The 121896-nt window shown below is 33.3% G+C and overlaps 15 protein-coding genes and 1 long non-coding RNA gene across 19 annotated transcripts; 3 read left to right on the plus strand and 13 right to left on the minus strand.

The window, feature by feature from the left end:
• Positions 1-6276: 6276 nt before the first annotated feature.
• On the minus strand, positions 6277-8132 carry LOC123886972 (RHOMBOID-like protein 2). Its single transcript, XM_045936233.1, has 5 exons — positions 7657-8132; positions 7080-7243; positions 6751-6917; positions 6487-6660; positions 6277-6351 (listed from the first exon to the last, which is right to left on the minus strand). Exons 1-5 carry the CDS (start codon positions 8130-8132, stop codon positions 6277-6279), a joined length of 1056 nt encoding a protein of 351 aa, XP_045792189.1.
• Positions 8133-29872: 21740 nt separating this feature from the next.
• LOC123885069 (hydroquinone glucosyltransferase-like) lies at positions 29873-33014 on the minus strand. The gene is made up of 2 exons (XM_045934290.1): positions 32434-33014; positions 29873-31287 (listed from the first exon to the last, which is right to left on the minus strand). The coding sequence occupies exons 1-2, from the start codon at positions 32948-32950 to the stop codon at positions 30362-30364; spliced, it is 1443 nt and encodes a 480-aa protein (XP_045790246.1). The 5' UTR covers positions 32951-33014; the 3' UTR covers positions 29873-30361.
• A 4605-nt stretch (positions 33015-37619) lies between these two features.
• On the minus strand, positions 37620-39095 carry LOC123886973 (hydroquinone glucosyltransferase-like). Its single transcript, XM_045936234.1, has one exon. The coding sequence runs from the start codon at positions 39051-39053 to the stop codon at positions 37620-37622; it is 1434 nt and encodes a 477-aa protein (XP_045792190.1). The 5' UTR covers positions 39054-39095.
• An 804-nt stretch (positions 39096-39899) lies between these two features.
• On the plus strand, positions 39900-42526 carry LOC123887005. Its single transcript, XM_045936271.1, has 4 exons — positions 39900-40363; positions 41458-41616; positions 41722-41830; positions 42007-42526. Exons 1-4 carry the CDS (start codon positions 40028-40030, stop codon positions 42195-42197), a joined length of 795 nt encoding a protein of 264 aa, XP_045792227.1. The 5' UTR covers positions 39900-40027; the 3' UTR covers positions 42198-42526.
• Positions 42527-43150: 624 nt separating this feature from the next.
• LOC123883040 (transcription factor DUO1) lies at positions 43151-45184 on the minus strand. The gene is made up of 3 exons (XM_045931735.1): positions 44991-45184; positions 43980-44223; positions 43151-43603 (listed from the first exon to the last, which is right to left on the minus strand). Exons 1-3 carry the CDS (start codon positions 45182-45184, stop codon positions 43154-43156), a joined length of 888 nt encoding a protein of 295 aa, XP_045787691.1. The 3' UTR covers positions 43151-43153.
• A 2460-nt stretch (positions 45185-47644) lies between these two features.
• On the plus strand, positions 47645-51375 carry LOC123883389 (sterol 14-demethylase). The gene is made up of 2 exons (XM_045932173.1): positions 47645-48483; positions 50242-51375. The coding sequence occupies exons 1-2, from the start codon at positions 48016-48018 to the stop codon at positions 51241-51243; spliced, it is 1470 nt and encodes a 489-aa protein (XP_045788129.1). The 5' UTR covers positions 47645-48015; the 3' UTR covers positions 51244-51375.
• A 94-nt stretch (positions 51376-51469) lies between these two features.
• LOC123883390 (UPF0481 protein At3g47200-like) lies at positions 51470-54564 on the minus strand. Of its 2 annotated transcripts, none has more exons than XM_045932175.1 (2): positions 54384-54564; positions 51470-53034 (listed from the first exon to the last, which is right to left on the minus strand). In XM_045932175.1, exon 2 carries the CDS (start codon positions 52940-52942, stop codon positions 51608-51610), a length of 1335 nt encoding a protein of 444 aa, XP_045788131.1. In that variant the 5' UTR covers positions 52943-53034; positions 54384-54564; the 3' UTR covers positions 51470-51607. The 2 variants fall into 2 exon arrangements, with proteins under 2 accessions (XP_045788131.1, XP_045788130.1); XM_045932174.1 differs by having other exon boundaries at positions 51470-52955; positions 54384-54558.
• Positions 54565-60495: 5931 nt separating this feature from the next.
• Positions 60496-64096, minus strand: LOC123885676 (UPF0481 protein At3g47200-like). The gene is made up of 2 exons (XM_045934977.1): positions 63923-64096; positions 60496-62169 (listed from the first exon to the last, which is right to left on the minus strand). Exon 2 carries the CDS (start codon positions 62154-62156, stop codon positions 60717-60719), a length of 1440 nt encoding a protein of 479 aa, XP_045790933.1. The 5' UTR covers positions 62157-62169; positions 63923-64096; the 3' UTR covers positions 60496-60716.
• A 6061-nt stretch (positions 64097-70157) lies between these two features.
• LOC123883774 (UPF0481 protein At3g47200-like) lies at positions 70158-73873 on the minus strand. The gene is made up of 2 exons (XM_045932669.1): positions 73631-73873; positions 70158-71916 (listed from the first exon to the last, which is right to left on the minus strand). Exon 2 carries the CDS (start codon positions 71901-71903, stop codon positions 70356-70358), a length of 1548 nt encoding a protein of 515 aa, XP_045788625.1. The 5' UTR covers positions 71904-71916; positions 73631-73873; the 3' UTR covers positions 70158-70355.
• A 3836-nt stretch (positions 73874-77709) lies between these two features.
• On the minus strand, positions 77710-79995 carry LOC123887533 (UPF0481 protein At3g47200-like). Of its 2 annotated transcripts, none has more exons than XM_045936866.1 (2): positions 79887-79995; positions 77710-79156 (listed from the first exon to the last, which is right to left on the minus strand). In XM_045936866.1, the coding sequence occupies exon 2, from the start codon at positions 79117-79119 to the stop codon at positions 77752-77754; it is 1368 nt and encodes a 455-aa protein (XP_045792822.1). In that variant the 5' UTR covers positions 79120-79156; positions 79887-79995; the 3' UTR covers positions 77710-77751. The 2 variants fall into 2 exon arrangements, with proteins under 2 accessions (XP_045792822.1, XP_045792821.1); XM_045936865.1 differs by having other exon boundaries at positions 79771-79995.
• A 2677-nt stretch (positions 79996-82672) lies between these two features.
• LOC123887498 (UPF0481 protein At3g47200-like) lies at positions 82673-84598 on the plus strand. Of its 2 annotated transcripts, XM_045936826.1 has the most exons (3): positions 82728-82933; positions 83098-83369; positions 83577-84598. In XM_045936826.1, the coding sequence occupies exons 2-3, from the start codon at positions 83122-83124 to the stop codon at positions 84505-84507; spliced, it is 1179 nt and encodes a 392-aa protein (XP_045792782.1). In that variant the 5' UTR covers positions 82728-82933; positions 83098-83121; the 3' UTR covers positions 84508-84598. The 2 variants fall into 2 exon arrangements, with proteins under 2 accessions (XP_045792781.1, XP_045792782.1); XM_045936825.1 differs by having other exon boundaries at positions 82673-82933; positions 83098-84598.
• Positions 84599-91589: 6991 nt separating this feature from the next.
• LOC123884905 lies at positions 91590-92407 on the minus strand. Its single transcript, XR_006801016.1, has 2 exons — positions 92178-92407; positions 91590-91843 (listed from the first exon to the last, which is right to left on the minus strand). It is a non-coding gene; the product is annotated as an uncharacterized LOC123884905 (long non-coding RNA).
• Positions 92408-95160: 2753 nt separating this feature from the next.
• On the minus strand, positions 95161-97175 carry LOC123887539 (UPF0481 protein At3g47200-like). Its single transcript, XM_045936870.1, has 2 exons — positions 96969-97175; positions 95161-96712 (listed from the first exon to the last, which is right to left on the minus strand). The coding sequence occupies exon 2, from the start codon at positions 96686-96688 to the stop codon at positions 95279-95281; it is 1410 nt and encodes a 469-aa protein (XP_045792826.1). The 5' UTR covers positions 96689-96712; positions 96969-97175; the 3' UTR covers positions 95161-95278.
• A 4956-nt stretch (positions 97176-102131) lies between these two features.
• Positions 102132-105180, minus strand: LOC123886975. Its single transcript, XM_045936236.1, has 2 exons — positions 103528-105180; positions 102132-102206 (listed from the first exon to the last, which is right to left on the minus strand). Exons 1-2 carry the CDS (start codon positions 105178-105180, stop codon positions 102132-102134), a joined length of 1728 nt encoding a protein of 575 aa, XP_045792192.1.
• Positions 105181-107281: 2101 nt separating this feature from the next.
• Positions 107282-109591, minus strand: LOC123883396 (oxygen-evolving enhancer protein 3-2, chloroplastic-like). The gene is made up of 3 exons (XM_045932183.1): positions 109024-109591; positions 107967-108262; positions 107282-107489 (listed from the first exon to the last, which is right to left on the minus strand). Exons 1-3 carry the CDS (start codon positions 109292-109294, stop codon positions 107391-107393), a joined length of 666 nt encoding a protein of 221 aa, XP_045788139.1. The 5' UTR covers positions 109295-109591; the 3' UTR covers positions 107282-107390.
• A 648-nt stretch (positions 109592-110239) lies between these two features.
• On the minus strand, positions 110240-115099 carry LOC123883397 (transcription termination factor MTEF18, mitochondrial). Its single transcript, XM_045932184.1, has 3 exons — positions 113178-115099; positions 112052-112295; positions 110240-110537 (listed from the first exon to the last, which is right to left on the minus strand). Exon 1 carries the CDS (start codon positions 115039-115041, stop codon positions 113347-113349), a length of 1695 nt encoding a protein of 564 aa, XP_045788140.1. The 5' UTR covers positions 115042-115099; the 3' UTR covers positions 110240-110537; positions 112052-112295; positions 113178-113346.
• Positions 115100-121896: the final 6797 nt, after the last annotated feature.

Genomic DNA, 121896 nt, shown 5'->3' on the forward strand with positions numbered 1-121896 from the left:
TAATACTTGATGAAAATGGTTAATCATCAACTTCAACAAATCATGTTTATATTGTAAAAAAAATAAAAATAAAATCATGTTTATCTGGAAGTATTACAAAGAATATAGTGATTTTAAAAATTTATATTTGTATGTGTGATCATAACTTTTATGTAATTTAATATACATGTTTTTCAGTTCTAAAACATTCGCACCTATAGCTTGTCAAAACGGACGGCTCGGTCGGGCTTCGTCAAGCCGGGTTAAAAAGCCCGGATAAAAAACGGGCTACTAAAATTAGTGCCCGAGCCCGGCCTGGTACGGGTAGTCGGGCTTTCGCGTCGGCCCGGTTTATTTTTTTTTTTTACTTCTAGTACTCAAACTCCACCATGTAAATAGCATTAATAATTCTCGCGCGCCGTATTTTTACTCATCCCCTATCTACGAGTTTCTCGCACGCCCTATTTTTACTCATCCACTACCTACGAGTTTCTCGCGCGTCATTCTTTTACTCATCCGCTACCTACGACTTTCTCGCACGCCCTATTTTTACTCATCCGCTACGTACGATTTTCTCGAGCGCCCTATTTTTATTCATCCACTACGTACGAGTTTCTCGCGCGCCCTATTTTTACCCATCCACTACCTACGAGTTTCTCGCGCCCTATTTTTACGCATCCGCTACTTACGAGTTTCTCGTGCGTCATATTTTTACTTATCCGCTACCTACGACTTTCTCGCGCGCCCTATTTTTACTCATCCGATACGTACGAGTTTCTCGCGCGCCCTATTTTTATTCATCAACTACGTACGAGTTTCTCGTGCGTCCTATTTTTACTCATCCGCTACCTACGAGTTTCTTGGGTGCCCTATTTTTACTCTTCTGCTACTTAAGTAGCGGACGGTGTTTTATAATTTATATTACAAACTAATTTCAAATCATCCAAAACACATTATTTATATATATATTATTTTATTTTTTTAAAATTTTTTCGGACTTGTGGGCCTCCCGCAGCCCATTCGGGCTAGCCCATATTTAATCAGACTTTGTCAGGCCGGACTAAAAAGTCCAGAAATAATTCGGGCTAGGATTTTCAAAGCTCAAACCCGGGAAAAAATCGGGCTTGGCGGGCCGGCCCATTCGGGCTAGCCCATTTTCACAGCTCTACCTATAGCAAAAGAAGGATTCCAAATTGCCATATTTCTTAGCGTAAAAACATGCGTCTACAATAAAATAATTTGTACATCAAAAGCTCAAATGCACCTCAGCACCCTGTTCCCAACCTCCACGAATGTTTGTAAGAAGAGTACTGAATATAGAAGTATCACCAAGTTTCAACAAAATAGCTGAAGTTTTCATATGAAGAAACATAAAAAATCTACATAGAAATGCATTTCTATCTAGATGGATATCAATAACTTGAACCTTTGTTTGCATTTTCTATGTTTGAGAATGAAGAGAGTGAGAGATGTGTCAAACCTCATAGCTTATAAGTTTGTCCAGAACCTCATAGCTTATAAAATAATTCTATAGCACACAAACGCTGCACAACATTAACACATCAGTTTAGTCTATTTTGCACCCAAACTAAAAGAATAGGAGAAGACAAGAAACAAGTAAAGGGGAATCAAAAGCCATTGAATAAATAGGAGAAGAAACGAAATGGAAAAATGATATTTAAGTCGAACTAAGCTTACAATCTACGTTCTAAGTTGAAAACTAATCAATTTTAAGTGATTTAAGAATACAAAAATGAAAGGTAAATCAATTGTTGGTTTTTCTATTACCAGGTACTACTAATTTACAACGTATCTTCACATATGTTTTCTTCTTCCTTTTATCTTCCTTCATTAAATGCTAATATGCAAATCCAAATATAGAAAATCAAAACCAAACAGTGCTTCGAATTAATTCCAAGCCATGTGAGTTGTTTGTACCAATCCAAATCTAAGTGATAAATATACCATAACAATCAACATAATGACCTTTACACAAACTCTACACTCCACGTGCAACAGGTTAACATATGTTTGAAAATAAATCAAACCATACAGCAGTTCATCGCCAAAGCTACACACCTGAACAACAACAGACGAATAGTCCATCATTCACTTCTAGGGATCATTCAACCAATAAAACTTCTCCAAGTTCAAACAACTTTTCAGTATTCCTTATTTGCTCATAATACCAGAAAGTATCTTCCCTGGAGCTCATCCAAATACAGAACATGATGTCTGCTCTGATACCAATTGAAATTCTGGCAGACTGGTGACATATGTTGTACACAATTTTGGGACACTTGGGTTAACACGATGTTAAGACAAATGTTACAACATCTCGTACCAGTACAGACAAGTTAATAATAACTAGCAAAACAATAAAAAACACAGGATATTGTTAATCCAGTTCGGTGCAACTTACCTACTTTGGGGGATATCAATCTAGGGAGGAAATCCACTGTAATAGTTCCAGTTCAAAGCCCTCAGCAAACACCCCGGTTTACGACTTATCACCTAGACACTACCCTGCAACTTATACATAGGAACTCCTAGATATGAGATCCCATCTCACTTCCCCTCAACCTTACAACAAGTAAGGATTTTAATAACAATTACAATTAAGGATTTTGCAATTCGAAATTCAAATTCAAATAAGAATAATAAGTGACAAAATGCATGTGGTCTGCTAAAAATAACCACAATATTATCATTGTGGTTTGAAATGTGATGTTGAACGAAGCAAGGGTAAAAGAGACAACACTGTAATTGTACGCGGGGATGGAGACTTTTACAAGAATAAAGAATTTTAGCAATAATATTTTTTTAAGGAAAATCAACTTGTTGGCTAAAATATAGATGTAACAACAAACTTTTTAAATTGTTGCAATATGATTTTGTGTTCTCAACAATATTTTTTTTTTCTTTGGGTTAATAAATTGTTTTCTTGGGTTTTGGTCTAGTCCCCCAAGTTTGTATTTTTTTTTTCTTTTTAATAAATTTATTAGAGTGTTGCAAATGATAGGTGATGATTATGGGGTGCCAACATAGTTGGGATGTCATAGTTATCATGTGATGCCTATGCACGCTAATATTTTTTTTTAAAAAAAAAAGTGGTACAAAAATGGCTTATCTCAACAATAATTAAAAATAAATAAATTAAAATACAAACCACTTTTAACTCCACTCATCCATAATTATAAAAAAAAATTCACTCATCCATCACGTTTTAAACAATGTTTAAATTTCACTTCTCCATCTATTTGAGATAATTGTATCACACACCATCATCATGGTGGTGCAATTGGCAAAAGTTAATATCCATAAGTCCAAATCAGTTAACTTGTGCAGTTGATCTAATAATTAATAATATCCTACCCACGTGTTAACGTTTTAATATTAATGCATCTAAATAGACCTCAAATATCTCTATATATGGAAAATTCTATGGTACATCAGAAAAATTTCAATGTACCGGTACATCAAATCATTAAATTATTAAGTAAATGAATATTTTTTTGAAAGAAATGATTTTTCTATCATTTAAAATATTATAATAACTGAAATGCTTTTTCTATCATATATGATTGCAATATTGATGCTTTCATGTTTGCCGTAGAAGTTTGTGAAGCAACACTAAAATTGTCATGACCAAAATTTGTTGGATTCATAAGTTGAATTACCACAGTAGTAGATATCCTGAGATTAATGAAAGTTCCAAGTAATACTGAGGCATACACATGATTAATTAAGAACATCGTTGATATAATCCCACCTTTGATTATTGAGCCATTAGCTGCCTCAAGTTACTTTTTATATTTTATTTTTTAATAAAACTGATCTCAAGTTATTAATTAATACTTGATGAAAATGGTTAATCATCAACTTCAACAAATCATGTTTATATTGTAAAAAAAATAAAAATAAAATCATGTTTATCTGGAAGTATTCCAAAGAATATAGTGATTTTGAAAATTTATATTTGTATGTGTGATCATAACTTTTATGTAATTTAATATATTCTCTGTTGACATGTTTTTCAGTTCTAAAACATTGGCACCTATTGCAAAAGAAGGAATCCAAATTGCCATTTTTTTTTTGGTTCATCCAAATTGCCATATTTCAAATGCATTCTAATAAGGTATTGGGTTTAGACGGTTTCAATTCGATATTTTCTTAGAACTTTTGGTACCTATGTGGAGATGACGTGTTAATGGCCACTAAAGAAATTATTTCCCTTCTTTGAATGATATTAATATTTGTCAATTACCAAAATGTGATGCGTCAAATAGAAATGAAGTCGATGTAGATATGAATGGTCGGCTGGAGGATATGATATGCGATATAGTTATATGAAAGAAGGGGGAAAATGGTTCAGGCTTGTAATAAATACCACCACACACTGTTCGAAGCTGTTTCAGTTCGCTCCATTCCTCCATTCAGTTCTCAGTTCGAAGCTGTTTCAGTCGCTGTTTGAAGCCTTCAATAGCCGTTTCACTCACTCGCTGTTTCAGTTCACATCAGTGAAGCTCTCACAAACTAAATCATTCTGAGTTGCAAGTGAAGCTCTTGTTCCTAGTTCCGTGAAAATAATCACACATCCAGGTATTCATTTCATTTTAATTATTACCAAATTGTCAATATTTACCCTGTTTATCATACCAAGTCAAAACCAAAGCATTGTTTTTTTGTAGTTGTCTGTGTCTCTCAATAATTGCACACATGGGGTAGCATGATTCCAGTTTTCATTAACTTATGTAAATCCATTAGTTTTGGTTTTAATTTTTAAGTTGCAATGTTAAATATATATGTGTCTCTCAATAATTGTGAATTCTCAATTTACCGTGAATTAATAATTCTGGAACACAAATTAATCTTTCTGATTTTTGAGATGAAGAAAAAGAAGAGTGGTAGAGCATATTGGGAGTGCTTGGCTTTGTATTGTTTGAAATTAAAGTATTACTTACCAGAAGCTTTGAGAAGTAAAAAGAACTATATACTTGGCACCTAAGAAACATAGTAATTGGACCTCAACAAGCAAGATCGAGTTAGAGCAGTCATCTCTAATGTAGAAAACTCAAATAGCAGAGTACAGGAAACTCGATGCGCTTTCGTGTTGAAATTAAAGAGTATATTTATAGCTAGCAGATATATTTCTCCATCATAGGCTTCATGGAGAATTTTTCAGTTTCATATATGTTTTTCCGAGAACCAGTTGTTGAACACTTCTCCTTCCACCTCGATGGGCAGCATACAATATATTTTACATAGTGGACAACCAATTTCCTACTAAATATGTATGGAACAAAACTAAAAAATGTGGTCAAGAAAGAAAAGCGTAAAAACATGCGTCTTACAATAAAATAATTTGGACATCAAAAGCTCAAATGCACCTCAGCACCCTGTTCCCAACCCCCACGAATGTTTGTAACAAGAGTACTACTGAATATAGAAGTATCACCAAGTTTCAACAAATAGCTGAAGTTTTCATATGAAGAAACATAAAAAATTCACATAGAAATGCATGCATCATAATCGAGTTTTGGATGCTGATGTCAAAACCTATTACAAAAGCATAGCCATACATATTTACTTCAATGTTCTAACATTCTATGAAGCATTGACGCAAACACAAACATGACGCTAATACTAATACGATGAACCGCTTTGAAAGACACTGAAATGTGGCGAACATTGGACACATCTGCAATCTGAACTATAAGTCCTACTTAACTAACATTATATATATAGTTGGGAGTAGTTAAAATAAACATTAAGCAAATGCAAAGCTAATTTTCTACGTTCAAGTTTCAAGAGCCTAACAAAAAATGCAAAGGGACAAGTTCAAGAGCCTAAAAATAGTTCCTCTTCAAATCTTCCTTCACCTGACAGTCCTAGTCCTAGGCATGACAAAGGTGAAAGCACAACTCTTCCACTGGATGGGGAAGGATACCGTTTGTCAGAGGAAATATCCGATTTTTGCCATTGCCTTTACATGTCATGGATAATGAATTTCCAGTTTTAATACTCTGTATCATTACATCAATTACAAAAATATTAGTACCAAACATCCAAAACATGCCATTCTGACTAAGATGTGTTTTTTTAAAGCATGTATTATGTTATCTTCTAACTAGTCTATAAATGTTACCTAATTTATCAAGCTTCCATTTTTTTAAAAAATTATTTTTCTCTATATTTTCACAACAAAATAAATTATAAACAAAGTAATAACATCGATCACTCACTTCACAATCAATTCCTCGGTACTTGCAACTCCAGCCCGGGAAAGGAATACAATCAAGGTAATGACACCATGAGCAGTGATCGTTCAAATTCACCCCTTTTAGTACCATCATCATCCCAATCAACAATCTGTCAACAAATTAGAATCACAAATACCATGCGGCTCATTAAATATGATTTATTAAGTGAATAGGTGTAAACATTTATATTCAATCCTATTATTCCAACAATAATGAGAAAGACAAATTACCCAACAAAAATTACAATCAACAAAGCAGTAGAACGCAATCTGTTCACTGGAGGCCGAATAAATATCACAAATCCAAATAGTACTCCAACGATCGATCCTCCGAGATTTACAAAGTTGTCACCGTGCTGAACAATTGTGACAACTACATTGATGAGCATCATGAAAACAGCAAGTGACAAGTCAAAACCCTACAAAACAACAAAAATAAACTCTTTTTACTACGGATACCAAAATATATATAACCAAAACTCAATAATAAAAAGAGTTTAAATAACAACCATCGGAAGATGTAGTGTCCAATATTCTATGAAGGTTTTTGATATAGCCCCTCCTGCTAAGCCGGCCAGTGCACCAGAGGCACCGACAGTGACCCTCGACTTAATAAATAATGCAGAGACTAAACTGCCACCTAAGCCCGATATCAAATATAATAATCCGACTCGAACTACAAAACAACCAACAATTTAGAAATTTTAATCTTAAATTGTGAAAGTAAATATATATACATATATATTCTTTCAAATAACGTTCATATCACACACAATACTCTTAATAATATAAAAAAAAAAAAATTGAAGTTTAGCTAACTATTCTAAATGAGACGTACCAAATCCAAATTGTTGTTCAAGCCGGATTCCAACTCCACATATACTGACTACGTCGGTCAATAGCTGCGTAAACCCCTCGTGCAACCATATATTTGAGAATAGGCGCCATGCCTGGTGCATATGAAGCACATTTCTCAAATACAACCCACCCATCTTTATTAGTCTGAATAATAAAATAATTTGAGAAGTAGGACACGATGCCATACAAAATAATATTGATTTTCATATACTGCAATACATTGGCTTGGTAATATTCTTTGATAAAATTCAGCACATGGTAGTCTAATGAAAGCATCATCATGTAAAAAAAACATAAAAAAATAATTCATTGCATGCCACTCGAGTAAAATGGATTTAGATCCTTTGTAGCTGCTCTCTTTTTAAAATCAATGTGTTTAGAATTTAGATACCACTGCACGGTAAATCAGATTTTATTTTTTAAATCAATGTGTTTATAATTTAGATACCACTGCATGATAAACACTATCATCAGATGCAGTGCACATTATATTACTCTACTTTAAATAAATTATATAATCATGTCATCATAGAAAAACAAAAATAAAAAGCACTTACGTTTCACGAGAAGGACCATATAACGGGTTCTGGTCGGTTGGTTGGAATGATAATCGCCCCAAAAAACGAGGAAAACACGCCGTGGTAGGAAGAGTATGTTTTGTGCAGTTGTTGACATACATTGTAATTATGAATATGCCAATGTATATCACCACAAAACTGGTAACCAACACCGGAAAGTGTTTCCTTTCTACCTCCGGAGTTTCTTCATGTTGAGCAGCTGCTTCTGGCGGAGCATTGTTATCTTCTGGTGGGGTAGAAAGTGTCTCTGACACAGAAAGAAACTCTTCTTCTGACAACCGAGACAGATAATGAAAGAAATCTTCTGAAGAAGAAGATAGAGACTCTAAGTCAAAAATCTCTTCCGAGCTCTCCAAATCTTCCCTCTGTTCCGGGAGCGGTATAGCCGGGGGAGGTATAGCAAACCACCACGATAAAGGAAAGAAAGAACACAGTAACCTAAGACAGAGCATCATCCTCACAAATTGCTTCTCTTGGTGTTTTTTACTCTACAAGTCTGCTTCTGTTGTGCTGCCACCGTAGGCCTGGATTTGTTGAGTTTTCTTGGTGTGTTTTGGAGGGTAACAAGGCGTTGGGGAGGGGTCTGTATTAGTGTTGTTAGGTGGTAGTTCAATAGAGCTTTCCTTTATGTTTTGTTTAGTAGCTCTGTTTGTTTTGTTTGTTCTTGGTGTTTTTTGGTTGAAAAAGAAATGAAGTTGTCTTTTAGTTTGAGTGGAGGAGATGAAGTTAATTTTGAGCTCCAAACCTTAATATTTTTCTGCGATGACTTCAAATTACATACTTTGTTACCCATTTTGGAGATGGTGGTTGATCATGCAAAAGAAGAAAGAAAGAGATGGAGTTGTAATGATATGATGGTGGTTGAACATGCAACTCTCAAGACTAAATGTCTTTTTTATGCACATGAACTAAAATTTGCACTACACGTATTAATTAATTTTAGGGAAATTCTATGGTATATCTATAAAATTTCAATGCACCGGTACATTAGATCAAATAATTACTAAATAAATGAATATTTTTTTGAAAGAAATCATTTTCCTATTATTTAAAATATTATAATAACTAAATACTATTTATCAAAATTGTAAAAAAATAAAATTTTATAATTTTTTTGAATTTTTTATCACTCATAATAATAGTTATTTTTGAATTTTTTATGAAAAAAATGTAAAAATGTTATCATAATGCTTATAAAACAATGAAAATGTGTTTTTTTCTTATGAAATCATCATTTATGAAATACAATAATCGACAAATAGTATTTTGATACATAAAATAATCATTAATTTAGTAATTATTTGATCTAATGTACCGGTACATTGAAATTTGATAGATGTACCGGTGATGTCTAGCCCCTCACGGCCGCACCATTGTCTCACCCCTTTGTATTCGTTTTAACCCGGTCACCTTTTGGTGGCAGCCACTATACCAGCATGATTAACCTTCCTTTGGCGTCGTTTTCTTTGGATCTTCGTCATCTGCATGGGTCGTGGTAGGAGGTGGTTGTTTTAGACGATTTTTTGGTAGTTGTTGTTGCGGATTTGGGTTTTTGTTTTATGTGGGTTTCGTATATGTTCTCTGCAGGTTCCATTTGCTTCAAATTTGCCACCTCTGAGCCGTAGGATTTGAGTTGTTTCAACTTGCTCGGACATGAAATCTGTTCAAGTCACCGTCTTAAAATTTGTCTCTGTTCTTCGTAAACGTCTTTAAAATTAATGCTTGGCTAGAAATGGCTGTAAATTTACGGTTGTTTGTCACAGTAAATTGTTGGTGCGAAGTTATGTTCTCGTGTTGACGGTCGATTTATTCGCCTATGTCACACACCTCAATTTTTTTTTGCAACTTGGTTTCCAATCTATGCGCGGACTTGCTAGAGTAAATAGTCATTTAGGTCTCTAAAAGTGTCCTATTTGTCATAATAGTCCATGAATCATCAAAAAATCATTTTGAAGTCCCTGAATCAAACATCCTTTAGGCAATGAGGTCCCTAGCGTTATCTTTGATGACAAAACCGTTTGAACTTGATGACTGATGATAAATTTCGCAAGTGCACGAAAATCACGTAGTAATAAAAATATCGATCCACAGGGATTGTGTGATCAAACTAATCGAATGGTGTTCATAGACATTATACAGAAAATACACATAAATTGGGGGTATGTTGAGTAATGAATTGCTAGAAAATATGCTTGATATAATGGAAAAGCGAGGTAGAATCATCGGAATCGCCTAGTCTATAGTTCAACCACATGCAATCTACTATATCATAGGAATCTACTCAAGTGTTAACAACTAGATCGACAAAATAGTGAATCGCAATCTCTTGTCAAAATCCACTCTATTCGTTGTCGATACTCCCCCGATCTCTCGGGCGGAAGCTACCTACAACGAATGATCTTAACGCGCGTCAATCGTTCGCTACACTCTATGCCTCAATCTCTCGACCGGAGACACTCGAGCGCTCAATACAATTCAGTTCAGACATTAAATCAATACTCTCGCACGTGACTTAACTCAAAATCATTACAACACTAATGAAGGATTGTAAAGCATTAAACATTGAATTGCATCAAATTAATCACTATGAAAAGAGTAGATTCTTACACATATAACAGATTACACAGGATCTCCCTACATTCTAGACTATCCTAGATCCTACCTCCAAGGAGTTTAGCTCATCATCGTTCTTCGTTCGCTTCCTCGCTTCATCGCCACGGCTTGTGAGTCCATGATCTGATGCGCTTGGAGCTCTCCACTGGAGTGTTGAATCACGATCTTCAAGTTCCAAGACCAGAATGTAGTCCAATTTCGCAGAATTTTCCAACCCCAAAACAGAATTATGCAGAAAATATATATACAGAAGGCAACCACGCCGCGCGCCAGATCTACCACGCCGCGCGTGGTTGCAACTCTATCACTATGCCGCGCGTGATAACAGAATCACGCGGCGCGTGATCAAGTCAGAGAGCATTCTTCATTGATGACAAATCGTCACACTCTCTATTCCATGCCTAATTTAGCAACATTAGATACATTTTAGTAGGTTTTTAGCAATAAATATGAGAGAAATCTAACCATTAGCTTGATTACTTATTTTGCAAGAAAACAGGAAAAACTGCAGGAAATGAATGCTTTTCACTACGCTGGGGGCGTAGCCCATCACGCGCCGCGTGATGGAGCTCACAGGGAGCAAGGATTTTCACTCTGATCACGCGCGGCGTGAAGCTTGGTGCAGGAACTGGATTGCTCTCTGACTTGACTACGCGCGGCGTGATACTTGACCACGCGCGGCGTGAAGTCTTGATTGAAGATGAAGATTGCCTCTGACTTGATCACGCGCCGCGTGATTCTGTTACCACGCGCGGCGTAGTTGATGGAATTGCAACCACGCGCGGCGTGATGGATCTGGCGCGCGGCGTGGTTGCCTTCTGTATATATATTTTCTGCATAATTCTGTTTTCGGGTTGGAAAATTCTGCATCTTTTCACTACATTCTGGTCTTGGAACTTGAAGATCGTGATTCAACACTCCAGTGGAGAACTCCAAGCGCATCAGATCATGGATTCACAAGCCGTGGCGATGAAGCGAGGAAGCGTACGAAGAACGATGAGGAGCTAAACTCCCTCGGAGGTAGAATCTAGGTAGTTTAGGATGTAGTTCATTGAATGTAACCTGCAATTGTGTAAGATCATACTCTCTTTATAGTATTCATTCAATTCAAGTCTGTTTCTAATGCTTTACAATCCTTCATTAGTGTTGTAATGATTTTGAGTTAAGTCACGTGCGAGAGTATTGATTTAATGTCTGAACTGAATTGTATTGAGCACTCGAGTGTCTCCGGTCGAGAGATTGAGGCATAGAGTGTAGCGAACGATTGACGCGCGTTAATATCATTCGTTGTAGGTAGCTTCCGCCCGAGAGATCGGGGGAGTATCGACAACGAATAGAGTGGATTTTGACAAGAGATTGCGATTCACTATTTTGTCGATCTAGTTGTGAATACTTGAGTAGTTCTTATACATTGTAGGTTGCATGCGGTTAGCTATAGACTAGATGATTCCGATGATTCTACCTCGCTTTTCCATATTATCAAGCACTTTTTCTAGCATTCATTACTCAACATACCCCCAATTTATGTGTATTTTCTGCATAATGTCGATGAACACAATGCGACTAGTTTGATCACACAATCCCTGTGGATCGATATTATTATTACTACGTGGTTTTCGTGCACTTGCGAAATTTATCATCAAGTTTTTGGCGCCGTTGCCGGGGATTGTGATTGATTCAATTAGGCGTTAGTGTTCATATTTTCTGTGTTTTTCTTTATTACTTTCTGTTGTGTATTTTTCTCCCGGAGCGTTCTACTTGTGTGTTTCATTGTGCATGCGGAGAACAGGTCCTCAAGAGCTGCAATTTGATCCGGAGATTGAAAAGACAGCTCGCGCAATTCGAAAGGCAACAAGGGAAGCTCAAGCTTTAAGGGGAACAGCTTTGCTAAGGGATACACCGGACTGTCAAGGAAGGACTGCAGCAACAATGGAGGAAGAACAGGTTCCACCGGTTCCTCAACCGCCAAGGCGTACCCTTGGTGATTATGGGAGGAGAGACAATGACGCGTTGGCAAACCAAGGCTTTCAGCCGGCGAATCCTGTCTCATTCGACATCAAGAACACGGTCCTTTCCGCCTTAAAAGAGAATCCGTATTCAGGTTCGGAAGCTCAATGCCCGAATTTACACTTGTCTCACTTCTATGAAGCATGCGACTATACCGATCCACCGGGGGTGAGCGAATCGGACAAAAGGCTGAGGTTATTCAAGCATTCTCTCACCGGCCGTGCTAAAGATTGGTTAGACACGATACCCGCCGGAACAATTGAGACTTGGAGACAGCTGGAGCGGAAGTTCTTAGATCGTTACTTTCCTATTCATAAGTTTCTAGAAAGAAGGGCTGAAATTAGCAACTTCGAACAAGCGGATGGTGAGACGTTGTACGATGCTTGGGAGAGGTTCAAAGTTTGTCTTAAAAGGTGTCCGAATCACGGTTTCGATGGCCACAATCAGATGCAAATGTTTACCCAAGGTTTGAGGGCTCAAACGCGAATGATTCTTGACGCATCAGCCGGTGGTTCGTTGAAGAACCGTGACGAAACTGAAGCAAGAGAGTTGGTGGAAAGCATGGCTCAAAACGAGTATAGAGCTACTAATGATAGGGGAGCCAAAAAGAAAGGCGGAGTGTTGGAATTGGATACTCAATCAGCACTATTGGCACAGCAAAAGCTCATGACTAGCCAAATGGAAGCAATGATGAAGCTGCTGTCCAATCCACAAGTTCAATCTTCTCCAATAGGTAAAATTGACAATGTGCGCTGTGATTTTTGTTTGCAGGACCATCCTAATGGCGGATGCTTCCCGGAGGGTTCAGAGGAGGCTCGCTACTTGGCCAATTTTCGGAAGCCGTACAACAATAATAACAACGGTTCCGGGTGGGGGAATGGTATGCAAGGTCAAGGTGCACAGCAACAGCAGCAAAGGCCTCCATCAAGGATGGAAGAGACTCTAAATCAGTTCATGCTCATGACCCAAAGCAACTTTGAAGCAATGAAATCGAGTCAAGCAACCTCTAATAAGAATCATGAAGCTTCTATAAAGAATCTTGAGGTGCAAATGGGTCAGCTGTCAAGACAGTTTTCTATGTTGCAAAACCAAGGAGGTTTCGGTGGAAACACTCATGATAATCCGAAAAATGAAACTTGCAATGGAATCACTTTGAGGAGTAGAGAGATACCGGAAAGGCCAGCTGTGGAGAAGCCCTTGAAAAAGAAGGTCATTGAGGAAGAAGTTGAAAATAAGCAAGAGGTCGTAGTTGAAAAAGAGAGATATGAGGGAGAAGTAGAAAAGGAAAATGTGTCTAAAGAAGTTGAGATTAGTGAGGATGAAATAGAAGAAGTTGAAAAACAGAGGGAGATAAAAGAAAAAGAGAGTAAGAAGGTTGAGAAAGGTAAAGGAGTTGACGAATCACCATATGCTAGGATGCCTTTTCCTAGGAGAAAGAAAGTGAAGAATCTTGAGCGGGAGAAGGAGTTCAAGAAGTTCATGAAGGTGTTGAACAAGCTTGAGATGGCTATACCTTTAGTTGAGGCTTTGGAGCAAATGCCGAGTTATGCAAAGTTTTTGAAGGAGCTGCTCACAAAGAAAAGAAAACCATTGGATGATGAAATGGTGAGTATGACGGAAGAGTGCAGCGCCCTCATTCAACGGAAGCTACCGCAGAAAAAGAAAGATCCGGGGAGCTTTACAATTCCATGTTCCATTGGAACGCTCACCATTGAAAAAGCTTTGTGTGATTTGGGTGCTAGCATTAATTTGATGCCGTTATCAATGATGAAGAAGATACCGGGAGCTGTAGCAAAGCCGACAAAGATGAGTCTCTCTTTGGCGGATAGATCGGTTGTGCATCCGGAAGGTATTCTCCATGATGTGTTGGTCAAGGTTGGCGGATTTGTGTTTCCCGCGGATTTTGTGGTCTTAGACATAGAAGAAACTAGGGAGTGGGAACCGTTGCTACTTGGTAGACCCTTTTTAGCAACTAGCCGTGCCCTAATCGATGTAGAGATGGGCGAACTCATGCTAAGGACCGATGATCAACAGGTAACATTCAATGTTTTTGATAAGATGGAGTGTGACGATGGAGACCCACAGTGTTTTAAAATCCAGGTTTATGATCATATGGTTAAACATGCTTTGAAATTGCCTTGGAATGCACACTACTTGCCACATGATGGCGCTTCTTCTCCGTGACCCTTAGGGGCATGGAACGTCAAGCATCGGGACGTTAAACAAGCGCTGGTTGGGAGGCAACCCAACGGTTTTTAATGTTTTAGTGTGTTTTCTTTTGAAGTATGTAGGTAGGTGTGCAGCAGAAGCAAGGACGAAAGCAGAACAGGGCGAAACAGAGTTCTACTACGCCGGGGGCGCAGTACAATCACGCGCGGCGTGATCCTTCATCACAGAGGAGGAAGTTTTCAGAAGTCATTACGCGCGGCGTAGGGGTATATCACGCGCTGCGTGAAGACTGGAGAAATATGGAGTCTCTGACTAGGTGATTACGCGCCGCGTGATGGTGATTACGCGCGGCGTGGCCTGTTTGAAAGAAGTTCTTGACCGTTACAATTGCTACTACGCGCGGCGTAGATGGACCACGCGCGGCGTGGTTACACAGGAAAGCGTGTCAAATTTGAATTTCTTCATCTTCTCAACCACTCCATCCGTCCCATCATCAATTCACACGGTTTCCCACACAGAAAACTCCATTGACAACCCATTTTCACTCTCCAAACTCTTCCAATTTCACTTCTAATCACCTCCAATCATCCATCTCCTTCACATTCACATTACACCCATATCACCCACTCCTAATTCCACTCCAAATCCCTCATTTCATCCCACATTTCTCCAACTTCCCAATTTACCCATTTCAATCTTTACAATATCACCATGTTGACTAGGCTAACCGGAAAGGGAAAGAAGAAGAGTGATGCTAACCCACCACAAGAGCCTCCGAAGAAACCAAGAACGAAGATGAGTGCAAGCAAGGGCCAATCTTCTCGGTCTGCTCAAGCATCCCCTCCTCGCCGGAGCAATGTGACTCGGCCACAGGTCCATCCCCACTTCATCAGTGAAATTCATGAAAAAAGGTACTCCCAAATTCGAACCTTTACTATTAATCAAGAGAAGGGTTTTGGTGAGGATTTGTTGAAAGGAGTAGCTGAGTTAGGGAATGAGATAAGGTCTAGGGGATGGGAGAGATTTAATAATTTGATGATTAAAGATGAAATGAATCCTGGAAATCAGATGTGGGCTAGGGAGTTCTTTGCAAATGCTTATTTACCGGATCAACCTATGTTTCCGGAATATGTTTCTGTGGTTAGGGGTGTTAAAGTGAGCTATTCTTTTGAAACTATAAATAATCTGCTTGGTTGTGCTGCTGGAGGAGTGTGTGAACTCTTGCGTGATAGAGAAAGGATTGACAAAAGTGGGATTGAAGTTAGGGAGGAACTAAAGAATATTGTGTGTCGTCCGGGAGCAATGTGGCTACCCCATTCTGCAGCTTCTCTTCCTAGAAGGTTGAGCTTAACAAGTTTCAATCCGGTTCACCGAGCTTGGGGTGAATTTTGGTTGAAAAATGTGAGGGTTGTAGGCAACAATTCCGAAATTCAGCTGGACAACGCGCACGCGGTCCGATTGTTGGTGGAAGGGAAATTTATTAATCTTGGATATTGGTTACAAAAAGATCTTCATGAGATAGCCAATCATCCGAATCCGACCTTTACTTTGGGACATTGTAATCTTATCGCTGCTTTGTGTAGGGCGAATAATGTTCCCATGAATGTGCAAGAAGGTGATCTTCATCCCGTCCGACCTCTGTCTTTATCATATTTCATCAAAAAGTTTGAGAGAGGCCCGATTGTGCCCCGAGGTGAGGGGAATGCTGCGAGAGAGGAAGCTTTGAGGGAGGAGGAAGAGATTAATCGTTTTGAAGAAGGTAATCATCCGGATCAACAAGGGGATCCGGCAAATGAATATCATGATATACCAGCTCAAGACCCTCCTCGGTACTCTCATGATATAAATCAGCTTGCATCGATGTTGCATCAAATGGAAATTTCTCAATATTCCGGGCTGCCGAATCTCTACTTTGATACCGCCTCTTCCATGTACACCGAGGCGATGACTTACCGGTCTACCTTCCCTCCTCCTACTTTTGGGACCTTGTATCCCATTGATACTGATTGGGAGGCGCATCAGGCGAGGGAGCTGAACTCCTTTCAGGCCAGACAAGCATACAATTCTGGTTTGAGAGCTTCTGAGTTGGCTGAGATCGAGAGGCGACGCCGGGTTGAGCAGGATGAGGCTGCTGCAATGGAAAGGGAAATGCTGGATGTGGATGGGCTGAATTTGAATTTGAATAGCCCGTTCACAAACTACTTCACTGGCCAGCCGGATGATGCGGTTTGATGTTGTTGGTTCTGATCTACTACTGCTGCTGCTACTACTCTACTACTCTATCTCTATCTTTACTTTTTGTCTTTTAATTGTTGGGTTTGTAATAATATTCTGATGTTGCTTGGATATTGGCTGGATATTTTAATTGTGTACTCTAAATTTGAATCCTCTTGTATTTAAATGTGGAACAATTTTTACTTCTAGAGTTTGTTTCAATATTTTGGCATGTTCTTTCTAGTTACTTGAGTATCAATTACTTGATTTTCTCCGTGTGTGATATGTGAAACTTGCAGTGCAATAGCTTGTTGCACTCATGTGATCAAGAGGCAAAGGAAGGGAACGCACACTTTTTGACCGGTTCTTTGGTTCGACCCAACCGAGAGGTATTGAGCCAAACACTCATTTTTTTTCTTCTATGTGTGATATCCACTCATGTATTGTCTCTCGATTTTGCTTGTCGTCTTTGTATTTGATTGGTACTTTTGTAGCACACACGAGGCATGTTTCTTGGTACCTTTGAGCCTTTCTATCCACCCTTACATATAATTATCCTTTGCTTAACCATTTTGAGCTGAAAAAGAAAATGTATTTTTGCAAAACCTTAAGAAATTTTTGATGAAAAAAAGGAATGACTTTCTTGGAGGTTAGGCACCTAATTAGTGGTTGATGCGCATTGCTCACTACTAAGTTTGGGGTTGCTCTTTGGAATTAGCAACAAATAAAGTTTGGGGTGAGGGTACTAGAGAACTTACAAAAAGTTTTGATTTGAAAAATAGAGAAAAAGAAAAAAAAAAAAAAAAAAAGATGAATGAATGTGAAAGGAAAATAGAAAAGAAGTACAAAAGAGAAAAAAAAAAAGATGTGATAGCCTTGAATTCAAAGAATTGCAAAACTTTGGTTGATGATTTGAAAAAGTTCTCTAGTCCACTATAGTTCAAAAGGGGGTTTGGTTTATGAAATTTTGTTGACCTTAGGGGGATCTAACTCCAAGTTTTTCTACTACTTATCCAAAATGTCACCATCCACCCTAGCCAAGCCACGTTATAACCCTAAAGACCTCTAATGTGTGTGCACAAAGTGAACCGAATGAATTCTTAGATTACTTGCAAAATTATTGTTGACTTGCATTGATGTGTTGATTTGAGTGTATTACCAAAATTGAAGAGTGCATGTGAGTAGTGTGATGAAATCATAGAGCTTTGGTCGAAAAGTGTGAACTACTTGAAAATGTCTTGCGGGAACGGTTGTGCAATTGAGCAATGTTTGCAGGAGGATCATTGATCATCAGGTGAGTCTCACGTATGTATGATTCGAGTGATTTTAAGGAAAATGCCAAGGTCTTGACACGGAAGCTTGAGGTAAAAGTTGTTTCCTTGAGGACAAGGAAAGGTTTAAGTTTGGGGTTGTGATGACAAATCGTCACACTCTCTATTCCATGCCTAATTTAGCAACATTAGATACATTTTAGTAGGTTTTTAGCAATAAATATGAGAGAAATCTAACCATTAGCTTGATTACTTGATTTGCAAGAAAACAGGAAAAACTGCAGGAAATAAAGGATTTTCACTACGCTGGGGGCGTAGCCCATCACGCGCCGCGTGATGGAGCTCACAGGGAGCAAGGATTTTCACTCTGATCACGCGCGGCGTGAAGCTTGGTGCAGGAACTGGATTGCTCTCTGACTTGACTACGCGCGGCGTGATACTTGACCACGCGCGGCGTGAAGTCTTGATTGAAGATGAAGATTGCCTCTGACTTGATCACGCGCCGCGTGATTCTGTTACCACGCGCGGCGTAGTTGATGGAATTGCAACCACGCGCGGCGTGATGGATCTGGCGCGCGGCGTGGTTGCCTTCTGTATATATATTTTCTGCATAATTCTGTTTTCGGGTTGGAAAATTCTGCATCTTTTCACTACATTCTGGTCTTGGAACTTGAAGATCGTGATTCAACACTCCAGTGGAGAACTCCAAGCGCATCAGATCATGGATTCACAAGCCGTGGCGATGAAGCGAGGAAGCGTACGAAGAACGATGAGGAGCTAAACTCCCTCGGAGGTAGAATCTAGGTAGTTTAGGATGTAGTTCATTGAATGTAACCTGCAATTGTGTAAGATCATACTCTCTTTATAGTATTCATTCAATTCAAGTCTGTTTCTAATGCTTTACAATCCTTCATTAGTGTTGTAATGATTTTGAGTTAAGTCACGTGCGAGAGTATTGATTTAATGTCTGAACTGAATTGTATTGAGCACTCGAGTGTCTCCGGTCGAGAGATTGAGGCATAGAGTGTAGCGAACGATTGACGCGCGTTAATATCATTCGTTGTAGGTAGCTTCCGCCCGAGAGATCGGGGGAGTATCGACAACGAATAGAGTGGATTTTGACAAGAGATTGCGATTCACTATTTTGTCGATCTAGTTGTGAATACTTGAGTAGTTCTTATACATTGTAGGTTGCATGCGGTTAGCTATAGACTAGATGATTCCGATGATTCTACCTCGCTTTTCCATATTATCAAGCACTTTTTCTAGCATTCATTACTCAACATACCCCCAATTTATGTGTATTTTCTGCATAATGTCGATGAACACAATGCGACTAGTTTGATCACACAATCCCTGTGGATCGATATTATTATTACTACGTGGTTTTCGTGCACTTGCGAAATTTATCATCATTCATCTTCAGCAAAGCTTCACGCCGCGCGTGGTAAGGCATCACGCCGCGCGTGGTCAAGTCAGAGAGCAATCCATTTCCTGAACAAAACTTCACGCCGCGCGTGGTCAGGTATCCGCTGCGCGTGATCAGAGTGGAAATCTTGGCTCCCTGTGAGCTCCATCACGCGGCGCGTGATGGGCTACGCCCCCAGCGTAGTGAAAAGCATTCATTTCCTGCAGTTTTTCCTGTTTTCTTGCAAAATAAGTAATCAAGCTAATGGTTAGATTTCTCTCATATTTATTGCTAAAAACCTACTAAAATGTATCTAATGTTGCTAAAATAGGCATGGATTAGAGAGTGTGACGATTTGTCATCACAACCCCAAACTTGAACCTTTCCTTGTCCTCAAGGAAACAACTTTTACCTCAAGCTTTTGTGTCAAGACCTTGGCATTTTCCTTAAATTCACTCGAATCATACATACGTGAGACTCACCTGATGATTAATGATCCACCTGCAAACAATGCTCAATTGCACAACCGTTCCCGCAAGACATTTTCAAGTAGTTCACACTTTTCGACCAAGGCTCTACGATTTCATCACACTACTCACATGCACTCTTCAGTTTTTGGTAATTCACTCAAATCAACACATCAATGCAAGTCAACAATAATTTTGCAAGTAATCTAAGAATTCATTCGGTTCACTTTGTGCACACACATTAGAGGACTTTTAGGGTTATAACGTGGCTTGGCTAGGGTGGATGGTGACATTTTTGGATAAGTAGTAGAAAAACTTGGAGTTAGATCCCCCTAAGGTCAAAAATGTTTCATAAACCAAACCCCCTTTCTTTTGAACTATAGTGGACTAGAGAACTTTTTCACAACATCAAACAAAGTTTTGCAATTCTTTTGAATTCAAGGCTAACACTTCCTTTCTATATTTTTTTCTTTTCACATTCATTCATCTTTTTTTTTTCATTTTCTTTTTCTTTTCTACTTTGCCTTGCAATTTTTTTGAAATTTTTTTTCTCAATTTTTCAAATCAAAACTTTCATAAGTTCTCTAGTACCCTCACCCCAAACTTTATTTGTTGCTAATTCCAAAGAGCAACCCCAAACTTAGTAGTGAGCAATGCGCATCAACCACTAATTAGGTGCCTAACCTCCAAGAAAGTCATTCCTTTTTTTCATCAAAATTTTCTTAAGGTTTAGCAAAAATAACATTTTCTTTTTCAGCTCAAATTGGTTAAGCAAAGGATAATTATATGTAAGGGTGGATAGAAAGGCCCAAAGGTACCAAGAAACATGCCTCGTGTGTGCTACAAAAGTACCAATCAAATACAAAGACGACAAGCAAAATCGAGAGACAATACAAGAGTGGATATCACACAAAGAAGAAAAATGAGTGTTTGGCTCAATACCTCTCGGTTGGGTCGAATCAAAGAACCGGTCAAAAAGTGTGCGTTCCCTTCCTTTGCCTCTTGATCACATGAGTGCAACAAGCTATTGCACTGCAAGTTTCACATATCACACACGGAGAAAATCAAGTAATTGATACTCAAGTAACTAGAAAGAACATGCCAAGATATTGAAACAAATTCTAGAGGTAAAAATCATTCCACAATTAAACAAAGGAAGATTCAAATTAGAGTACACATTTAAAACATCCAGCCAATATCCAAGCAACATCAGAATATTATTACAAACCAAGCAAATAAAAGACAAAAAGTAAAGATAGAGATAGAGTAGTAGAGTAGTAGCAGCAGCAGCAGTAGAACATCATCACCAACAACATGCACGATCTATAATTGAAAAACAGGGAGGTTAATAGTAGTCACGTGCATCTGAGGCCTACAACTAAGCACCAGACTGTATATCTTACCACCTGCGAAAACCCTCCTGAGATTGAGTTAATGAAATGAAGGTTGAATTAATGAAATAAAAGTTACTGAATTCACTTGCACTGATTTTAGGCTTCACATCGCACTTAAGAATTCTAGTGAAATTGATAGATCTGAAGCCTAAAACCAAGCAGATGAATCTGAACCTTGACGAATGGTGAGTCTTTAGCTAGAATTTTGAGAGTTTAAATAATCAGAACAAAGTCACCTGATGACGCCGCGCGTGGCTTACTCCACGCCGCGCGTGATTTAATTCAAAATTTCTCTCTGACCCCAAAATCCAACGGTCATATTGACCAAATTCAAACGGTCAAGTTGACTTTATCACGCCGAGCGTAGCTCTCCTTACGCGGCGCGTGATAACTTTAGCAAAACCACCTTCCTCTCTGCCTTGGTCACGCGGCGCGTGAAAGATACCATGCCGCGCGTGATCACTAGTCAGAGAGCTCACTTATCCACTCCCATCATCACGCCGCGCGTAGGAAGCCACCACGCCACGCGTGACCGATACTCCAGTGGCACCTCTTTCCTGCACTTACACGACGCCGCGCGTGGCTTTACCACGCCCCCAGCGTAGTTCACTTCATCAGTGCTCTGTTTCTGCTCTGTTTGCTGCTAATAGCTGCGTACCTACCTACATCTTGCAAAACAAAACAACTAATCATTAGAAACCGTTGGGTTGCCTCCCAACCAGCGCTTGTTTAACGTCCCGATGCTTGACGTTCCATGCCCCTAAGGGTCTTGGAAGAAAAGAGCCACGTTGTGCCGAACGAGCTCTCCACCACGATAAACTTTCAACCTTTGACCATTCACCTTAAAACTCTGATTCTCCTCCCCCGATTTGAAGATTTCCACAGCCCCATGTGGAAACACCTCCTTAACTACAAACGGACCAGACCACTTGGACTTGAGTTTACCGGGGAATAACTTGAATCGAGAGTTAAATAGAAGCACCAACTGTCCTTCGTGAAACTTTTTCGGAACTAATTGCGCATCATGATAGCGTTTAGTCCTTGCCTTGTACAGCACCGCATTTTCATATGCCCTTTCGCGCCATTCTTCTAATTCATTGAGCTTCAACACCCGAGCTCTACCGGCGAGTGTGGCATCCATGTTCAGTTGCTTAACAGCCCAGTATGCCTTATGCTCAAGCTCCACGGGTAAATGACATGCTTTTCCATAAACCAACTGATACGGGGAAAAACCGAGGTGGGTTTTAAACGCAGTACGGTATGCCCATAACGCGTCGTCCAGTTTGAGTGACCAATCCTTCCTTGATGACGAAACCGTCTTCTCAAGAATCTGTTTCAATTGGCGATTGGACACTTCAACCTGTCCGGAAGTTTGAGGATGATAAGGAGTAGCAACCTTGTGCTTAACGTTATACTTCCTCAACAAGTTTTCCAGATGCTGATTAATGAAGTGCTTTCCTCCATCGCTGATTAAAATCCTCGGCACCCCGAATCTTGTAAATATGTTCTTTTTGAGAAACCGCACCACAGTGGCTGAATCATTGGCTTGGCAGGCTGTAGCTTCGACCCACTTTGTAACATAATCCACACAAACCAAAATGTGCACATTAGATTGGGACGAAGGAAATGGTCCCATGAAATCGATCCCCCATACATCAAATGGTTCGACTTCAGTTAGGCCATGCTGCGGCATCTCATCTCTTTTAGAAACACCCCCCGATCGTTGACATGCATCGCAAGCTTTTACAAACTCCATACAATCTTGAAATATCGTTGGCCAAAAGAACCCACACTGTAAAACCTTCGCAGCTGTTCTTGGGCCACTATGATGCCCGCCACAAGGCGAGTTATGACAATGCCACATAATACCTCGGATCTCACTATCGGCCACACATCGACGAATCATGCCATCATTACTCATCTTGAACAAAAATGGATCATCCCAGAAATAATGTCGCGAATCCGCGAAGAGCTTCTTCTTTTGTTGCGCCGTCATTTCTTCCGGAATGAATCCACTAGCTTTGAGGTTGGCAATGTCACCGAACCATGGAAACTCAGATACGGCAAGCAATTTTTCATCCGGGAATTCACACTTAATAGCTTCTTCCTTATTAGTAATATCCGGATTGCTTAGCCTTGAAAGGTGATCAGCCACCACATTCTCTACCCCCTTCTTGTCTCGGATTTCCAAATCAAACTCCTGTAAAAGCAACATCCATCGCAGCAACCGCGGCTTGGAATCGCCCTTTGTCAACAAATACTTCAACGCTGAATGATCTGTAAAAACAATCACTTTTGACCCAATTAGATAGGAACGAAACTTTTCCAATGCGAATACCACCGCTAGCAATTCCTTTTCCGTTGTGGTGTAGTTAATTTGATTCTCATTAAGGACCTTGCTAGAGTAGTAAATCACATGGAAAAGTTTGTTATGGTGTTGGCCTAGGACTGCACCAACCGCGTAATCACTTGCATCGCACATCAATTCAAAAGGGAGGTCCCATTGTGGTGCAACGATCACGGGAGCAGTAACCAACTTGGTTTTAAGACAATTAAACGCGGTCACACAAGCCTCATCAAAAAGAAACACCGTATCCTTGACTAGTAAGGATGATAAGGGTTTTGCAATTTTTGAAAAATCCTTAATGAACCGCCGGTAGAACCCGGCATGTCCGAGAAAACTCCTTACCCCCTTTACATTTAACGGTGGAGGTAGCTCTTTGATTACCTCAATTTTGGCTTGGTCTACTTCAATCCCCTTTGAGGAGATTTTATGACCGAGAACAATCCCTTCTCTTACCATAAAGTGACATTTTTCCCAATTTAAAACCAAATTGGTACTTATACATCTTTTCAGCACATCATTCAAATTAGAAAGGCAAAAATCGAAAGACTTACCGAAAACCGAAAAGTCATCCATAAATACCTCCATTGTGTCCTCCATCATATCGGAGAAGATGGCTAGCATACATCTTTGAAACGTTGCTGGGGCATTACATAATCCAAATGGCATTCTTCGATATGCAAACACCCCAAAGGGACAAGTAAATGCCGTTTTCTCTTGATCTTCCGGATCGACGGTGATCTGATTGTAACCTGAGTAACCATCAAGGAAACAGTAGAACTCTTGCCCCGCTAACCGTTCCAACATCTGATCCATGAATGGCAAGGGAAAGTGATCCTTCCTAGTCGCGGTGTTGAGTCGGCGATAGTCGATGCACATACGCCATCCCGTAACAGTCCGAGATGGAATAAACTCATTCTTATCATTTTTCACCACCGTCATTCCCCCCTTTTTCGGCACCACATGCACCGGAGATACCCAAGCACTATCGGAGATAGGGTATATCATGCCGGCCTCCAATAGTTTCAGCACCTCTTTCTTCACAACTTCCTTCATGGTAGGATTGAGTCTTCGTTGCGGTTGCACCACTGGTTTAAACTCCGCTTCCAACTTGATTTTATGCATGCAAAAAGTGGGACTTATTCCTTTCAGATCGGAGATAGTCCATCCCATTGCGGCTTTGTTGGACTTCAAAACTCTCAACAGTTTCTCTTCTTCCAAATGAGTGAGTTTGCTGCTAATGATGGCCGGAAACGAAGCATCATCACTTAAGAACACATACTTCAGATGTGAAGGGAGTTGCTTCAGTTCGGGAACTTTCCTCTCTTCTTCCATTTGATCCTTGTTCCTTACTTCAAGGAGGCTTTCAAACTTAGGACTTTCATCTATCCGACTAGCATTCAAATTGCTAAGACACAACTCAATTTCTCGCTCCCCTTCCTCTTCCACATTATCCAATGAGTTAACTAACACTTTTTCAAGAGTGGAGGAGGAGTGTTGAACCTTAAAGATATCTTCAATGACCTCATCAACCACTTCAATTCTGAAACATTGAGTGTCATCGTCGTGTTGTTTCATAGCTTCAAACACATTAAAGAGGATTTGTTCACCGTCAGTCCGGAACATTAGTTCTCCCAATTCCACATCAATAAGGGCGCGTCCGGTAGCTAAGAATGGTCTTCCTAACAGCAAGGGTTCCCAATTCTTGTCTTCTTCCATGTCTAAGACAACAAAGTCAGCCGGAAACACAAATCCGCCGACTCGCACCAGAACATCATGTAAGATACCTTCCGGATACACGATGGATCTATCCGCCAAAGAGAGACTCATCTTTGTCGGCTTTGCTACAGCTCCCGGTATCTTCTTCATTATTGATAACGGCATTAGATTCACACTAGCACCCAAATCACACAAAGCCTTTCCAATAGTAAGATCCCCAATGGAACAAGGGATTGTAAAGCTCCCCGGATCTTTCTTTTTCTGCGGTAGCTTCCGTTGAATGAGGGCGCTGCACTCTTCCGTCATACTCACCATTTCATCATCCAATGGTTTTCTTTTCTTTGTGAGCAGCTCCTTCAAAAACTTTGCATAACTCGGCATTTGCTCCAAAGCCTCAACTAAAGGTATAGCCATCTCAAGCTTGTTCAACACCTTCATGAACTTCTTGAACTCCTTCTCCCGCTCAAGATTCTTCACTTTCTTCCTCCTAGGAAACGGCATCCTAGCATATGGCGATTCATCAACTCCTTTACCTTTCTCAACCTTCTTACTCTCTTTTTCTTTTATCTCCCTCTGTTTTTCAACTTCTTCTATTTCATCCTCACTAATCTCAACTTCCTTAGACACATTTTCCTTTTCTACTTCTCCCTCATATCTCTCATTTTCAACTACAACTTCTTGCTTATTTTCAACTTCTCCCTCAATGACCTTCTTTTTCAAGGGTTTCTCCACAACTGGCCTTTCCGGTATCTCTCTACTCCTCAAAGTGATTCCATTGCAAGTTTCATTTTTCGGATTATCATGAGTGTTTCCACCGAAACCTCCTTGGTTTTGCAACATCGAAAACTGTCTTGACAGCTGACTCATTTGCACCTCAAGATTCTTTATAGAAGCTTCATGATTCTTGTTAGAGGTTGCTTGACTCGATTTCATCGCTTCAAAGTTGCTTTGGGTCATGAGCATGAACTGATTTAGAGTCTCTTCCATCCTTGATGGAGGCCTTTGCTGCTGTTGCTGTGCACCTTGACTTTGCATACCATTCCCCCACCCGGAACCGTTGTTGTTATTGTTGTACGGCTTCCGAAAATTGGCCAAATAGCGAGCCTCCTCTGAACCCTCCGGGAAGCATCCGCCATTTGGGTGGTCCTGCAAACAAAAATCACAGCGCACATTGTCAATTTTACCTATTGGAGAAGATTGAACTTGTGGATTGGACAGCAACTTCATCATTGCTTCCATTTGGCTAGTCATGAGCTTTTACTGTGCCAATAGTGCTGTTTGAGTATCCAATTCCAACACTCCGCCTTTCTTTTTGGCTCCCCTATCATTAGTAGCTCTATACTCGTTTTGAGCCATGCTTTCAACTAATTCTCTTGCCTCAGTTTCATCACGGTTCTTTAACGAACCACCGGCTGATGCGTCAAGTATCATTCGCGTTTGAGCCCTCAAACCTTGGGTAAACATTTGCATCTGATTGTGGCCATCGAAACCGTGATTCGGACACCTTTTGAGACAAACTTTGAACCTCTCCCAAGCATCATACAACGTCTCACCATCCGCTTGTTCGAAGTTGCTAATTTCAGCCCTTCTTTCTAGAAACTTATGAATAGGGAAGTAACGATCTAAGAACTTCCGCTCCAGCTGTCTCCAAGTCTCAATTGTTCCGGCTGGTATCGTGTCTAACCAATCTTTAGCACGGCCGGTGAGAGAATGCTTGAATAATCTCAGTCTTTTGTCCGATTCGCTCACCCCCGGTGGATCGGTATAGTCGCATGCTTCATAGAAGTGAGACAAGTGTAAGTTCGGGCATTGAGCTTCCGAACCTGAATAAGGATTCTCTTTTAAGGCGGAAAGGACCGTGTTCTTGATGTCGAATGAGACAGGATTCGCCGGCTGAAAGCCTTGATTTGCCAACGCGTCATTGTCTCTCCTCCCATAATCACCAAGGGTACGCCTTGGCGGTTGAGGAACCGGTGGAACTTGTTCTTCCTCCATTGCTGCTGCAGTCCTTCCTTGACAGTCCGGTGTATCTCTTAGCAAAGCTGTTCCCCTTGAAGCTTGAGCTTCCCTTGTTGCCCTTCGAATTGCGCGAGCTGTCTTTTCAATCTCCGGATCAAATTGCAGCTCTTGAGGACCTGTTCTCCGCATGCACAATGAAACACACAAGTAGAACGCTCCGGGAGAAAAATATAAAACAGAAAATAATCAAACAAACACAGAAAATATGAACACTAACGCTTAGTTGAATCAATCACAATCCCCGGCAACGGCGCCAAAAACTTGATGATAAATTTCGCAAGTGCACGAAAATCACGTAGTAATAAAAATATCGATCCACAGGGATTGTGTGATCAAACTAATCGAATGGTGTTCATAGACATTATACAGAAAATACACATAAATTGGGGGTATGTTGAGTAATGAATTGCTAGAAAATATGCTTGATATAATGGAAAAGCGAGGTAGAATCATCGGAATCGCCTAGTCTATAGTTCAACCACATGCAATCTACTATATCATAGGAATCTACTCAAGTGTTAACAACTAGATCGACAAAATAGTGAATCGCAATCTCTTGTCAAAATCCACTCTATTCGTTGTCGATACTCCCCCGATCTCTCGGGCGGAAGCTACCTACAACGAATGATCTTAACGCGCGTCAATCGTTCGCTACACTCTATGCCTCAATCTCTCGACCGGAGACACTCGAGCGCTCAATACAATTCAGTTCAGACATTAAATCAATACTCTCGCACGTGACTTAACTCAAAATCATTACAACACTAATGAAGGATTGTAAAGCATTAAACATTGAATTGCATCAAATTAATCACTATGAAAAGAGTAGATTCTTACACATATAACAGATTACACAGGATCTCCCTACATTCTAGACTATCCTAGATCCTACCTCCAAGGAGTTTAGCTCCTCATCGTTCTTCGTTCGCTTCCTCGCTTCATCGCCACGGCTTGTGAGTCCATGATCTGATGCGCTTGGAGCTCTCCACTGGAGTGTTGAATCACGATCTTCAAGTTCCAAGACCAGAATGTAGTCCAATTTCGCAGAATTTTCCAACCCCAAAACAGAATTATGCAGAAAATATATATACAGAAGGCAACCACGCCGCGCGCCAGATCTACCACGCCGCGCGTGGTTGCAACTCTATCACTATGCCGCGCGTGATAACAGAATCACGCGGCGCGTGATCAAGTCAGAGAGCATTCTTCATCTTCAGCAAAGCTTCACGCCGCGCGTGGTAAGGCATCACGCCGCGCGTGGTCAAGTCAGAGAGCAATCCATTTCCTGAACAAAACTTCACGCCGCGCGTGGTCAGGTATCACGCTGCGCGTGATCAGAGTGGAAATCTTGGCTCCCTGTGAGCTCCATCACGCGGCGCGTGATGGGCTACGCCCCCAGCGTAGTGAAAAGCATTCATTTCCTGCAGTTTTTCCTGTTTTCTTGCAAAATAAGTAATCAAGCTAATGGTTAGATTTCTCTCATATTTATTGCTAAAAACCTACTAAAATGTATCTAATGTTGCTAAAATAGGCATGGATTAGAGAGTGTGACGATTTGTCATCAATGACATATCCCATTGGTTGACTAAGGCGAAGCATGATGTGGCATATCTCACTTCAAAACCAAGTTCACGTAGGTATGAGAGCAAAATGAAACTGTACTACAATAAGGACCAAAATGAAATCAAACTTATCTTCATCTTCTTCCTCTCACAACATCACAACTTCACCACCCAACAATCCATTAACATAAAACAACTTTTTTCCTCTAAATTACTCTTGATATCCATTATTTCTATCAACGGAATTAATGAGATGGGAATATAACTTCCTTCTTCCTCACTATATTTTTCTTCTTCACATCTGGTATTTTATAGATCTTGTTTTGTTTGTATTTTGTGGGAATACATTTCTCTCTAGCATCTTGAATTAGAAATGGTTTTTTTTTGGGGGGGTGGGGGAATATTTAGAGATGGGTAGGGTTAAAGAAGGTCGTTATCTTAAATAATAAATTTTAACATTATTTAGTTTTAAATATAAATCTAAACTATATTCAAATATAAATCTTCAAAAGATATTCAATCTTGACTCCATTTACCTAAAAAAAATACACATATATTGGAAATAAGTGAATAATTTAACTATTAAATACAGATTAAGGTGCAAGATTAATGTTTTGAGTCAAAAAAAAAATTGCAAGATTAGTTGAGTGGACTGATTAAATATAACTTTCATGAATCGTGGGATGTTTTAACTATTTTAATAGATTGAGGGGCATGATTAATTGATTGGTGCAAATTTAAAGACAAGTTTGCTTATTTACTCAATTTAAGTAAAAGAAAAAGGTGTTAATTTATTACATGACGGTGTAAATTTTTTTTACACATGCATCCAATAAAATAATGCCATATAGATTTTTGTTGAAATATTTTAAGAACTAACTTATAAAAGTGGCATGTTTAAAAAATTTTACACCATCGGTGTATAGTAATTAATCTAAAAAAAAAAGTTATTAATTAAAAAGAAACTCTAAAATTGTAAACAAAAAAAGAAAATCTCAAACATACAAATTATACAAATAAAAATTAGTCTATTGACCAAAACTTATTTGAACCACACTATGCTTCTCCATCATTCTTCTATGGCCTTCCCAAGCTTAACCATGTTTCATTTCTCCTAAATTTTTTTTATTATACCACATTATGAAAAATTCTCAACCCACCCTCATGTTTCTTTTTCACCCCTAGCACATAAAAAATTTCGGAAAATACATTTCAAAGTGTTTTTCTAGTGTAAATTTCAGTGAAATTTACACTAAAAAAAATTCGAAAAACGTTTTCTGAATTTTTATATGCAAAAGCAGAAATTCAAGGGGTGGGTGGGCAAAATTTACACTAAAAAAATTCGAAAAATATTTTCTGAATTTTCTGTGCGAAAACAGAAATTCAGGACGTGGGTGGGTAGAAATTTTTTCCCACATTATGCCTATTAGTTGAAATGTCTTGGTTTATCATATCATGTGATGCTTTTGAAACATTTTTTGTTGTAAAAAAAGAACATCAAGCCCATCTTTCAACTTCTATGGGCCTTCCCAATCTCTTCCATTTGAGTGCTAACATAGAGAATGTCTTCATGGATGACCCATTTTCCATCATAGCACAATTAGCAAACTTTTGTAGTTCTTTCATTCTTTTTCCAATTTCTTCACTCTTCAAACCCTCCATGACACCCTTTATGATATTAGCCACTTCCTCCTTTACCACTATGCCTTTGCTATTACATTTTGGTCTCATAGCAACTTTGAGACCATTAGTCACCAATGCAGCATTGCTTCTTTGTTCAGCAAATAATGGCCAAGCTATCATAGGCACACCATGAACAATACTCTCCAAAATTGAATTCCAACCACAATGAGTTAGAAATGCACCAATTGCATTGTGTTTAAGCACTTCAACTTGTGGTGCCCAACCACACATAACAAAACCTTGTCCTTTTGTTCTTTCTATAAAGCCCAAAGGTAAATAATTTAAAGGGTCCACTTCATTATTACTTAGGTAATTAGCACTTGCTTTATCACTTGGTGCTCTCACATTAACCCATAAAAATTTATGGTTACTCAATTCCAATCCCAAAGCAAGTTCATTAATTTGTTCATGTGAAAGTGTGCCACCACTTCCAAAGGAAATGTAGATAACTGAATTAGGTGGCTGATTATCTAACCATAGTAAACATTCACATGCATTTTTCTGAATATTGGGCCTTGTTTGTACGATAGGTCCAATTGGATATACATTAGGTGTAGTGCCACATAGATATTTTTGGGATATTGCTTTCAATGTTTCTGATTCCATTTCAACGAAGCTATTGATTATGATCCCATCAGCTTCACAAAGTTGTTGGGAGCGGTGAAGAAATAACTTGTATGCTAAACTTGATTTATTTTGAAAACTGTCTGGGAGATCTGTGCCTTGTACAGATATGCAACCTATAATCAAGACGATTGTGAAATCCTTTAATATTATATTATGATGATGTGGTAACTTACTCACCAGTCAACAAAATAGAGTCCAAGATTTAAAAAAGTTGTGTTATTTGAGCATTTATATAAAGATATGGTATGTGAGACCGTATATGTTTATTTTGTTTTTCCAGGATATTAAGATGAAGTTTTTATCGTCGTCAGTGATGACTAATTTCTGTCGAGAAACTTGTGGGACAAATAAGAGGTTTTTCCCTTCCCAACTGAATTTTCTCCATACACATGAGCCATAAATCGAACCCCTAACCACATGTTTAAGTGGACCAAAACCCTTAATTACCACTTGGACCAAGTCATTATTAGTTGTATATGTTTATTTCTATCACTATTTAAATTTTTATATTTTTTTTCTTTTTGGACCACGTGTTACACGCATTTTAAAAAAAGAGTAATAAATACTTGACGTTTATTGGAATCGATATCTTCTATTCTATTCAACATGTGTGTTTATTTATGCATGACCCAAGAAAAGACACAACTTAAATTATTATTATTTTTTATACGGATGAGGGCTAATGCCCGAACAAAAAAAGCTAAGCAACAATCAATCTAGGAGAGCTTTGGCCCAGCTCATCATCTAACAAAATATATCTAATTTCAGCAGGACATTCCTCATAAAAAATCACGTTCCGATATAAGGAACAACATATGTTTACCAAGACATCTGCACACTTATTTGTTTCTTCACACCCCAAATATGTCTTATTTACTCATATGAGATCAACACAACCCAAATTTATCTTACAATAAAATCACTCTTTTATTAAAATCACAACCTAAATTTATCTTACAATAAAATAACAACACTCACTCTTTTATTAAGTGAAATTTATGAATCCCACCACTTTATATATTCCCAATTGAGATTATTTTATTGTATAAAACAATGTTTGTAATCTAAACCGTTCAATCTCAAATGACCGGCTGAGATGTGCTACAACAGGAAAATGTGTGAAATTATTAAGTTGGAAATCCGGATCCTACACTTAAGGAGTTGTAACTTGCTAATCAATCAATAATAATATTTCTATTACAAATATAAATAGTATGTATAATATAAAGTTGCACAAATGAAGGGTTAATCTGACTCACCTGGAATCTCTATTGGATTTGGATGATCTTTATACTCACAAGTAATTGATTCATCCAGCTTTGAGGAGTATAGGCACATTGACAATACCATTGCTGAACAAGGAAAGTATCTATAGGATAATATATTCAAATCCTTAGCAAATTGATGTGCTTCATATGCAAAAGTATCAACAATTATAGCAACCACATTAGAGCTAGTACTAATTGACTTTAATGTTTCACACACTAAAGGCATAGATCTAGAAACTGATATTTGAATTTGAGATTCAAGTGTAAGATCATTCCTTAGATCCTCAAAGTTAGTAGGAGGAAGAAAAATGCATTGTATGTTAGAAGGGAGGGTACCAAAGAAGTGTTTGGATGCAATGGATGGAGAATCACTTATTGTGGGAATGATGCATGTAACATGGAAAGTGTTTTTGTAGAGATGAATAAGTTGTTTAGCAAACTCAAGTATTGAAACTTGATGAGTAAAGACAGGGATAGAGACAATTGCTATGTGAGCTTTTGCTTCCATTGGAACCAAATTAGTTGTATAGGTAGCATTAGCAACCTCACTAACAATGGAATGTCAAATATATAAGTAGTGAATGCAACTAAGAACGAGTGCCTTAAAAAATGACCATTGGAAATATTCCAAAGAAAGAAAAAAAATTAAAAAATACACTCATGTGGGTGGTGGGTTAGTTTTCTTTTTCCGTTCCATTTTTTCCGATTTATCTACAATTAATTTGATAGATTTTTTCATTGTTATCACTTTTTTTTTTCCTATGTGTCATGTCTCGAACTAAGTACCTCTAGGTTGAATAAGAAATCCTCAACCAAGTGACATATAAGGAAACAGGCTGTTATCACCTTTTTTTAAATAGACAAAATGACAAAACAATTATAAACTTACATTACATGGATAAGTACCAGAGGAGTCAGAGTTCGAATCATAGTCATTAACATTTAACCTAACAATTTCGTCAATTTTTTACCAGTTGAGCTTATGGACCATGAGAAGCCTTTAGAAGATCATAAGTTCCTTGGATCAGAAGAAGTGTTCAGAATATCATTTCTATCAAACCAAGAACAACTACAAAAAAATTATTGTATTTTATTTATATATTGTTCAACCTTCAGTTTTTTAAACAATATCTTATCGGCCATAACATTATGATTATTTCATAGTAAATAGAAATGGCATAAGGGAAAAATCTGCCATCAAATCTCAACATTTCATCATTTCATTATAGTACAAACAAGTTTGAATATTTAAGAAATATATTTTTATAATTGTAAAATAATAAAATATGATGTATGTTACGAAATTAAATAAATAAAATATGAAAAATACTTTAATAATAAAAATACTTCAATATTAATCTAACTGTTTTACTTTATGAAATTGTTGGGAAAAAAATAGTTATAGTTTCGAATATGTTTTTTTTTTATTTCGTCAACAAAAAAAAGAATTTTTATGTTTCTCATATCTACAGAAAGAATTTTTATATGTACACCTTGATTCACTTGGTTGAATAAAATCTCTCCTCAGATAAAAGGAGACTTTGGTAGGTAGGAATCGTGTTGAAATGCCTTATAGATTTTGCTTATGCACTTTGTTTTGAGGGTTAGGTTCATGTCCCTCTCATCTTTCGTATTTTCCTTTTCTTATTAATATATTTTGAAGGCTTGCTCAAGTCTCTTTTATTGTTTTAAAAAAAAAATCTAGTTGTTTTCATTTCTATGTTTCAATTTTGATATGTTGACATAATAATAACAGAACAAAATTAGTATTTTTCCCGGTCCTAATTATAAGATATTCACTTTTTAGATACATTAAAAGTTTAATGTATCTATTTTATATTATTGTCAAGATACATCAAAATTTGAATGTACTTAAATATTTTTTTTCATAATTAGGACTGAAGCAAATAATTGAAATTGAATTGACAAGTGGAAGTTCAATTACCTTAAGAAATGTAACTATATATGGTCCCAATCAATCAATAATAATAGCATTTTGGACAAATAATATGTAACCGTTGCATGGAGTAAGAAATTGTAACTACATTTGGTCCCAATCATAAAATGTTCAAGTACTTTGAATGGTTTCTCATGAAAGATTATACATTACTAAATAACCGTATACATGTCATACTTATTTAAGATAATTTCTCTTCCGACCCTCCACGTTTCTTTTATACCCCTGTGTTAAGAATGTATGGGCTTATGCATTACTCTTTTATTTTATGTCAATAATATTACTTACCAAAACTAAAATATTTAAAAACTAAAATACTCAAAATTAACGACAGATTAGAAATATATGTACCATCCGATAGTAGAATATATTTGTTTACTCATAGTAAAGTTAAATCTAAACCAAGCTAAGAAAAACATATCACATGCATATGGAGAGAAGTTATGAAACTAACTTTCATTACAACTTTCAAATTGGTCCATATTTTGTGACCAATTGAGACATAGTGGTTAAGCAAGATCCATCTACTACTTTCATTGCAGCATCTTGTAGGACTTTCATCCTTTCACGAATCACAAGTCCTTATCCTCTACCATTAACCTCTAGCTTTTTTGTCCTTTCTAAGAACCCTTTTGGTAAAAAACTCAAATGAAGGAACTGTTAGATTTAGAAACATCAAAATAATTAGCACTACCTAAATCATTTGATTCTCTCACAACCCAAAGAAACTTTTGGCAACTAAATTCTGATCCTAATGCTAATTCATTCATTTGGTTTTGAGAAATTGTTCATCCACTACCTAATGCTCTCTCAAAAAAACTCTCTGTCCAATGTTTCTTTCACTTTGTTTGTATTGGATGTTTTCATTTAACCCCTAAGATCATTTAGAACATTATTGAACCCAAGACCCATTAGGTCTCCATTAATATGCCAATTGTTGGTTCCTTGCCTGACTTTTACTTTGACGCACTCTTCATTGATTAGGTTAAGATTTTCTGAGACATGATGATTATAGAAATTGAACTAAACCGACTTATTTTATTGGTTCAAAGTTTTTTCTCCCCAAAATCGAATTAAACCAACTTGTTACTCTCATGCGTTGAGGTGGTTACTTATCTCGTCGTGATGCCCAAATCATCGAATGGTTGCACAAGGGACGAAGTAGCACACATTTAATACCTGCTGAGCTGTCAAAATGAGCTAGTCTGTATGAGTCACTCTTCCAAAAATATGCAATATAATGTTCATATACAAAAACATCTGCAATGTTCGATGTATTTTTGGATCTGTTTATATACAAAACATCTGCAAGGTTCCCTGTTTTTTTTTTTTATCGCTCTTGTATTCTTGTATTTGTTTTCTTTGGAGTTCTTAGTAATTTTTGTACTCCCCCTTTTTTTGGATACGTTGTTAGCCGAAGTTCTTTTTTTCTAAATATAAATTTTGCTATTAAAAAAAAAGTTACACTTTTAGCGACTAAAATAATAAGTTTTCCGTTTTAAAATTCCTTGCGAGAAATAACATTGTTGTATATTTTATTTTACATTTATTTTTACTAACGGCCCAGATAGGCGAACGCGTCTGCCTGTGTCTAACTTATGTGAAAAAAAAAACATGTCTTATGTTATGGTGAGTGTTTATTAATAAAAAGACGCGTCTGCCTTCCATTCACATGCTTGCATCTATCGATCTCGGTAACTATCTTGAGAATCACATGAATTGGGTTGTTGGGGCGGCGAAAACTCTCCTCAAAGATACTTTTGTTTCTCTACATCCACAAGTACCAGCATGTTACCATAAAAATGGTGTCCGAAACAGGGAATGCGGACGGTGATGGTGAATAATTTAAACAGTGGAACAAAGAGTGATAAAGTATCTACTCTTAATTCCGCCTGGTTGACATCTCTAAGAAGAAGATAAGATGGGTAATAAAAATTAATTTTTTTTATTGATTGTTTTTTCACTTAAAGAAAACAATACATTTTATCTATATATATAATTCCTAGATAGTTCTCCTACTATCCATCTTAACCCTAATCCACATCATCCACTTACATCCAATTAAATCACACAATAATGCCACATCACTTCCTTATATTATATCATTTTCATCTCTATTTTTTTTTTATATTATATCAATCTCATAATAAATAATAAAGAATTATGCTTCTCCAATTATCCAAAAATTGATGTCACAAGATGTTACAGTTTTCTACATTATTATTGAATTATACCTCTCCAATTATCCAAAAATTGATGTCCCAAGATGTTACACTTTTCTATATTACTATAACATTCCTTAGTGACAATGAAGATGAACATATTTGGATTCTCTTTCAACATTTATCCCATTTAAATGTCAACCGTTTTCATAGAAACAACAAAGAGTTTATAATTTAGTCACACAAAAAAATACGAAGAGTGTATACATTATTGACTTAATTACATTTCTATTGAGTTTAGTTTTTAGTTAAAACAAATTACTCTTTCAAACTATAGCTCCTATCTACCCTCACGTGTCTGTTATAGTAGCTGGAAAAGCAAATCTAAAGTTGAAAGTTCGAATTGTTAATGTGTAGAATGTAACAGACAAATACAAATCAAACTGAGGTTACGTCTATGAATATGTTGTTTGTTGATGAAAAGGTGATGTACTATCTTGATATACTTCTCACATTTTCACAAAATCTCTATTGATGTTTTTTTTATTGACTTTTTCCTTTTTTTTTTACTTTGATCATTCAGTGTGATAAGATTCTTGCTACTTTGGGAAATAGTTTGGTTTCAAAGATAAAAAAATTGGTTGACGAAGGATCAACATATAAGGTTGAAAATATATTGGTTGGAGGAAGTGATAAGTACATCACTTTATTATTATTATTATTATTATTATTATTATTTTCATTTTCACAACACTTATTGTTACAATTTATATGAATAATTTTTCAACATTATAACATAAAATACCACATAATACCTGTGCATCGCACGGGTGTGAGACTAGTTATATCTAATAACTTTGTCAAAACCTTACTACCTTAGTAATGAAGTCATCCACGTGGCAGCATCTTAAAGGTCCTAACAAAATTCGAAAAACATAAAAATTCAAAATAACAACCAACATAGTATATATCAAAATACTAAATAAAATAAAATATATTAACCAATAACTCATGAATTGGGGGGGACCTGGATTTGCTACAGTCCAAGCCTACTATCATTATAAAGTTCCTAGATGTGACCCCAAACTTTCCCATTTGAATGCCAATTGTGTAAGAGTCCTTGTTGAAGATCCCTTTTCCTTCAAAGCATCAATAGCATCACCCTTCAACTTTTCCATCCTTTCTCTAATTCCCTTTCCTTCTTCACCAACCATTAAATTCTTTACAACCTTAACTATCTCTTCCCTTTCCACTATACCTTTCTCATTAACTTTAGGCCTAATAGCCACTTTCAAACCATCACTTAACAAAGCTGCATTCATCTTTTGTTCCGCAAAGAGTGGCCATGCTATTAATGGAATTCCATGTATAATACTTTCAAGTGTTGAATTCCAACCACAATGACATAAAAACCCACCAATTGAACTATGACCAAGAATTTCAACTTGTGGTGCCCAATATGGAACTACCAAACCTTTCCCTTTTGTTCTTTCCAAAAAACCATTTGGTAAATATTGGAAAAGAATATCATCCTCATATTCACTAATATCAAGATCATCAATAACACCAAATTTATTTGGTGGCCTTAAAACCCACAAAAAATTTTGACCACTTAATTCCAATCCAAAAGCAAGCTCAATTATTTGCTCATTAGAAAGTGTACCACCACTTCCGAATGAAACATACAAAATTGATTTATTTTCTTGTTTGTCCAAAAATTTCAAATATTCAAAATCACTTCCCTTATCATATGACACATTTTGCACAAAAGGTCCAATTGGATAAATAGAAGGGATTCCTTCACACTCTTTTTGTTGCAAGGCTTTTATGGTCATTTCTTCAAGAGCAAGAAAGCTATTAACCAATATACCATCAGCCAAATAAAATCTATCATTACCTTCAAGAAAAACCTTGTACGCTTCGCCGGATCGATCTTGCATAGGATCAGGGAGATCGGTACTGTGAATCGGTATGCAACCGGGAATCTCTAATGGTTCTAATAGGTCTTTGTACTCGGAAGAAATTGTTTTGTCTAGATTTGAAGAATGCAAGCATAGTGATAGTAACATGGTTGTGGATGGAAAATATGAATAGGCCAAAATATTGAGTTTCTTGGCCAATTGTAACACTTGAGTTATTAAACCATCAGAAACAACCGCGACAAGTTTTGAACTAGAATGTAATGTGTTCAATGCATCGTCAATCGCAGGAATCGAACGGTATATAGTAGCTTGAACTTTGAGTGCAGGGTGAATATCTTTTGGTAAGTCTTGTAAATTTATTGGTGGAAGGAACATGTAGTTTATGTTTGTTGGAAGAGTTTCAAAGAGGGTTTTGACATTGTTACAAATTGAAGAACCAAATGTTGGGTTGATGCATGTGACATGAATGTTTTGGTTTAGATTAACCAATGTTTTGGTGAATTCAAGAATTGAGCGTAGGTGACTGTATACAGGAACTGTAACCAAAGCTATGTGAGTCTTGGTCTCCATTTGATCACTCAATATTCAACATTGTTATGGAAATATTGATGAAAATTTAAAGGGATAAATTAAATTTAGGAGTTATTATGTATAATAATAACTTTCTTTTGAATTAAAACCTCTCTTTTGGTTTGAAACCTGTTTTACTTGAATTCATCATATTTAACTTCATATACAAAATTGAAGCGTTTCAATGTATAAAGAATTGAAACTTGTCTTAGATTGAAACCTCTAACTCTTTGAATCAAGACAGTTTTGGAATCTCATCTTAAATCTCTAAAGCTTGATTCCTAATTAGCCATTAATTAAATTACGTACGGTGAAGTACTCTACGGTTTAATTTTATTTTTTTTACAACTCTACGAGTTTAATTTAATAGTATATATTTTAAAATGAATTACTGGAGTCGGACCATATTAACATATTGTGCTATGATTAGTGAAATTTAATTTAAATATATCATGAAGCTAAGTTCGAGTCATGTGGTTGAGATGGTTGGGATTGTTTCCCAGAATATCATTGACCCAAGTTCGACTTCTGCCGTATTTTCAATATCATGAAGCTTAAAAATCCTCCTATTTTTTTTGTAAAAAAAAAAAATCCTCCTATTTTTATGTAGGATTTTTCAAAATTATCCCTAAATAATTTGAATGTATTTATGCGTGTAAAATCAGTTCGGTCCCTTAAAGACATATCCGTTAATTAGTTTGTTCATCGAAAAAATAAAAGGAAAGAACCAAACTGATTAACGTAAATATCTTTAAGTGACCTATTCGAATCTATTTTTTTTTAAAAGATGAATGTGAAACAAAAAATATCTTTACTAATTAAGCCAATTAATTAATAGAGTACTCTATAGTCCAGGTGTTTGTTTACAAAAATGAAAAAAACACATCGTGATTACTTAAAATAAAAGACGACAGAAAGAAACAAACCAGTTTAATATTACCAGTTCTCTCTCTGAAAATAATTCAGAAGAAAAAATGGATTCAACATCAAAAAACCAAACTCCAGAATACTACCAAAACGTCGTCGTAATGAGACACGGCGATCGCATCGACAACTTCGATCCTTTATGGATAGCCACTGCACCTCGACCGTGGGACCCACCTCTCATCAAAGAGGGTCGGGTTCGGGCTTTCTCTACGGGTCGCAAGTTTCGTAATCTTTTCGGATATCCACTTCATCGTATTTTCGTCTCACCTTTCCTCCGCTGCGTTCAGACGGCAGCTGAAGCCGTTATTGCTCTCTCCGCCGTTGATGATAACCCCGACGCACTCACCGGTGACTCTGTTACTATCGATCCTTCCAAACTCAAGGTTACTCAAATTACCTTCCTTTATATATTTTATTTATTTATTTATTTATTTATGTGCCTAGAAAAAAAATCTTGTTTTTATATTGAATGCTTAATTAGGATTATTTGTATAATAAGGTATTGTTAATTAGAATATGATTGATGGACACTGTAAAAACTCTATCAATTATATCCTTTAATCATTTGATGATTAGGATTGATTTGCTAGTGAATGTGTATATGAGTTATATCTAAAAAGAGATCGCTGACTTTGACTAAAAATAAAGAGATCATGCACAAAAGGCCCGTTTGCATTGCCTTATTTTTGACCTTATGCCAAACCATTTATCCAAATAAATAAGCTTTTATGTATTATTATAGGTTTTTTAAGGTAGTTTATGACAAAACAACTTATAAAGATACAATTTTTGTTAGTGAAAACTTATCAATTAGCATAAAAGTTTATTTATTTGCATAAGCTAAAAAATAAGTCAAATCCAAACGGGCCCAAAGTCATCATTGTTTTTCAAAATTGAATTGTGTCATTTTCTTTCCAATAGGATAGTAAAAGCTTGCTATTCAAGATATAGAGAGGATTCAAATGTAACTTGTTTAAAATAGTAATTGCAATGGGACGATGACACAATTGAAATTCAGTTTTGAATTACCTTTGATTATCATAGGTGGTTCTTGCGGTGAAAGCACCGACTCTTGTTGCATTGTATTCTAGTCATCTTCTCTCTAAATAACAGTTATTATTTTTTTCACATGGCAATCACCAATAGTTTGATTGATTTGCTTCAAATAGATTTTTCAGTTATGTCGCTGCACCCAATGATAATGCCTGATTTCTCTATATTTGATGTTTGAAGTCTTCAATTCAACCTTTAAACCTTGTCCTACTGAAGAAAAACTAAATGCACACACATTATAATTTAGAGGTTTGGTTTCATATGTTGAAAGAGAATGTAGCATTTTATTAATGTAAAGAGTAAGGTGGTATTTCATTTCCATTGTGAAATTATAACATAACATACGAATTTTGAGTACTCGGTGCATAGATAGATACATCGGCCATTAGGTTGACAATTTTCCCATTCACCTCCACAACTGCAGGTCTCTGTTGAATATGGATTATGTGAAATGATGAGCAGGATGGCAATTAAGCTTGAGGTGGCTCCTAAAGATGGAAATTGGGGTTTCGACATTTCAGAGCGTGAGGCCATGCTTCCAAAAGGTACCTTGGATAACACTGTAGAAAGGGTCTATAAAGAGGTATAATGGATTCTTGTTCATTTCGAATTGCAAATACTTTTGGAACTTGACAAATTATATATATGATGATCATTACTTTGTGGTTTGACGAACTTTTCACTTTAGTTGCCTGTGTGGGAGGAAGAGCTTTCGCGCACGAGGGCTAGATATGAGCAAATAGTTAAAGACCTTGCTGATAAATATCCTACTGAAAATTTGCTCCTTGTCACACATGGTATGTATCATATTCAATTTCTTGTCCATAAAATAGATCTGTTTGTAACACTCGAAAGACGCCTTATTTTATGTAATCCATGATTGACAACACTGCTGCAAAGTATTAAAGAGTTCGAACTCACTGGTCTTTGAAAGATTGAAAGAAAAATTCTAATTGAATTCCATCTTTTGCAGGGGAAGGAGTCGGGGTGGCTCTATCTTCATTCAGAAAGGGTGCTGTAGTATGTGAAGTTGACTATTGTGGTTATGTGGAACTCAGACGCCCGATTTTCAAGAAAGATCAGTCATTTACTGCAGGAGAATTCGAAGTGCTTACCAATGCTGGTCAAACTGGCGTAAAATATTCCGATCTAAAAGATCTTTGAGCAACGACATCAGTTAAATTTCCTATTCCCCCTTCCACACGCCAGATTCTCACTTATCACTCTACTTATTTTTACATTGGAGTCCTCCAATGTCCAGATGACTTTTCCGTTGTTCATACTTTATTGAATAGTAGAATTTTATCTGCATATTATTCTTCACTCTTATGATATTGGCCTTGATTGAATAGAAAACACAGGAGGAAAAGAAATAGAATTTGGTGGAGTTTATGTTGCTATTTTATTCAGTATTTTATTGTGAAGATACTACTTTGTTGTACATTAATAATGAAACTGTGGACATGAACCAAAGTTAGAAAATCTTATTTGAATTTATTTGTGACACTTTTCAATGGTTTTCTTGAAATCATGTATCAAAACTAATGTATGGTGACTATACATGTTTTCTCTTCAAAGTGTGGTTTAAGTTGTTGAGTTAGGTTACTCAGAGAGGTTTAAGTACTCAACATCGCGGCCCCCTTTTCCTGAGAACCAGAGGGAAAATGCCAAAATAATATCTATGTATGTTTTGCCAATTTTAAACTTGGTCAACGACACTTAGTGTAGTCTACAACACTTACCAGAACATTCATTAAGACTGAAATATAGCTGCTTAACAGTGTTTTTCTATGCACAATGTTGGAACTCAACTTTGCTTAAGCAATCTGAATTGAGTTCTATGAACTCAAAATATTTTATCAAGATCACAACAAATAATCTATTTCCCAAAAGTGTATTTAAATAATGCAAAAGCACAACGCAAACAAATTGGCCAACAAAAATAACCAGCACTATGGGCATATGCATTTGCAATGTCTATTTTTAGCTGTCTTACAAATGATATCACAATATCAATAATTCCAAATTACATTGACTAACCAGAGCTTATGTAAAAAAAAAACAATGATTAACCAAATATAAAGTGTTACAAAATAAGTAAAAATTAATGGCCACACAATTTAGAGCTTATTAGATGGACTTATAGGTGGATCAATGTTATCAAACATGTCCTCTGGAAAATCATCAAAGAAACTATCCATTTTCCCAATTCTGCAACTCCCTGATGGTTCAAAAAAAGGAACCATTCCAAATTCAGATGAATCAAATGGACCAAAAACATCAAATAAATTTTGGTCATCAATTCTTGGCATTGGAAAAGTAAGATCATTTTGGAGTTCTGGAATCTGAGGAAATGCAATTTGTTCAGTGCTTTTGTAGCTCTGATCAAAAGGAGTGAACTCTTGTTCAACGTAGTTTGTGTCGAAATTAGGCGGCTCGGATTTTATAAGATCAAGTAATGGTACCATTTTGATAACTTGATCAGAATTTTGAATGCATGGTAATGAACATGATTGAGGAGGCTTTGATGATGTTTCTCCCTCTGATGAAGAACTGAACTTATATGGAATCTGCAAGAAAAAACAGAATCCTAAAAAATATAGAATGGGAAGGAAAAAAACAAGAATAAGACAAAACTTTTTATGTTATGTTACGTTTGTTATAGATCATAAAAATAATAATTTTGACATTTAATAATTTAAATATTTTTTAAAAAACATTAAATTTTTTTGTGTTTGTTTATGTAATAAAAATAATTTCTTTTAAGAAAAAAGTTATACAAAAAATGATTATTTAGAGAAACTATTCAATACAACTTTTTATTCGAAGCACTTTTATTTTTATTTATTTTTTTGGTATACTCGAAGCAGTTTTATTTATTTTTCAAAGTTTGAAAAAAAAATTGATTTTTCCTCAGAAAAACTGTAAGAAACAAACTGTAATTACCTCTGAAGTTGGAACAGAGAGAGAAACTTTGGCTTTGTTTTTGTTTTTGTGTGACTTTGAAGTTGATGATGATGATGATATTTTGAGAAGCCTAGCCAATCTCTTTTGTCTACTGCTCCAGAAATTTTTGACATCATTGTCTGTTCTTCCTGGCAAATGGGATGCAATCTTAGCCCATTTGTTTCCAAATTGTTCCTGCAACTCTATCACAGTCCTCTCTTCATCTGTTGTAAACTTGCACCCACTTTCATACAGACAGAAACAATACCCCAAAACACAAAAATCAAATTAAAAAAAAATACGATAATTAATTAGATATATGTAAACTTATAAGCAATTAGAAAGGAAGTATAAAATATAAATTAAGAATATTAACTAATTAACCCTATCTTTGAAACATCATGAAATGTACAAATTACTGACACATACACGAACAGAGATAACATCAGACACAATATTATTCACACACTTATAAAAATATGAAAAATTGAATAATTAAATGTAATTACATGTATCGTGTTAGTGTGTGACACATGTTGGATATTAGAAATGAGTTGGTGCTATACCTTATAATGCAAAGTGTATTAAAACCATGAACCATATATCCATAAAAAATGCATACACTAACTTGTAGTAAAAGTTTGACAAAATGAGACAAAACCCATCAAAGAAATTTCTAATATAAACTTAAAAACATACAAATTTAAAGACTTGGAACAAAAGGAAGCAACCCCATGATTGTAAATTTTCATAACAAAACACCGATGCAAAATTATATTGCAACGGAATCAAGCACATACATTCTGGAACGAAGACATTTTCAGTGTTCAACACCGTCACGGCGTTAACATATATAACTACATTTAGTTATATCATTTTCTACAATTATTATTCATATTGATGATGTATTAGTGTTCGGTGTATGTGTCTATGTTTCGCAGATTGCAAGAAACAAATACTACTACTATAATGAGAAGAAATGAAAGTGAAGTAATGATGATTTGAACTTACTTTTTGAGATTTGGTCGAAGCTTATTGACCCAACGAAGACGACAAGACTTGCCAGTTCTTTGAAGAAGACCTTTGGATCGAATGGAGCTCCAATCTCTTGGACCATATTTTTTGACATGGTTAAGTAACACATCATCTTCCTCTGTTTTCCATGGACCTTTTCTTACATGTTCTTGTTCTTTTTTCCCATGCATTTTTCTTCTCCTAATTTCTATTTCTACCTATAATTAATAACACGACACACAACTACCTTAATACTCTCTGGTTTAAGTATTTTCTACTACCATGTCAAATGTTTCGCATTTTCGTTTCCCTAAATCTTTGCTACACACTATTCCATGTAAGTAGGCTTTCGCAGTTACGGCAGTTACTTCCTCTTCCCACTAAACCTTACCCACGTTGTCCACTAACTATTTTTCTTAATTATTAATTATTTTTTAAAAGGAATATAATTATTAATATAATTATAATAATTAATATAAATAAAAATTGAAGGAACCATCAAAATGAATTTGTCCAGTAAGAGTTTTGGCATATGGTCAGAGATTCAATTTCTTGCTGCTTATGTATATGAAAAAAATTCATTTGGGAGGAAGAACTCACCTTATGTGTCTCATAAGTTCCTCGACAGAGATTAGTTATCTCTAAAATCGGTGAAAACTTCGTATCAATATTAAGGTAAAAAAAAAAATTAAATTTTTTTTTTCGAACGCCAGTCATCCCACTTATTTATCTTAAAGATAAAATTTCTAGTCATTACAGTACTTTATAAAATTAAAATAAAAAATTAAAATTTGACGGGAATCATTAATATAAGTACACAACCCGTATAAGTTCTTGCCCGTTGCCAAACAAAGCCCTACTCAAATTGCAGATTATCTAACTAACTCATGAACTACAATATGCGCACTAGTACACAACCAATGTGGAATTTGACCCCAATAATAGCGGGGAAAATTTCAACTCTTCACTACAAAGAACAAAAAGAGATAAGAGACACTAGCAACCACAAATATCTCTCATTTTTTATTCAATTATTATCCTACTAATTGCAAAGAGTGTAACTACTCTTTCTTTTTTACCGGGAAATTATTTCATTAATACAAGTTTGGCGTAAAAAATCAAAAGAAGATTTTGAGTAAGTAAATTTTTTTTTTTTTAAGTAATATATATATAATGGTGAAAATTTCACCTTAGAAGATTTTGTTTTAAAAAAAATAAAAAAAAATTCACCTTATAAGATGAATAAGTGGATATAATATTGTTTGAATCCTAGTTCGTGTATATTGCATGCATCGTTCATTCGGGGACTCATTAATAAGTAATAACTTTTCTAACATGTGAAAAATGTAAATAATGAGTAACTAGTTTTTTTTTACTTTCATTATTTTCAAAAAAAAAATAAAAATGAAAGTAACTAGTTATAATTTTGCATATTCTAATAGCGGGCAAAAACATATTATATTTATTTGACATCTCAATTCTCAACTTTGTTAACACTCTAAAATGTAAGAAGAAAACTCTATAAATTTGGCGTGAAGTGTTTATGAATAAAATAATTTACTGTGAAACCTTTATTTTAGACCAAAATTTTGACACCTAAACTACTTAAAAAACAAAAATTTAACTATATTTTCAACAATTTTTTTGAATTCAAAAGTGAAAATTTTATATTAATATAATTTTTTTTTAAAAAAAATTGTATTTTAAGTTATAATTACATATAAACAAAAGGTAGACGAACAACAAGTTGCGCCGTTAATGCTTTTTAAATAGCAAAACCCAATCTTTGTAAAATTACATTTTTAGACCTAGGCGTCGCGACATTACAATGCATGACCTTTTGAACTCTTTTCAAAAGGTTTACAGCCTTTGGTGCTAGAAATCCAAAAGTGTCGAATACAAATAGTATAAAAATATGTTGATTGTTAGAGCATGCTTTCTCGTCATTAGGAAATATTGTAACCATGAGGCGGTACCTAAGGATGGCACGATACTTAACCGGGGACATATGTTGCCCTAACCTATCAATGAAAATATCGAGGAGAAAGTTTTAAGCATGTGTTGCTTTCAAATACCCTTGAGCATGTCAACAAAACAATTTTTTACAACAAAATTAGTACCTACCAAATATATTGATATTTTGACATGTAAGGTCTGTTTTTAGATCTCTAAATTACATTATAAAGAAAATGTTAAATAATACTATCGAGACACTAGTTAAATATATGACTGTAATAAATAAATTTATCTTATAAGTTGTGCATTTAATATTTAAAAAATTTTAAAAAAAAACTATATTTTCAACATTAATTTTATCTTTAGTTTTTGTTAATATTCTATTGTAGTATAGAGTAAGACTTCCATGATCATGTGACCATAATAAACACAAATTAAAAACACACTCACATAAAATTAAAATATAAAATTAATTTTTTAATTATTTATAAAATGATTAATAGAATAAATAAATTTATCAAAAAAAATAAAAAATAAAAAATTCATATTTTATTATTGTAACTAAGAGAGTTAATTATATTTGGCCACATATGACCCGACCATATAAAAATAATCATGTAGCATGACCCTAAAAAAAAAAATAACATTCCCCAATCGATAAAACCAAGAAGTATGTCTAAAGAAAAAACCAAGAAGTAAAAAACAAAATTTTAAAATGAATTTATAAATATAAAAATGAAAAATGAAGATTAAGCCCGTGAAGAGGGTAAGATATTCGAAACCAAACAAACATACCCACAGTTTTAATCCCAAAACCCATACCCTTAATCCCATTAACCCAGCTAATCCAAATCAAATCAAATCCACCCTATAAACAATTAATCATCTTTTTTAATCACTTCTTAAGAGAGAGGGATTCCTTTGTATTACGTATCCACAATCACACAAGTAGTGTGACACTTAACACTACACTCATTTCTCTATAAAAATCCACTTTTTAGATCTCTGAAAAATACATTAGATCTGTCATTGGAATCATCATCAAACATCATCATCATCATCATCAATGGATGTTTTTGATGGAAACAAATTCCTCAACACTGTTCTTCTCCTAATCACAACCTTAATCGCAGCTAAACTCATTTCATCATTCATAATACCAAAATCAAGAAAACGTTTACCCCCAATTCTTAAAGGATGGCCCATTATTGGAGGACTTCATCGTTTCCTTAAAGGTCCAATCTTTATGCTCCGTGAAGAATACCCAAAACTTGGTGGTGTTTTTACATTGAAAATCTTTCATAAAAATATTACCTTTTTGATTGGTCCTGAAGTTTCTGCACATTTTTTTAAAGCTCCTGAATCTGATCTTAGTCAACAAGAGGTTTATCAGTTTAATGTTCCTACTTTTGGTCCTGGTGTTGTTTTTGATGTTGATTATTCTGTTAGACAGGAACAGTTTAGGTTTTTTACTGAAGCTCTTAGAGTTAATAAACTCAAGAGTTATGTTAATCAGATGGTTACTGAAGCTGAGGTAATCTTTTCTTTTCTTTTGTTAATTAATTACCCTTTATTTAATTTATTGTTAATTTGTTAATAATGCATAATTGTTCTCTTTTCATTTGTGTTTGATTTTGTTAGTGCTTTAATTTGACAATTTGTTTAGTGTTATTTATGGAAAAATCAATGGTTGATGTTTGGTGTATATGCATTAACAAATCTTGAATGTGTTATCAATTTTAGTATTATGGTCTATGAAACACGGACATTGGACACGACATGAACACTGACACTAATAATAATTTTTAAAAAATGATATAATTCAATGTAATCATATGTGTCAGTATTGTGTTGGTGTCAGACACTGACGCGTGTCCGCCACCAGGACACACTTAATGTGAGGAGTGTCTGTGCGTCATAGATTATGATAATGAATAGAGGAACATTGATTTGGTTGCACCCTTGTTTGTTTTTCGTTAGAACTCACTTGTTGGCAGTGTGGTTAGTGTGCTATAGCACTACTGTATAGCAGAATTTGAACAAATTGTTATTGTTTGTTTAGTGATATGATATTTAGTACAAAATATCGTGAAATAGAGGCTATAGCAACGCTACAACATTGTTTGCGTTGCGGAATTTGAACAAACCACTATTTTCTGTGATATGCAATTGACAACACTACTAGTAGGCATAGATCCATTTATCCTTGCTGTTTTGTGTAATTTATTTGACTTTGCTCCATTTACTACCCTCCATTGTTTGTCCATTTATGAGAGATAGACACAAATGATAGATTAATGAGTCCTATTAGTCTTATTTGTGTCTATCTTACTCATAAATGGACAACAAATGGAGAATACTAAATGGAGCAAAGTCAAAGTCCTTTTTTTCTTACATGAAAGACCGCATGTTTGTGCATTCAATGATTCATTTCATTCTATTTGTTTGTTACTGGCAACACCTGATCTGTGCTTACTGCAGGATGCTCTATGTCTAGTAAACTAATCACAATTTTAATTGAAAGATTTGATTTTACGATTATAAGGGGAGGACAGTTATATATGTCGACGTCTCTTAGCAATACGAGTTAAATGTGAAGTGGTTTATGTTTGGATATGTTACAACAAAAGTGAGCTATGGTTTTAGACAATCATTTTGAATGTAAAACCACCTTTTGGAATTACAATAGTTGGCGGTCTTGCAATATCTGTGTTAATCTGTTATAGTATATGCAGTATTCTAATTGAAGTATTTTAGCTTTGGAATGATAACCAGTGAATTATAAAAACTCTGTTTAGTGGAAAATTAAGAGAATAAATATTACTGGAACTGTTCCTTTTTAAGTGTCGTTTAAATTATTATTAATAACGTCAAAAGTTACAATTCCATCAAAAGTAACAAGGTAGTTGGTGGCGATAAGTGATAACCATAAAGTGACAATTTAAAACAAATGGAGTTGGTAATAACTTTATAGTAGATGGTGGTGGTATACTTATCACAATCTCAGCAATCATGTTTCCAAGTAATGGTTATTAACCGCACACTTTTCATGGAGCTTAATTCCTAACGTAATTGAAAATCAAATTTTACACTGCAATGAATTAATTACCATTTTGATAAGCTGAAGAAGCGCTTGAATTCTATTTGGACTTGTTTGACCATGCTATATTAATGGTGTCATCAAACCTAGGACTTGATTGTTTGTTTCTTTATATTGGTAATTGTAATTTCCTCTCTTGTAACCTTCTTTGGCTGAGTTGTGTCATTTCTCAAACATGAACCAAATTTACAGGACTATTTCTCAAAATGGGGATCAAGTGGTGAAGTTGATTTGAAGTATGAGCTTGAGCATCTAATCATCTTGACAGCCAGTAGATGTTTGTTGGGGCGTGAAGTTCGTGACAAGCTCTTTGATGATGTCTCTGCATTGTTCCATGACCTCGACAATGGAATGCTTCCAATCAGTGTTCTCTTCCCATACCTGCCAATCCCAGCTCACAGGCGCCGCGACAACGCACGCAAGAAGCTTGCTGAAATCTTTGCAACCATCATATCTTCACGAAAGAGTTCCGACAAAACAGAGGACGACATGCTGCAGTGCTTCATTGACTCAAAATATAAAGATGGTCGCCCTACAACAGAATCCGAAGTCACTGGACTCCTCATTGCTGCACTTTTCGCTGGGCAGCACACCAGTTCAATCACCTCAACTTGGACCGGAGCATATCTCCTGTGTAACAAACAGTACCTTTCTGCTGCAGTGGATGAGCAGAAGAACTTGATGGAGAAGCACGGGGATAGAGTTGATCACGATGTTTTGGCTGAGATGGATGTCTTGTATAGGTGCATTAAAGAAGCCTTGAGACTCCACCCTCCATTGATTATGCTGCTTCGAAGCTCACACAGTGATTTCAGTGTCACAACAAGAGAGGGGAGAGAGTATGACATTCCCAAGGGTCATATAGTTGCTACATCTCCTGCATTTGCAAACAGGTTACCTCACATTTTCAATGACCCTGATAGGTATGATCCTGATAGGTTCGCTGTAGGGAGAGAAGAAGACAAGGCAGCAGGGGCATTCTCGTACATTTCCTTTGGAGGAGGTAGACATGGTTGCCTTGGAGAGCCATTTGCATATCTGCAGATAAAAGCAATTTGGACTCATCTTCTGAGGAACTTTGAACTGGAGCTTGTGTCACCTTTCCCTGAGATTGATTGGAATGCCATGGTTGTCGGAGTGAAAGGAAAAGTTATGGTCCGATACAAGCGGAGGGAGCTTTCTGTTAATCAATAGGACCTTGATATGTTTCAGTGTATTGCCTTGATTTCTTTTTCAAGCATTTCTTGTTAGTATTCTTTGTTCTGCATCAGTGTCCATGTTGACTGTTTATTTGACCATGGATATCAAAAATCTTGATTTTGACTTCTTGTTATTGCGAAATTGTGGGAAGTGATTTTAACTTCGTTATGTTTTAGTTAATCAGATGAATGGAATGGTTAGAGTAAATAACTTGGCTTACTTTAGAAAGCTTATCATTTATTATAACATACTTGCAAGAGTTCATGATGTAGAATCATCAAACATATGCAACAATAATTCTAGTACAGGTAAATGACTAATGTAGAAAAGTGATTCAATACATATAATTCTCAAATAACTAAAACATTAGATCAACAACACGGCGAAAGTTGAAGATTGTGAATAATAGAACAAATATCCCAACTATGGTCGAACTGCTTCTCCAAGGGTCGCGGAAGTAAACCCACCTTAATGTTCCCATAGCTCTTTTCCACTCGCTGTTGTAGTGATCATTAAGATCTTCCATAAGTTGGTAATAACATGACGAATTCGTCACAACATGTTTGCATAGACTGTTAACAAGACTCGTTAATTCCTCGTTGCTTCCCAGCTCATGCACAATGGCTTCTTTCTCAACCAGCAACTCCGCATCATCTTTGGTGTGAATAAGAGAATCAACCAGAGAAACATAATTGCAAATGTAAGGCTCATCGGGATAGTGACACTGCTCGAAAGCAATTAGGTTCCTAAGAACACATTCGGTCTTGTGGTCTACTTTTAACTGTGGAAATAGAAATCTAGCTTTGAAACACTTGAAACATGGCAAGCAACCTAAGCAAAGAAACCAACTCAGATAGGGTTTTTTCTCAAACTTTATGTCAAGTAAGCATCTATTATGAACCTTCTCAAAGCTTATACCAGCTTCATTCAACTTTGTTGCAGTCCTTAACATCAAACACTCTTTGTGAGTATCATTATACTGATTGCTTAGCTTCTTAGGAAGATAAGAACATCGAATCAAATCAGTGAAATGAAGTGATTTCTCCCACTTCTTCGCCTCAAACATTTTTTCTGATGATTCCTTGCGATAGGGGTAAAAACATGCAAAATACTCATGAGCAAGCATGAGAAACCAGTTATGCTTTTTGACACTGCTTGGAACAACTTTGTCATATAGTTTTTCCAAGACATAGATTGGAAGCTGATTCTCGAGAAGCAATAAGTCGCGTTGAATACTTTTGCTTAAACAAAGTTGAGTCACTATATAATCATCTTTGTGTTCCCATTTTTTAGTCTCTCTTAGAAACAACTCCAGGATGAACACAGCATCCAACAGTATCATCTCAACAAATTGTTCATTACTGATATCAGTGAATTTCTTTTGGTAATGGCAGCGTATATTTTGTTCTTCTTTTTCAAGAAAGGCTTTGTAGTCCATTAAATCGTTTTTTTGTTCTACGCGATTCCAAAAGAAATGAAAATACCTTTCCTTTTGTTCTTGCATTCCCTTAAGTTTTTCGTTGTTACGGTGTATAGGACCAATTGATATCAGTAGAGGTGTAAAGGATTCTTCTTTCACCTTCGAAAGAATAGTAGGAACATTGTAGATACAACATTGAGGCCAAAGGGAAGGTTCAATCTTTTCTGGAATGTTAATTATTTGTTGCATATGATATTCAGCAGATGATCCCATGATATCACCTTTTCTGTGTGGATAAATAGCTTAATTAAGCACTTATAGCATAAACGTTAACTATCATATAAAAGCCTTTGTATTAGCTATTTCTACAAACAAAAAAAAAAAATATAATATCAAGTTAGCTGTTTTCATACACACTATAAGTTGTTTTCAAAAGTTCACCCGAAAAACTTGTGAAAATAAGTTGAGAATAACTTACGGACATGTCATAAGTTATAAGTTGTTTCAACAAAGGGTGCGTCTAATTGGAAGGTTGTCAAATGTCAATGCATTTTACAAAATAAAGGGTAAATATGTCATTTAAGCATACCTCAAAATAAATTGTGTGCAGGTAAAATTTTAACTAAAAATTGTTCTCTAGCACAACAATACAGACAGATGTGTCAACTTCAATGTTCCAACATATTACCTAACTTTCACACCAATAATTAATTTTTACAGACATTTTTTCCATAAGTCATATAAAGCAAACACTAATATCCACTTTTTTTTGACTCACCATTAAAATCCAGTTCAAAAATATAATTGGTGCATACTTTCTCCATTCTAAAATATAATTAAAATTTAGTCAACAAAAATTAATATATTTAGTATAAAATTTAGACTAAATACATCAACTTTTGTTAAGCCATTTTTATTTATATTTTGGGATTGAGAATATATATGCTTCTTTCAAAATAAGATAACTGATAAAAAAACTTCAGAAAACAAAAGGTACCTTACTTTTTTCCAAAATAAAAAACTTTGAATATATACAAAGAATGCCCTCATTTTCATGTGCAGACATAAAGTGCTCATACCAGCCACAAAATGTGCTTTGCTACTTTGGCTAAATGCTTTTTTTTTTTTTTTAATTCAATATCGAATCCAATATCTACTAATTTGGGAGATTAATCCCACCGTCTACTAAGGGAAAGGCCATTAAAATCATAGCATAGCTCAATCTTGTATGGACTAATCCAATACAGAAAGAGACACCGATAGGATTCGAACCAAAAACTTAGAGTTAAACATACTTCTAGATCTCAAGCCTACACAACCACCAGACAAACTCCTAGAGGTTTGGCCAAAGGTATTCTTGGTTTGGATATATAAAATTAAATTGTTAAATACAAAATTCTATAAACATAAAGCAGAACTAAAGCACATCAAGACTAAAAAGATTCCACTATTTAAAGTAACCAATGACAATTTAAATACAAGAAAAACCAAAATGAAAAAACAGAACACAAGAATGGAAAGGGTAAGCTAGACAAGATTTTTTCTAAAAGCATAACATGATTTTAGAGTGAAGTCTAGTGACTAAAAAAATAGTGGCTTAAATAACAACAAAAAGTGATAAGCATTGTTAAGCACTGCAAGAATCAACCAAAGACTAATATATCATATTAATTTTAGAATTATAGAATATATGTAAAGTGAACATTGAATGAACCTGAAAATATATGCTCCTCCAACAAACTTCTGAGTTCCAAGCTTCTGGCTCTCAAAGTTCAAAACTCTCTCCCTTAGTTAGTCCTTAAACTTTATGGCTATGCTTTATAGAAGTAGTCGTAGATAGTAAGTGAAATGAAACATAGAAAAGTCAAAGAAACTAAATGATAAGACACAACATATTATCATTGCACAATGTAATGTGTTAACTATAGTACTATACCTTGCAATAATGTAAAATTAAAGCATTTTTATATAAAAAAATCAAAATTTGATCTAAAAATCGACTAATTCAAGGATAAATCTCATTGTTAGCAGCTCTATATAAATTGACCAAACATAAATAAACTGATTAAACATAATCTTAAGTCTCGGTGTTATTTACTATATTTGTACATATATATGAAGCAAGGACTATGAAGCAATAAATAAAAGGACGTACAAAATAATGTGATGAAATTAATAACCTGCATGAATAGCCCAACTACCATGATGCTTTCCAAACTTACACCATTGTGTATAAGTGATACCGACAGAATTACCACCAGTAATCTCTAAGCTTTTCAAGTAATTTTATTAAAATAATTGGTGAAAATTAAAATTAAGTTGAGATATTTTTAATCTAAAAATAGTGTAGTAAAATATTCATAGAATAACCAACATGTGACATAAATCATAAATGTTGACTCCATTAATCATTTGGTTATAAGTTTAATTTCTAGTCGGTGCATATGGAAAAACATTTGTAGAGATATGTAACCTTTTAAAATGAAACTCAGTTACTTTGAAAAATTTAATCACCATAGTTAAACATTTTCAACCTAACTGTGAGACATAACTCTGGTAATGGCGATATTGTTAGGTTAAATATCTTCACCGGGTTCGAATCCATATTCTCGCAGTAATTTTTTTTATCACTTTATAGTTTATTCAACTCCGATCCGTAAATTCAAAATTAAGATTTATGAATTTTTTTTTATGGAAATGAGGGTCTAAGCCCAAAAAGATGTTTGAACTTTGACAACAATACCTTAAGAAATTTCACGACTTAGGCTATATGATTCAACTACGAGACTAATCTTTGAATTTGTAGTGAGTATTAATTTTCTTTATATTCATAATTTATCTACCTTTAGAAATCTTTTTTTTTTTTTGTTAGAGTCCTGTTTTCATCTCTCCCAATTTCAACATCCATCCATGTTGCTTCAATAGTGCAAAATAATCAAACATACTAAAAATATCTGTTTGAAAGAAAATAGTTTTTTTTTTTAAAAATAACTTTTAAAGTGTATTGTTTTTTTTTGTTAAAATTGTTTTAATAAAGAATTGTCTTATAAAATCTTCAAATAAGTATTTCATTATTTTGTTATAATTATTTTTTTGAATCATAAAATTTTAAAAAATATATAAACAAGAAGCTATTTTAAATAGAGTTTTATAAAAATTATTTTCGAGCGATATCTTTTTTTGAAAAATGTGATTTTTATTAAGTTAAAATTAGTATTATAAATATTTAAGTTAATAAATGTTAAAAGCACTCTTTTAATTTATAAAATAATAAATTTAAAATAAATTTTATTATTTATAATTAAGTTATCATAAAAATTATTTTTAAAAATACAAAAAAAAAATCACTTTATTTAAGTAATGCCAGTTGACTACTTAAAAAAAATTAATTATGGTCACAAAAACTATATACTGTAGTTTGAAAATAGCTAGTAGTTGAATTGCATGATGATGCCTTGTTGTGCATATATCCCTAGCCTTATTCATAAACAAATGTCTACTTTTTAAATCCATTGAATAAGTAATGTATCATATTTATATAGACATTTAATAAATCTGAAAAATGAATTTTTGCTTATAATTAAAGTCAAAGTACTAGCTAATCTTCATGCATATGTATAAGATGGATGTTGTTGAGCAGTCTGCATATTGATTGCGATTTTTTTGCTGTTGATGAGAAGGGTTTGAAGTTTGAAATATGAATTGAACATATGTTTACATCCGAATTTAATATTGGTTGGTCCGCTGAACATATAGGTTAAACGAGTTATGATTAACCGATTTGCTTGCTATTTTGTTAATTCACTTTTTTAGTACTCTTATATATTTTATTTACTTTTTGAATAATTAAGTTTATATCTAGCAACAAAAAAAAAATAAAAGAGTTTGATAATTTATTCAATTTTCCATATTTTTTAGATTTTTTGAGGAAGATGATTCAAACACTTGATTTTTGTTTTATTTAGTTAGCAGGGATATCACATTAGTTAGTCACTTGTTCACCCTAGGTTATCATCATTTCCTTTGAAAAGTAATTATTTCTTGATTGGTAAGCAACACATCATTTTTGCGAATTATTACTACTTTTTTAGCTACTCTTCCTTAATAGGCGACTCATGCTTTGCCGAGAAATACTAAAGGAGAAAGGGACCGGTCATATCATCCTTTAGAGGCAGTAGGAAAGTATTTTGTTTTATGTAATAATTTGAAAGAAAATCGATTAGTTTCAATTTAATTTTTTTTAGGTCAAATAGTCTAGTGCCAACTTAAAACTTCAACTCACTTTCTTACTTTTAATCGGGTAATGAAATGTCACAATATTGAGTAGTGCATCATGTGAAGTGTGCATTAATGCAAAAAGACGCTTGTTTTATTTTATTTGCATACGTGTTACATCGGGTAATAGAAACTGACTTAATAAAGTTATAAATAATTTCAAAAATATCACCGCATATTTTGTTAAGTCAGGTGACAATGTTGACCGACTTAAGAATTTTTCTAAAAAGATATTTTTGTACGGCTTTGTCTAACTTGCACCACTTATATTTTTATAACGAATACGAATTTTAGAAAATTCACCGTTTGATTGAAAATTTATATTGGTTAGATCATCCATATATAATTTTTTGAAAATAATTTGATATGTTATTGAGACCCATCAAGATTAACGGTATTTAATAAAAATCCATAAAACGTTAATTTTTATGAGTCTCAATAACATATCAAATGATTTTCAATTTTTTTTAAAAAAATTATGTATGATCTATATGATATAAACTTTCAATTCAACGGTAAATTTTGCATAATTCATATTCGATTATAATAGTATTTATAACTTCTGCACAGAAAGTCTTTCACCATATAGCCATTTTTGTACCGGAGTAGTGGAAAAATTAAAAGAGTGTTTTGCTGTAGGACACCAAAAAAAGAAAAATCATTACTGCAGCACTTTATATCCTAATTTTGAGAGAGCGAGAGCAAGCAATGAGTACTGTCGTGTTGAATGAGATTTGACCAAAGTCATTAAACTTTTTTTATTTTCTTTTGTCAAATGGGCTAGCAATTAGAGCTGCACATTTAAAATATAGAGTTAAAATTTCCTAATTCAAATCTCAACTATACTAATTAAAATATAGATTACCAGACCATTAAAATTCATTATTAAATCCATTTAAGCATTTCTGATCCATATTAGAGTCTTCAAAATAGTTTGATTAAAATTTAGAACAATGTTGAGGTTTGTTATAATTCATCTAACTTAAAATTATATTCTCTCATGTACGTACGAGTATAATTTACAACTAAAATAAAATGTAATCTATTATCCTTTAAATTTTATTTTTATCTATTTTTTCCATATATTTCTCATATTTGATAAATGGTAAGTAAGACAAATTCTAATATGGATTACTTCTTCAAGTAGTTTACTGTGGACAAATGATCAATACTATTATAACGAATACGAGTTTCACAAAATTTATCGTTGGATTCAAAGTTTATATCATATTAATCATCCATACAAAAAATTAAAAATTGAAAATCATTTCATACATTATTAAAACTCATTAAAATAATTCATTGTTCATCCAACGTGTTTCTTGCTCACCCTATCTCACATCATCACATTGTCATTTTCTATAGAAAAGCAATTATTTCTCACGACATAACGACATTTTCAGAATTATTTCTAACTTTTTTCGCTGTACCTTTTTTTTTTCTCAATTAATAGAAAAAGGTATGGCTACATTTTCTTCTTTTTGTAGATATTTTGTTTACCTTAATTTTCTAAGGTGAAACAAATTACATCATCATATATATTGACAGGAATGGAATCATACCACCTACATTTCATTTCAATATTGTACTCTCCCTCTTTCATATAATATACTAGTAATTGTTTATAGGGTTAAATGACCCCCGGAAAATAAGCAAATTTTCGTTTACTCCCTGTGTAGATTTTTTTTCTGTTTACCCCCTGCAAAACATAGATTCCCTCATTTTGCCCCCTGGATGTACAGCAGGACATGTGACTATGCACATATGCTGACGTGGCTTGTACACGTGGGAAAAAAATCATTTATATTTTTTAAAAAAATTCTACGTCAGATAATATATTATTTTAAAAAAAAAACAAATTTTTTCCTAAAATAAAAAAAAAAACAAATTTTTTCCTAAAATTAAAAAAAAACGAATTTTTTTATTTTGTACCAAAAATAAAGATTTACTCCAAGACTTACTCCCAAATAACGGTGGAAGCAAACGATTTTCGACGAAGCTTGAACCATGAAGAAGTAAAGTAAAGTTATGCAGAAAAAAGTAAAGTTTTGTTTTTAAAAAAATAAAGATTCTATTTTTTTTTAATTAAAAAAATTTTAAAATAAATCTTTAAAATTTTTAATTTAAAAATAAATTTTATTTGGGAGTAAATCTTTATTTTTGGTGCAAAATAAAAACATTCGTTTTTTTTTTATTTTAGGAAAAAAAATTAAAATTTATGCAGAAAAAAGTAAAGTTTTGTTTTTAAAAAATAAAGATTCTATTTTTTTTTAATTAAAAAAGATTTAAAAATAAATCTTTAAAATTTTCAATTTAAAAATAAATTTTATTTGGGAGTAAATCTTTATTTTTGGTGCAAAATAAAAAAAATACGTTTTTTTTTTATTTTAGGAATTTTTTTAAAAATATAATATATTATCTGACGTGGAATTTTTTTAAAAAATATAAATGATTTTTTTCCACCTGTACAAGCCACGTCAACATATGTGCACAGTGACATGTCCTTCTGTACATCCAGGGGGCAAAATGAGGGAATCAATATTTTGCAGGGGGTAAATGATCATTTACCCTTGTTTATATTTATAAAAAAAAAAATTCTCAAAATAACTATCATCATTTTCACTTTTTAATGTCATGTTAATTTATTTTTTTTAAATTATACCTCTAATTAATATCATGTGCATTATTTTTTTAACTTTTGTAAATGATGGTTGTGCCAAAAAATTTATTTTTATTTAATGGGGTAAGGCAAGCGTCGTCAGTCCTCCTAACTAAAGAAAATCCTAGGTAATAAGTGAGATATCACCCAAATACGGCGCTTAAGTTCGGGGTGATATCGAACGATAAGGGGAGCGGGCGGGTTTGGGCGACCCGTAGAATCGAGTACTTAATTACTTATAGTAAAATAATAATAGTCTACTGGATTTTTTTCAAGGAAAAATATTGTATAATAATGATGTCGAATCCGCGAGTCGGGAGACTCTGAATTATGCCGAAGAAAAGCTGAACGAACGTCGTGTGGTTACATCTTACCCAAAAGGTTCCACAACATGTCTTTCGAACTGTCTATTACCTGGAAATTGATCAAAAACATACGGAAAAAGCCACCGAGACGTTTCCGTCTGGACAAAACAGATTCGCATTTCCCAGTCGAAAAAATGGGTTCCTTTTTCGTCGTGCATTTTTCATTCATTATTTTACGGTGCAATAGTTAATGAGACTAATTAGATAAAATTATTATTCTATTTTCCTCAATTATATATAGCCTCTCGTTAATACGTGTGAAATGATTAAATATGATAATTTTTATAAGACTCAGATAGTATTATTTAAAGTTAATACCTTTGCAAACAATTTTTTTACTCGGGAAATTTTACAAAAGTACTATTTATTAATGATATGAAAAAGAAAAAGAAAAAGAAATAAATAAAAAAAAAAGTATAATATAAAAGATAATATTAATAATTCACTAATTGATACCGTAAAACGAATTAGAACGATTTTTTTTCTCTAAACTTCTTATAATTCAATATATTAATGAATGTATACACTTCATAATTAAGGAGATGATACACATTCCATTATATAGTGCCAAAAAGATTACAAAATTTAAAACTTACATTACATTACATTACATTACATATATGATGACACATTGATACGTACTGTTTATTCATTAATCCATAGATGCATTAAACAAGCTACACATAACACACACACACAAATCTAATTATGATATAATCCAAACTATGAAGTACATATTTTCAACTTTCTAGTAGAAGAGAATTTTTGCAAGACGAACAAAGTTGAATGCAGTGTAAACAAGAAATGCAAGCCCAACCAAAGTAGAACTTGATCTCCAAGCATCTCTAAAATAAACCAACCACAATGCAGCCATAGTACGGTTCCAAATATTTTGATAATGTTTATTAAGCTCATTAATAATCTCATAGTAACATGTTGAATTCACCACAACATGTTTACAAAGACCATTAACAAGCATTGCCACTTCTTTATCACTTCCCATTTCATGCACAATCACTTCTTTCTCAACCAAAAAATCAACATCAACTTGTGTATGTATAAGAGAATCAAGAAGTGAAACATAATTGCATATATAAGGTTGTTCTTGATATTGACATTGTTCGAGCGCAATTAGGTTCCGTAAAACGCATTCTGTTGTGTGGTCAACCTTCAACTGTGGAATTCTGAGACGTGCTTTGAAATTATTCAAACATGAAAATGAAGGTAAACAACCTAAGCAGAGAAAATAACTTAGAAATGGTTTTTTCTCAAATGTTATATCAAGTAATCTTCCCTTGACAACTTTCTCGAAACTCACACCGGAGTCCATTAACTTTGTTACCGTTCTTGGTAAATTATCAGCCCTACCACTTTTTCTTAAATCAGGGTGAAGGTAAAAAAACCTTATCAAATCGGTGAAATGCTTAGGACCACTACTAACATCACCAAAATAATATTTCTTAGTTTTGTGCGAAGACGATTTTTGAGTATCATAGAATGCAAAATACTCAAGTGCAAGATCAAGAAAACTTTTATGTTTTTTAACCTCTTCAGGGACAACAGTTTCGTAGAGATTCATCAACACGAAAAAAGGTATTTGATTTTCCAACAAAATCAAATCCCTTGTGATGCTTTTACACAACCAATCTTGTGTGAGAATGTAATCATCACTATGTTTCCCTCGAAACGACTTGGATTCGACATATTCATGTTCATGTTTCGATTTATCTGATTTCCATGAACCGTTTCTTAACAAAAGTTCCATGATGAAAACAGCATCCAACAAAATTGTATCCACAAACTTCTCTTTGCTGATGATGTCATATGGAAATTTCTTCGCATAAGAGTTTCTTATATTTTGTTCTTCGTTTTCGAGATAGGTTTTGTAATTCTTGATCGTTGATTGTTGACTGGATTGCAAAAGACGCTCGAAAAAGAAATGGAAGTACCTTAACTTGTGTTGTTGCATTGATTGAAGTTCTTCTTTGCCAAGGTGAATTGGACCAATTGAGATTAATTGAGGAGTGTAAGCTTCTTGTTTCACTTTTCGAAGATTGGGAGGAACTTCATAGATGCTACACTCTGCTAAGCTTAATTTTTCTAAGACTTTAATGTCGATTGTGTGTTTCACCATCTCATATTCAGTTTCCGATAGAGTAACAGCAGAAGAAATATTATCTGGTGCCATAATATTATTTTTCCTATGACATTTTTCGTAAGTAAAAATTAGAGCGCAAAAACATCGACATGTAATAGACATATGAAACTATTTTAGCATCTTATATATACACAAATCACTTTAATAGATGTATCATATTATAGCTGAATATTTGTGAACCAATTGGGTAAATCCAATTAATATCCTATTATCCAACGCGTATTTTTTTCATAATCGTTGAAGTTTGGGATGATTCTAATTAGATTAAAGAGCGATAGAAAATAATTTTTCACATGTTGTCATGCTTCTACATTTTGTCTACTTCCCTATTGAAAACCGTGACCTATTCACATATTTTAAGTAAGAAATTAAATTGGATCTTTTACTGTCATTTCTGTTTTATTCTTGTTGTTCTTCATCTACTGACTGATAGTAAAAGAAATAACTTTAAAGAAAGAAAAAAAAAAGAAGATGAATGGACGATTTAGTAGCACAGACAACAGGAGAGGATGAGCTATAGAGGATCTAGATCTTTTAAGTAATACTGCCTACAAGCGAGCCTCTAACAAAAAACCAAACAAGGGTATGACTAAATATGTGACTTAAGCATATTTCAAAATATATTTTATGCAGGTTAAATTTTAATTGAAAATTATTAAAACTTGTTTCATTAGCACACTTTACATTTAACAATACAGATATGTCAACTTTTCAATGTTCCAACAGATTACCTAACTTTTATGTAAAAAAAACAAAAAACAGATTACCTAACTTTCTCACCAATAATTAAATTTTACAGACATATTTTTCAAAAGTCATGTAAAGCAAACATTAATATTTTTTTTTTAAATTAAAGGTATCCTCCGCGCGCAATTGCAGAGACTAATCCCCTCAAGGTAACTGAAATCCATTTAAGAGGGACCAAATAGTTAAGGGACTCAAGTATCTACCACTTTTGCCACACTATGTTGGTAATATTTTTTTTTTTTACTCACCATTAAAATCCAGTTAAGAAAATATAATTGGTGTATACTTTTTCTGTTCTATTAGGTGTAAAATTTAGACCAAATATATTAACTTTTTGTTAAGCTGTTTTATTTATATTTTGAGATAGAGAATATATACTTCTTTCAAAATAAGATAACTGATAAATGACTTCAGAAAACAAAAGGTCCCTTGCTTTTTTCCAAAAAAAGAAATCTTTGAATATATACAAAGGATGCCCTCATCTTCATGTGCAGACATAAAAGTGCTCATACCAGCCACAAAATGTTCTTTGCCACTTTGGCTAAATGCATTTTTTAAATTAAATATTCAGTCCAATATCTACTAATATGGGAGACTAATCACACTGTCCTCTAACAAAATGGCCAATTAAAGTCATAGCATAGTTCAATCCTATATGGATTAATCGAACCCGAAAAGAGACACCGACATGATTCGAACTACAAATTTAGAGTTGAACATACTTCTAGATCTCAAGCTTATACAACCATACAAACTCCTAAAGGTTTGCGTAAAGGTAGAACTAAAGCACATCAAGACTAAAACGAATCCACTATGTAAGGTAACCAATGACAATTTAAATACAAACAAAAACCAAAATGAATAAATGGAAAGGGTAAGCTAGACAAATTTTTTTTCTAAAAGCATAAAATGATTTTACAGTGAAGTCTAGTGACTCAAAAAATAGTGGCTTAAATAACGACAAAAAGTGATAAGCATTGTTAACCACTGCAAGAATCAAACATAGATTAACATATATAATAGAATATGTAAGTGAACATTGAATGAACCTGAAAATAAGTTCCTCCAACAACTTCAGAGTTCCAAGCTTTTGGCTCTCAAAGTTCAAAACTCTCTCCCTTAGTTAGTCCTTAAACTTTAGGGATATGCTTTATAGAAGTAGTAGTAGTTAGTAAGTGAAACTTAGAAAAGTCAAAGAAACTAAAGAGTAATGTTAAAACACAAAGCATATTATTAGGAATTCTTGCAAAATGTAATGCATTAACTATGCCTTGCAATATTGTAAAATTAAAGTAGTTTTTTTTTTTTAATAAAAAACTCGGTATCCGATCTAAAGATCAACTAATTCAGGGATAAATCTCGGTGTTAGCATAACTCAATTGAAGTCGGAGTAAAGCTCTATATAATTTGACCTAACATAGAAGTTGTTAGCATTTGTGAGATTCCAACATGACTCTAGTATTTGTAAATTGAAGTAGTAGTTTAGCTATAAAAGAAAATATTAATTTTTTATTTAAGGCTTAATTAATAAAATAGTCCCTTAAAGATATTTTTAGTTTCACATTGGTCTCTTAAAGAAAAAAAGGTCCGAATAGGTCCCTTAAAGAAGAAAAAAAGTCCCAATAGGTCCCTTAAAGACATCTCCGTTAATCAGTTTGGTCCCTTAAAGACATCTCCTTTAATCAGTTTGGTCCTCGAAAAAATGGACGGAAAGGACCAAACTGATTAACGGAAATGTCTTTAAGGGACCTATTCGGACTTTTTTTCTTTAAGGGACCTATTCAGTCATTTTTTTCTTTAAGGGACCAATGTGAAACCAAAAATATCTTTAAGGAACCATTTTACTAATTAAGCCTTTATTTAATAATATATATATTTTTTTTTTGAATGCCATACTTTATCAATAATTAAACTGATCATTAAACATAATTTTAAGTCTCGGTGTTATAGTACTATGAAGCAATAAATAAATGGACGTACAAAATAATGTGAAGAAATTAATAACCTGCATGAATAGCCCAACCACCATGATTTGTATATTAGTGATACCGACAGAATTTCCACAGTAAATTTTCAAGTAATTTTATTAAAATATTTGGTGAAAAATTAAATTAAATTGAGATATTTTTAATCCAAATATAGTTCGTAAAATATTTATAGAATAACCATTAACCAACATGTGCATAAATGATAAATATTTGACTTCATTAATCATTGATCATAGGTTTGATTTCTGATCGGTGGTACGAAAAAATATTTGTAGGAATAGGTCAATTTCTTAAGTGTGGATCTCAGTTACTTCGAAGAATTTAGTCACCACAGTTAAACATTTTCAACCCAACTGTGAGACATAACTCTAGTAATGGCCATATTAATATTGTTATATTAAATATTTTCACCGGGTTCAAACCCATATTCTCACAATATTTTTTTATCACTTTATAGTTTATTCAACTCATCTATAAATTCAAAATTAAGATGTTCGAACTTTTTATTTATTTATGGAAATAAGGGCCTAAGCCCGAAAAGATATTCGAACTTCGATGGCAATACCTTAAGAAATTTCACGACTTAGGCTATATGATTCTAGCTACGAAACTAATCTTTGAATTTGTAGTGAGTTTTAATTTTCTTATTCATCTTAAAATTGGAATTTCCAATTATCCACTTAACTACTTCAAAAAAAATAACTATGGTCAGAGAACTATATAGTTTAAAAATTGCTAGTAATTTCATGATGGAATCTAAAAAATAGAATGCTATAAGCATTTTTCCATAAAAGAAAAAAATCTGAAAAATAAACTTTTACTTATAATTAAAATTAAATAATTAAAATTAAAGTACTATGGTCATATGTTTGAAGTTTGAAATACAGTATGAATGAATTGAACAAGGGAGAAGGTCATATGTTTACATCCGAATTTAATATTGGTTGGTCCGCTGAACATATAGGTTAAAATGTTAAATGAGGCAAAAATGAGTTATGATTAACAACCGATTTGCTTGCTACTATTTGTTAATTATATATTCACTTTTATTTTTTAGAAACGAATATATTATATTTAATTTTTGAATAATTAAGTTTATCTAGCAAAAAAAAAGAGTTTGATGATTAATGTAACGAAGGTTTAATTTATTCAAATTTCCATATTTTTTTGATTTTTTATGGAAGACAATTCAAACACTTGATTTTTGTTTTATTTAGTTAGTAGGATATCACATTAATTAGTTGATCTCTTGCTCACCCTATGTTAAATTATCATTTCTTATGAAAAGATAATTATTTCTTGATCCGTAACCAACACATCATTTGCGAATTTTTTAATAGGCGACTCAAACTTTGCCGAGAAATACTAAAGGAGAAAGGGACCGATCATATCATCTTTTAGAGGTAGTAGGAAAATATTTTATTTTATGTAGTAATTTGAAAGGAAATCAATCAGATTGAATTCATTTTTTTAGGTCAAATAGTTTAGTGGAAATTCAACTCACTTTATATATACGTAAAATAATTACACGTGAATGAAAGACAAACGAGCAACAAGCCGCCGTAAGATAACTCGCTTTTAAAATGTAGAAAGTGAAACATTTGAACCTCATTTTATTTAACTTAAGCAATTCTAATCCATTTTCAGAGTCTTCAAAATAAATAATCATTTCCTACGGAAAAATAATTATTTCTTGATCCGTAACCAACACGTCATTTGTAAATTATTACTACTTTCTCTTAGCGACTCTTTCTTAATAGGCGACTCAAGCTTTGCCAAGAAATACTAAAGGAGAAAGGGACCGATCATTTCATCCTTTAGAGACAGTAGCAAAGTATTTTATGTTATTTGTAAGGAAATCAGTTAGTTTCTCAACTCACTTTTTTTATCAAATAGTCTAATGACAACTTCAAATCACTTCTAAGATGTAGAAAGTGAAACATTTTGGGCCTTACTTTTAAAATAAAATTTAAATTTATCTATACACAATTTATTTTTTTCTCGCTATGTATTTATACTCTAGACGTCTTCGTGTTACAGTATATTTTAAAAGAGTAGTGTTATATGAACACAAAAAGACCGAACAAAAATATGACACAATCTTTCTACACTCACAGTACAATTATCGAGATGTGCAAAAAATATTAAAAAAAACATAAAGTGAAACTTTGTTGTATTTTTGTTAGAATATTGTGTTCAAATAATATTTCTCATTTTAAAATGAGGTTTGAATAAAGTCATTAAATTTCTTTATTTTCTTTTGTTTGAGAGGTGAGCTTATTGGAAGACCTTCTGAGAGCTATTAATACCTTTCAAATCTTAAATGCTTTAGATATTTTGGGTTTGGAAGTATGATACTATCGGGATCGTTTTGTTTAATCAGCATATTTTGTGTTGGTGAGTATTTTAGTAGCTTAAGTAGTCTCTCTTGTGGTTTCCGAGCAAATCTTGAAGTTGCAAAAATGTGAAAGTTTTGAGTGCCTTCTAAAGTGATAATCTTCTCTTGGCAACTCCTTCAAAATAGAATTTCAGACCCGTCAAAACCTCTTTATGCATAATGTTATTAGAGATCCTCTTAATACTTCATGTATTCTCTATGGCACTACAGCTGTGTCGGTTGAACATATATTCTTAAGTTGTAATTTGGCTTCGTGTGTCTGATACTCCATTTTTAGGTGGTTAGGGGTTGGGTTTGTTTTGTCGAGGGGGATTATAGGTTTATTCGATCTTTGCCTTGGGTTGGGAGTGGGTATAGGAGGGAACACCTACAATGGTTGTTAGTTTGGCATATCGTTATTTGGTCAATATGGATTTTCTGAAACAACGTAATTTTTGCTAGGGGAACGTCGTCGTTTGAATATCTAGTTGATAGGGTGAAACTTCTTTCTTTGAGGTGGTAGCCAAAAACCGTGGTCACTCTTGCACTTTATATGAATGAGATGTGCAGCCTTTTTTGTGTTGAAGCCGTTAGAGTGTTGTGTCATGGTGAGCCTTAATCTTGGAAGGCGATGGGCCTCCTTTTTGCCCGCTTTCTTTAGTGATCTTTTACTTTCCCTCTTTATTCTTGTATCTCTTTTCTTTGAGGTTCTTTGTCTTTCTTGTACTCCCCCTATTTGGATCTTTTGTAACGAGGTTATTTTTATTCTTAATACTATATTTTACTTTTAACAATTAGAATTACACATTTAAAATATATATAGAGTTAAAAATTCGGAATTTAAATCTCAACTGCGTCTAAACAATACTAATGCGTGAGACCATTAAAATTCATTAATTCATAATTAAATCTATTTTTCAGAAGCAGTAATTTTATTAAAAAAAATATTATTATATTTTGGATGAACCTCATTTTATTTAACTTAAACAATTCTGATCCATATTCGAGTCTTCAAAATATTTCGATTAAATATTTTTTGAGATTTGTTATAATTCATATAACTTCAAAATATATTATCTCATGTATAATTTACAATTAAAATAAAATGTGATCTTATTATCCTTCAAATTATTTTTATCTAATTTTTTCATATACTTCTCTTTTTTTGATAAATGGTAAGTAAATTACACTGTAGACTAGATGATGATGAGAGGATTCATTCTCATCCAACGTGTTTCTTGCTCACATTCTCATTTTCTATAGAAAAGCAATTATTTCTCACGACATGACGACACTTTCTGAATTATTACTAACTTTTTCTTTTTTCTCAATTAATAGAAAAAGTTATGGCTACATATTCTTCTTTTTTAGAAATTTTGCTGCACCTTTTCTGACGTGAAATAAATTACATCATCATATTGACGGGAATGGGAATATACCACCTTCATTTCTATCCGGATCTTATAAACAAACAAGGTTTATTTTTTCAATATAGTACTTCTACCTCTTTTATATAATAATTTTTATATTTACAATAAAAGTTATCTTAAAATAATAATCATTTTCACTTTTTAATGTCATTAATTATTATTTTTTCAATTATATAGCTACTAATTAATATCATGTGCATCATTTTTTTAAACTTTGTATTTATGATAACTAGAGTTCACAAGGACATTTTCATCTATCTGTCCGTTTTTTTTATTGTGTTAACGTATAAATTATAAATGATGGTTGTGAATAGTTAGGCTTTGTTTGGTAAGCCAATAAGTTAGTTAATAGTTTTTAGTTTATAAGCTAAAAACTTTGTTTGATAACAATTTTTTCTTTGAAAAGCTTATAGCTTATTTTTCAAACGCTATTTCAAGTAACTTATGAGCTTATAGCTTATCTTTTTTTTTTTTCCAATTTTACTTCTATCATCTTACTTGAAAAATATTAAATATTAATTAAACATATATTTTTATTGTCATTTCATATGTATAAGTTGGTTCAACCGCTAATTTTACCAAACACTACAAATTCAACCAGCTAGCTTATTCGTTGTAAGCTTAACAACTATCCACTATTTTTTACCAAATAGAGTCTTAATGTCAATTTTCCGATACTTTTAATTTTCATTGCAATAAAAAAAATTATTTTATGTGAATAGTTAATAAGACTAATTAGATAAAATTATTATGCTATTTTCCTCAATTATATATAGCCTCTCCTTAATACGTATGGAATGATTAAATATGATAATTTTTATAAGACTTAGAAAGTACTATTTTAAGTTAATATCTTTGGAAACAATTTTTTACTCGAGAAATTTTACAAAAGTATCATTTATTAATGATATGAAAAAGAAAATAAAAAAATTTAAAAAAAGAGAAACAAATAATTAAGAGTATAATATAAAAGATAGTATTAATGCATGATTGACTAATTGATACCGTAAAACGACTTATAATTCAATATATAGGCAAAATGCATCTATAACTCCTTTAAGTTTTACATTTGTATCAGATAAGTCCTTTAAGTTTTTTAAATATCAGATATGTCCTTTAAGTTTTTTAAGTATTAGATAGGTTCTTTAAGTTTTATGTTTGTATCAAATATCCGAAAAAGTCTTCGTGCTCAACTCGCTTTGTTTGTTGATGTCACAAGGGCATGCTGGAAGAGGAATTGCCCGATTCGATGTTGGAGCTGCGGAGATTCCTTACATTAAAGAAGCCTGAGATTAGAGTCGAAATCGGTGAAGCTTTTTTCCGCTCCCCTTTGATTCTTGCATTTTGGGGTTGGTTACTCGATCAATAGCGTCCGTTAAGTGATTGATGTTCAATTGGGCTTTCGCCCTATTTGATACAAAATTAAAACTTAAATGATCTATCTGATACTTAAAAAACTTAAATGACATATCTAATACAAACGTAAAACTTACAAAACATGTGAATGCATTATGTAGTGCCAAAAATATTACAAAATTTAAAACTTACATTACATTACATGATGACACATTGATACGTACTGTTTATTCATTGATCCATATAGATGCATTAAACATGCTACACATAACAAACACAAATCTAGTTATGATATAATCCAAACTATGAATTACACATTTTCAACTTTCTACTAGAAGATAATTTTTGCAAGACGAACAAAGTTGAATGCAGTGTAAACAAGAAATGCAAGCCCAACCAAAGTAGAACTTGCTCTCCAAGCATCTCTAAAATAAACCAACCACAATGCAGCCATAGTACGGTTCCAAATATTTTGATAATGTTTATTAAGCTCATTAATAATCTCATAGTAACATGTTGAATTCACCACAACATGTTTACAAAGACCATTAACAAGCATTGCCACTTCTTTATCACTTCCCATTTCATGCACAATCACTTCTTTCTCAACCAAAAAATCAACATCCACTTGTGTATGTATAAGAGAATCAACAAGTGAGACATAATTGCATATATAAGGTTGTTCTTGATATTGACATTGTTCGAGCGCAATTAGGTTCCGTAAAACACATTCTGTTGTGTGGTCAACTTTCAACTGCGGAATTCTGAGACGCGCTTTGAAATGGTTCAAACATGAAAATGAAGGTAAACAACCTAAGCAGAGAAAATAACTTAAAAATGGTTTTTTCTCGAATGATATATCGAGTAATCTTCTCTCGACAACTTTCTCGAAACTCACACCGGAGTCCATTAACTTTGTTACCGTTCTTGGTAAATTATGAGCACAACCACTTTTTCCTAAATCAGATGGAAGGTAAAAAAACCTAATCAAATCAGTGAAATGCTTAGGATCTTGATTCCTATGGTTATTGCCGATAGATTTTTCGGAATTTTTTTTCTTCGAAACTGAATGACCACTACTAACATCACCAAGTATACCACTCACAAAATAGTATTGCTTGGTTTGATTCTTATCCAAAACAAGCTTAGTTTCACGCGAAGACGATTTTTGAGTATCATAGAATGCAAAATACTCAAGTGCAAGATCAAGAAATCTTTCATGTTCAAGTTTTTTATCTTCTTCAGGGACAACAGTATCATAAAGATTCGTCAACACGAAAAAAGGTATTTGATTTTCCAACAAAATCAAATCCCTTGTGATACTTTTACTCAACCAAGCTTGTGTGAGAATGTAATCATCACTATGTTTCCATCGAAACGACTTGGATTCAACATATTCATGTTCATGTTTCGATTTATCTGATTTCCATGAACTGTTTCTTAACAAAAGTTCCATGATGAAAACAGCATCCAACAAAATTGTTTCCACAAATTTCTCTTTACTGATGTTTGGAAATTTCTCCGCATAAGAGTTTCTTATTTTTTGTTCTTTGTTTTCGAGATAAGTTTTGTAATTCTTGATCGTTGATTGTTGATTGAATTGCGTTAGACGCTCGAAAAAGAAATGGAAGTACCTTTTTTTGTGTTGTTGCATTGATTGAAGTTCTTGTTTGCCATGGTGAATTGGACCAATTGAGATTAATTGAGGAGTGTAAGCTTCTTGTTTCACTTTTCGAAGATTTGGAGGAACTTTGTAGATGCTACATTCTGCTAAGCTTAATTCTTCTAAGACTTCAATGTCGATTATGTGTTTCAGTTTCACCATCTCATTTTCGGTTTCAGATAAAGCAGCGGCAGAAGAAGAATTAGCATGTGCCATAATATTGTTTTTCCTATGACAATTTTGTAAGTAAAAATTAGAGCACAAAAACATCGACAGAATAGACATATCAACTATGTTAGCGTCTATACACAAAATCACTTTAATAGATGTATCATGTCATAGATGAATAATTGTGTTATGTATTCATAGTGAACTAATTGATTACATTTTAGTTAGGGTTAAACTAGTTGGATAAATCCGATCGAACCGATTACCAAACGCGTATTTTTTTGTACTTAAATTTTCGGTTGAATCTGATTGGATTAATTTAACTTAGGAACTCAAGTCGATAATATATCCGTACTCATATTTTTTTCATACTCGTTCAAGTTTTCAATGTGATTTTATCTATAATTACCAATCGCGCAACAATTATATCCTATTCAGTTACAGACTGTAATATTGCGGTGGCATGATCACATTGTGATGTGATTCGCAATTTAAAACTATCACTTGCTAAGTTGATTAAACAATGATGAGTTACCCAAATGGCCTAAAGTGAACTATCACATGCATTTCTGGAACTGACTAAGCAATAATAAATCTTCAATTAATCAAATAATTTTGAGACTTTTAATTTTTAAGCGCAAAATCGATTTTTAGTCTAGGAACGCCGAAAAACCGTGGTAATAAAGGGTAACAGACAATAGTTTTTCACATGTTGTCATGTTTCTACATTTTGTCTACTTCCTTATAGAAAACCGTGACCTATTCACATTTTCTTAACTTCTCTTTCTGTTCTGTCATTCCTGCTGCCCTTCATCTAATATTTGACAATAATAAAAACATTTTTAAAGAGAGAAAAAAATGAACTGACGATTGGGATGATAACAACATGGGCAACAAGGAGAGGATGAACCGAAGAAGATGAACTGGAGAGAATGAAAAATAGCTTTTTAGATTTATGAGATAATTAATGAATCTGGTCTAGAATACTTCATCCGTCTCAAAATATAAGACTTAGTTGACCATTGAACATACATCAATCCACAATTTTGATCACTAATATCTTTAATTATCTGTTTGTAAAAATTATAAAAACTTAATATTTTAAAAATACTCATCAAAACAAATTAAACAAGATCTCATATGCTAATGTTTATATTTATATTTTTTATAAAAAAAAACAAGATAAATGAATAGTACATTTAGTCAAAGGATGTCTTATATATTGGGACGAATGGAGTATAAACTAAATTCAGTATAGAAAACAATTTTTTACTTATATTTTAAATGAAATAGGGGTGGGTGGGGTAGCTCAGTTGGCACTTGCTGACTGAGCGGATGTAGGCTGTTGGTCAGGGGTTCGATCCTTGGCAGCAGCAATTGTAGTATTTTCTTTGTAAATAAGTTGGTGGTACTTATAAATCATCAATTTTAAAAAAAAAAAAAAAAAATGAAATGGAGTAAAAAGAAAGAGAAAAACGTTAATTACAAAACATATACTATGTAATCAAGGGCGAGAAATTAATGGACTATTAAAACCAAATCAGTCCCATCCCCAACACCCTCTCATCTCTCCCCAACCTCGTCGGAACATCTCTTTCCATGGAACATCTCTTTCGTTGTTATATCCTTCGTACCATATAACAGCACTCACTAATTATGTACTTTCTCTTATTTTTATTGCGTTTTATATATAATATTATTTGTCGTTAAAAAAAAATAAAACCAAAATAGAATAATATTTGGAAAACAGATGATAATGAACACAAATTCTGAACCTGTTGGTTGGTGGATACAAATCGGAGTGAGCTTCTCTTGAGCAATATTATATGCTTGCTTGCTTGCTTGCTTTGGTGTGTGCATATTATATGTTTATATGTCTTTTTATAGTGTTGCTTAAAGACTCAATGAGTGTTGAACTGATGTGTGTTCTTCATGCCATTGACACTTTTTCTTTTTTGGTATCATGTCTCTAGTATTTAAAAATTGAGTCATGATAATTCATAATTCAGTCGTGAGTTAAGTAAAATATGATAAAAGATTATTCTTATTAAAAATTAATCTCTAGTTTTTGCAAATAAATAATCGGTCATGTTAACCAGTGTCCCCGGGACACTAGTTAAGGATACTAAAAGGAGTAATTTTTGCATTGAAAAGAGCATTTTTTATACTTATAAAAAATAGATTACACAATTTTCAATACATTCATACCTTATTTAGCTCCTTAAACAGTGCCCCAGGGGCACTAGTTAGCATTTTCCATAAATAATTTATCTTAAGAAGAATTCATTAAGCACTTGAACTAATTTACTTGTTACATGCCATTATCAATTCTTTTTTTTCTGATACATAGACGAAATGGTAAGTCATTGAAAATCCACACACATAAATTGGAAGGATTGGGATTCAAACCGCGACATTAACAATTTCGACATTTATTTTTTGAAAATTGAGCTAGAATTTTTAGACAAGTCATTACCACTTTAATCATGAAGCGCTGCTTTTTAAACCAATAATCCAATATACACTTTACTTTTGTAGCTGAAGATAACTAAATAATTACTACTGTAGTTGTGATAAAAATCAAAAAGTTTGTATAATTTTATATAAATTTAAATTTGCGATATTTTTATTATTTCTAATTGTAATATAGTATTCCTTAATTCATCAAAATTATAAAACCAACTTTATATTTGATTTTTTATTAGACTTCAGGTGGAAACTATCTTATAATGATGGCTTCAGGTGACCATGCTTCGCAATTTAGTAATGCTTACGTTTTTCGTAAAGAGGTTCGATCAGGGTTATAAGTGGTTTGGTTTGGTTGGCTAAGCTTGTTGGAAGGAGAGAAACAGTAGGATTTCTACTCATAAAGATTCTTCATTGGAGATGTTGTTTAACAAGGTAAAAAGATTATCATGGTGGTGGTTGAAGACTAGAAAGAAAGGTTTTAATTATGATTTGAATATGTGGTGGTTAAATTCATTGTCTTGCTTAGGATTTTAATTAAGCTTCTGCCCGTTAACGTTGTTTTGCATCTTGTGTAACCTATTGTAAACTCCTTAGTTAAGCACATCTTGTGCCTAATTATATTTCCATTTATAGCATATTTCTTTGGCTTCTTAAAAAAAATGGCTTGTGTCTTATTTTCTTTATTGTTAATTACAATTTTAAAATATAAATTTTTTCATGTATGCATTTATAAATTTAAGGCTTAATTAATAAAATGGTTCCTTAAAGACATTTTTTGTTTCAGATTGGTCCCTTAAAGAAAAAAAGGTCCAAATAGGTCCCTTAAAGAAAAAAAAGTCCGAATAGGTCCCTTAAAGACATCTCCGTTAATCAGTTTGGTCCCTAAAAAGAGGTCTAAATAGGACCAAACTGATTAACGGATATGTCTTTAAGGGACCTATTCGGACCTTTTTTTCTTTAAGGGACCTATTTAGACATTTTTTTCTTTAAGGGACCAATATGAAACCAAAAATGTCTTTAAGGGACCATTTTATTAATTAAGCCTAAATTTAAAGCATAACGACAAAACAGTTTTAAGTACTTTTTGTTGAATTATGTGAAAGTAAATCAATAATGTAGATCATGATGTTTAAGAGGTATTTTTATCTAGGCACAAAGGATATAAGTACAAATTTAGGTGTGCAAACATAAATTTATAAAACAAAATAGTGGGACTAAAATGTGTCATTTCATCAAAATTGAATGATAAATGAAAAAATGGACCAAATGACTCAATTTTTTAAAATAGGAAGATCAAAATTGCGAGAAAAAAAATAAGGGAACCAAAATTGCCCATTTTTAAAATAGGGGAACCAAAATTGAGCAAAACAAAATAAATAAACTAAAATTGCTTATTTTATAAAATATAGAGACCAAAACACAGATTTATTAATTAATTACTTTTGTATGACGTTTTTGTTGAGATTACAAGATGCGTCACATTCTATAAATAGAAATATTTATATATATACTTTTATAGTTGAAATCGTAAAGTCATTGAAAACTCACACACAAAGTGGAGTGATTGAAGTTCGAACGCCGGTCATGAAGTCCGACACTAACAATTTTAACATTTCTGGCAGATGAGCTAGAATTTGTGGACGGAGTTCTACCAACTAAGATAAGTCTATGGGAAGAAATCACTCTTTTTATTTTTTAAGGTGAACCTTCATTCATGAATTTCCCACTAATAATTGCACAATCCTACCCCATATTTCTTTTTTTTAGTGGATCATGTGTTGTTGTTTGTCCAACATACTATCATCTTTTTTATTTTTGTCCTTTTTTTTATTAAGTTCCATCAATCTTTCAATAATTCAATTTACGATTAACTTTTCCTCTCATTTATTTTATTAGGGGAGAAATTAAATTATACCGGTGTAACATTTAAGTAATATTACACCGCTCAAATAACACTTCAACGAATACCAATTTTACAAAATCCGTCGTTAGATTGAAAATTTATATCATATCAAGATTAATGGTATTCGATAAAAACATATAAAGCAATGATTTTGATCGGCCTCAATAACATATAAAACAATTTTAGATTTTTGTAAAATTAAATATGAATGATTTATATGATATAAATTTTCAATCTAACAATGAATTTTGTAAAATTTATATTCGTCGAAGCGTTATTAAACGGTGTAACATTCCTCAAATGTTACACGGATGTAATTTCATCAAATCCCATTTTATTATTATCCTTTTCTTGAGTATACTTTTGATTGAAAGTAAAGTTGCAATTCCGTGTCTTTCTTTTCTTCTTGTTTTTCTCGTAATTAATATAAAGTTTATATATGTTGAATTTCATGTTCACGAGAGTCAAGACTTAAAAGTACTTGCATATTATTTATGAAGGAAATCTTCATATGTTATTGTAAAATATGAATCAAATTTTTATCAACTAAACCAACTTTCATTGATATCTTTTTATTCTTCAAGATACAAGACAATATATTAGAAAAATAAAATCCAATTTTTTATGGTTTATTTAAGTTTTTGGACTTAAACATAGTGACACGATATGTTTTGGTTTGCATAATATATAATCTGCTAATGTGAAATCATTAAGATGAACTTAATATACAATTAAAATGAAAAATGTATTTTTTTTGTTTTCACTACATTATCTGGTTCACTGGACCGCCTAATCTGGTTCGAAAATCAATTTTGGCATCACGTGGTTTCAGCTCTCTCCCGAACGCAGTTGCGGGAGATCAAACCGCGGTAAAATATATATCATTTATAATAATAAAAAAAACCATAAAATGAGATTTTAATTTTTAATGTTAAAATTATGCATTGATGATTGATCATTTAAGTGGGCTATAATCGGCCCGTGACCCAATTCATTAGTTTGTTGATAACATGGCCCAATAAAAAGGAGTTTTATTTTGAATCATAAAAATATTGTTCCTACCAAAATTTGAAAATTTGAAGTTAGATTCTTTAGAACGATTTGTCTTTAACTAAATTCATGTCATACCTATTGGTTAATCATCATTATAGATGATAATACATTCTACTTGTTAGAACAACCGGTAACAAAAGAGAAATAGAAAACCAAAACCCACAATTGTTTAGTTACGCAGTTTGATAAAGTGTGCATACATTTGTGACTACGGAGCAATTGTAGTTATGTATTATTACTTGAATGAATACGCGCACCACCCGCCTCACTCGCTCCGCTCCCTGGCCGCCCCTTTCCCACCTTCTCTGTCTATGAGCCATACACAACACTATTAGACTTTAAAATCTCATACTTGTAACTAAACACATGATTTAGGTTGAAAATAATAATATAATTGATGGAATAATAAGAAGATATCAACTCTGAGAATATTCTAACAAAATCAACTAGTACTATAAACTATTTCAGAATTTAGGTTGAAAATACACCAATAACTCTAAGAAAATTGACAATAGCAAATAAGAAAATAGCAACTCCAACAACAGTTGAACTGAGTCTCCAAGGATCGCGAAAATAGACTGATCTCAACATTCCCATATAATGCTTCCACCGGTTATTATAATGTTCATTCAGTTCCTTTACGACTTCGCCATAACAATTCGATGTCACCACAACACATTTGCAAAGACAATTAACCAAAGTTGCCAATTCTGCATGACTCCCAAGTTCATGGTTAATGATTTCTGTATCAACCAACAATTCAACATCTTCATGTGTATGAATCAAAGAATCAATCAACGAAACATAGTTGCATATAAAAGGTTGGTCGGAATAGTGACATTGTTCAAACGCGATGAGGTTCCTAAGAACACATTCTGTTCCTTGGTCTACATTCAAATGCGGAATTTGTAGCTTAGATTCAACAACTTTCAAACATGGTACACAACCTAAGCACAAAAACCAGCTCAAAATTGGTGTCTTGGTAAAACTTATGTCACAATAGCTTCTACCTTGAACTTTCTCAAAGCTAATACCTGCTTCATTCAACTTTGTTGCTGTCCTTAGTACATATTCTGATCTAAAAGGCGTAAAATTTTCCGATGGATTCACACCCTTAACTTGAATTTCTCTCGGAAGATAACTATATCTAATCAAATCAGTGAAGTGTTTGCAAGATTTACAATTCCTAATCATCTCATCTTTTGAGCTTAACTTTTGAGGATAATAATCTTCGAAGTAGTTAAAAGCAAGCTCGATAAAACTAACACAATTTTCCTTATTGCAACCATTGTTATCACTTAATAAGAAGACCCTTTTGTGCAATTCCTCCAAAACAAACATAGGAATCTGATTTTCAAGCAGTAACAGATCCCTTTGTGTGATTTTATAAATCCACGATGTCGTAAACATGTAATCATTTTTCTGTTCAGATTCATTAGCTTTTCTCAAAAACAACTCCATGACGAAAACCGAGTCTAACAAAATCATTTCAACAAACTTGTCATTTTGGCAAACATCTTGTTTGCAATAAAAGTTACCGATATTTTCTCTGTTATCTTCAAGAAAAGCTTTGAATTGTACCAAAGCCGAAGCTTGTTTATTCGATAAACGTTTCCAAAATGCATGAAAGTACCTTTGTTTCTGTTTCTCTTGATTTAGTTCTGAATTGTGACTGTGAAAAGGACCAATTGAGATAAACTTTGGTGTATAAGCATCTTCATTCAACTTCAAGAGATGGTTAGGAACATTGTAAATGCAACATTGATCATGTAACATAGGTTCAATCAATTCTGGAATGTTAATTATGTGCTGAATTTGTAGTGTTGTTTCAGAACCCATTGAAAATTTCAAACACAATTTTCTCTTCCTTTTTTACCTATAAAATTAACCAAAAAAAAATAACATACATTAAATTACTAGCAATATATATTACCTTATAACAAAATTTCACAGATTAAACATTAATTAAGTTCACAAGAAATAACAAAAAACTATTAAAAAAATAATGGTTGAAATTTTAAGGATGAAATATCTGTCTCAATCATCTAAAAATAAACAACTTGAAACACAAAACTAAAATTTCTTCCTATTTTGCCCCTATAACAATAACACAAAAAAATACATTAAATTAAATTACTAACAATATATTACCTTACAACAAGATTCTACACTTTAAAAAATAAAGAAGCTCAACAAAAATAACAGAAATAAAAAAATCATAAAAGGTTAAACTTTGAAGGTTGATATAACTCTTAATCATCTAAGACTAAACAACTTGAAACACAAATTTTTCTTCCTATTTTTCCCTTTTAACAGTAACACAAGAAAGAACATACATTAAATTAAATTACTAGCAATATATTACCATATAACAAGATTTCACACTTTAAAAAATAAAGTAGCTCAACAAAAATAACAGAGAACTAAATCATATAAAAATAAATAAATTGAAAAATGGAAACTAGTAATGTAGAGTTACACGGAACTTACAAGTAGAGAAGAAATCCAAATGCAAAACACAAGTCAAAAAATTTGTTAGCACCAACAATTTTAAGGTTTGAGAGGAAGAAGAGTTGTTGGTAGTAATAGTAATAAATAATAATTACCTCATAAAGGATTGAAAGTAACCAAACCTAACACTTTCTGTTAAAATAAATATGTTGCATTGATTTTGTTGCTATCTTTGTCTGTTTCTGTTTGTGCTCTGCAGCTCATCTGCTCATGCATGTGCTGTGCAATATTGTGTTTTTTTTTTATATTTATATTTTTTTTGGAAAAGCAAAGGAAATAATAAATTAAAAAAATAAGCACAAGAAGTGCTATGAAACAATACAAGCAAGTCTATCACAGTGAAAAAAAATTAATATTGTAGTAAAAAAAATTAATGATTATTTAATTTACAAACAAATTTTTTGTTTACAAACTTCATTTTTTTTTTTATGACAATATTGGTTTTCAAACTAGATTACGCGAGAATTTATTTCATATATTTCCAATCCAAGATTATACGTAAAAAAAAGAGAAAGATTAAATTACTCTTTTTAAACAAAAAAAGATTTAATTTTTAGTAATTTTTTACTACAAATTATAAATGATATTTATTCATATATACATTTATATCGATAGAATACATCGATTTAATATAAGTTCAAAGTTATTAAGAATACCCTTACAAATAAAAAGTAATTAAGAATAAAAAAATAATCTGTGGATATATTCGCACCAATCAACTAATAAAACGATAAATTGCATAAGTCAATGAAAATGATTATACTCATGTGTATGAACTTTCCATCCAGATCTATAACATTAATTATGTCAAAGTTATTATTGACTGAATCTGTACTATATTAAAAATAATTTTTCAAACAGTTGAGGGCGGCTTGGGTGTGGCGAAGGCAGTTGAGGGCTGGAAGGAGATGTTTGAGAGTGTCAGTCTTTACTTTCTAACATTTTCTTACAAGCACAGTCTTCAGATAGGTGGCAGTGACAGTTAGACCCCAATACAAGCTACACTATTCGGGGTGCATATTAGTTATTGACTACTCTTGACTTGGTTACTCTGGATGACGCGGAACATCTCATTTGGCACCCTCAGGTTCCCTTGAAGGCCTCCATTTTTGCGTGGTGTTTACTGCGTGATAGGTTGCTCACAAAGTCAAACCTGGTCACTCGAGACATCTTATCTCCTGCAGCTCACTTTGCGTATCTGGATGTGGGGTGGCCGAGTCGGCCCACCACTTATTCATCTCTTGCAGCATTTGGTTCTCTTTGGGCTTTAGTTTGCACTTGGATTGAAATTTCACCGACGGGTTCCACTTCTATTCGAGATCACTTTGTTCAATTTACTTACTCGGCTAGTGGATCTAGAGCACGCCGGTCTTTTTTGCAACTCATTTGACTTGCTAGCGTTTGGGTTGTGTGGACAAAAAGAAACCACGGATTGTTCAAAGGCTCAACCAGTACTCTTCATCAGATGTTGGACAAGATCAAGCTCTTTTCTTATAGGTGGTTGAAGACAACGAGTATTACTTTAGTCTCAAACTACCATAGTTGGTGGTCTAGTCATTTGCTATGTTTGGGCCTTGTATGATTGGTTGCTTTTCTTTCTGTGATTATTTGTAAACTTTGGTTGGTAGTCTATCTTGCCATATCTTGTGTTGAGGAGGTTGCTTTTTGTTAATATATCTTATTTTAGCTTTATAAAAAAAAATATTTCAAAATAAGATTGCTCCAAAACGGAAAAAAAAAAAAACATCACATTAAAACAATGAAATAACACAAAAAAATATGGATGGGAAATTAAATATATGTAAAAATTATATTTATTTAATTAAAAGTTAACCATGTCACTCCCTCTCCGGTAAATTAAGAAGAAGAAGAGAAAAGTGGTGACAATTAAGTTAAACAGGGAGGAAAGTCACCATATTTTTTTTGGCTCTAATAGCCTAGTTGTTGAGAAGTCCCGACTCTTTAAATAATGTCTTTCATAGCTATCAACTTATGCGACAAAAATCACCACCATATATTTTTATTATTAGATTTTAGTAGGTAGAAATCTTTTAAATTTAAATGAGTATATGTACCAGCGATGTAAAATTCTCTCAAGATTTATTTGATACAAATTTATAATTTAATTTTAGAAATTATAATCTAACCCTTATATAATTTTTTTTAGAGAAAATAAAATACATACCGACACTGTAAAATTTTGTGAATAATGCCCTATAATCTTTTTACAATGTCGTATGATAGCAATCTTGTATTATGCTAAATTAGTAAATTACTCTACTACACTCCACCTTAATTAAGTACTAAAAAAGGTAGTCATTATTTGCACTTTATGAACTACAATGCATATGTAAACATTTTTTTTGTTTACAATGAACTATGAATCGAATCCAAAATCTATAATTTATTACTAAAATCTCTTACCAGTAAATCAAACCTAGTAATTTCATGTGTAAACATTTTACGCATGTCTTCAAATTTTGAGAAGATTTTTGCCTATATCAAGCATATATTGCCAGATATTTCTTAAAGGAATTTTTATGGCGTTTTACACACATGTCTTTCTAATTCATTCACCACATATTTTATCTTTATTTATCTCTTTCTATTACATCACTTATAATAGAAATATTACGTCACTTCTACCAAAAAGAATAAATAAATATTACATCACTTTATTTATCTCTTTCTCTCTCTCTTTCAAGGACCCAAATTGGGAGAATGACTCCCATGGTCATTTGATCGTATAAACATAATCACTTTTTTATTATTTATAAAATAATTAAAATTAAAATTTTATGAATATAACTAAAAAAATTATATTTGATACTTGACCGTATATAAGAATAATTCTCCAAATTGGACTCAAAAGTCCAAAGTCAAACTACTAATGTTTAAATATCCGGTGCATGCATACTGAATGCATGTGGGGAGAAGACAAAAATGGATGCAAGTTGTTCTTCAAAACAAAAACATTAGTGGTGTGCCAAAGAGTGTTTGTTTCCATGGAAAATACATAGAAAGTGGGAACAAACTAAGAATAAAAATACAAATTAATGTCACAGTAGTAAAGAGAGCCTCACAATCATTATGAAAGGAAAGGAAGTTCAATGAATTAATTAGCCTATACTTTCAAGCACAGGTAATTAATGTTTCAATTTCTCTTTTAGTAGATTCTAACTACTACTTTAATGTTTGATTATATAATTTGTTTTCATTTATATCAAAAGAAAAATTGCAATGAAATGAAAGTGTTTAAGATTTGTGTCAAAATTAACAAGTGACTTGTTTTAATTTATTGACCAGGTTGTTCTTTGTGTTGACTTTTCAATGGCTTCTTCACCAATTATGTACACTCCAATATTACCTGATGAAACAGAAGAACTTCATATACAACATATAATTAACATTCCTGAAGTGATTAAACCAGCACTACATGAAATCTGTTGCATTTACAAGGTTCCTCCCAATCTCAGAAAGTTGAATAATGGAGAATCCTATACACCACAATTAATCTCAATTGGTCCATTTCATCATACCAAAGAAGAATTGAAGCCAATGCATACACAAAAACAAAGGTACTTTCATGATTTTTGGAAAAGAGTAACAAATAAAAATGCTTTGGTAAACTATAAAAAATTCCTCAAAGAAAAGATTGAAATGGTAAAGAATTTCTATTCTGAGTTTGATGTTAGAATCAATGATGATCAGTTTGTGGACATGATCATGTTAGATTCTGTTTTCATCTTAGAACTGTTTCTAAGAAAGTCAAAGGAATCTGATAGGGACAAAGATTACATGTTCACAACATCATGGATTTGCAAGACTATACAAAGAGATTTGTTACTTCTTGAAAATCAGCTTCCAATTTTTCTCTTGGAACATTTACATCAAAAAGTTTTCAAGGATAGTAATAATGGTTTCAATTTTCTTGAACTTGCATTTAACTACTTTGAAGATTACAATCCACAAAGATCTAACAAAGATGAAAATGAAGAGATGTTAAAGAATTGTAAACCATGCCAACACTTCACTGATTTGATAAGACGTTTTTACCTTCCAAAAGAAGTTCGTGACGACGATTTCAATAACGAAGATAAATATTGTGTCCTTAAGACAGCAACAAAGTTGAATGAGGCAAGTATTAGCTTTGTGAAAGTTGATCAAAGAAGCTTATTAGAAATAAAGTTTGTCAAAGTTCAAATTCTCAATTGGTTTCTATGCTTTGGTTGTTCACCATTTTTGAAATTTTTTAAATCAAAGTTAGAAATTCCTCAATTCAAAGTAGACCAAACAACAGAATGTGTTCTTAGGAATCTTATTGCATTGGAACAATGTCACTATTCAGAACAACCTTTCATTTGCAACTATGTTTTCCTAATTGATTCTCTTATCAATACACAAGAGGATGTGGAAATTTTGGTTGATAAGGAAATCATTGTTCATGAACTTGGAAGCCATGTTGAATTAGCAACTATGATAAATGGTTTGTGCAAGAATGTTGTGGTAACATGCAATTATTATGGAAAAACATCGAAGAGTTTGAATGATCATTACCATAACCGTTGGAAACGTTATATGGGAATGTTAAGATCGGTTTATTTTCGCGATCCTTGGAGATTCAGCTCGGTTGTTGTAGGTGTTGTTATCTTCATAGTTGCTATTGTCAATTTTCTTCGTATAACTGGTTTATATTTTCGCGATTCAAGACACTAAATTATTGTTTTTTATTTCTGTTGTAATTTTCAACATTTTCCTTGTATTGTTGTTCAGCTAATAATCAAGTTGTGTTCTCTTTTTGTCTCAATTGCATCACTATTGGTTACTAATTTACTCTTAAAGTTGTTACTTTCTGTTCCTTGGGATACTTATTCGTAAGCCTAAGAATCAAGTTTTAGAAATGAGTATTGGGCCTAACTCAACCTTACAAAACCGGCTTGTAAGGTGAGGATTGCCTCTAGTATATAAACACTTAGTCAGGCCATCTCTCAACCGATGTGGGACTCTTAACACACCCCCTCACGCCCAGCACTATTGGGCTTGGTGCGTGGATATAAACGGTAGGTGGCCCGATAGCGGAAACCTGATAACAGGTGGCCCAACGGATCGTGGAGAGGCTTTGATACCATCTTAGAATTTGAGAGGCCTATACTCAACCACAAAAGCTAGCTTGAGAGTTGAGGTTTGCACTACACTTATAAAGGCTATCTTTGTCATATCTCTAGCCAATGTGGGACTTCTAACACACCCCCTCACGTCCAGAACTGAACAAGCTGGAACGTGGGATCAACAACAACGGGTGGCCCAAATATGGGAGGTCTCCGCAACAAACAACAAATGGATCTAGGATAGGCTCTGATACCATATTAGAATTTGAGTATTGGGCCTAACTCAACCTTACAAAACCAACCGGCTTGTAAGGTGAGGATTGCCTCTAGTATATAAACACTTAGTCAGACAATCTCTCAACCGATGTGGGACTCTTAACATCAAGGAACGCTCGGGTTTCGAAAGCTGCATAATTATAACCGATCACTTATCATGAAGCTGACTTGGTCTATATTAACTGAGGTCGAATTATAAATGCGGCCATGAATCCGTTTCTTCAGTGGCAAGTAAGCAGAATAGTTCTCATACTCTGGGAGGGATTGTTATGGTTTGGAATGAGTTATTGGAAGGGATTCAATGGAACATTGGGAAGGTTAATAGGGTCCATTTTTGTCGATCGGATGCAATGAGAACGTTGGGAAGGGTAATAGCGTCCGTTTTATTAGGAAGGAATTCAATGTATTTCTAACAAACATTGATTCAAATGCATATCTTAAGAGGTTGTATATTGTTGTCAAACCAGTATGGCAGCAGCTGAGTGTCAATTTTGGCCGAGACACTGTGCGCGTAGGAATCGTTCCAAACTTGGTTTCAAAGAAATATTAAACCAGATAGTAATTTGGGAAGACAACGAAGACATTTTATTCAGGACTACTATTTGGTGTATCTGGCTGAACCGTAACCACTAACCACCATATTTTTTCAGGGTACGGCTATGATGCGCGATCTATGGTGAAGCGGGTAACTCTTTTATTATCCGAACTTTTATAGGCTCACCGAAGTTGCCCTTTTATGGCAGCAACCAACTGTTTGTATCTTGCATCACTGATGGCGAGAGAATGGAAATTGAGAATTGAGCGGTGTCACGGTATGTGTCAGTGTTCATAGAGAAGAATAGTTGGTTCGTTGATTGGAAGTTTCTTCCGTAACTTGTGGAGCTTTTCGGTGATAATGGTCGAGTTGTGGGGTATTTTGTTAGGTATTGATCAGTATTAAAATAAATATAAAACCAGACGATAAAAGAGTTTGAAAGTAAAAATAATTGAATTTATAACCAAATTATACAAAACCAAACATTCGTAAGGGAGTTCCCCGACTCCACCTTACTTAGGAAAAATAAATTACAAAAACAGAAAGAAAAGAATCTTATTGGCCTTAGAGTTCCTTGGCCTCCTTGCCTCCTCCTTAGAGTTCTCCTAACTCTAAAGTGAATATTCAATGTCTCTGAATATTTTTTAATATTTTTGAATGAATAATAGTGGAGGAGGAAGACTCTATTTATAGTTTTTCAGCTGGGTTTTGGGCTTTTCTGCGCGTCCATCGTGGCCACGATGGCGTGTAATTTCGCCTCATCGTGGCCACGATGGAAGATCTTCTCCAGATTTTCTGCTTTCTTCAACCGTCTTTCATCGTGCCACGATGACAAGACATCGTGGTACGATGGTAAAGATTTGTTGCAAATTTTCTTTAATTTAAACCGTCTTCTCATCGCGCCACGGTGGGATCTCATCGTAGGTACGATGGTTGTGCTGTTTATTACGTTTTTGCCCTTTTTTGCTGTTTTTTCACTTTTCTTGCTTCTGGGCCAAGTAACTTCACTTTTTCAGGTATTTGTTTGCTTTTGGGCTTCAACTGCTATTAAAACTACCTAAATTACTACTAAAAACATCATATAATTGACTGTCATCAGGTATCAAAAATACTTATGAGGGAGCTTGGATTAGTGTGAGGATACAAAGTTGCGCGATATAAGTTTTTCCAAAACAAATGGAAGAAAATTGCTCTTTCGGTCTTTTGAGTTGCTCCCACGCCCAAAACATCTTCAATTTGGAATCGAATTCGTTTGTATCCTGCATTCCGAAATGAAATTCCACTTGGTATCATAGGATTCGAAAAAGATTGATTTCAAAATGTAGGTTCTAAAATGCTGGTTTATGAACAAAACGCAAGAACCCACACGCATAAGGTGTTAGAATGAAAAGTAAAATAATTAAATTCGGATCCCAAGATCCAAAATGTAAATCCAGAGTGCTAAGAGGAGGGAGCGGTTATGGTGCATAAGCGAATTCCTTATGCATCATGCATAAATAACACACAAAACTATTCCACAGCAAAATGGTTTTGGATTACAACCCTCTGAAACCATCCACAGTAAAAATGGTTTTGACATGATTAAGTACATCTAATGTGAAACCATTCCACATCAGGGGTTGCTATTGTTGATTTGGGGGTGGGAAATGATGCGTTTGGAGATTTCTTAGATTCAATTTGATGGTGGATATTTGTTTATGCACTATGCATAAGTTTATTCCTGATGCCCTAAGGGCGAGCGACAGCTGGAAGTCGAGGGTGACTTTCAAGCTATAAATAGGCACAGTTAGAAAGCGATGCGCTCAAGCCTTTATGGATAAATAGGTAATACAAAAACTCTTCTTTGCGGTGAGCGGTACGTCTAAGTTCCGAGAGTCATCCATTTTTCTTCCGGTAGTGGAAGGCGAGATGTAGGCCTATCGAAAGTGAAGCTACAAAAATACAGTCTCATTTTAGTTATTAAAGTTGTATCCGTACTTTCAAGGAAGCCCTTTAATGAAAACCGGACTTGAAGAGACGTAGGCCGATCCGAACCTTCACTTTCACCTGAAACCTTAGTTGATAATTGATATGTTTTTTAGAACATTGGGAATTATTTTTTAAATTTTTGAACTTGGTTCGATGAACTGGTTTTACAATTTTTTTTTTTTTTGACTAAGGATTTACATATTTGTTCATGATGTATTGGTGACTTTGAGATGCACGCGTTTTGTTCCTTCGTTTTAGAATTTTTCATATCTCAAATCACGTAACAATTTAATTTTTTTTTTGACAACACATAGCAATTTAATTAAAATTTATCATAGTAAATAATTTAATAACAATAGTAATAATCTTAATACTCCTATAATCTTATAATTCACATTAGATTCATTGTATTGAAGATTAAAAAATAAATAAAAATTTTGAAATCGATTTTTCTGCATGCTAAATTATTAACTCCCATAAATAGATTAATTGCATATGATACGATATCCTATAATCTCATAATTCAATGTATTGAAGATTAAAAAATCTAAAATCCATTATTGAATTATTTTTTTCAAACATACTAAATTTTTAACTCACGTAAACACCTTTTCAATTTTGCTCACTTTCTCTATTCTCCCCAAATTATATAATTACATTGCTAATTTCCTCTCTTTTTCCTCTAAGATAAATACATGCTTCATTTCATTGTATTTCTCACACTTCTTCATTTTTCTACTGAATTCTCAATTTCTTCTTTCATTTCGACACAAAATATTAGGGTTGAGCAATCAAACCAGACTTTCCTAGACTCGTGTGATTCGAAGGAAGGAAAAACAAAGTGGGTGGGTCATTGCGGTTGGATCGGGTCAATGGGGTGGGAAATTTCAGTTTCAACTATAAACACACACATGGGTCCGATTCTTATATACTCCAATCTACTTAGCCTAAACCCGATTGCATACTTAACCTACACTAAGAACCATATATCCATTACCCAATACACTAAGGCCCAAAATTGATCCAGCCCAATTTCATTGTATAAAACTCCTCTTCATACTTTCAAAACCCTAGATCCCACTGTGCAGCTGCCTAGTTCTATAAAATTCAACAAACCCTATTGTTTCACTCAAACAAATCCTAGATTTCTCTACTATCTCAAACTCTCCAGATCTCCAGTCCACCGTACTTTCTCTAAAACCTAATCAATATCTCCATAACATTACTCTCTTCAACTTTCTCTGTGTAAGATCATCACCATCTTCTTTGTCTCTTCACTCTGAAGGTTTGTTTCAATTTAAAGTTTGATTATGATTCAAGTTGCATCGCCCTCATCTCTTTCTCTTGTCCAGTTGAATTTTTATATTGTAAAACTTATCACTTATCTTTTTCTCTAATTCTCTTTGTTTGATTTTGTTTCAATTTGCATCACCCTCATCTTTTTTAATTTTCTTTTTGTTTCAATTGCAATGGTAAAATTATAAGATTTAGTGTTTGGTGCTTTAGTTCAATGTTTCTGTTGTTAAACATATCTTCTTTTCCACTTCACTTTGCTGGATTAATTATTTAATTAATCAATTATAGATTGACAATAATCAATTATTATTAAATATAAATTATGGTCCAGATTGTCTAAATTCCAACAATTTGCACCAGAGCTGATTAGATACATTTTATGTTTATTTGTGTAATATGAATCGTAATAGAAATTTTGAGATTGATATATGCCAAAACAAAAGATAAAACAATCTGAGGAAAAGCACATTCCAACATATATCCATGGAACTAAAACTCATGATATGTCACTTCCTTTGAAACACATTGCAGAAGCTGGCAGTCGCACAAAATTATTCAGATTCCAACTATATTTATGGAATCATAGATGCTACTTAAGACTTAATGATTCCATAGATGTATAGTGGCTGGAATCTGAATAACTTTGTGCAACTAGCAGCTTCTGCACTGTGTTTCGAAGGAAGCGACATATCGGGAGTTTTAGTTCCATGGATATATGTTGGAATGTTCTTTTCCTCAAATTGTTTTATCTTTTGTTTTGCCATCAATCAATCTCAAAACATCTTATATGGTTCATATGCAATTTACACACAAATATCCATAAAATGGATCTAATCGGCTCTGGTACTAATAGAAGTTTTGAGATTGATAGATGCCAAAACAAAATATAAAACAATCTGAGGAAAAGCACATTCCAACATATATCCATGGAACTAAAACTCCCGATATGTCGCTTCCTTCGAAACACAGTGCAGAAGCTGCTAGTTGCACAAAGTTATTTAGATTCCAGCCATTATATTTATGGAATCATAGATGCTACTTAAGACTGAATGATTCCATAGATGTATAGTGGCTGGAATCTGGATAACTTTGTGCGACTACTAGGTTCTACATTGTGTTTTTAAGTAAGTGACATATCAGGAGTTTTATTTCCATAGATGTGTGTTGGAATGTGTTTTTCCTCGTATTATTTTATTTTTTTGTTTTGGTGTCAATCAATCTCAAAAGATCTATTATGATTATATACAATTTACACACAAATAACCATAAAATGGATCTAATCAGTTATGGTAATAATCGGTGGACTTTAGACAATATAAGTCATGAATCAAATATACATTTGGGTATTATGATTTCAAGTGAGGATATTTGCATGGAAAGAGAAAAACCACTTCATATATTTTGGTCATAATACCATATATATATATATATATATATATATATATATATATATATATATATATATATATATATATATATATATATACAAATTAAAATTTTCCACAAATATGTGATAAAATTTTAATTTTTATTTCATTTAAGATTTCTTAACTTTCTCATAAAAAAAAAAACCAAAAATAGCCTTTTATTTCAAATTTCAATTATAATTCTTTTAACTACAAAAAATAAACATGCAAAAAAAATAGAAAGAGATAAAATCAAAAATATATATATCTTTCTCTCGGTAACTCTATCTCTTTCTCTCTCTAGCCCTGCTATTTTGGTTATTTAATAAGCTCCATATTATTACAACTGACATAGAACAATATCTACTCCAAACATTGTAATGTAAAGCAGTAGTAATTGGTTTCTTATATATAGATTCTTCATCCTCATTTTCCTCTTGATTTATAAATATCTTCAAATTATTATATGATATGATGCTGAAAATTGAAATTAATGAATTGGAATGTAAGTAAAGCTAATGTAGTAGGATTGATTAAAAAAATTAAATAATCATTAGTACAAGACAAGGGCTGTGCAGTGGGCGGGTTCGGGCCCAAAATATCAAATATGTATGAAACCGACTGGACTATATTAAGGCCCAATTTCTGTCGCATATGGACTCGGTTTGGGCGGGTCTCGGGTTGTATGGGTCGCGGGTCAAACGGATCGGTTTACTCGGATTTGGGCCTCTATCTTTATTTTTTTGGTTTGGTTTTGGGCCTCTAGCTAACTGGCCCAATTTTATTTTGCCTTTTTTGTATATTTTTTTATTGTGAAGTCAATTATTATTTAAAAAAAACATTGGACCAAGTTGTTGTATTTACTAAAATTGAGTTTTATGGATTTTTTTTAAAAAAAAATAAAAAATTTGTATTCATTAACGTTAGAACTTAGAAGAATAATTTTAAGTTTTAACATAACACCAGCAAAAATATATGGAAAATGCTAAACAGTGCCCCGGGGGCACTGTTTAAGGAACCAAATATAGTAATATCATATTGAAGTTTGTGCAGTCAACGCCTCGAAAGTCTAAAAAGTGTTATTTTCAATTTTAAAATTTCCTTTTTTGGTTTCCTTAACCAGTGCCCCGGGGGCACCGGTTAGCATGACCCAAAATATATAGCATATTTTTAATTACTAGTTATTTAATAATTGCAGTAGACCAGTAGTAATCACAGTAATTAATTTGTATAAGTACTATTTTTTGTCTTGTTACTGCTTAATCAACCACAACCATTAGAGTTTAGTAATATTGATACATTCACAGATCACAGTTAAAATTAGTTAATTGCAGTCCCAACTAGGAACAAAGTCCCAACAAGGAACAAACTGGATGAATGATTCAGACTTTCAGCAATATGACAGTGGCTGAATGTTTGTATTCCTTAAGTTGCTGCATCAAGAGAATGACCTACTTGAGTACCTGAAAAAATAGAGAAACCATACTCATTAATTAACAAAATAAAAAGTGCTTAAACATAAACAAAATAAAAAGAATAACATAGATTAAATCAAAAGAACATAAACAGTAACACTATTCTTCCAAAACAAAAACAGAAATTAAAGAACATAAATAGTTCACTACTTAAAAACATGAACAGGGTAAAATCAACACTATTAACACTAAAAATGGTGGAAAAATCAATAAAAATAGCGAGGTTCAAAGCTTCAAACAAAACCAACAACAAAAAATAGTAGAAAATTGAAAAACGAAAACATAAACAAAAAAGAGAAAAAAGAAAAAGGAAGTTACTCACAAGGGGATGCGATGAGATGATGAAAGTGAGAGATAGAGAGACGAGAGATGAAGGCTTAGAGGTCGAGCAATAGAGAGATGCAGGCTTTGAGTATCGTTTTTCTGTGATTATGGAGGTTTAGAGGTCGAGACATGAAGGATTAGTTGTGTTGTTGTTCGCCCTTTTCTTTCTTTGGCGGCTGCGTCTCAGATCTTCAAATTAGGGTTAACTTTTTGAGGGAAATTGAACAAAGTTGCCTTTTATACTTAGGTTAAGAGTTATAGTGGACTTTGCATATGGGCTTGTTGGAGAATTGGGCTTAGTAATATGAAAAAATACTACTGCAGGAAGTGTATGTTCGGTCGGTTTCGGCTTACTCGGGCTCACTAAAATTAAAACCGGACCTGACCAGTGTAACCCACCTAGAACTGAAAAGTGTGACCCCCAAAACCCGGTTCAACCGGTTTGACCCGCCCGAATCGGTTTTCCATTCTCGGTTTATACGGTTTCGGTCGGTCTTTTTTTTTCTGCACACCCCTACAAGACACACTGACCTGGAACCCTCTTGACACGTGAATTATGAATTATTACATGTTATTTGTATCTCAATAGCCTTAAATGACCAAAACAGAAACCCCAGCGCTAAATGTGTTAAGGGGAAAAGGGGGCAAATTATTTTTATTGTAAACTCTGTATTTTAACTTTAGTCATTTCCTGAAGTGCTCTAGAAATTTTAATTATCTTATGTTTACATACGTGAACATTGGCGCCCACCGTGGGGTTCGGTAAAATATTCCGACGACCGAGCTTCGCCATCAATCAACTCAATATCTGGTTGCAACGTAGATCTACTCAAACGAAGAGCACAATTGTATGAGGCATTGAGAGAACTTAAAGAGAAAAATGTAGAGCAACAACGATAAAAAGAGGAGAGGAGAAAAGTCCCTACCTAGCTCTTTAACTCGGATGAGATGACCTCAACTCCTTATCGGAGGAGAAAAGTCCCTACCTAGTAAGGTCCACACCTAGCACTTCAACTCTAATGAGAAGACCTCAACACCTCAGTATGATGACTTTGGAATCTAAGTGTAGCAAGGTCCATACCTAGCTCTTCAACTCAGACGACAGGACCTCGGCTCCTCAGCATGATGACTTTGGAATCTAAGTGCAGCAAGGTCTGTACCTAGCTCTTCTTGTTGTGGTCGAATCAAGCCTAACTCACGCGCTTGCATCTGCAAAACAATTTTGTTGATTTCTCCTCCCAAACTTCCTGGAAATTTGGACATCCAAAACAAAAGTGAAAATCATCTTTCATCAGCATCTCACATTGAGGACAAGTCTTCGGACAGTTCACTCCTTGCTGAGCTAATTTCTCGCGTGTTGGTATGCATCATCTCACCTGTTTCCACACGAAAACTTTAATCTTATGAGCCAGTTTTGTCTTTCATCCGCCACAGATCAATCCAGTTCCCATGCACTCTCAGATGAGTTGAGTCTATAACAGATTCTATTATGTACACTACTCTGCTGGATGTTACAACAGGCCTAAAATAAGGAGCTAGAGAAATAATGATTATCGTTTTGGAAAATGTAACAATGTGGTTTTAATTTAAATATCACTCAGAAATTACAGGACAAGTGCAAGCTTTCATCGGTATTTGCTAGTAATTATTTTTATAAACTTTGAATCTCCACTCAATCTTATATTCAGGTAGCCCTCTCACTAGATACATTTGCATGTTTACATTGAAGGCGAGATTGGCAAAATCACAGTAAACCACCACAATTTTGACAGAAGTTATACTTTGGAACTTCAACAAAGTCATCATGATTTCGTCAAACTTGTTAAAGATATAGTTAGTTAGTAATTAGGAGGATTAGTTATTAGTTTCTTGATGCCTATATATAGGCTTTGATGTAATCTTTTACAGTCACTTTTCTCATTTTGTAATATTTTTCCTTCATCAATATTATATACTTTTGAGCTATTTTCTCTCTTGCCATGTTTCTTAACAAAACTCATTGTCCATCCAAACATACTCACTATGGATGTTTAGTTTGGAAAATGACAATCATTATGTTGATGTCAGACAGTACTAACGATGCCTGTGATTGAATTTGATCACTATGTGCTTACATTCAATCAATAACATTTTCTTAAATTATTACGGTACGCTCCCCGTGCCTATGATGTGCTTCACGCGTCAAGACATAGACTCACCTAAAATGAGTTAACCAAAAAACTTTTTGAAATGGCTAAATATATTGATAACACTCAAATCCGAGTGCAAGACATACTGAACAAGAGCGCAGAGATATAAATGACAGTGCTCAAGCATAAAGCAAAAAGTGGAAGCAAAATCGAAAGAACAACAAAAAGGCAGCGGCACTAACACCCCCAATACTACTGCTGAAAAACCAGGACAGTACACAAAACAAGCACCTATAGCAGCCAAAAACTAGACCCAAACAAATGAAAAAAGCCACAATTTGATATAAGCACCATTGGAACTAAAGCCGTGGCAGAAAACCAGCAAGCCTCTGGTACCAGTAGCACAGCAAAACTAGACAGCAGATACAAAAACGTGTACGAAGTATCGTAGCTGCAGGGCAAAACAGAACCAAAACCAATGGAGCTTAGACAGAAAAAAGTAAATATATGTTCAAGGATATTATTCTTGTTCCAAGGTGTGAATGACCCTCCATTATTCTCCAACGGCTCCTCTTTGAGTCCTATATGTATGCCTTTTCACAAGTCACAATTTAGACGATGAGGGTCTTTGGGTGTGACAACCTAGTTCATATACCTTAAAGAACATTTGATACCCGCTATTCTCTTAACTTGTCTTTTCACAACTCACAAAGATGCACTTTTTTCCACCTAAAAACCTCTCACTTTATACAGGTACCCTTAACACCCATTTCGATGGAACACTACTCCAGTCCGGCCAACTATCTCGATCGTTCAAATCAATAAATGTACTATCATAATTAGAATATGAAATCAATAGTAATGGTAAAAGTAATGCAATTGAAACAATACAATACAATACAAGATTCATTATTAGTTGAACAACAATACAAGAAAAAGGTAAAGATTACAACAGAAAAAACACAACAATCTAGTATCTTGGATGATATACACCAGTAAGACGAAGTAAATTGACAATAGCAACTAAGAAGATAACAACACCTACAATAACCGAAGTGAATCTCCAAGGATCGCGAAAATACACTGATCTTAACACTCCCATATAATTCTTCCAACTGTTATAATAATGACTATTCAACTTCTTTGATGTTTTTCCATAATAATTGCATGTTACCACAACATTCTTGCACAAACCATTTATCATAGTTGCCAATTCTGCATGGCTTCCAAGTTCATGAGCAATGATTTCCTTATCAACCAAAATTTCAACATCCTCTTGTGTATTGATAAGAGAATCAATTAAAGAAACATAGTTGCATATAAAAGGTTGTTCTGAATAGTGACATTGTTCCAATGCAATGAGGTTCCTAAGAATACATTCTTTGTTTTGACTTACTTTGAATTGAGACATTAACAACTTAGATTTAACAAATTTGAAACATGGTAAACAACCTAAGCATAGAAACCAATTGAGAACCTGAACTTTGTCAAACTTTATTTCTAATAAGCTTTTCTGATTAACTTTCTCAAAACTAACCCCTGCATCATGCAACATTTTCGCCGTCTTAAGAATACATTTATCTTCACTGTTAACATTAGTGAAATTCTCCGATCGGGACCACTTTTCATCATGAACTTCTTTCGGAAGATAAAAACATCTAATCAAATCAGTGAAGTGATTGCATGATTTACAATTCTTTAACATCTCTTCATGTTGATGCTTGTTTGATCTTTGTGGATTGAAGTTTTCAAAGTAGTTAAATGCAAGTTCAAGAAATTTGAAACCATTATTACTATCCTTGAAAACTTTGTGATGTAATTGTTCCAAAACAAAAATTGGAAGCTGATTTTCAAGAAGTAACAAATCTCTTTGTATAGCCTTGCAAATCCATGATGTTGTGAACATGTAATCTTTTTCCCTTTCAGATTCCTTTGACTTTCTTAGAAACAGTTCTAAGATGAAAACAGAATCTAACATGATCAAGTCTACAAACTCATCATCCTTAATGTTTTCATCAAACTCAGAATAGAAATTCTTTATCATTTCAATGTTTTCTTTATCTTTGAGGAAGTTTTTATATTTGACCAAAGACTTTTTATTTGTTACTCTTTTCCAAAAAGCATGAAAATACCTTTGTTTTTGTGTTTGCATTGGCTTCAATTCTTCTTTGGCATGATGGAAAGGACCAATTGAGATCAAAAGTGGTGTATAGGATTCTCCATTATTCAACTTTCTGAGATTTGGAGGAACCTTGTAAATGCAACAGATTTCATGCAGTGCTGGCTTAATCTCTTTAGGAATGTTAATTATTATGTCTTCTATATGAATTTCTTCTGATTCAGGTAATATTGCAGTGTAATTAATTGGTGAAGAAGCCATTGAAAAGTCAACACAAAGAACAATCTGGTCAATAAAAAAAAGTCACTTGTTATTTTTGACACAAATCTTAAACACTTCCATTGCAATTTTTCTTTTGATGAAAACAAAAACATATATGTGTAGATATAATCAAACATTAAAGTAGTAGTTAGCATGAGACAAATTAAAATTTTCATCTAGATTCTACTAAAAGAGAACTTGAAACAATAAAGATTAAGAACTTGTAATTCTACAAAATAAATGTAAGGATAACAACAAGATTTATGTGAATGTTAATTACCTGTGCTTGAAAGTATAGGCTAATTCATTGATCTTCCCCTTTCATATATTTATGTGAGATTAACTTGTATTTTTATTCTTAGTTTCTTCCCACTTTCTATGTATTTAATTTCTTAAGTCCTTAAGTCTTGCTTGCCATTTTTTTATTGTTTCTTCCTATTGGGACACTCTTTGGCACACTACTTGCATCCATTTGTTTTCTCACCACATGTATTATTCAGTATGCAAGGGATATTTAAACATCAATAGTTTTTTGACTTTGGATTTTGAGTCTTTTTATTTTATTCAAGAGTTGTTATTAGTATTGTTTATTGGAAAATGTTTGGTAGACATCCTAGAGTGAGGTGATATATGTGATAGGTTGGTGTATTAGGAAGAGAGAAATAAATATAAAATGATGTGTTGAATCACTTTGAGAGAATGAAAGATTATGTTGTGTTTCTTTAGTTAGTTTAGTGTTTAGTGTTGATTGACGATAGATCATTTAAAAGAAAGTACTATATATAGTTTGAATATCCCTTGTAACTACAATCGGAAGGGAACTAAAATCACTTGATGTCAAAACTAATCTCAAATCAGATTAGACGGTCCAGTGGACCGAATATGGTGAATATATAAGAAAGACATTAGGGCTTTAAGGGTATTGGCAGGGATCGAATTCAAAAAATTTAAATTTTAAACTTGTCTTTTTACCATTAAATTCAAAAATATGGAGTTGTGTTTTGTTTTTCAAAATTTTATATATGTATGTTATATTTGTATATATTTTCCTAATCGGCTTGTGAGGCACTATAAGAAAACTTCATTTTAGCATCCACAAAAAGCTGACGCTAAATAGTATAAATTAAACGTTAAAAATATTTGAGTGTCACATTAATTAATTAATGTTTAAAAATTTGACCTGCGATGTATAGTAGTACCTTTTGTGCTACAGTATTCTTAATTCCCATTCCCACTTGGAGTGACAACCTGTATACACAAAACATAGTGGCTTATTTATTTGTCTTCTCCCCACATGCATTTTGAATGTACGAGGCATATATATATATTAGTTAAACATTAATAACATGACTTTAAATTTTGACTTTTTTTTTTAATTTGTTTCATTATTTTAAGTAATTTGGTTTCATCTTCATCCTTTTGATAAAATTGTATTTCATCTTAATTGTGTTTTCATTATTTTTCTTCTTTCTAAATTTGTAGTTTAAACAGATGAAGAAGATGAAGATGTTGTTCAAGAGATGAAAATATTCAATATTTTATTTCATATATTTAGTCCTTATTTTAGTTTTATCATTGGCCCCTTGTTAATTTTGTTTTTCTTTTAAAAAAATTAGAGTCACGAAAATAAAAATATCAAATCAACATTAAAAACATACGTGGCAATGGACTAGTGAACATATATAAGCTATTCCAATCTTTTGGTGTGATGTGTCAAAATGATGGACTTAAAATCTAAAACGATAATTAAAAATCTCATATTTGCAAAATGAATGGATTTTTTCAGGGACTAAAACACAAATTCGCCCACATTACAAGAAGAAAAATACACTTTGCCCAAAAAAATATGTCAAGTCATCATTCATTGCATACATGGCAAAGGACACATCATCAAATGCATCTCAAATTGGTAGCTTCATAGATAATAATTATATGTTCGGTTTGGGTTTCAACGTAACCATCCAATTGAATTTGTCCATTTTAACCCTTAGATATTTGTTTTAGGTTCAACCTAAAATTTTAATATGATATTGAAATCTTCTCCAAAATCAATTGGGTCACCTATTAGTTAGATTTCTATTATCAAGCTACATATTTATATTCGCACGTCAAACTCAATGATATTAGACGTAAACAAATTTTAATACTTGAGCCCCTTCCAAAGTTCTTAATCTTTTTTTTTTTTGTAGTAAAAGAGGGCTAACGCCCAAAAAGAAAAGAACTATAGAGTTACATGAATATTTCTAGGCATGCAAGCCCCAGAAAAGTCATAAAAAAGAAGACTTGAAACCTCATTGGGAGGAGTCTCCATAATATGAATATTAAAAGAATTCAGAGAAAAGCTAAAATTAGTCAGTCAATTCAGCACTTCTATTTCCCTCTCGCCAACTATGATTAAATTGCACCTGTCAATCCAACTTTAAAACTCTTGTATACGACGCACCAAGGTAGGCGGATTACCATTGAATTTAACTTCCTCCGTGATCATATCAACCAGACTTTTTGAGTCACTTTCCACTTGAAGATGTTAGAAACCTTGTCTCCAACCAAGTTGCATTCCCAAGTACATTCCCCACATTTCAGCGGAGAGCGTCACAAGTTCCTATTTTGTGCGAGTATCCTTTAATCCATCTTTCATCTGAATTTCGAAAGAGTCAACCACAACTAGTTAAACCCAAAGAATCGTTGTAGGTTCCATCACAGTTAAGCTTAATTCACCCTTCTCGAGGTTTTTTCTATCCAATAAAAATAGTGTCACATTGGCGAATATTCATAGGATGGTGGATGCACTTGTCTATGTCTTCAGCCATCTTGATAATCATGTAAGTTGGGTCAGTCGGACGTTGAAAGTCATCTTCAAAAATCGTTTGGTTTCTCCATTTCCACATGTGCCAGACCACCACCATAAAAATTGTTTTCCACTTCTTATTCTGGATATCATGCGGTTGATGGTTGATGTTTTTGAAGATCCATTCATTGCAATTAGAAGAAGAAAAAAAAATTAGTGATTTGATTTGAAGGGACTAACCTTATCCAGGTTTGGATTGCAACAGGACAATCCCTCAAAACATGAATAAGTGTTTCATTGACTCTGTCACATCTAGAGCATGTGGGATAAGCTCCAACACCCCATTTGCTCCTACGAAAATTAGTGAGCAACCGATCATGAGCCGTCATCCACATAAAAGTTTGAATTCTATGAGGTCCTTTTCAACACGGCCTTCCAATCTCCCTCAATAAGTTTAGGTCTAATGTTTTGATTCTCATAAGCACTTTTAACCGTGGAATTCCTAGTATTGATTCTCAAAGTTCTGAATCTTATTTGGAAAATTAGCCACTTTTTCATTTTGAGAAATTCTTTATTAGCCACTTTTAAGGACACAAACTAAATCACAAGATGGCCAGATAGATACAGATATACAGTACATAAATGACAGATGCACATACATACAGCTATAAGTAAATGAAATCTTATTAGCTTTTTTTTTACTAAAAAAATCTTATTAGCTAATATATCATATTAGATGTTAGTGGTAAAGATTTTATATACTACCAAAAAAAAATTGACATCAAAAATATGTATTAGTATGTTACTGTAATATTCTCACTAGTTACCTATTTATTCAATGCATAAATGTACAACATTAAATGAAATCTCGTTAGGTTTTTTTTACTAAAAAAATCTAATTAACTAATACTTCCTCTGACCTTAATTATAAACAAATTTTACTTTTTAGATTCATTGGATAACTAATGTATTTGACCTTAATTGAGTCTAGATACATTGATAATCAAATGAATCTAAAAAGTAAAATTTGATTATAATTAAGGCCGGATGGAGTATATCATATATATATATATATATATATATATATATATATATATATATATATATATATATATATATATATATATATATATATATATATATATATATATATATATATATATATATATATATATATATATATATGCTAGTGGTAAAGATTTTATGTATTACCAAAAATAAAAGATTTGATATCAAAAATATGTATTTTTTTCCCAAAAAAAATGTATTTCTTGTAACCAAAAAAAAAGTATTTTTAGGAGAATGGATCTCTCAAGTGAAAAAAACTTGACGAAATAATGTTGTATCCAGACCATTGAGTTATAAATAAAGAATAATATTTAAATTTTAAAAAATGGAGAAAAGTTAATTGAGGGTTGAAAACTTGAAATGTGAAAATTGAGAAAAATTGAGGAAAAATAAATTGAGAGAATTATTTCTAGTATGTAACTGTATTAATATTTTCACTAGTTACCTATTGATTCAATGCATAAATGTACAACATTAAATGAAATCTTACCGTAAAAAAAATCTAAATGAAATCTTATTAGTGTAAATATTTTCACCAGTTCAATGAGGCCAGGCACTGGGAAAGCATCCTCAGCCTTATGTTTTGTTCTATTCTGTTTTTTGGAAGCACCAAATACGGAACAAAAACACATAAAATGTTTCATTTTATCTTAACTTTATTTGCCATAAGCTATCTAAAGAACGATGAAATTAAGCTAAACATAAACATATGAAATCTTCAAGCACTACGGTTTTATAAAGACAAACATAAACATAGTGTTGAAATTTAACCTAACTTCCCGAATAATTAAAGCATTGTCTTAGATAGATTTTGTAATTGAATTTAAAATACAAATTCCAAATAGGCTAGTAAAGCACTTAGGTTTTACGAAAACATGAACAATGATGACATTTAAACCTTACACTCAGATATTTAATGGACATACACGATCAGATTCTGTATTTATATTCAAGTTCAAGATTTTATAAATCCAAAGAGAAAAATAGAATTCAAATACAAAATTTGATCGAGTATGTTCATTATCAAATAGAGAATATATATAATCCTATTAAAAATTTACTTATTATCAACCAATACCATTAATACATTCAATAAACCAATAGTATTATTATCACCCTAGCTAAAACTAAAGCCAACGCTATAAATGGTTGCCATTACAAACAACCTTAGAATAAAATGTAGGTAAAATTTGATACTTCCACAATTGTTTGCAAAACCAACAAAAAATGTCATTAAACCAAAATAGTTCTGCAATTATTCGATAAACCAATTGAAAAACATTAACCGCGAAAAATTATAACAAAAAATCATAATATTTTAACAGTTCAACAATTTATTAAATACCCCAATCCACAAATGTTGGGCACAAAATCTTGACACATTTTATTCATCTTCGAAAGACATCCATAATTCCAAAAAACACTTCAAGCCCCGAGCTAGCAACTTGACATCCATAACTCTGCAACAATTAAACATAAAGAACTTTCAGTACATCTACCATATTATTTCATAATTTAAAGCACAGTGGAAAAATACAAAAAATACAAAAACTGAAGAGACATGAAAATAGGGTTAAAGAAAAACCTTCAATGGCGTGCATTATCATTAACACGGTACCGCTCAGGTGTTATGTTGGTTAAATGCAGGCCTGGAAAAAGATTCTGTAAAACACAAGTTAACAACAAAATTTCCATTAGCATTCTCAACAACAACAAAAAAAAAAATACCTAAAAAACATCATCATATAGTATTTAATATTGAAGAAAAATGTACGAAAAAAAAAATATATCGAAGAAAAAATAACAAACAAAAATAAGTAAACATCGTCCAAGTCCAACACACCAAATGTCCAAAGTCGTCAAATAAAAACTCAATTCCTAATCAAATTGAAATAACATTAAGATGCTAGACTCGTTCGTTTTAGATTCTCCAAAAATTATTTTTGATATAAATAATTTGAAGATTATTCTTCAGAGGCTTTAAAGAAAAGAATAAACAAGAATTTAAATTGAAAATTATGCCTGTTAAAATAGTTTTTCCATTAATATGGTTCACAAAACATGAACACCTTAAATTTTGGTTTTCTCTCCCTTCTATTGGAAATGATTTTCTTCAAATATGCTAATCAAAATAGCTATTTTATTTTCAACATGAAAATTATTTTACAAGAAAATATATAATTTTTGAAAATAACCGTAACTAGAACATCAAAAGTAATTTTTAAAAAATTTAAAACAATCCGGATGTTATACACAAATTATTGCTCGGAACTATTTTTTCTTTTCCTGCTAACTAATGCTAGTGGGACTATTTTTTCTAGATAATTTTCTTTTTGTCTTTTCCTTTTTTCTTCATCTTGCACCAAAAAAAAATATTGCTCGGAACATGTCAAAACAACACCTTATGAATACAACATAAAAAACCACTTCAATACAACAACTAAATTCAAAAAAATCTAAAGTGATAAAATAAAAATTGAATTCCTAATCGTATTTTACATCACATCTAGCAATTTTAGAACAACCCTTGCTTATGCTTAGAACATCACAATTAATAATACTTGCACAACATCCTCTAAAACCTAATCAACGTCATCATGTAATCAACACAAGGAAAAAAAAACAACAAAAACATGTTCAATTCAACAAACAAACACGGAAAACTAAAATTCAAATTCTTGGAACAAAAATAAAAACTCATTTATTCCAATTTTAGATCCTTGTCAAATTGTACATTAGATCCACCAATTTTAGCACAACATATGATCAGAAAGATACAACAATAACAACAAAGAATTATTAACATCATCATAAAAGCCACACAAAAACTTATCATCACCATTATCAATAATCATCATTGATTCAATATCATCAAAATAAATAAATAAAGCAAAAAATAATATGAATAATATTAAAATAAAATAAAAAAATAAGATAACTAACAAATTCAATCAAAATAAAAGTTTAAGAATGAGAAATTTACATCATGGTTTTTCTGCACGGCCTTTGATCTCTTATTAGGTTTTTTAGGAGGCTTTTCTCCGGTCAATAAAATGAAGTCATGTTCAATCTCTTCCTTAGTAAGAGATATCACCAACTCGTGCTTCTCCATCACTGGCCTCTGCACCTTAGGCTGAGGTCGACTCTTTGCAGCAGATCGGGGCGTGCTGGCCCTTGTCGGTGTCGCGCTCTTCCTTGACATTCCTCCTTCACCACTTCCGTTGTTTCCTTGTTTCTCAGGGTTCACCCGAGGCTTCCTGGGCCTCAAATTCCATGTTTTTACGAGCTGGGTGTTTGATTCTTCATCTGAACATTCCGTCCCCACTTCGTTTTCCTCTTTTCTGTCACCTTCTCCAACATTGTTGTTCTCACCAGAACCTTTAGCCTTCGCTGAAGATCCAACAGAAACTTTTGATTTTCCCTTCTGAATCAGATCCATTTGATTTTGCTTATTGTCAACCACTTCTTTTTCACTTATTGGCTCGACCGAATCCAACGCCAAATTGCAAAGCTCAAAAATTTTCTCAACTTGGATTGAATCAGATTTAATGCCTCTATTCTCAACCCGATTTGGGGTGGAACTTTGACACAGTGCAATATTAATTTCATGTTTCTTGGCCTCACCTACAGGCTTGGCTGGATCCAATGCTAAAGTGTGAAACTCAAAGTCACTATTGTTCTCAACCCAATTCAAACTAGGGTTAATGCCTCTCTCCTCAACCGGGTTTGAGGAGGATTTTTGAGCTAACACATGTCCAGTTTCAGTTTTCCTACTCGTACTTACTGGCTTGGCTGGATCCAACGCCAAAGAGAGAAAGTTGAAGCCACTGGTTTCATTTTTAAACCGGTTCAATCTTTGGTTAATGTTTTTATTATCAACCTTATTTGAGTCAGGGTTAATAATGCCTTCATTCTCAACTATATTTGGGGAGGAACCTAGACCTAACACAAGACTAATTTCCTTGTTCTCGGTCTCATTTACTGGCAAAACTGGATCCAACCCCAAAGCGTGAAACTCGAAGCCACGAATTTCCTTTTTTTCAACCTGATTTAAATCAGGGTTAATGCCAATCCAATTCGAATTGGAGTTAATGTCTCTATTCTTGTCACGGTTCGAGGAGGAACTGTGGCCCAGATCAAGAACATTTTTGTTTTTATCCCTTAGGATCGAAGATGATCCTAATTGCAAAAGAGAATTGTTTTGGGTTTGGTCATGGTTCAAGTTTGAACTTAATTGCAAAAGAGAGTTAATTGTATTTTCGTTTTGGTTTGTCTCTGAACCAAAACGAAAAAATGTGTTGCGTTTTAGGTGGGTCTCCAAGAGGCTTGGATATGGGCCTAAGCCTAATTGAAGAATTGGCCTAGTTAAGTTCTCGACTTGATTTGAAGAAGATCCCACATGTTGTATTGGGTTCATTCCGACATAGTTAGGGAAAAGACTTGGATTGTTTCCAGTCCATCCAAAACTATTTGGTGTGGTCAAGTTAGGGCTAAAGGTTGAATTTTGTGGATTAAGATAAAATGGAGCGGCGGATGTCACCATTGCTCGTGACAACAACAATGGAGGTGGAGGGTTTGTAGGTGTGGTGGGATCATTAGGTGGTGTAGTGTTGTTTGAATCTGAATTGAGTACCATGTTTTGAGTCAAAACGAAAAGAGAAATTGAGAATTTGGTATAAAAAAAATAAAAAATTGAAGAGGAAGTGTGAGAAATATGATGAAATGGAACATATATATATATATATATATATATATATATTAGAGGAAAGCAAGTGGGAATTAGTATGCAATGAGAAAAATTGGGGAGAATAGAAAAAGAAAAAAGAAAGAAAGGAAAAAAAAAAAAAAGGGTAAAACTAGAAAGAGTCGTTGTGAGAGTAAAGAATTTTGCTTGTTTGTAAAAAATACAAAAATGGATTTTAGATTTTTTATTTAAATTCTAGTCTTCGATACATTGAATCCAATGTATATTATGATGTAGGATCATGAATGTAATTAATATACTGTTTATATTTTCCTTATATAAAACGATTATTATTATTCTTAAATTATTTACTTTGACTGACTTTTATTAAATTACTAATTTTTATGTCATTTTAAAATACTCTCTCCGTCTCTAAATATAAGACCTAGTTTGACCACTGCTCGTACGTCAATATACAATTTTGATCACTAATATCTTTAATTGTCTATTAGTAAAAATAAAAAAGTATATCCATGTGTGTAAATCTTTCATCCCTAGTGGCAAATTGGTTTGTATCTATTTATTTATCAATATGGATATAACAATATGGGTAGAGATACTAGAATGTCAATTTGATATGAGGATTCTCATGGAGATTGTCCCGTTTGTGGACCTGAAAATGAGAAATTTATCCTCTATTTCGCAGAGACTCTGTCCGTGAATATTTTATTAAAATAATTTTCATATATGTATATTTAAATACTTTATGTGTCATATTCATTATGGCTCTGTTTGGTAAAAATAAGCTAGAAGCTAGTTGATAGCTGAAAAGCTAGCTTATAGCTGATAGCTGATAGCTTATAGCTGAAAAGCTAGTAGAATAAAATTAAAGTGTTTGGCAAATTTAGCTGTTGTAAGTACAAAATGACATAAAAATACTTGGTTAGTGGGTAGTTATTATAATTTTTAAAAAATAAATAAATAAAATAATGAGGGTAAATATGGAATAAAATGAAAAAGTTATAAGCTATAAGCTCATACGCTACTTGAAATAGCATCTCAAAAAATGTTATAAGCTAGTTAGAGAAACTCGTTACTAAACACTTCATATTTTTTTCAAACAAGCTTATAAGCTAGTTCAATAAGCTATAAACTAGCTTATTGGACTTATCAAACAGTGCCTATATTTTCACACAATATGTCCAAAAATTTAATTTTTACGTGATATTTATTATTGTCACAACTCACAAAACTCACAATAATGTCTTAATTTTTTATTTGTTTTAAGATTAAACTTTTTTTACAACTAGTTTGATTGAAAATAATAGGAATTTGATAATTTTTTAAGGGTTAAATATGATTTTAGTCTCTCTAAATATTTTAATTTTTTTTTTAGTCCCTATAAAAAATTTCAGCAAGTTTTAGTCCTTTAAATATTTTCTATCATGATTTTTTGTCGCTGCTTTTTATTTAACTCATATATATCATTCAAAATTTTTTAAAAAAAATCTACAGACATGTTCGGTATATTATATGAATCTCTCTTGCAAAAGTTTAATTTTTTTTTAACAAATGATGAATTAAATATTTTTTTTTTTAGTTTTTTGTGCTTATAATTTCATAAATACTTCATCTTATGTTAAAAAATTCTAAATTTTTGTGGGAGAGATTCTTATAATATTATAAACATGAATAAAAAAACTATTCAAAAATGTGAAAGTACACAAAAATTAATTTAAAAGTATGTACGGAAAGTTGTGATAAAAAATATTCGAGTGACCAAAAGGTGCTGAAATTTTGTATAGAAACTAAAAACAAAATTTGAGATATTTATAACCCTTTTTAATGTTGATGAATCCCCGTGAAAATTGTGACGATCCGCGGAAATGAAAATTGAGGTAGCATACTCCTCAAAGTGGAAAATGAGAACGGGGATAACGATATTTTAAATTGTGGAAAATTTAGTTCTACTAATCATGTTAGCTAACACATGATCAGAAGCACCATATATAGGTTTAGTAATTGCATGAAGTGATGATAATTTCCTGCTTGCTTATAGCAAATTTCCTCTCATTTGATTTTCTTCAAATAGAAGTTAAACATAAAGTGTCTTAGAAAACCATAGACAAATCTTACACAAGAAAGCAAGAAATCATTCATATTTAACCAATTTTGCTAAGAACATCATTCAGAGTAGATACAGCTATAGCATAGTACTTCTCTGCATCTGAGGGGCTCTTTTGTTTTGCTGCATAATCAAGCTGCAAACATAAAAGAAAACTTTCAATTAGTCCAATCTTTCTACAATTCTAAATTGATGAAGAGCTATAGGATTAGGTTTTCAAAAAATGTTTGCGGCTGCAATCTAAGACAACATCATGGTTTTTTATGTTGTTAACCATAGTGTGACCACAATTGAGACAATATTAGCTGTCATTGACCGTGATTCTCGAATTTGGATTGCCTGAAGTCAGCAAATTGGTGGTATAGTTGGATCGAGATTGGACCATTTAGATTTCAAATCAGATGTTGATTTCTTTTAAAATCTAAAATATCGAGCTTGAAATCTAGATAGCCCAATCTCGATTCATTATCCACATATGTGTTGACTGCATGAATACGTGGTTATTGACTACAGACAATCCAATTACGTGATTCTCTGCAGTATCAAGAATTGTGATGCAACCGTTGCCAAAACTTCAATTTTAATCCTTGAAAATGTAATATTGTAAACTTACATTGTCAAGATCCTCAAAGAGCTTTCCGGTGAGGTCCTTGAGGGATTGTTTCTGATCCTTAGGCTTTGAAGCGATGATAGTTTTAAGGTCATACCGAAGATAGCCAGCCCTGAGACGGAGATCGTTCTGAAGATATGGCCAGGCCTTCTGGTCAATGAACTTCTTAGCATCAACAATTTCCTTTGCTGATTCCTTAGCTCTTGCAGCAGCCTCGGTAGGTGTCAATGGTTGAATGAAGAACCTTTCTTTCAATGGTAGCTTAAGGTCTCTTGCTTCATCAGAGTTCAGTGTTCCAGCTGCCAAATTCCATAATACACCCATCCAATGGTTATATATCATATTATTTTCCATTTTATCTATTATCTTAGATGCGACATTCTAGAAATTATTTGGTGGTACAAGCATCCAATACTTACACACTTGGTGTTAAAGTTAAACTGTGTCTATGTCACACATAATAAAATTAGACATAATGTATGTGACATGACATGTCATATTTTCTATTCAATTATGTATGTCACATAATGTATCTTGTTACTTGAATTGACGAAAAAACATGAAATCCGTCTATCAGTGAGTTTGACAAAATCATAGTAGTACTGTTGTTCTATCGAAATTTTAATGACTCGTTATGATATTGTCAAACTCAAAGCTATTCAAACATGAAATCCTTCTATACGGTGAGTTTGACAAAATCACAGTTGTACTGTGCTTCAGTCAAAGTTATAATGACTTATTGTGATTCTGTCAAACTCAAAGCTATTCAAACATGAAATCTGTCTATACAGTGAGTTTGACAAAATCACAGTAGTATTGTGGTTCTGTTGAAATCACGGTGAGTCATTATAATTTCGGCTGAACCACTAATTTTGTCAAACTCACTGTATAGACGGATTTCATGTTTGAATAGCTTTGAGTTTGACAAAATCACAGTAGTATTGTGGTTCAGGTCGAAATTATAATGACTCATCATGATTCTGTCAAACTCAAAACTATCCAAACATGCACTAAAATTAGAGAATGAAAAGAAGTTAATAAATTAGGAAAGAATACATACGAAGGCCACCAGAAGGTGCAGGAGGACCACCAACTTTAATAGGAATGGCTTCAGCAAGAACAGCTTGAACAAAAGAAGAAGAAACCAAACCAGTAGCAACAAGACCAATCACTGCTCTTCTGCTACTACTTTCCTGTTGTTGTTGTTGTGCTCTAACAACAGACACTGATGAACGTGTTGTTACCTTGTTGCTGCTGCTGTTGAATCTGTTTGAGCCACTCAATTGAAGACTTCCCTCCAAAACAGCTTGACAACCAGCCATTAAAGCCATAATTTCAGCTTTTTTTTACTTTCTTTCTTTGTTTCTAGAACTAAAATGTGATGACAATAAAGAAGTAATGGATGAGAAGGGTTAAGATATATGAATATGATGATTGTTGTGTGTGTGATTGTAAGTCATTACCTTATCTAACATTTTCCACTTGGATAAGTTGGATGATGTCTTAACCAATCATCTGTGTTTGTATCATCTTATTGCTTGATTCTGTTTCCACTGTGGATTTTTATCAGTGTGACACGTGGACTCTTAGATTATTCAATTATTTTCATGCATTCATTTTTTAAAAGCATTCAATTATTTTCATGCATTCATTTTTTAAAAGCTCAGAGAATTGACCTGCGATCCAATCAGTTATTTTATTGTAATAATAAGTCATGTTTCAATATAACTTTGTTGTGTATCATTGTCAATGGTAGATATTTTACTCATCTATTCACATAACTTGTTATCATGATTAGGGAAGTAATATTTCATTAATCCAAGTAAAGTTGAATTCATTGGTATATTTGTATGTTAGGCTGGACAAATTTACACGGATTCGAATCCGGAACCTCATAATTATGTGCGAGTTTCAAATGGTGATTATCACTTTGTTCAAGACCAAAACAAAATTGAACTCAACGAATATATTAAGCAAAGTCTCGAGTTCAAACCTACTGATAGAAAAGGGAATCATTTAAAAATACAAAATACCAACATAGATTGAGTCCAACAAAAGAGGTTAAACTCCTGCAAAATCGCAAATCAATATTCGAATTCAAGAGGTGTCCACATTTAATATGGACAGTGTTTCGAATAGATTTTCCTCGGATGGATGAAATCTATAGGAAACTAAAACAACAATTATTCAATTGTCATACATTTGTGTTTTCTCATAGTCATGAAGAATAAGTGAATTGAATAAGAAGCTTGATTTTTCTTCATTACAACAAAAAAAATAGAGCAAATGATGAGATAAATTGGTAAGTTTTCCTGCTATTTCACTGTGAATTAATATACAAAATAATGGATTTGCTGTCTAATGAGCTCATTTCTTGTTGTGTGACAACAAAGAAACAATTCTTTGTCACTTTGTTATGATCATATCATATGTTATATAATAATATAAATAAAGAAAAAGGATCCAGAAAATGTGAAATTCAGCTGAGCAGAGATGCAATGCAAGCTTCTCTTTCATCTAAGATAGATAGTGAGGCACATAAATGGAGGCATTCAGAATATTTCACCTTGGCTCCTACAAACAGAAACAATTAGATAACATTTTAAATATTATGACTCATTTATAAAGATAAGGAAGAGGCTATTGACCTGCACCAAACTAGACCAGACTAGCATCAAAAAATTGATGCATAAACCCACATACATGCAAGATAGGCTCGCAACTCAGCATACATGAAAAGAGTAACAAGTTCAAAATGGATGGACAAAATAATCGACAAATCACAAAGTTCATAATTAATATAGCGTGAAAGATGGTATAAGCGGGTTTCCCTTGTTGGAGCTGGATTCGAATGATAGCAAAAAGTACTCACGACCACGATTTTCACAAACAAATATACAATATGCAATATGCAAAACAATAATGCTTGAGATGAAGTAAATAAGAGATAAGCTTTAAGGAGGAATGCAGCGAAATCTATCCTGGTTTGGTCACAAAACACTTGTGACCTATGTACAGTCCCCAAGCAATGTTTAAGATTTCGTTCCACTATAAATATGAGATTACAACGTTCTTGAGTACAACCTCAGGGAGACCTCGTCCTAAAGAACCCACGACAATAGGGAGACCTCACCTTCTACCGCAAAACCACAATAACAAAAGAGAAATAATACTCAATAGTGAGATAATACAACTTGACGCACTTAGGATATCAAAGAACTAATCAAGGAGGTTCAAGAAATGTAGGATAGATCAAACAGGGTGGTTTACTTTATGCAATTCAAAGCAGGCAATTCAAATTATGCATACTTAGAAAAATCAATTAGTAATGCATTTTGTCAATCTTAAAGAGTTCAAAAAAATTCAAAACACATGCAACTGTGCAAGACTTCTTTTGTGTGTATAAGCTGAGTAATCTGCAAAACCAACTTGAACCAATCAAGAATCAAACCTAGAGATTTTACATTATATTTTAAGGATGGTGCAAATCATAGCGAGAAACATAGCTACAGCATCTTATAAACATATATATTTTTAAGTCTCGTAAAAAAACACTGTCAGTATAGGCATGTCCCGAGAAAATGACCAATATGTTATAGACTCATTCAGTCATCCTCAAACTTATGATTCTATAAGTCTATATGAATCTAGCAGCGTTTACACGGAAACTATTTTGTCAGCAAGTTAACTCAATTTTGATACCTATTACCTAGATTTATAAACTCTATGATTTCTGAGTTAGTTTCAGAAAAATTATTTGATCATATGTACCAAACCAACGAGCTCAAACAACTTTGAAAATTTTGAAATTCCAGTGGCAGTCATTTCACAAAGATTTAACACAATTGATATTTTCCCTAATTTCAAGAAATTTAAGAACCAGTTAAAACTGCCTTCAAATTTTATTTCAACAATCAAATCTCAGCAGATATGAATTCCTCAAAACAATTTCTATGCATCAACAAAAACATAAGCACACTCTAACCACAAAAACAAGAGCAGTTTAGAACTGCACATGTACCTTGCAATATTGTACAGCACATAAAGCTGGAATAGAAATGGTTCAAAAAGAAAGGATCGTCTTGTACCTCAATGATTCAAAATGAGGGTTTGAAGGAGCATCAGTGTTGCCAATGAGTGCCTTGATTCTGCAGAACTTTAGAACAACAAATGCAAGAATTTAGGAACAGAAAATGCATTTGAGTGAAAGCATACATCAGCTGCCAGGAATTCGGTATGCCATCATTGAGCTCAAGATCTGTTAACGAGTTAAGGAAAGGTTCCCGAATAAAACCATGGGAAGCTACCCTTCTCTTTTCAACAATAACACATCTGCCACAGTCAGTATATGCATTAACTAAGACTTGCAGTTTCAGTTATGCAATAAGGTTAGTATGATAACATCAAACCACCAAGTTACATGTTCTTTTAGTCAAATTAGTTACTCCCTCCGTTTCATTTTAATTGTCGCTTTTGTATCAAAGTATTGTTTCTATTTATTTGTCGTATTCAAAATTCAATGATGCATTAACTATTGTTTTGTCAACAGTACCCTTAATTATTTACTGCAAAGAGAGAATTAGATGAAATGAGAGGTACTATAGGAAAAATGCAAAAAATTTCATCAAAAGTAGCGAAATTTATTTATTTTCTTAGTGTGTAAATAATCTTAAAATGTAAACACCAAAAGAAATGGAGAGAGTAACAGATTACAGATTAGGTAAAAAAGGGGCATCCCCATCCAACATCTCAACGAGAGAGTATAATATACAAAAACCGATGAATAACCAAGTAACCCAAAGAAGGAAAAAAAACAGATTACAGAGTGATATGGTTAGAGCATCAACACTTCATAAACTGATAAATAACCAATGTCTGAGAAGCTTTTAGAATGTGTGTGTGCACGCATGTGTGTCAGATAGATTCTAAGGAATTTTATCCTATACATCATGACAGCACTCAGTAATTTCTTGTTATCTTTTAAACAATTTTAAAATAAGGGGAAAACAAGTTCGTTTGAGAATACCAAAACAACAAAGTCATGCAGAAAGGTGTAATTGTCTACACATATATCGTACATCTAATATAATCATCACTTTGAATAAGCATAAGTAATAGTTCACAGAATTTCAGATTTCTTTCTAAACAGAACTAACATCAGGTTGTAGCAAATGAAATAAAGCAAGATAAAATATATGTAGGCAAATGTCTCACTTTCATCGCAAAGCAAAGATGCCTCTAATAGGTTAGTGTTTCAACAATATCAAATAGGTTAGTATTCAAGTCCAAATGATGGGAAGTAACCAATTGTGAGATCTGTACAAATTGAATTGGAAAACAATGTTGGAGTTCATACACAACAACAGTAATATGATCATCAAGATCACAATTTATTGGGATAGAATTGCTCAAACCAATGTTTTGGAGCGGCCGGGTGAATTTTAAAAGCACGGCCAACGAAATTCTTGTCGCTAGTCGCAATCATGCTTGAAATGGAATATTTTTTGGAAGACAATCCCTTTTCTATAACCCACGTATAGAATCTGAACCTCGGCTTAATTCGGTTCTCTAAGTCAAAATATATAAATCCCGGAAAAGTGTCCAAAAGCTCCAAGGATTTTCCCATCTCCTGACAAAGGAAATTAATCTTTTTCTCTAGGGTTTCAGGATTTTGGCTTAGAATCTTTGGTTTCTTTGTGATTATCTTACACAGCTTTGAGAATTCAATCCCTAAACCTAGAAGGCAATCAAATCTTTCTTGTAACTCTTCGCTTGTTCCATGCATGTGAGTTAAGATATCCATGGTCATAGCATTTTCACCGAAGCCAATATTATGCATGAAATTTAATTTATTCATATTATGAGTCGGTGTTCTTGCATCATGAATTGTCTTCAAACCATCTCGATAACCTTTATCACGCTCTTCATTGGGATAGCTTGTGACAAAATTCACTAAAAGCTTATGATTCCCATCTTTGATTTTATCGAAAAACCACTCACGTAAACCCATAGCTCTCATCACATTGGGAAGATTAGCCATTTTTATCGTTCCCAACACATGAGCATAGTTCTTCCGTACATCACCAAGACCTTTCGAGTTCATTCCAATGTGTTTCAACAGCTTCAACACATTAATCACCGGCGTTTCCAAATCAAGATTCAACAATTCCGAACCTTGTAGAATCAACCGAGCTACTTCCACCTTCTCGACACCAAATCTACAAAAATACTCAACTTTTTCAATCAACTCTTTTTCTCCATATTCAAGAATCACATGTTTATTCCTTCCGACGAGTTCCCCTATCTTCCCCTTACCATCATTCAAATCATAAAACACTTTAATTTTCCTACAAACCTCATGCCAAACATCCACATTCCCATTAACAAACCCTCCCAAATCAAAATCCAAAAACACAACTCTCAAATCAGAAAGCAGCCCATCAATCTCATCAACAAATTCCCCTTCCTCAACACCAAAAACAAAGGGAAAAGTCAAACATATCCCAACAATTTGCACATTAGAAAAACCATATCTTTTCAACAAACTAAACCTACCCTTTAACTCAAAACCACTTTTCCTAAACATAAAACCACTCTCCATATAAATCAAACCAATCTTATCCCAAGGAAACCCAAATTCACAAAGTACACAAGCAGAATCAAGAAGTGACCCATCTTCACAAAAGAAAAACTTATCATGAGGTAATAAAGATGAAACATGAGTATATTGAATTCCAATACTTTCAAAGAAAAACTCAAATTCATTAATTGGGTTATACCTTAAGTACTTATCAAGCTTCTTGGTGAAATCAGAAGGTGAAAAAGAACCCAACTTTGAAATGAGATTGGAGAGAGAATGAAAAGAGTTTTTGGAAATTTTATCTGCAAAAGCATAAGGGATGGACCTTGTGGAATGGAGGTAATCAGTGAGTGCTTTTTGAGCTTGTGACATTGCAACCTTTTTGTACCGACAAGGGATTTTCAATTTTGATGTTTTTAAGGTTGTTGTTATGTTGTTGGTGGTGTTGTTGGTTCTCGTACATAAATGGCGTGAAAGGGTTAACAGCATCACTCTCATTCTGTGTTTTTGTTCTATGACAGTGCACTTCAGGGTTTCTTTTCATCTAAAAAAAATTGACAAAACGAAAAAGAAAATATTTTCTTGAGCCCCTTAATTAATTTGGTTAAAGGTTCAATATTTGACTATCGCGCAAAAAAAATAAATAAATAAATAAATAAATTTGAAGGAGAAAAATCATCAAGTGTGTTCCATAATCTTTTTGATTAAGATTAAATTTGTTAAACGGTAGTAAAAATTTGATCGATGACATTTAATCAAAAGAAAAATAATTTCATTAGCCAAGAAGATGCTAGGTATGTAAAATTGAGTGTCTTCAATCGGCATGCTAAATTATAAATAGCATAATAATTAACTAAATAATGGATAATTTAGTTAGCTTAATGCGTAAAAATATAATAAATAAAATATGAAACAAGCACTAAACTTTAATAGAATCCTTAAAAATAACGCAACATATTAGGGATATTGTTGACGAGCGTTCAACCTCGGGACTATATTTAAAATGTTTGATTTTGCTACAAAGTCCAAGAACTAAAAGAAACCACAAAACGACCATCAACATATCTCACGAGAGTACCAATACTCCCACTTACTCCGTCATTAATCTTATAGTAAACACTGCATTTGATTTGTTAAAAAACAAGGGATTGAATTGGATAATTTTTGTTGTATCATGTTTGATTTGGGACTGATTATGGGACTGGACAAATTAGGTAGTAAGGGACATGACAAAAACAAGAATTTTTGTTTCTCACTGAATCACAGGACAACTTTTTGTCCACAGTACAACTATTATTGGATACGAAAAATACTCATTTTATTTTCGAATATAAAAATATTATGATCATATATCTCTTTCTGATACAGTTTTATCATGTATTATTTTATTATGTCTTATACTGTTCTGTCTCATCTTACTATTTTGCGAATCAAACGCATTGGTCTCTAGTGAACATCATATACCAGCAAATTTAGACTTTCACTTAATGTCTTCAACAGCACCACAAAATTGGAGATTTGGTCCACAAAATTTCAGTCCGATTAAAAAATAGGTGGGCTTTAGGTGATCCATAAGTTAGAAATTTTCTTTCCCACCCTCTATATATGTTTCTTTTCCACTCTCTACGTTTATATTTTTGCTCTTGGATAAATATTTTGAAATGCGTTTTCCGAATTTTTTTGCTTTGAAAAAAAAATTTCGGAATCTGTTTTCCGAATTTGAACTAGAAAAACTTTCGGAAATCGCGTTCCAAAGTTTTTAACAAAGACAAAAATGGAAAAAGGGCGTGGGAAGAAAAAAATTCCATAACTTATAAATATTTTGCAGACCAAAATTTTGAGGCTTGATTTCGTGCATATCTGATACATCAGTGTGGTCGAGCCCGCTTATTATAGTGATGTAACAAATATTTTAAATAAAGAATAAACTTATTCTCTCTCTTAAAGAATAAAGTTATAAATACAAAATTATCAGCAAATTTAATATTACAATTAATTTTCTTAATTTTTGTAATTTTTACAAATAAGTATGATATTTAGAGATTATCATATTCTTTAAGATATTCAATAGGTTAATGTCATTTGTTATTACCAGTATCTAATTCCATATACTCCGAACATTGAGAATATAATAAAGTGAGAATGTAGAAGTTCTTGTGAACTTTCTCAGTGTGTTTGCTTCATAAAACATCAAGGACTGAACAGAACAGTACATGACAGAACAAGATAATACAGGACAAGACAAAACTGTACCGGAGAGATATAGGGCGATAATATTTTTATATTTGAAAATAAAATGGATATTTTCGTATTTTTTATAGTTGTATTGTAGACAAAAAGTTGTACTGTAATTCAGTGTGGGACAAAAATTCCTGTTTTTGTCATGTGCTTTGTTACCTAATTTGTTCAGTTCCATAACCCGTTTCAAATCAAACAGGGTACAACAAAAGTTGCCCAGTCCAGTCCCCTATTTTTTAGCAGATCAAATGCATTTGACTGAACAATTTTTATTGTACCCTGTTTGATTTGAAACTGGTTATGAGACTGGACAAATTAGATAGTAATGAAGAGGACAAAGAAGAGAGTTACTACTTTACTACTGGTATCATGATCGTAGTAGTGTAGAGTAGAGTAGAGTGAGTATCCAATGATTGTATGTTACTTGCTTTGTCTGCTTGTGGAGCGACAAAAGTGACACGCACGAGTGCAATCATCGGACCACGTGTCCCCACGTGACCTCTCTCACAAAGCCCACTTCTTTTGCCCATAAATAAATAAATCAGTACAACTACTTCGCTTCACGTGACTTAATAAATTTGATATTCACCCATAGTACTAGTACTATCAATTGAAGTGTTATTTATAGGAGTATCACTTTAACAAAGTACTCCTTTAATTAGGATTAACTTATTTTATAAAAATAATACTCCTTTAATTATAATAACTCCACTTAAATAACAAGAAATTTGTACATAACATAAATAGCTGGTCCTGTATATGCATGTAAATTATAATGTGTTCTTGTGTGAATTCACATGTGTATTTTTTAGTAGTGTTATACCTTTCACGTTAAATGTATTATTTATGACAGGTTATATGCTCCTCCCTAAAAGGATATATAATCCATGAGATAACTGTATTGAAATTTTTTGCCCGTGACAATACACCAGTACGTGTATCTGTTCATTCAAACACCTATAATTTATTAATACTATTATTAAAATATATAAAGTTATTAAGATAAACACATTAATATACAAATAATATTTAGACAGATCTACACATAAAATTAAAATTAACAGTACATTCTTTTCGCTACCACTTTTCTTCATATTAAAAAAACATTTAAATTTGAGGAGGGATCCGTTGACTTTAAGAGTAAGTCTTCATTGACTTACTCCGGTTAATAACTCGATATAGACATTATATTTCTTCAATTCAATCGTTGAATTCAAAGATCTTATTGAGTAGATCAACTCCACAAATTTTTATAAAAATTCAAAATTGTTTGATATTTTTTCAGATAACTTCAATTGAACGTACGACAAACTTTTAAAAAAACCGTTAAATTTCAATAGTTTGAATACATAACTACATTTTTTGAATTTTTATAAAAATTTGTGGAGTTGATCTACTCAATAAGATCTTTTAATTCAACGGTTGGATTGAAAAAATATAATATCGATATCGAATTATTAAGCGGAGTAAGTCAATAGAAACTTACTCCTGGAGTCAACGAATCCATCCTCTTTAAACTTAAAAATATGAAGTTTTGGTCTACATTTTAAAACTGATTTTTTTCCCTCAATTCAATTTTTTTTTTCTTTAGAATTTTGGTCCCACATGTAATCTTTTCCCTAAATAAAGAACAGTCACCTTCAAGTTAAGCTCCCAAACCCAATCATCCCCAATCTACAAGTCCATTTGGTGAATTAAAAAAATTATAATTTTGAAGACGTTGGATGACATTTTCCTTCATTTGAAATATTTTATATCAAGGCACTATGTACATTTGTTTTAATGGTAAATTTTCTGAGTAATATACATGAAATTCTAAGTTCAATCTTCGTTTTGTTCAAAAAAAATCGATCTTCATTGTTTTCATTGTTACTAAAAAAATAAAATTATTTCTTATATTAATATATGTAAAAAAAATGAAACATAGACATCAACCACGCGACGGCAAGACTTTAAAAAGATCTGTGAAGATTTGGTCGGATAAAGTGTGAGGGGACGCATGTTGTTGAGAGCACACTTGTGAACTTCATGCAAAGTCCCAATCATTGCCGTTGGATCATATATACTCCATGATTGTGTCAACTATGCTCATAGTCATAGTATTTCAACTCCAAAAGGAAGAATATGATTCAAATTAATTACTAACACTACTATATTGGAAGTGAAGATTCCACTAGTTCATTCAATTATTTATATGTATTTTGTCAATTTGTTACGTTCCTTATCTCCTAGCTAATCCTAAAGTCAATATTCGATTTGGATTAAATAAGTGACTCTCGTTTGTGATCAAATATCTATTTCAAATTTAGAGGAAATTCCTTTCACCTTCAAATATTTGGATATTGATAGAGACTTTTAGTGAGTAATATTAGGTAATTCTTTGAGTAATAATTTGATGATATTCATTGGTATAATTTGTTTTCTTACGTAATTTGTTGATATTCAAGTATAATTTGATGATATTAATACACATTGTATTGATTCTTTTAATATGTTCGACTGACTCCTTATATCGAAATTCTTCCTGACAACGCTAATCAGGTGGCGTGTCCCTTTGAATGTAACCAAGAAAAGAGCTTATGCTTGAGGGGGAGCACGATGAATTGACGATCGACTTACACTTGAGGGGGAGATTTTGTGGCAACAAGTGTGAGGTAATTTAAATCCCACATTACTTAGAAAAATGGAGATTGCACATTTTATAAGTGAGATGACACATAAATCTATTGTTTTAAGGTCTTGGGTAAAACAGTGGTGTCAACTCACTTGTATGGTTACTCTTAAGCCCACAATGGATGATCCTCCTACCCGTCCCCTCATGACCCAACATCTGCTGATGGTTTATCTCTATGGTTGCTACTTATCTTTATGTTGGCTATGATGTTAGTTGTTTTGGTTTCATTTCTTTGACAAATTCTCAATATTTCTTGCTAATATATTGTGAGTTTGAGGAGAGATGTTAGACAGTATGTAATGGACTTGGGTCTCGTTTGGATTAGCTTATTTTTGAACTTATGCAAACAGCTTATGCAATATAAATTAGGTTTTACGCTAATACAAACGGGACCTTGATAATATGTAATGAATTTTTTGTAATTGGGCTTTCAGCTTAGTGATAGTTTAGTATTTATGTTTTTTATATATTCCTAAAACAATATTTCTGTATTCAAGCTCACTCTAATAAAAACCCTAGCATTCTTAATTTGTTTATCTCAAATGTTAACTTAATTTGTTTATCTCATATGTTAACAACAATATCAAACCGCCTTAAGAACATTTGTTAATTTATCTCTATTGTTGTTAACAACAATATCAAACCTTATGAACACTTTTTAACATTTACAATCATATATTCCGTATTACTTTTTTTTAGGTAACAGTCATATATTACTATATTTTAAAGTACACTGTCATAATATACTTTTATTATGGAATTGAATAAAAATCATGATTAGACTTGTTAATTTGAATAAAAATCATAGTGATAGGAGGGTGTAATTTTATTTTTTTTTACATTATTTCATTCATAACTAAATTACGAATACATGTTGGTACATCAATGAAAATATTAGAGCTAGCTATAGATGGGGATACCCTTGCACAAACATGAGCTACATCATTTGCTCGTCTCTTAGTAAACTCAACACGGGGGTTTTCAAAATATAAACTAAATAGACGTGTTTGCATTCCTGTAACACACACCCCACCTCTGTTAAAACAATCTCTTTATTATGGAATTGATCAACAACAGTTTTGGCATCCATAGCAAAATCCACATTATCAAGTTGCTGATTTTGAATCCACCGGATAGCAAGCAAAAGGCTAAGCGCCTCGCCTAAATCCACATTACAAATCAGTGATTTCCATATGGTTTTTGCGAGCATAAATCTACCTTCGTCGTAGCGGATGCACATACCAATACCCACGCGGTTAAGTTGAGTCGAGAACAACGCGCCAATATTTTGTATAGTTATTTTTGAAAAAAAAAGTGATAATGTATATAAAAAATTATCATTCAATGCATTGAAAATTGAAAAAAAAATTAATAAATGTTTGTGTCTTCTCATCTTAATGTTCTTAGGTAGTACTCTCTCTGTCCCAAAGTATAAGAAAAAATAAGTCAAATAAATTTGATGTATTTGATTTTTAATTTAGACCAAATACTTTCACTTTTATTGATAAACTTTTGTTTACGATACAAATATATTAAATGATCAATTGTAATTAAATAACAATAAAACAACCAATAATAAATTGATCCTAGTGATAAAAATATTGGTCCTCTTAAATATGTGCTCGGGAGTTCAATTTATGACTCATATCAAGAAAATTCGGTTAAACATTAAAAATTCCAATTTCAACTTTAAAAGTAGGGTCATGCTAACTAGTGCCCCCGGTGCACTAGTTAAGGATACAAAAAAAGCAATTTTTGCATTGGAAATGACACTTTTTATACTTTACAAACATTGACTACACAAGTTTCAATGTAATTTTACTATAATTAGTATCCTTAACTAATGCCCCGGGGCATTAGATAGCATTTTCCTTGAAAGTATTCATTTTTGCAATTTATTCATGAGACATGTATGAAGGATTAGTGGAGCACATAAGAAAATTATTGTTGTTTCTTCTCATAAACACAAGTACTACTCTCCTACAAGAAGAAATAAATTGAGGTAATAGAAGTGGTCCCCACACATGCAAGTTGGCCTCGTGAGATGGAGTGGAAAAGCCATGTCACTCACGTGACCCTTCTTTTTCAAAAATGATAAAAATCAGCTAAGTGGGACCCACATTTGAATGATGGCACAATACTTACATGATCAGCATCATCATCATGATCATGATCATGATCATGAGGTCATTATTCTCAAATCCTAGCGCGTGAAACTTTCGTCTTTGGAGGGAGTCAATAGTCAAACTATGAAGAAATAAAGCCCCTTTTCCTTCTCAAGAATCTCAACCGAACAGATTACAAATAAATTTACTCTCTCGTCCCAAAATATAAGACCACGTTAATTATTGCACGTATAACAAGATATAATTTTGATTTCAAATATTTTTAATTATATATAAGTAAAAATTATAAAAATTTGATATTTTGAAAATACCCAT

This window comes from Trifolium pratense, linkage group LG5 (genome assembly GCF_020283565.1).
Source record: "Trifolium pratense cultivar HEN17-A07 linkage group LG5, ARS_RC_1.1, whole genome shotgun sequence".
Lineage (NCBI taxonomy): Eukaryota > Viridiplantae > Streptophyta > Magnoliopsida > Fabales > Fabaceae > Trifolium > Trifolium pratense.

Excerpts from the sequence above, each read along its gene's own strand:
- LOC123886972 (XM_045936233.1), bottom strand. The coding sequence starts at position 8,132 with ATGATGCTCTGTCTTAGGTTACTGTGTTCTTTCTTTCCTTTATCGTGG. Across the intron at positions 6,918-7,079 it reads TGAACAACAATTTGGATTTG|TTCGAGTCGGATTATTATAT; the intron begins GTACGTCTCATT and ends GTTGTTTTGTAG. Across the intron at positions 6,352-6,486 it reads GTTCTACTGCTTTGTTGATT|ATTGTTGATTGGGATGATGA; the intron begins GTAATTTTTGTT and ends ATTTGTTGACAG.
- LOC123885069 (XM_045934290.1), bottom strand. The coding sequence starts at position 32,950 with ATGGAAGCAAAAGCTCACATAGCAATTGTCTCTATCCCTGTCTTTACT. Across the intron at positions 31,288-32,433 it reads AAATCCAATAGAGATTCCAG|GTTGCATATCTGTACAAGGC; the intron begins GTGAGTCAGATT and ends TCTTGATTATAG.
- LOC123886973 (XM_045936234.1), bottom strand. The coding sequence starts at position 39,053 with ATGGAGACCAAGACTCACATAGCTTTGGTTACAGTTCCTGTATACAGT.
- LOC123887005 (XM_045936271.1), top strand. The coding sequence starts at position 40,028 with ATGGATTCAACATCAAAAAACCAAACTCCAGAATACTACCAAAACGTC. Across the intron at positions 41,617-41,721 it reads TAGAAAGGGTCTATAAAGAG|TTGCCTGTGTGGGAGGAAGA; the intron begins GTATAATGGATT and ends TTTTCACTTTAG. Across the intron at positions 41,831-42,006 it reads TTTGCTCCTTGTCACACATG|GGGAAGGAGTCGGGGTGGCT; the intron begins GTATGTATCATA and ends CATCTTTTGCAG.
- LOC123883040 (XM_045931735.1), bottom strand. The coding sequence starts at position 45,184 with ATGCATGGGAAAAAAGAACAAGAACATGTAAGAAAAGGTCCATGGAAA. Across the intron at positions 44,224-44,990 it reads CTTCGACCAAATCTCAAAAA|TGGGTGCAAGTTTACAACAG; the intron begins GTAAGTTCAAAT and ends TCTGTATGAAAG. Across the intron at positions 43,604-43,979 it reads TCTCTGTTCCAACTTCAGAG|ATTCCATATAAGTTCAGTTC; the intron begins GTAATTACAGTT and ends TTTTTCTTGCAG.
- LOC123883389 (XM_045932173.1), top strand. The coding sequence starts at position 48,016 with ATGGATGTTTTTGATGGAAACAAATTCCTCAACACTGTTCTTCTCCTA. Across the intron at positions 48,484-50,241 it reads AGATGGTTACTGAAGCTGAG|GACTATTTCTCAAAATGGGG; the intron begins GTAATCTTTTCT and ends CCAAATTTACAG.
- LOC123883390 (XM_045932175.1), bottom strand. The coding sequence starts at position 52,942 with ATGGGATCATCTGCTGAATATCATATGCAACAAATAATTAACATTCCA.
- LOC123885676 (XM_045934977.1), bottom strand. The coding sequence starts at position 62,156 with ATGGCACCAGATAATATTTCTTCTGCTGTTACTCTATCGGAAACTGAA.
- LOC123883774 (XM_045932669.1), bottom strand. The coding sequence starts at position 71,903 with ATGGCACATGCTAATTCTTCTTCTGCCGCTGCTTTATCTGAAACCGAA.
- LOC123887533 (XM_045936866.1), bottom strand. The coding sequence starts at position 79,119 with ATGGGTTCTGAAACAACACTACAAATTCAGCACATAATTAACATTCCA.
- LOC123887498 (XM_045936825.1), top strand. The coding sequence starts at position 83,122 with ATGGCTTCTTCACCAATTATGTACACTCCAATATTACCTGATGAAACA.
- LOC123887539 (XM_045936870.1), bottom strand. The coding sequence starts at position 96,688 with ATGGCTTCTTCACCAATTAATTACACTGCAATATTACCTGAATCAGAA.
- LOC123886975 (XM_045936236.1), bottom strand. The coding sequence starts at position 105,180 with ATGGTACTCAATTCAGATTCAAACAACACTACACCACCTAATGATCCC. Across the intron at positions 102,207-103,527 it reads CCGTGCAGAAAAACCATGAT|AATCTTTTTCCAGGCCTGCA; the intron begins GTAAATTTCTCA and ends TGTGTTTTACAG.
- LOC123883396 (XM_045932183.1), bottom strand. The coding sequence starts at position 109,294 with ATGGCTTTAATGGCTGGTTGTCAAGCTGTTTTGGAGGGAAGTCTTCAA. Across the intron at positions 108,263-109,023 it reads TGCACCTTCTGGTGGCCTTC|CTGGAACACTGAACTCTGAT; the intron begins GTATGTATTCTT and ends GGAATTTGGCAG. Across the intron at positions 107,490-107,966 it reads TCTTTGAGGATCTTGACAAT|CTTGATTATGCAGCAAAACA; the intron begins GTAAGTTTACAA and ends TTATGTTTGCAG.
- LOC123883397 (XM_045932184.1), bottom strand. The coding sequence starts at position 115,041 with ATGAGAGTGATGCTGTTAACCCTTTCACGCCATTTATGTACGAGAACC.